General features: G+C 41.5%; 2 protein-coding genes and 1 non-coding gene across 5 annotated transcripts; 1 reads left to right on the plus strand and 2 right to left on the minus strand.

Annotated features, from left to right (window-relative positions):
- Positions 1 to 1,471: 1,471 nt before the first annotated feature.
- SLC12A1 (solute carrier family 12 member 1) lies at positions 1,472 to 110,946 on the minus strand. Of its 3 annotated transcripts, none has more exons than XM_049897759.1 (26): positions 110,519 to 110,946; positions 100,301 to 100,435; positions 100,078 to 100,153; positions 93,211 to 93,306; positions 91,110 to 91,249; positions 89,889 to 89,999; positions 87,908 to 88,019; positions 86,274 to 86,401; positions 82,028 to 82,112; positions 75,423 to 75,574; positions 74,230 to 74,337; positions 73,797 to 73,920; positions 71,673 to 71,774; positions 69,415 to 69,570; positions 62,994 to 63,093; positions 61,931 to 62,042; positions 49,901 to 50,041; positions 47,038 to 47,144; positions 35,524 to 35,606; positions 17,696 to 17,839; positions 13,760 to 13,891; positions 13,407 to 13,518; positions 11,335 to 11,421; positions 4,496 to 4,631; positions 2,848 to 2,915; positions 1,472 to 1,607 (listed from the first exon to the last, which is right to left on the minus strand). In XM_049897759.1, the coding sequence occupies exons 1-26, from the start codon at positions 110,936 to 110,938 to the stop codon at positions 1,472 to 1,474; spliced, it is 3,303 nt and encodes a 1,100-aa protein (XP_049753716.1). In that variant the 5' UTR covers positions 110,939 to 110,946. The 3 variants fall into 3 exon arrangements, with proteins under 3 accessions (XP_049753716.1, XP_049753715.1, XP_049753717.1); XM_049897758.1 differs by lacking the exon at positions 93,211 to 93,306 and adding an exon at positions 93,828 to 93,923; XM_049897760.1 differs by lacking the exon at positions 93,211 to 93,306 and adding an exon at positions 94,451 to 94,546.
- TRNAG-UCC (transfer RNA glycine (anticodon UCC)) lies at positions 60,579 to 60,649 on the plus strand. The gene has a single exon. It is a non-coding gene; the product is annotated as a tRNA-Gly (tRNA).
- A 6,603-nt stretch (positions 110,947 to 117,549) lies between the features above and the next one.
- Positions 117,550 to 117,795, minus strand: CTXN2 (cortexin 2). The gene has a single exon (XM_049897762.1). It carries the CDS (start codon positions 117,793 to 117,795, stop codon positions 117,550 to 117,552), a length of 246 nt encoding a protein of 81 aa, XP_049753719.1.
- Between the last annotated feature and the right edge of the window lie 26,384 nt (positions 117,796 to 144,179).

Genomic DNA, 144,179 nt, shown 5'->3' on the forward strand with positions numbered 1-144,179 from the left:
ATAAGACTCAGTGGAGAAATGCGTTCTGTAAAATGGCCCTGGGTTTGGATTAGTGATGTCCTGCTGTTCTGCTTTGCAGTTGTTTCTCCTGTCATCCCTAGCATCTTTCTGAACTGAGAGGCTGCGACTTGGAAGCCCTGATCTGGAAGCTCGGCGTTAAACAGCCCTCAGCCAAGGTGGCTGGTTGGAAATCTCAGGCTCACATCTGACACACCATTACACTTAGTGCATTGACCTTGGTGACTGAAAAGTGAAAATACGACCTAAGGCAGAGCAAACAAATTTGAACACTTTTGTTTTAGGTTCATTTTTTTCCATATATTTTATCAGTTAGAATAAGCAGTCAAAACATATCACGGAAAAAAAATCAAGCCATTCATTAGGACAATTTTTGTTTTCTCAATGTGATTAAGTATTACAGGTGTACTAATACAAACAAGAAAAATCAATACCTGTGTATTCCAAATTCTGCAAGTTTCCTCCTTCTTATTTTAATTCTTCTTTTAAACTCATCTAATCACTCTATAAAGCAAGTGTGTGATTCAGGATATATTTCTTTATAATGGTTTGAAAATTTACGGTACTTGCATTTCAGTGAGACCTCTATAAAGACTTCATTCATGCTAACCACTTAATTAGAAAAAAAAATATGTGAAGTAATACTATGATGAAAATTTCAAAAGAATTAGTAGAGAAGATAACTGAAGTTTATATATTAAGAACAGAATACATTTCATTTCATCGCAGCGTATGTTTTCTTCTAACCCAACTAATGTACTTTTCAGTCAGCAGCAAAGAATTTAATTCATTACTAATGATCACTCCAATCGCTCTAAGTATATCATCTGTGTTACATTAAAAATCCTTACTTAGGTAACTGCTTTAAACATTTTGTAGACTGAAGCACTTCGTAAAGTTTTCAAATCTTCCTTGTAGATAAAAGCCTCTCAGGAGCCTAACCCAAAGAATAATCACATTTCCTACCAAGTTGGTCTTTACCTTTGATAACCTCCCATGGTTACCACACCAGCCTGTCAGTAGGCGTTATTGAGAACCTGCTGTGGGCTGAGGCCTAGTCAGGCTCTGGAAGCAAAACGCTGTAGAAACAAAAGCCTAAATTTGCCTGGAGATGCTTACAGTCAAGGTGGTGGTTTTCATGAATATAAACCAGCGTGGGTTTGCTTAATTTCTTATTTGTTTCTCAACATCAATGATAAAAGTGGTTTTTTTTGGCAGCGGCGGGGGAGGGCGGGGATAGCACTGGCTTTGAAACTCCCCTAAACTGATGGAAGGAGAAGAAAAAAGCTCCCATTAACTAATTAAAAAAAAAAGTAACAAAGTTTGTGTAGAACCTGGCAGCATAGTCTCCAGAAGTTTGAATACCCATCGGTCAGATTTACAACATAAAGTTCTGAAGCCTGTTTCTTAATTATTTGCACATAAAGTTAAAATGTATTTTAATCTTTCATCTTTAAGAATAAAATGTCAGGACGTTTTTGTGATTTCCTCTAACTAGTAAGACAGGAGGGAGGTTCTTCGTGAGGATTTCCAACCAAGCCATGTACAACAAATCCGATACAGATCCTTTTCTTGCCACCGGAAGACTCCTGACGGCGTTGGAGAAAAACAACAAAACTGAAAATTACTACAGGCAGCAACATCACTAGTGCTTCTGAGCTATTTAATAGCTAGTGGCCTGAAACTTTGTTACCCCCAGGCCCTAGCAAAAAATGACAGCCTTAAAATTATCTTGAGTATAGATATCGGAGCCCTGGTAGAGAAGTGGTTAAGAACTCAGGCTGCTAACCAAAAGGTCTGCAGTGTGAATCTCCGGGTCACTCCTTGGAAACCCTGTGGGGCAGTTCTCCTTTGTCCTATAGGGTCACTATGAGTTGGAATTGACTTGACGGCACACACCAAAAATAACAATAGATATTAAGCTGATGTATTTCTCAGATAATATAAATATCTGCAATCTAGAAAAATAGGCTTAGGTATTGTGGAAGATAGACAAAATAAAACTACAAATTTTAATTCTCCTTTAAGCAGAGAATTTGATCAACTAATCTTCCCTACCCATTTCCCCCCACCCCCGCCACCCTGCTTTTTTTTGTGGAAATCAACTTTCCAAATAGTTAAAAGGTTCTTATATTTGGGAGAAACCTCAGAAACCAGCTATTTGAACACTACCACCCAATTCAGGATACTATTCTAAAGCATCTTAGGAGAGTCCTCCAGACTAGATGTTGCTTGAAAACACATAGGAATGAGTTCATGAGATACAAATGTGAAAGTTTAAGATTTTCAAGTTTAGCTACCAACCTTCACGTAGATGTACATTGATATTTTCAGCAGGTGCGCCCCTAACATTGTTGGGGCCAGAGGGCAAAGAGAGAAAACGGAAAAACCCACTGCCCTTTTTCTCCTACCCTGGCCTGTCCCGGCCTTCTAGGGACCTCCTGAAGATGTGGGTGGACACTAGAGCCTCAAGAGAGCCTACCAGGGGAGAGGCCCAGTGGCAAACTTGGGGCTGGCTAAACAGAGAACTCCAGGGTCCCAGGTGCCTGGAGCATAGTCTGGAAGAGGAGTGTGGGTTCTAGGTGGGCCTATCCCCCTGACCCTGTGGGTGGGGCATGACTAATGGAAGGTCCAAACGAGGCCTCTAATGTCGATGGGCCCCAGTTGTCAAGGTCTCCGGGTGGCATTTATTTCCTCCACTTTCTAAAATCTCACATGCTCAAAATCTTTTTAACTTTCCATCTGAATAGTCATGAGCTTTTGAGCTGATTAACTCATCTGCCTTAAGACTCGCCTCTAACATTCTTAAATGTCTGCAGTGATACTTACAGGACAATGAGGTTAGCAGCTCTTGACTGCTCCTGTAAGAGTTCATTCAGTCGAACTTGGCGGTAACTCTGTGGACAACATTCAGATTTTATCGGAGACAGCTCTAGCAGAATGTATGGATGAGAATTTATATTCTGCCCTCAAATTATGGATGAACAAAAAACCTCATTTTAAAAAAAAATTACAATTATTTCATCATGTTTGGAAACTTAAAGTGTTTTAAAAACTCATGAGAAATCTTAGAAATGTAAAGAGCAGGATCAGATTGTCATTGTGCTGTACCAAAATCCACTGCTGTCAAGTTGATTCCAACTCATTGTGTCCCTATAGGACAGAGTATAACTGTCCCACAGTGCCCCACAGTGTTTCCAGGGCTGTCGTCTTTATGGAGGCAGACTGCCACATCCTTCTCCCATGGAGCGCTGGTGGGTTCAAACCACCAACTTTTCAGTTAGCAGCTGAACACTTTAACCACTATGCCACCAGGTACTATGGTACTATAAGGTCTTATTAAATTTTAGGGGAAAAGAGCAAGCAAACAACATGGATAAGAGTGAAAAGAAGGTTGGAATGGCCAGTTTTGGGGGACAGGTTTCATGCTAATTTGGTATCCTTAAGATTTATATTCTTAGTCTAGCTTTCTTTAAGCTCTCTGAATATTTTTTCAGGACAGGGGACTGGTTTCAACTAAGAAGCCACTTGAAGACTCACTTGCAAAAGTAACTACTTTGCAGTGATGAGAGAACTATTTATTACTATATTTCACTGGTTCAGAAACCCAGACTCAGAAAAATTGAGTGATTTGCTCAATCATATGAAAAGTCTTCATGAGAATTGGGCAGATTGTTACAGACAGAGTTTATGATTCCCAGTTCAGTAAGACTTCCGCTAAATCTAAAAGGCTTTTAGCATGGCTTGCTTTAATTTATTCCAAGTTTTCAACTCGTAAGGTCATTTATGTAGATTTTGCAGTTTATAGGTCTTTTCTTTGAATGTCCAATGCAGATGTCAATTCTTCTACCTAACCCTTGAGTCCTTGCTCTTTTCACAATCCTATCACTAACTTCTTTTTATCACTAACTTCACTGAGCTTGGGCCAGATGGGGAACTCCCACCTTCCTAGGCACTATAGAAAAACTACCCTATCTACCCTACAGCCTGTGTCCGATCCATCTTTCGCATTCACTGATCCAACCACAGTATGTCTTTTCTCAGATCCTGTGGTTAGTTTTCCATAGCGATCTTCATCAGGGTAAACTTCTTTGTTATTGTCTTCAATTGTGAGTCTGTCTACCTTCATTTGTCTACTCTGCACAGACGTTGACTTAAATTTTTCTAGACTGCAAGGTCTGTCTCCTGTTCTTTAAAATTAAATTTGAAGGGAGACACCACAATACGTACCTAAAATCTGTTGTTTAACTTAAAAAAAAAATTGACTTTACATAAACAATGAAAACAGTTTTCTGAATCCATTTGTCTGTATCCAGTAATATGATTGGAAAGCAGGTAAGAAATGCAGAAACCCTGGATCCTGAATATTGAAATTCTATATAATAGATTCATGACTTCTCAGCCTTTAAATTAACCACTGTTTCCTTTTTCAGCTTGTCAGACAGCAAAGCAAAAATGAAGGCAGCCAAGTCCTTACCTTTTCCTTGACCCCTTCCAGGGCTGCATCTGTAATTTTCCATGGAGTTTCTCTTTTTAATTTCTCAGCAGTTGTCAAATCTTTGCAGCTTTCATGGAGACGATAGGGTTCAATCATCTCTTCAAAGACTTTCCAGCTGAAATTGGAATTATAACAGAGGCCTCACAGTGGGAAACCAACTCATTATTTCACCCATACTCCAGGTATGACTGGTTCTACTGGCTGCAAATCAGAGCTGAATGTCATGCAAATCTTTTAAGAACTAACTACCTTTGCCTGGAACTTGCTGTGAGTAAAACCTTGGCTACGGTGCAGCCTCCCTGCCCAAGGAAAGGCCTTCATGTGTTTGAGGCTTTGTGAGCCTCCTAGGTATTAGATCCTGAATTTAAACACACAAACACAGAGATAGCAATTACACTGCAAAGCTATTTTCTGCATAGCGTAGTAAAAGACGGTTGTGGACACTTGAGACCATAAATGAGTTTCCATCTGCTTACTGTACAACTCTGTGGGAGACATTCATGCATTAATGTAGGAGACCAACTAGGTTCTTTGGGAGTTGGGTAGGGCTGCCTTCACCTTTAGGCCACATAGCAGCTCCCACTCATGGCAGGAGGTTGTGAGGAGAATAGCAAAGGCCTCTCTTGCTTAACGGTTATAGAACAATTTGTATGTTTGCTGCAAGTGATGCTGCCCTTGTCCTTCTGGTGTCTGGCATGTCCTGAAATTTTCAAATGGCTACTGTTCAGGTGCACTTCAGGGGGAAGACCAACAATCAATAACATTTTTATGATTAAAAATCTAAGGCCACTTTAGAGCAGCAAAAAAAGAAATTATTGGTAGATGATAAAACCAAGAGCAGTTTTTAAGAGCTGTAGAACATTTTTTAAATGGCTGAGAAATCTCATTCTTATCTTTCATAAGAACCTCAGATTTATTTTTAAAATGTCAATACAAAGCAGAGTTATAATTAATGACGATAGTTGTCTCCAGTACGCCACTTCAAGATGATCTCCGTTGAACAATGTTCTTTGGTTTTATATAATGTAACTTACTTATAATTCAATAACTTAGAAATGAGCAATAATTTGAATTGGTGTGCTGTTTAGTTAAGAAATTAAAATATGAAGCAATGAGTTCAATTATCAGTTAGTCTGATTTAAGATTCACAGCTAAATGTGCAGATTACAAAGGTGCAGGATTGACCTGCCAGCGTAACTTTGTTCAGGGACTGAGGAGACATTTAATGCACTGGATTTCTATGCACTGACTTATTTAGAAGTGTAGGCAAAGGCAGGGAAGGAATACGACAGATAGGCCCTATTATGCTTTCAGGGACACTAATCTTCTGATTTGCCAGTCCTTCCAACACTATCGTACCTCCCAAGGTCTTTGACAGTAGTCAGTGCAAAGGAAAGGAGGAAGCTTTGGATAGGAGAGCCTGTTCTCTTGCTCCAGGTCCTTCATTGTCCCTGTTAGCCTAGATAACCTCGCCTGTAGAAGGAGGGTAACAATGGCCGCTTGGAACTGGCAGGAGAAACAGTGTACCAACTTGGGCTACAGTGTTCTGAAAAGTGTGCTGTGCTCTGTAAAAGAAAACAGATACTATCTTAACAGCCACAAGGACTGAGGTTAAGAATCAAGAAGTTCTCTGTTGAAGCTACATACACTTATTTTGATCAGGATGAGTTTTCTTCACATTTCAGCCTTGTCCTTGTTAGAAAGCACAGCACAAAACTGGTTTCCTAAAGAAAATAAGGTGGAACTCAGGTTGATGGTCGTCTCTCTGGCATCCATACTAGGATTTCCCTATCGAAGTGTGGGTGGGACAGACTCCATTCCAACTTTAGCCACTCAGCACAATCCCATCCCCTCTGCCAGAGTGAATGGATGGGCACATAACCCAGGTAGCAGGGACAGATTACCCAATAAGCAAGGTAAGCAAGTGCTTAGGGCATCAAAAAACAGTTGTCCAAAGCAAAGATCCATAGATGCCAAGGAGATAGGACACAAGGAAAAGCAAGTGCCACAGTGAAAGGGTACTGGCAGGGCACTAAAACTGATACCATCTCCAGTGCGTGAAAATGTGCCAGCCAGAAATAAAGTTCATGCAGGGTCATGAGAGTGCCCAAAAGCAAGGTTGTTTAAGCTACGAGGTGCCTACCACTTCAACACCTTCGTTGACATCTGTCCTATGGTTTGAATGGGTGAGTAAGCAGAGGAGGGGGCACCACACATTACCAGTGTTTGGGCCCTCGCATGCCTTAATCTGGCCCTGCCAAGTAGGCTGGAACCAATAGGCACCCAGCATTGCTCTGGTCACAGTGAATGGCACAGTGGCTTAGGCTGGTGCGACTCGAATGAAGCCCAGGACCTGAGTTCAGAGATGGGTAAGAGATACACTTTCTCTCCCACTGAACATAAATGCTTAAGTATGTAGTCCTGGTTGCTATTGGCAGTCATCTTGTTTCCATAAGCTAAATCACCCTTGGTTGATGCTTTTACAATGGAAGACAGAGTAGAAAGACCAAAAAAGAATTAGTCCTTGACTACAAAATAAAGCTTCCAGATCAAGCTTTGCCTGAAAGTCAAACTACGCTTGGATTTTTTGGTATGTTTGTCAATGATTTCCACTACGTAAGTCACTATTGTAGAAGCCCTGGTTAAGCGCTTGTCTGCTAACTGAAAGGTTGGTGTTTCAAACCCACCAGTGGCTCCGTGGGAGAAAATACCTGGTGATCTGCTCCCATAAAGATAACATTCTAGGAGACCCTACACTGTAGTTCTACCCTGTCCTATAGGGCTTCTATGACTCAGAATCAACTCGATGGCGCAGAACAATGATAAGTCAATATGAATTAGGCTTTCTTTTACTTGCAATTGAAACACGCAAAGTGGCACAGTGGGTTATAATGAGGCTGTATTTGCCCATTTTTTTTTCTCTTTGCTCTAACTACTCTTTGTCTATGTTCATCTTTATTCTTCACCCTAAGGCTCATCCCTGACCTGGCCATTGCTTTCCCATTTTCCTCGCTAAGCGATCCAAAGGTAGTGCAGAATTTCTATTTCAATTTTCCATAAATCTGGTTTTTCTAACAAATAATTTTTAATTGATCCTACAGTAAACCAAGTATTACCTGCTATTGAATATGTGAGAATTAATTCATTTTTAAAATGAACTAATATCTGCCTGCTTTTCTCAACCTTATTCTTCTTAAAAACAAAGTTTAAAAAAATTTTGAATTACATACATTTTTTCCCGTAAGTTCATTTGAGTTCTTCTCTCAAAATAATACAATAGTTTTTATGACTACTCTATCATCTTTAAAGTAAAGTATCTAGTTAATTGCTTCCAGTTTCTCTTTGATTTCCATATAGATTTTTGTCTTTTCTGGCCTATGACTTTTAATTCAGTCTATATGATAAAAAATGAAATATAACCACAAGAGCATTTCAGTTCCTCCTGGCTCAGTTATTTTCTTATTAACTTTGCTTTTGTACTCCTTCACCCTTCCCTTGCCATATCTGTAGATAATGTTTCTATGAAAAACTGTCCCCATCAAAGCTGACAGATGCTTTGTAGGTAGTTGAAAGGTTTACTAAAGGCAATTTGAAAGGTTTACTAAAGGCAATTTGAGGGCGTTTAATATTGTCCTCAAACATGGAAATCATTGACCAACTATTTTGTGTTGTGTAGCACCTGGTGATTGAGTGACCAAGAAACAAAAGTGATCAGGAGACAGTTGTTAATGGCAGATGAGGGCTGCTCAGCCAAGAAGGCCCACCTGGAGGCTGAAACGGCCAGTGCTCCACTCTCTAAACCTTGTGTCCTGGTACCTGGGCCCAGGGCTGCATCAGCCTGGAGGAAGAGCTCTTAATCTAGCTGGACTGCCCCAGGAGTGGCCTTTTCCTAATTGTCACAAAGTGCAGGGTGTGCTACCAGTGGCTATCTGTGATATTTACTGAAGAGGCCATTCCTTGTTTGTTCTAAAAGAAAGTTACCTTCATGGATTGGAACAGCTATCACCAACATCAGGTACGTGACTGTCTTACAAAGTAACAGGGTATCAGTTGTAATGACAGTAACAGCAGAAGTAAGGCTGAAGGAAGGAGGATGGCCTTCTAGCATCCCTCTCCTTGGTGGCCTCATGTCTTCACACTAGTGCAAGGATTCTTAACTTCATTAAGAGTAGATGTTTTATTATTATTATTTTGCATCTTCTTCAAGATCTTGAAATATCAGAGGGAAAAATCTCCACAATCGCGATAGCGAATTCGTTTTTTTCCTTAGGAAGGAAAGTAGATCTCTTCATCACAGGATGATAAGAATACATGAGAAGCGGCAATTTAAAATGCCATCTAAAAATAAAACTTAGACACCAGGTCAAAAGCAAGAATTCCCAGGCCCTTTGTTTCTTAATGCTATCCGTAGAGTTTCGCTCCCTGAGAAGAGAAAGCAAGGGCACGAGGGTCAGGGTAGATGACATGTCCAGGCCATGATGGGCTCTCAAAGAATGAAGAGGTGTGGTTAGTGGAAGAGGTCCACCAGCATCCTCAGGGACAGGAGACAGAGGACGGGTATGCAGGGACAGTGATTGTGGCAGCCGAGCAGAGATTGGTGTGAAGGAAAGGAAAGGAAATAGGGCTTGGTAAAGAAACCAGACTGATAGATCAAGAGCAAAGGAATGTAGGAACAAGGAAGTCGGCAAGCCCAGACAGTTCTTAGCTACTGATAAGGCAAATAGCAGCAAGAAGTATTTGGATACAAGAAGTAAGTGACTGATTTGTGACCAGCACTGAGCCAAGGCTTGCAGAAAATTGAGTCAGTAGGGGACACAGTGACCAATCTCTAGACAACAGAAAATGGCCCTACGTTTAAGGAGCCCTGGGACACAGTGGTTAAGCACTCGACTGCTAACTGAAAGGTTGTCAGTTCGAACCCACCAGCCACAGGAGAATGATGTGGCAGTCTGCTTTTGTAAAGATTATGGCCTTGGAAACCCCAGGGGGAAGTTTTGCTCTGTCCTACAGGGTTGCTATGAGTCAGAATCGACTAGACAGTGATGGGTGATGGGTAGGCCCTACACTTGCTGAGCACTGGCCATCTCTGCCTCATTGCTCGGTGGCACATGCCAGGAAATCACTGGACCTGCTGTGTTATAACAGACAATTGCATTTTCACCAATTAGAGCCATAAGATGAGCCCCTTTGATCATATCACTGCAAATGGCGAAAGACCAGTGACTTAGGGAATTAAAATTTTTTAAATGAAAAGTGGATGACTCCCTGAGATTATTGCATGAAAACTCAGTTCATGTCAGAGTGTTAATTCCATTTACCAAAGAGAATGATAAAGGTCTTCTTAATACTTCCTAAGTCTTTGTAATTGTAAAAATACAGGAACGTGAGGCATTAGAGGCATGTAGGATGTAAGGAGATACCACAAAGTTATAACTCAGGACAACCCTCTGGCTTACAACTTTCTTATTACAGTTAAGTAGTTTTGCAAAAACCATTTTAACTGACCATGGACATGAGTCCTCCAAGAACATGAATTTCAAGTTTGCTCTATTGTCAGTGAGGATGCATTTTAAATCCGAATAATTTTTAGTCAGCTATTAATCACATACAGGATAACAATAAATTGAAGGAAGGGAAGAGGCAAGAAGGCTGGAGAAGAGTAAGGGTTGGAATTATAAACCCTCAGAATTGCCGAAGAAGGAAAAATGGTAGCCAACAGAAATGGGAAGAGGCCTGAGAGGACAGCGAGGCAGTGGGACATTCTGAGACCTTCATGTCGGCCCCTTCGCCTTGGAGGCCCCACTCCACACCAAATCTAACGCACTGAACTGAATCCAGGTGAAACAGTAAATTGGATTTTGGGCTGTAAACAGTTGAAAACGTCTTATAATTATGCTTCTGAAAAGCTTTAACTCGAAGTAGTTCATTTAATTTACAATCAGCTGGGTTTTCAGACAATCTTCTTGTACCCTTGGGGACACCAGTGATAATCTAACCCTACAAATTGTTTCCAAATATCATGGACTTCATAAATTTAGCAATTAACGGGGACTAAAGTGGTGTTTGGTTTTTAAGACATTTAAATAATTATTATGTAAATTTTGCAGTTTGCTTTTTTATTTTGGAGCCAATGCATTTCCGTGCCAGCTTCAAACAGTCTTAAGAAGCCTCCCAAGAGTTCACCGGCGCTCAGCTCTGGAAGGCACAAGTGGTTAAGTGCTCGACCACCAAGATTGGCAGTTCAAACCCACCCAGAGGCAGCTTGGAAGAAGGGCCTGGTGATCTACTTCCGAAAAGTCACAGCTGTGAGAATCCTGTGAAGCCCAGTTCTACTCTGACATAGATGGGGTCGTCATGAGTTCTAATGGATTTGGCGCAATTAGTGCCTGAAAGTTAAAGTGACCGTGGAGGGTAGGCACTGTCATTGTGCCGAGAAGACACAAGCCGTCTCCACATCTTCTCCATCAGAGCTCCCACCTGGAATGCACTTTGAATAACAAGAACTTGCACAGGCAGCTCCCGAGGGGCAGTGCGACCTTGGGATTCCCACGACCCTTGCCACCCCAGAAACAAAGAGCACGCAGGGAAACTCTAAAATGCTCAGTACCCTGTGTTTTCACAGTTTCACTGTAAACTCTTTCTTCCCATTGGAATGCACTCCATGGCTCTGTGTCCTGTTTATTTAAAGCCCCTTTTATAATATTCTTCCAGGAAGTCACTGGAGCAAACACGTCACATTTTTATTCTTTGATAATCAGCACAGATGAGAATGAGAGAGTCCCATGGTTGAACACAGGCTCTTGTTAAATGTTTCATACCTCTCTTTGTTTGGCTTAACGTTGATGTCACCAATGATATGGATTTCTGCAAATTTTATTCTAAATTTGCTCAGAAGAGAAGCCATTCTGAAAATATAAGAGAGAAGCACTTCATCATTGCATATTTAACTATTTTCAGTCAAAGAGTTTGGGTGTTTGAGTTAAGATATCAAAGGCAATCAGGTCTAATTTTGACTTAGCTTTCAGACAAGCTAACTGAGTAGTGTTTGATTTTCATGACAGTGCTTGATGGACACATTAAATGTGGACCAAGCTATTCCAAGGAAGACAAATGAAACTCATGTAGGTGCAGACACGAGAAGTAGCAAACCAGCTACGCATTCACATTTCAAAGAGACTAATTCAAAGCTGTCCATATTTTTGTCTCATTTGAAAGAAAGAGCAAATTTTAGCAGTTCTTGACTATTGTTGATCATTTTTATAGCATTACTGAGAAACTACTGGCAAACGAATAATTATGTAATTATATGTGGTTGTATATTGGAGGTTTTTTCCAGAAAATGAATAATTTTTATACAATTTCAAAGTTGCAAAAAAATTGCAGGAATACCACCAAGAACTCTGACTTCGCAATTGTTGCTGTGTGCTCCGTTTATCACTCTCCCCGCGTCTCTCTCTGCCTCTCTAGCTGCCTTTTTAGAGGATGTTGTAGATAGCACGCCCTTTTGCCTCGAAATGTTTCAGTGAGTATTTCCAAAGAACAGGGACATTCTCTTATACAACCAGAGGACTTTTTTTTTTTTAAATCAGAAAGTTTAACATTGATGGCATACAATTATCTAATCCACAAACCATTTTCAATTTTATCAGTTGTCTCTACACAATCCTGGAGGTTTTAAGAAAATATGAATTATTGTAGCCATCATGCTCATTTTCATTTTAATATACCTTTCTTTAGGAGAACTTGAACATATATAATATTAATATATGTGAATATTATATTACTTCAAGAGAACACAAATAAAAATATAATATGAATATATATGTATAGATACATCCCCATTTATATATAGATACATCCCCATAGCCACAGAATGATCAACGCACTCACATCCTCCTAAGAGGGAGGAGAAATTGCTCAATGACAGCCAGTCGTTGTTTTGTGACATATGGAGAAGGGCTCAGGTTTAAACGTGCCCTGCGGGACCCAGAGGTGCTGAAAGTCATCCTGCAGATTTCCACCAGAGATCTCTGAATGTACCACAAGCACGGGGCACTTGGTATTCCCACAACTACACATCAGCTCTCCATGGCTAAATTTAACGAGAAAGAGGAAGACTTACACCATGGGATTTTTTTTTTTTTTAATTAAAAGGGATCTCTATAGTCATCCATTTTAATTTTTTCAAAGTACAAATGAGAACCTGGAGACTCAGGTATGTTTAGTGACTCTTATAAAGTCCTGGAGCACCTGGTGGCATAGTGGTTAAGCGCTCGGCTGCTAACCAAGAAGTTAGCAGTTCAAATCCACTGGCTGTTCTTTGGAAACCCTACAGGGCAGTTCTACTCTGTCCTATAGGGTCACTATGAGTCTGAATCCATTCAACAGCAGTGGGTTTAGTTTTGGTTTTTGGAGCTAGGTGGTGGTGGGGTTGGGAGAAGGACCCATGATTAGTCTCTCAGCCTCTCAGTTTAGCTCTCTTTAAGTGTGCTGTGTAGAGTGGCTGCCTCGAGTTAACAAGTTTGGATCTCCCGGAAGAAAACTATTGGGAACAAATTCCTTCAGGCTCTTCCTTTCTTGGATATACTTACTAGTCAGAACAAAATAAACATTATACAAAACAATGATACCCTCGTTCAAGACAGAAGATGAGGATTCATGCAAAATTTCTTTTGAAAGCATTTGTGCAGGGAATAAGAGAAGTTGAATACAATCATCAGAAAAATTACACAGATAATTTATTGACCAGAAAACTAAGTAAACAGAAGATCTATTATGGTGACTTTGTCTTTAAATCTGTTGTGCTTCAGAGTTACTTGAAAAAATGATAAAAATTACCATTACCATAACAAGCATCTTAAACCATCTAACATAGTGATAAACTGCTTACGCAATTTTTTCTTCTTCGATGCGGTTGACCTTCCCTCCAACATAGATTCTTAATTTACAGTCTTTCCATTTTTTTCTGATGGTCAAGATATAGGGGATAAGGAGTGTCAACCCTGGAATAAAAAGTAAATGATGACAGAAAGGACGAGTCTGTCTAACTGAAAGGATATGATAGTCCTACATCTTAATGCATGCCCACACTCATCGTTCCTAAAAAATTTAGAATCTTTGCAGAATACAGAAATGTGATTCTTTACCTGGTAGAATTTTCAGATACCTTCCCATGCAGTTTGTTTAATTTATCAGCATAGAAAATCTGCTCCCTAGTGTATATTCTGGAATTTTTTTTTTTACCTCCATCATCAAATAACCACCAAACATCAATTGTGCCTTTTCCTTGCTTCTTTTTAAATTGGGTGCTGGCTTCTACCAGCTTCTGGTTGAACTCCCCGACATGCACCGACTGAATTGTGTTAATGCTGCTGCCTGAAATGAAAGAGAAGGTGATGCATCTATTTGTCTCTCGAGGGCAGAAACAAAACCACTTTCCAAGAAATCCATTGACGACAACAGAGGAAGGGTCAGGAATTTATAAGTGGTTTTCATACCTATAGACAAATTATGACCTCTATTCAAAAAAAAATTTTTTTTTTTTTATTATCTGAAAAGGAGAGATAAAGTTCGAATCCCACAATAATTTAGATCACCTTCAATGGCTTAATAAACATCTGAGACTGGCTTTATGACCACAGTTTTCATTATAAAGCTGTAGATTATTTTCAGATACTTAGTAATCGGTCCCACAGTTGGAATTATTATTCAGGTGTGTAACAATGCCAAATTATCTAATACTGTCCCAGTTTTTCCAAATTTCATATATAAATGGATTTAATAATCTTTCAGGTTTACGTGAAAGTAGAGCATGCGGTGATTGCCTCTAGAGGTAAGCAATGGGATCAGAAGTATTCCTTCATTAGAGAATTCACTCATTTGAGTATAATTTTGGTGTGAATTCCATGAATGTCTGCATTATAAGGGTTGGCAAGGACCATGAATGTCTTGGCTCTCCACGACCTTTTGGCCCCATGGTCAGCCTGCCTTCCTCCTCTGTTTTCTTTTCCAGGAATCTTGTGAAGCTAAGGTAAAGCCACTTGACCTCTTTGAATCTCTGCAAATGAGATGGAAAAAAGCCAGGAAATATGGAAAGACAAAATACCTCTTACTTGAGTTATAATTAAGGGTGCATATAAAATACTAACAAAAAAATTTCTTTAAAGCAATTCCACGGTAACATACATGCAATGAGAGTGTACCATGGGACTAAGACCATGTCTGCGCAAACCTCTGTTCCTACCTGCCAGTAGGTGTTTCTTTGCCACACTACACATTGTTTCTCATTTCCACCTCTTTGAAAGTTGCGACTTCATTGCTCCTTTCAAAGAGACAGTTCAGCTTAGAGGTTACAAGAGAGCTGACAGCCTCTTCAGAGTGTCCTCTCTGATCTAGGAGTTCTAAAAAACACTTTGTTCTGTCTTTCTCTGTTTCCCTGTTTTGTGTCAGTCAGTTCTGGAGCAATTATATTGTTTCTATAGCCCTAGGACCACTGAGGGAGAAAGCAAAGTTATTTACAAAATAGACTGGACTCTGCCCTCACTTACGTGCAAATCAGATCCGCAGAGGACTTTTTAGGAGTGCCTGGAATCAGAGTTGGTCCTGATCGAGAACTCAAAAGAGTTGTCAACCAGTGAAAACCCAGAGCAGTGACCAATCCTACTTTAGAGCTGTGTTTACAACTGCAGACTCTGAACATTGAGCATCTGTATCGCTTTCTGAACACACTGATGCTCAGAGAAGAGCATATTTGCCAAAGCAAGTACTGTGATGCAGAAACAGGCTTCTAGAATAAATAACAAGTCCTGCTTTCAGAGAAAAGGACTTGAATGCCCTCTCCCACCAGGTAGAGAACAGAGCTGAGCTCTGCCTTCTGAGCTTCCCATAGCGTTTTCAGACTGTACCACTGAATAGGGCAGATGCAATGGACAGTTAACTCTTCTCAGGAAGAAAACAAATCCTTGTAAAGAAAAGACAACAGTATTAGCATCCTGAACAATCTTATTTTAATTTTCACAGCGTGATCATCGTAATGTACCTCCAACTTTAGATTCCTAGAACATTTCATTTCCAGGTGAGCAGTGAGTAGGAGGCTCTCCCACAGCCCATGGGATATTCCGGGTACCTGAAAGTACCTCTAGTAAAAGAGGAGGGCAATGTTGGAATGCCCCACAATTTTCTGTAAATGTGTATATAAAATACTATAGTACAGGTGAGATTTCCTCCTGGGGCTACTGTAGGGAGGAATAAGGGGACACCCAAAGCTCTTACAATGTAGGACCTAGCCTTTTCAGAGTGCTGAGCATTTTACATGGCCTCTGTCAACCTAGACCAGTTTGGATCCTGACAGGAGACCCTCACAGGAAAGTGATCTTTCCCCTATGACTTCAGGAAGTAAGCGACACTCGGGCATGAAAGAAACGCATGTTAGCATTCCCATCTTCTACCAGCAGAGGTCGCTGTGCACCTCAGAAACTCAAATCAAACATGCAGTGTTTCTGGAAAGAAAGCAATTTTCAAAGAATCAGATGTTTGACTGAACCAACCGTTTATGAAACTATACAAATGCATAAGTAAAGCTCTCCCATCCCTTGGTCCTTGTCGCGAGGATGTACACCAGACGTTCAGAGATACGTGTCACTCAGCTGAAATTTACGAGACCGGCCACGAGGCCCTGCGCCAGCATTCTGGTGGATGCGAAGGGCGCTCTGCTGAAACGGAGCTTCTAGCTAGATCTCTCGTCTGCCCGTGCCGGCCGGCGTTCGGGCCCCCGGACCGGTGCCGGTCTACGTTCGGGCCCCCGGACCGGTGCCGGCCGGCGTTCGGGCCCCCGGACCGGTGCCGGCCGGCGTTCGGGCCCCCGGACCGGTGCCGGCCGGCGTTCGGGCCCCCGGACCGGTGCCGGCCGGCGTTCGGGCCCCCGGACCGGTGCCGGTCTACGTTCGGGCCCCCGGACCGGTGCCGGCCGGCGTTCGGGCCCCCGGACCGGTGCCGGTCTACATTCGGGCCCCCGGACCGGTGCCGGTCTACATTCGGGCCCCCGGACCGGTGCCGGCCGGCGTTCGGGCCCCCGGACCGGTGCCGGTCTACGTTCGGGCCCCCGGACCGGTGCCGGTCTACGTTCGGGCCCCCGGACCGGTGCCGGTCTGCGTTCGGGCCCCCGGACCGGTGCCGGTCTGCGTTCGGGCCCCCGGACCGGTGCCGGTCTGCGTTCGGGCCCCCGGACCTGTGCCGGTCTGCGTTCGGGCCCCCGGACCTGTGCCGGCCGGCGTTCGGGCCCCCGGACCGGTGCCGGTCTACATTCGGGCCCCCGGACCGGTGCCGGTCTACGTTCGGGCCCCCGGACCTGTGCCGGTCTACATTCGGGCCCCCGGACCGGTGCCGGTCTACATTCGGGCCCCCGGACCGGTGCCGGCCGGCGTTCGGGCCCCCGGACCTGTGCCGGCCGGCGTTCGGGCCCCCGGACCGGTGCCGGTCTACGTTCGGGCCCCCGGACCGGTGCCGGTCTACGTTCGGGCCCCCGGACCTGTGCCGGCCGGCGTTCGGGCCCCCGGACCTGTGCCGGTCTACATTCGGGCCCCCGGACCGGTGCCGGTCTACATTCGGGCCCCCGGACCGGTGCCGGCCGGCGTTCGGGCCCCTGAAGTGTCTGGTGGCGAGGGGATTGAGCAGTTTGGATATTGGCTTTTAAATTTCTATCCTCTTTTGCTCTTAACTAAGGAATTTCTTATTTTATGGCACTCAATCTACTTAAGCACTGTATGACTTCCAAACCAAAATTCTTATTTTATGATGAAGTTTTAACAGTAAGACGGTGAAGTCAAAACAATGATGCCGATTAAGGACAACGGCTTCTACTTTCTACCCATCCCATCTTCTCAAAACAAATGCCTTCTGGTCCCTTGCTACACTCAATTTTACCAATATCGTATGTGTTAACTTCAGTGTGTGTGTGGTTTTGAAAATATACACACCGAAACGTTCGCCAGCACAACTTCAATATTTACACTTCAGTGAGATTGCACACGTTTGTCCTGCTGTGCCCCATTCTCGCTATCCTTTTCCAAAACATCCTACCACGTTAACGTAAACTCAGTGGTAAGTTAGCTTATGATCCCAAAGATGCTCAAGGAGTTGCTCACCCTGTAATCTTTCCTGTAAAGACTGAAAAGCACTTACTTTTCTTCGGAGCTGGTTTAGTGATGTTCAGCTTGCCAGCTTTTTTAAACAAGCCCCGGAGGCCTCCGCTTCCTTCTTCACATTCATTATCCTTGATAGTGGCTTCCAGGGCCAGTCTCTCCTGTTCTAATCTCTCTAATTCTTCTGATAAGGGAAAAAAAAAAAACAAAAAAACACTTCCTTAACTTGAGCAACAAGTTTTCTAAGAACAATCTTATAAACTGTTTCACTATTAAAAATAGTGTATATATGTACAATAAAATACTACAAATGATATGAATTTTATAAATGATCATGAAAAAGTAATGTATTTCAGTCAATGATACTCTCAAGGTAACAACAAGTAGCTCAGAAAACAGCAATGTGTTAAGTTAGAATACATGAAATCACTGCGTCTTTATTTGTGAGGATAAGGGAGGCTATTGCACGTCATCTTTATTCACTGTCAGCACAAAACAAAACCAAACAAAAAACAGATTACTGTACATAAGATCTTCACACTGTAAGCCACTGATTTACCGACGTAACCTACTGGGTCAGCTGTTTCACGACTGGAAATGACAAAATTATACAAGTGCAGTGGGTTTATACCAAGTACTCAGCAATGCCTGCTAAATTGAAATCTAAAACGAGAGAGCAAGAATTAAAAGAAGATAACCAAACCTTGTAATAAACCAGCCTTGTGATAAACTCTACGGGTTCTGAATACAAATTACAGAGAAACATATCCAGCACTGATTCCTTCTAATAAGCAGCAAAGTGGGCCTGGGGGGTGCCCAAAACTAAAAAAATAAGTGCCGAGGGGTCCGTGTGTCTGCCAGAGGTGAATGTGTTAAAACAGGTCTCACAACACTGGGGTTTGGAACAAGAGTCAAGCTGTGCAAGGTCTCCTGTCCAGGTTAGACCCTCTCTCCAAACTTTTATGTTGCTTCTGGCTGCCTCTTATTTTTCCTGGGTTCTGATGGTGATGAAAAACTCCTAACTGCTATAGAATGCATTGAACTCCTTTCTGACCTCAACCCACGTTAAACCAAAAACCACACCCCTTGCCACCGACTTGATTCTGACTCACAGCGACCCCGTGTGTTACAGACTGGAAGTGCTCCGTTAGGTTTCCTTGCCTGTAGTCTTCACGGAAGCAGATCACCAGGTCTTTGTTTCGTGGCACTGCTAAGTGGGTTCATTTGAACCACCAACATTTCGGTTAGTAGTCGAGTGCAAACCGTTTGTTCCACCCAGGAACTTCCAACCCACTTTGGATGCGGTGCTAACAAGACTTAAATGAGTCACATGACTGTGCCCACGGCCTTCCTGCCCACACTGGGCGGGCAAGGTGGCACTCCTGTCAGACTCCGTCATCCTTTGCCTTCCAAGAACAGAGCCTCGGAAAATGAGTTGTTACTAGGAAGAGGGTAGAAAACTAGCTTCAGTGCTACAACGCACTGGTAAGACTTGTGCATGTCAGCCGTCGGAGCCTGTTGCCTTATCTGTCTGTGAAGTGAGGCTACACAAACTCTAGATTTATCAAGTACGTGCTAACTAAACCTGTCAGGAAAGTAGCATCCCAGACCGCGCGTTATCCAGCTACGGAGAGTTGTCTGGCCCCTTTCCAGGTCCTAGCAATTCATCTCTCACCAGTGGCACAAGATTTAAGGTCAGATCACCCATGTGATTTCTCTAAAGCTTCAAAGACTCTCAAGACCAACAGCTGTAGGAAATCTGAGAAACTAGACTGGCGGTGTTAAAGCTCGGGCAGGAGCTGCTTACCGCTGGCTCTGGAAAGGTGAGCACGGCTGCACTGCCCTGGAGGTCGTGACCGATTCCAACTCTGCTGCTGGTTTGATGTGACATGAGGCGAGTCAACTACTTTTTCTAGGCCTCAACCTTCCTGTCTGTGAAATGGAAAATTATAACCCTTCCCCTTTTCCACCTTCCCATCTTTGGAAAGAGAACACAGGATAGTTTCTGCAGGGTGCTTTGCAGCTCCTTAAAGGTCAAAACAGGTCCCTGTACAGGCACTGTATTTACACAGCTCTGGAAGCGGGCTGTGGCCTGCCACGCAAAGTGAGCACCTGGAGGACCCTGGGAGCTGTTTCAGCAGTTACTACGGGCTACACACTCGGTACCAGGGACTAGGCTGCATTTTATGCCTTCCCAAACAACTTGGAGATAATTACTGTTATTATCCTCATTTTGTTAATGAAGAAACTTAGGCTCAGCAAGGTTAAGTAACGTGTCTGATGTCACCCAGCAAGTGTTGTTAGCTGCTGTCAAGTTGTCCCTGACTCATGGCGACCCCAGACACAATGGGATTGAACTGTCATGATCCATAGGGTTTTCACTGGTTTTTTGGAAGTAGACCACGAGGCCTTTGTTCCTAGTCTGTCTCAGTCTAGCGGTTTTGCTGAAAGCTGTTCAGCATTATAGCAACACACAAGCCTTCGCCGACAGATGGGTAGGGGATCTGCATGAGATGTGTTGGCTTGGAATTGAACCCCGGTCTCTTGCATGGAAGCTGAGAATTCTACCATTGACCCACAATTGCCCCTACCCAGCAAGTAAGAGAGTTCAAATGCAAAGAAGTCTGCTTGACTCCAAATCCTGTAAGCTTCCTACTATGAAGACCTTCTTCTTTTGGCTTATTACTATTATTTCAAAGTTGTTTTATTAACCTCCCCCTCTTCATCTTCAAATGAACCTAAAAACTCTCAGGCAAATATGGCCACTGAAACATGTAATTTGAAAGGGAGGCCCCTAAAGATATAGGTACTTAGGGGCTGCCACTGAGCAGGTGCTCGAATTTGTCCTCAAGGCCCCCTGTTATTATCCACCCTTCTGGGGTATCATAGGCGCCAGCTGTGGGGTAATCTGCTTTCTGCAGTCATCTAGACGCTTTCGGGGCAACTGTAGGAACTGCCCTGGGGAGGGAATTCTTTCTCTTTTCCTTTTCTGGCAGGCTCTAGCATGCCCTGTGATTAGCCACAGATTGCCATGCTTTCTGTCCTTTAGCTGGACAAAAGAGGACAAATATAGCCCTTCTTTGTAACAGTCAGCTGGCTGAGCAAACCGGGAGCTACTCCAATAACCTGCACGAAGAATCTACACAGTCCACCCGTGGCCGAGGAAACCGCAAATTCCCAGGCCTGGGAGACAAAACCAGGTTTTGCTTGAAAAATTCAGGTCCGGCAGTTCCTTCAAAAATGAGAAAGATGGGGGCTGTCAGAAAACATCTATTCCAAAGGCTAAAATCTTCTTGGTTTCCGCCTGGGCTTTTCAGAGCCACAGAGTGGTGTGGTCACCACTTGCGCAGGGATTTTGCAGGTTCTTGTTAGAGTTAATTCTTAATTATTCACTTCGTAGGTGATGTAAGGCCTCCTTCTGTGTGCTCCCTCCTTCCTTCATTTCAGCACTAAGCAGAAGTGATGTTTTGATTATCTCTTCTGAATCATCTATCCGGTGTACCATTTGACACTGTTTGCATGGGAAATCAGGAGTAGACTCTGTTAAAACATTTCTTTCAAGAGGAGGCTGAGCCAGCTGACTTGCAAAAGCGTACCCTTGATGGTACTGCAATTCTTCTACTAGGAATATACCCAAAGAACAGAAAACAGGTCCTCAAACAGTACAAGCACACACATATTCACAGCAGCACTATCTACACAGCAGCTGTTGCGGGTTGAATTGTGTCTGCCAAAAATGTGTGTCAGCTTGGCTAGGCCATGATTGTGTGGTTGTCCTCCATTTGGTGATCTGATAATCCTATGTATTGTAAATCCTACCTCTATGATGTTAAGGAGGCAGGATTAGATGCAGTTATGCTAATGAGGCAGGACTCAGTCTACAGGATTAAGTTGTATTTTGAATCAATCTCTTTTGAGATATAAAAGAGAGAATAGAGCAGAGAGGAGAGGGACCTCATTACCACCAAGCAGGAGGAGCCAGGAGCAGAGTGTGTCCTTTGGACCCGGGGTCCCTGCGCTGAGAAGCTCCTAGACTAGGGGAAGATTGTTGACAAGGACCTTCCCCCCAGAGCTGGGAGAGAGATAAAGTTTTCTCCTGGAGCTGGCACTCTGAATTTGGACTTCTAGCCTTCTAAACTGTGAGAGAACACATTTCTGTTTGTTAAAGCCATCCTCTTGTAGTATTTCTGTTATAGCAGCACTAGATAACTAAGACAGTAGCCAAAAGGTGGAAACAGCCTGGATGTCCATCAACAGATGAATGGATAAACAAGTTGTGGCAAATCCACACAATGGAATACTATTCAGCCATAAAAAGGAATAAAGTACTAATAGAAGGTACGACACAGTTTATCCTCCAAAACATTATGCTAAATGAAAGAAGCCAGACACAAAAGGTCACATATTGTATGAGTCTATTTACATGAAATATCCAGAATAGATAAATCTATAGAGACAGAATGCATTGCTGGTTGCCTGGGGCTGGAGGGAGATGGAATGGGGAGAAACTCCTTAACGGGTGAAGGGCTTGCCTTTGGAGTGATAGAGATATTTTGGAACTAGATAGAGGTGTCAGTTATACTTGATGCCTCTGAATTGTTTACTTTAATATGGCTAATTTATCTTACCTGGACTTCACCTCAATAAATTATGTTTTTAAAGTGTACCATTAGCCACAAGGGGAACAAGGCAAGGAGGTGTGAATGGATAGGCATGAACTGATTCCCATTAGGCTGACAACAGAAATTATTCATCCCATCCCTACTATGCCCACTACTATGTAGTATCTCCTCTGATTCCAGCAGCAATGCCGGACACAGGCAGATATGATATTATTCTCTGTATTTTACCAATAAGGAAATTTGGGCTGGGGAATTTCAAGTGATTTTCCCAAGGCTGTATAGTTAGTGATCCAAGTCTTCGGCTTTCAATTTGGGTATTCATTTCTCTTTACCGCCCTTCTTCAGCAACATGCCCTGACTGCCTGTTAAAAGAATACCCAGTCTGAAATCCCTCAGTCAGAATTAATCTCATCTAGGGTCACTATGAGTTGGAATCAACTTGACAGCAGTTCTGCTTATACCTTGAGTAAATTCCAATAACCATAAATATCAACACAGAACAGAGTTTTAAGATACATGTTTACTTTACGCCCACTTGACTACAAGTTTATGAAGGGCAGGCCTTATACCGTATTTAATTATGGCCATTTATTGTTTACTTTGTGCTCAGTGCAGTGTCAAACATTTTGCAGCAATCATATCTTTTAATCCAAAAGGACAACTCTGTGAGGTAGATGTGAAATTATTCACATCTGACAATGTGAAAAGTGAAACACAGACAGGATAAGTAATTTGACCAAGGTCACAGAGCCAAAAAGTATCAAAGGTGGGATTTGAACCCAAGCCTGTCTAATTCCAAAGCATGTACCTAACTTCACACAGCTTCACCCACATTCTTAGTCATACCATCCCTCTCTGCTTGTGCCTGGCACAATATTTGTGCATAATAGACACTCAATTATAGCTTGTTGAAATAAATAAAAGGTCAGTTCTGTTCCATACAGGTCAGTACTTGTAAAAGTATACTCTTTACAAAGGAGAAGCCAAGCGAAGGTTGCTGGGAAGGGGAAGGGAGAAGTGTGTGTGGAGGGGTAGGTGCAGCAGACAATGCTTGAAAGAAGTTAAGTCAATGTTGCATGCACACACAGTTATAAAGTGGGGCAGCCAGTACCGGTGGTAGAAACCAGGCTATCCGAGACAGAAGGCAGGACAGATGGGATTCATCAGAAGAGTGAGAAGCAAGGGGAGAAGAAGGGTCCTCTTCCTAGATAGGGCCACCACCTGTGCCTCAGGCAGTGCTAAAAACAAGAAAACAAAAAACCCAAGCTTGAAAACAAAAGAGGTGGAACCAAGATGGCGGAATAGACAGACACTTCCGGCGAGCCCTTTTTACAACAAAGACATGAAAAAACAAGTGCATAGAGTATATTTATGACAAGCTAGGAGCCCTGAGCATCAAAGGCAAGCTTAGAAAATGAACTGAGGGGCAGGGGGAGGAAGAGACCGTTCAGAAGAGAAGAGTTACCGGACCTGAATCGTGGGGAGCCCTCAGGCACCATTCCCAGAGCGGCGGTGGACTGGTACTAGCATTAGGCCACAGTTTCCTCAGGGAGAAACAGCCAGCAACACAGGCTACTCATACCTCCGGAACGAGAGAAGATCGGGGCTCTTGGCAAAAGTTAAGTACTCGCATATACCGTGTCCCCACACCCCCAAGCCGGCTTCAGCGGCTGATTTCCCTGGCCTGAGATAGGCCCTGTTGAGTACCTAGAGCCATCCTTCCGGCCTTGGAGAAGGAAAAAATTTGCATTTGGGGGAAAAGATAATTTGCCAGCTCCAGTAACTGGGGGAGCTCAGGACAGAAGCGGCTCCTGTCCAGGCATAAATGGTCTGTGGACTTTGAGCACCTTTTCCATCTGCATGGACCTGTGTCGGTCTGTTTCAGGAGAATAGGCCCTTGGTGGCAGACTTCAACCGTTTCAGCTGTGTGGTGGAGAGATGGTTGTTTGATGTTTGACATTGCTTTGCCTATTAAACGGGGTCCTCACCTACCCACATCAGGGGCCTAAGGACTGGTAGCTCCCCTCAGGTCACCCAGCCACACATGACAGGGGTCCAAGGATTACTGGTACCTCCCAGTCCTTACAACCAACAGCCCATGGTCTGACTGCAGAACGCATCCACCTGCATGCTCTAGGGAACAGGGACACCCTTTCCTCAGAGACACTTGGGGGTTGGTTCTCAACCCCCTGCCTTATTCAGAGTATAACCCCCTGCTGCAACCAGATACCGGTACCTACACCAATCACCCCTGCCCCTCTAAGACTGTAGGACAGAGCCTGTACCACAAACTTGATGATCAGCTACCTGGACACCTGAGCTGAATTCATACAAGAAAAGTGAACGGACTCCTAGACTGATATACCTGATAACAGCTCTAGCCATCTGGGGACAAGGATGTCAGAGCTCCAAAGGTGAAAATAATCAAGCTAGCTCACTCAAGTAGCCCATTTGGGCATATCAAAACAAAACAAAGCAAGAAGCTACAACACAGTAAGCAAACATAAACTAATACAATAACTTATAGATGGCTCAGAGAAATAAGAACCTTTACACGAACAGATATATGCACACCCATGTTCATTGCAGCACTGTTTACAATAGCAAAAAACATGGAAGCAACCAAGGTGCCCAACAACAGATGAATGGATAAATAAATTATGATATATTCACACAATGGAATACTATGCATCGATAAAGAGCATTGATGAATCTGTGAAACATTTCATAACATGGAGGAACCTGGAAGGCATTATGCTGAGTGAAATTAGTCAGTTGCAAAAGGACAAATACTGTATAAGACCACTATTATAAGAACTTGAGAAATAGTTTAGAGAAGAAAATATTCTTTGATGGTTATGAGAAACGGGAGGGAGGGAGGGTGGGAGAGGGGTATTCACTAACTAGATAGTAGATAGGAACTACTTTAGGTGAAGGGAAAGACAACACACAATCCAGGTGCGGTCGGCACAACTGGACTAGACCAAAAGCAAAGAAGTTTCCGGAATAAACTGAATGCTTTGAAGGCCAGCATAGCGGGGGCGGGGGGGTGGTTTGGGGACCATGGTTTCAGGGGAGACCTAAGTCAATTGGCATAATAAAATCTATTAAGAAAACACTTTGCTTCCCACATTGGAGAGAAGCGTCTGGGGTCTTAAATGCTAGCAAGCAGCCATCTAAGATGCATCAATTGGTCTCAACCCACCTGGATCAAAGGAGAATGAAAAACACCAGGACACAAGGTAATCACGAGCCCAAGAGAAAGAAAGGGCCATATAAACCAGAGACTACATCAGCCTGAGACCAGAAGAGCTAGATGGTGCCTGGCTACAACAGATGGCTGCCCTGACAGGGAACACAGCAGAGAACCCCTGAGGGAGCAGGAGAGCAGTGTGATGCAGACCCCAAATTCTTATTAAAAAAAACCAGACTTAACGGCCTGACTGAGACTAGAAGGATCCCGGTGGTCATGGCTCCCAGACCTTCTGTTGGCCCAGGACAGGAACCATTCCCAAAGCCAACTCTTCAAAAAGGGACTGGACTGGACAATGGGCTGGAGAGGGATGCTGGTAAGGAGTGAGCTTCTTGGATCAGGTGGACACTTGAGACTATGTTGGCATCTCCTCCCTGGAGGGGAGATGAGAGGGTAGAGGGGGTTAGAAGCTGACGAAATGGACACGAGAAGAGAGTGGAGGGAGAGAGTGGGCTGTCTCATTAGGGGGAGAGCAACTGGGAGTATGTAGCAAGGTGTATGTAAGTTTTTGTGTGACAGACTGACTTGATTTGTAAACTTTCACTTAAAGCACAAACTTAAAAACAAAACAAAAACAAAAAACCCAAGCTTATCGCTGTAGAGTTGACTCCGACTCATGGCGACCTCATGTGTTACAGAGTTGAAGTGCTCCATAGAGTTTTCTTGGCTGTGATCTTTCAGAAGCAGAACTCCTGGCCTTTCTTCCTCTAGGTAGATTTGCCCTGCCAACCTTTAGGCCATCCAGGAACTGTTTCACAGGAAATTGAAATCTTCCATATCAGACGATTTCTTAGCATATTAGATGATTTCTTAGCATATCATGGTTTATTAAACCACATTGTCTGAGAGAGCGAGAGTGAAGAGCCAAGAGTAAGATCAAGAGTGTAAAAGCCTGCTCTTCTCTCTTTCGAAGGTTTTAAGAGAATCCAAGAGGTTCTGATGGTGGAAGAAAAAAACTTAGACCTGTGGGTTCTATCAGTTGGTTTCTAACACATTTCTTCATATCTAACCTCCAAACAATTCTCATAGTAAGAACAAAGAGTGAATCCTGGGCCATATCTTGATGGAAATGCCAAAACCTTCTAAACAGTAGTTGCTATATTTTCGAGTGCTCTATAAACTGGCTGCACATAATCAGTTGGAGTGACTATATTTTGAAATTCAGTTTACTTGTTAAGATTGTCTTGAATGTTCTATTTCCAGTCTTTTTTCTAAAGGTGTCTTTTAGAAATAGGCAGGAGACCAGATGTACTGTCTGACAGAGACTGGAGGAACCCCTGAGACTATGGCCCCCAGATGCTCTGCTAACCCAGAACTGAAACCATTCCCAAGCCCAGTTTTCAGATAAAGACTAGACAGGACTATATATAAAAAAAAAAAAAAAAAGCACACGTGAGGAATGTGCTTAGTTCAATCAAATATATGAGACCAAATGGGCAGCTCCTGTCCAAAAGCAGGATGAGAAGGCAGGAAGGGACGGAAATTGAAAATCAGATGAACGGACACAGGGAACCCAATGTGGAAAGGGGGAGCATGCTGTCATATTGCAGGGATTGCAATCCATGTCACAAAACAATGTGTGTATAAATTTTTGAATGAGAAAATAACTTGAGCTATAAACTTCTACCTAAAGAACAATGGAAAAAAAAGAAAGAAAGAAAACGAAACAGGCAGGAGTCCACAAATGACAATCGGTGTTGACTCCCAAGGATACAGAGTAGCCAGTCACCTGACAGAGGAAGGGAAACCCGCTGGGGAATTGCATGCCCTCCCATTTCACAGTATCCTTTCTCTATATTAATTATTAAATTATGATTCTTTCCTTGGTCGATCAACTCAAAGCTGTAACTGCTCATATGAATCAATGTGCTGTGCCCCAGATGAAGTCTAGTTGAACTGAAGGCAGGAAGCAATCCTGCAGGGGTTGCCTTCCAATCAAGTAATTATTTACTCACACTGCCATCTGTCTTTATCTTGCTGAGCTACTCCATCACACACAGCTGTGACCCCGTACTCTGAGATGGCCGTAAATCACATGGTACTCACACGTGATACTTGATCACAATAGATTGCAAATCACATTTCATCACTTTATTTCCTACCAGTATAATCTGGACTCTTTGTTGCAGTGGGCAAACCTGCTAAATACCCCTGGGGAGTGAACAATATGAAATACAGCATTTTTTTGTGTTGTTGGTCGATAAATTAATTTATTAAGAGAAACTATCAGCCAACGTTATTGAATGAGTTGCTGCAGTACATAAGTTATAATGTTATGGGCATCGATCTTATTTATCTAAAAAGTTATCCTCCTCACATAAGCCTGTGGCAGAGTATAGAAATAATTGTCATTAGCTGGGAAATCACCTATAAAGCTGATTTCTAGTCACTGCTTTATTAACTACCGTATATGGGCACCCTGAATTGCCAATATTTCTTTTAAATTATAATCTGGGATGACACTGTGGTATCTGTGTAGGAAAAGCTATGAAGATGATCATTAACATACTATAATGCAGTACTTAAGATTTATCAGGCCCTTATTAAGCCCTGTATTACAGTGTAATATAATGAAACACAAGCTTATTTCTTCCAATTCAAAATCTCATATGAGGTTTGTGTCATCAATTACATAAACTTCAAAATGATGCATGGAAATGCAGCATGAAGTTAATTTCTATCATTAGGCTGTTGTCCTTTTTTTCCCCACATGTTCTTTATGTACTTGTGCAGCATTTTTTTGTTTGTTTACCCCAGATAGTTGGTACTTCTAATTATTTTATTAGCATGTCACCGTATTTCCTGTTTCTTGGCTAGGAAGCAGAAATACTTCAAACATCAAAGTTGATTTAAATAGGATATGTCTCCTGGGAAATTAAAAGGGGATGCAGTTCACTGCCAGGATTCTTTGAGAAATACTACAGAATTTGATTGCTGTATTGCTTTGTAGGACTAAATTGATGGTACATTTTGGCAGATGGAGTAATGATGGGTGGGGGTAATATTTTTCAGCTACATCGCATCTTTCAGCTTGAAGAGATCAACATAACACACAAAGCAAATGTGTAATCTACATACAAATTGTGTTTTGTATTCTAATATTTCAGATGTAAACACTGCAGCGCAATGGCTGGAGAACTAAGGTAAACCCAGCAAGTGAGCAGCAGAGCAGGTCTCCTAATGTCAGCACCTTGTAATTGCCCTCAGAGGGGACATCTACCACAGACCGGCAGCACCTACACTGGGCATTTTAAGGAATACAGGGAAATAGCTTTGCCCCATCCCGTGCTGACATTTCACCACTGCCACCACTACGTAAGTCATTGCCCTGTCTAGTTCTCTTTTTTAGAAAAGGTAGACTAGAGGTAGAATAGTAGGTTCTGGCTTCAAAGAGATATAGATTTAAAAAACTAATCATTAACTTTATATGGAAAGGAAAGAGGCCTGGATAAGTAAAGTATTATTGAAGAAGAAGAACAAAGTAGGAGGCCTCACACTACCTGACCTTAGAAACTACCGTACAGCTACAGTAGTCAAAACAGCCCGGTACTGGTATAATGGCAGACACATTGACCGGTGGAACAGAATGTAGAGCCCAGATGTAACTCCATCTACCTACGGCCACCTGATCTTTGATAAAGGCCCAAAGTCCATTAAATGGGGAAAAGACAGTCTTTTTAATAAGCAGTGATGGCAAAACTGGGTGTCCATCCGTAAAAAAAATGAAACAGGACCCACACCTCACATCATACACAAAAACTAATTCAAAATGGATCAAAGATCTAAATATAAAACCACAAACTGTAAAAATCATGGAAGAAAAATATAGGGTCAATATTAAACCAAAAAAACCCAAACCCATTGCCATCTAGTCTATTCCAACTCATAGCGACACTATAGGACATAAGGGTTCCAAGGAGTGGCTGGTGAACTCCAACTGCTGACCTTTTGGTTAGCAGCCGAGCTCTTAACCACTACACCACCAGGGTTCCAGGGTCAACATTAGGGGCCCTAATACATGGCTTAAACAGCATACAAACCATAATTAACAATATACAAACACTGGGAGATAAGCTAGATAAATGGGATCTTCTAAAAATTAAACACGCTCATCACAAAACTTCACCAAAGAGTAAAAAGAGAACCTACAGGCTGGGAAAAAATTTTTGGCTATGACATATCCAACAAAGGCCTAATCTCTAAAATCTATAGAAAAGTCCAACAGCTCTACAATAAAAAAGACAAATAATCCAATCAAAAAATGGACAAAGGATACAAACACGCACTTCACCAAAGAAGACATTCATTTGGCTAACAGACACATAAGGAAATACTCTCCATCTCTAGCCATTAGAGAAATGCAAATCAAAACTACAATGAGATACCACCTCACCTCAACGTTACTGGCAGGAATTAAAAAAAAAAAAAACAGAAAATAATAAATGTTGGAGAGGTTTCAAAGAGATTGGAATTCTTACATGATGCTGGTGGGAACGCAAAATGGTACGATCATGTTGGAAAAAGATATGGCACTTCCTTAAAAAGCTAGACATAGAAATATCATACTATCCAGAAATCTCACGCCTAGGAATATATCCTAGAGAAATAAGAGCCATCACATGAATAGTCATATGCACACCCATGTTCATTGCAGCATTATTCACAATAGCAAAAAGATGGAAACAACCTAAGTGCTCATCAACAGATAAGTGGATAAACAAACCACGGCACATGCACGTGATGGAATACTACACAGGGATAAAGAATGATAATGGGTCTGTAAAACTCTCACAACATGGATGAATCTGGAGGGCATTATGCTGAGTGACATAAGTTAATCGCAAGAGGACAAATACTGTATGAGACCACAATTTTAAAAACTGGTGGAAATGTTTCCACATAAAAAGAAACAATCTTTCATGGTTAGGAGGGAGGGGAGGGGTGGGAAGGGAAAAATAGTAACTAGATATTAGATACGTGGTAACTTGTGTAAAGGGTAAGACAGTACACAATACTGGGGAAGTCAGCACAACTTGACCAGGGCAAAGTCATAGAGGCTTCACAGACACATCCAAGCTCCCTGAGAGCTACTGGGCTGAGGGCTGCGGACCATGGACTACGGGGCCATCTAGCTCAACTGGCATAACACAGTCTATAAAGAAAATGTTCTACCTCTAACTGTGGTGAGTTGCGTCTGGGGTCTTAAATGCCTGAAAGCAGCCATCTAAGATGTATCTACTGGTCCCATCCCGGCTGGAGCAAAGGAGAATGAAAAAAGCCAAAGACACAAGGGAAAGATTACTTCAGAGCAGGAGAAAAATGTAGAAAAAACTCAAATTCACACAAAAAAGACCGGTCTTGCTGGTCCAGAGACTGGAGAAACCCTGAGAGTATGGCCTCCAGATACCCCTTTAACTCAGCACTTAAGTCACTACTTCAGTCAAAGATTAGGCAGTCTATAGGGCCAACAATAACACACGTGAGGAACATACTTCGCAGCTCAACCATGTATATGAGACTAATGGGCAAAGACAAGAAGGCTGAAAACTGGATGAATGGAAACAAGGAACCCGGAGTGGAGAAGGGGAGCGTTTTGACACATTGTGGGGTTGGCAACCAATGTCACAAAAACAATTTGTGTATTAACTGTTTAATGAGAAACTAATATGCTCTGTAAACTTTCACCTAAAGCACAATAAAAAACAGACAAACAAAACCAAGATACACAGGTTTGAATTCCAGCTCTCTCTCCAGCTCTACCAATTACTAAATAGCCTTGTGAGTCTTGGGTAAGCCTCAATTTTATCAGCTGAAAAATGGGAACAATAATGGTGCTTTCCTCATAGGGTAGTTGGGAAGAAAAATGGCATAATGTATGTGAACATGAAGCATAATACTTGGCACATCATAGTCATCACATGAAGTGCTTAAGAATGTTAGGTTTTGTGACTAATCGATTAAGTTCTACTAGGAAGAAATATAAAAATGAATCATGAATACTGAGTGGAAATTAGTGTGCCTGATCTGGAAATGTAAAATATACATAAAAGAGAAAAAGGGCCTAGAAAAGGGAAGCCAGAGACACCTAAGATACCCTTTATGCAACAATTTTGGGTAGGGTGGTGTTTACCCCCAGTTTTATTTTTTCATATGTAATCATAGAGTATACATAATCCAACAGGGGCTCTCTGTCCTGTACAAATGCTTGATCTCTAGTTTCTTCTTTTTTCCACCTCCTCCAAAATCCACCAGAATGGTTGCATCAAAAAATTAACCTAATTTGCTCATATTCCCTCTGTTATGGTGGATACAATCATGAAAGGGTCAAATGGAATCCGGATCCCCCCGGCACCAGCACTCTCAAATCTTTTATATACTTTTTCTTTCTCTTGAATTCCCCAGCAAAGCACTAACCCCCTTCTACTCTTACTGGTGACCAAATGCTCCTGGAGAAAACTGGACAACTGTAAGTGGGTTCTCACTGTTGTATGCTGATCAGCTTTTGACTTTTCATTCCCCATCATGCCCATGTTAAACTCTCATTAGCCTTCTCATCCTCAATGAAACCATGCCTTTTAGGAAGAACCCATTGCCCCAAATTCAAGGTGAGAACCGAGGCTATTTTGCATGATCTTCCTCAACTTACTACCCTACTGTTACAAATCCAGGTACAGCATCACTGATATTCAGCTCCTTTGCATCGGTTTTAGAAGATGAAGTGCTTTTCATCTCTTTCAGGCTATTCACGCCCTTCCCCTGATTACTGCTTGTTCCTCAAGGATCTTACTCCATGGGCCACCCGTTTCTTTGCCTGCATCTTCAAACTCTCCCATTTGGTTGGGCTCATTTCCTCAGACTGGAAGCATATCTGTGTCTCCCATTCTAAAGTCTATAGGTGTCCCTGTAGTAAATCTTCTCAGTCTCATTCCTCTCTGTAGGATCCAAACTCCTCAGAATGGTTGGTGACATCCATATTCTCTGCTCCGTTGGCTCATATTCTCTCCTCAACCCACTGCAATCTGGATTCTGTCAACACTGTTCTAACAGAAATTGCTCTCACTAAGATCATTTGTGTGATGTCAATGATCAATACTAAGGAACATTTCATTCATTATTTTACTGGAATTTTCGGCTGTTGGTTATTGTCCCTGTTTTGAGCACTCTGCTCTCGTGGATTCCATGACACTATAGACTCCTGGTTTCCTTACCTTTCTGACAGGTCCTTTGCTGCCTCTTCTTTGAGGCTCTTCTCCTGTGCCCTGGACTCTCGACTACACGTATTCTTTAGGCTATTTTATCAAGTGACAGGGTTTCAATTTTCACCTTAATTGCCATGTCTTCTAAATATACATCTACAGCTCAGACTTCTCCTTTAAGACTAAGACTCAACTATCTAACCACCTGTTGGCCATCTCCAGTAGGATTTCCCAACAGAGTTTTTTTTTTTTTTAATTGAGCCAGGCTTCTCCTCATTAAACCTACTCTTTCTCTTGCATTTCCCATTTCCATTGGTGGCTCTAACATTCATCTAATCAGCCAGGCTTTCTTCACCCCTCCCTCTCCCTTATGCCACTCATCCGATCGGCCCCCAAATGCTGCCCTTTGTACCTCCTAAGTACCTCCAAATTCTGTCCTTTTCTCTTCATTCCTACTGAGATAGCCCCAGTTCAAGCTGGCACCTTCTCTTGCTTTGATTATTATAAAAATCTTTTGACTTGTTTCCGTGTTTCCATTCTAGTCCTTTTTGAGACAATCCTCAATAGAACTGAAAGAGTACGTGATCTGAAACCCCAAATTTGACCACATACTCCTGCACTTAAATCCCTTCAAAAGTTCCTCATTGTCTACAGAATATGGTCCAAGCTATTTAATATGGCAGACGAGATGATTTTAATCTGGCTCCCCCTTTACGTGGGCAATCTTATATTTTTCTATTCTCTGCTTCCTACATTTCATTTCAATGACACTAACCTGCTTTCAGTTGCCTATATATCCCTTCCTCCATGCTTCCATGTCTTCACGCCTTTGTTAATGCTATCCTCTTTGCCAGGAATGCCATTCCCCACACTCCCACCTCATTTTTCTCTTCTCTAACATTGCTTAGTGTTACAGTTGAATTGTGTCTCCCAAAAAAATACGTTGCAGTCCTAGTCCCTACTACCCTGGAAGGTGACCATATTTGGAAATAGAGTCTTTGCAGATTAAATTCGTTAAATTAACATTAGGTCATACTGGAGTATGGTGGTCCTAATCCAGTATGACCTGTGTCCTTATTAAAAAAGAAGAGACACAGACAGACACAGAGGGAAGACGGCCACATAAAGACTGGAGCAGTAACGAGTTATACTGCCACAAACCAAGGAATGCCTGGTTCTACTAGAAGTTGGAAAAGACAGGGAAGATCTTCCTCTAGAGCCATCAGAAAGGCGACAGACCTGCTGACACCCTGAATTCAGACTCCTGGCCCCCAGAACTGCGAGAGAATAAATTTCTGTTGTTTTCAGCTACCCAGTGTGTGGTAATTTGTTATGGCAGACCTAGGAAATGTAAAAGCCTGGTCAACCCCTACTTATCTACTAAATCTCAATTCAAGGGTAATTTCTGCTAGGAAGCCCTCTTGGCGTTAAGTTCCTCTACTCTCTTTCCCATAATACTCTACCTGTACCTATTATCATGCTAATGACAGATCCATTTTCATTACTAGGCTCTGAGTCCCTTGAGGGCGCAGACACTTTAAGCATAGTCTACCCAGTACCTGCTGTTGTTAGGTGCCTGCTGTCGTTAGGTGCCTGTTGTCGTTAGGTGCCTGTTGTCGTTAGGTGCCATTGAGTCAATTTTCAACTCAAAGCAACCCCATGTGACAGAGTAGAATTGCCTCATGGGGTATTCTAGGCTGTAAATTTAATTTTCTTTTTTTTAATCTTTATGGAAGCAGATTGCCAGTTCTTTTTCCCATGAAACTGCTGAATGGGTTCTAACCATCAACCTTTTGGTTAGCAGCCCAGCTTTTAACCATTGTGTCATCAGGGCTCCTTTGATACACAGTTGTTGTTGTGTGCTACAGAGTCGATTCCAACTCATAGAAACCCTACAGGACAGAGTAGACCTGCCCCCATAGGGTTTCCTAGGCTGTAATCTTTATGGGAGCAGATCATCAGGTCTTTTCTCCTGCAGAGCTGCTTGTGGGTTCAAACCTCTGACCTTTTGGTTAGCAGCTAGGCTCTTAACCATTGCACCACCAGAGCTCGAAAACATAGTAGGCACCCCAAAAAATATCTGTTGAAATAATGAAACCAACACAGAAATAAATCTCAGTGTTGTGTCTTTGGTGGAACTAGCATTTCTTTGGCCCTGTTGTAAAGTTCTGATGGAGACAGAAGTCATGGCTTGGTGTCCTGCCCTAATCTTCAGTGACTTTTTAGATGTGGCCATTATTTCTAGACACAGAATATGTTTAAATTCTAAGACTAAACAAGTACACCAAACCCTGTGCCAGGAAGAAGCAGAGTCACTAATCTGAATTAGCGTTTCTGCCTCCTGCTTAGATTAGTGATTCACAGCATGAGACTTTCAGGCTCATTTCCACGTCAGCTACAAACCAGATCATAGACTTTAAAAAACAAAATGCAGGTTTTTCCGAAGAAAGAATTAATCTTCATTTTCTGAAATATCTTGCAGCAATCAGGCTGTTTTACCGAAGGTGTTTATTTTCAGTGATGCTGGCTTTGTGTTCTTGTGGTAAGAAAAATAATTGATGACTACCTTGAGTTACTCTGTATTTCTGGTTAGCAGGGCAAAGGCCACTTGTGTTGGTCGTGGGGAAAGCACTGGGGCGGGGGAGGTGGTGCGCACACCGGGGCCGGCGCTGGGATGGACGCTCCGTGGCTGGGGTTTGCCTGTAGCTCCCTGCTGTATACCCAGCACCTGGGACAGTGCCAGGCACAGGGTAGGTGCTCAGTCACTAGCTGTTGGTTGAGTAAAGGAAGTACATACCTTGCACCTGAAGAACCTGAGAGATGTCAAACCCTTGGCTGATTCTGACTATGACCACGCCAATCTCAAAATCAAACGCATCGCTGAAAGAAAAGCAAAATGACTAGTGATTTAAATGGCTCTTTTTTTTTTTTTTAATCCCCAAGTTCTGAACTAATATAAAACTTGCTTCTAGGGTTTTGATATAAAATTAAACTATTAACATTCACGCTTTAGAACACAGCCAAGAGCTGGTGCCTTTTCCGTTTGTTTGTTCTCTCATTGCGCCTTTTTAAAATGTATCCTAGGTAACCGAAGGCCAAGCCAAAACAAAACCCGTTGCCATCTGGTTGATTCCGACTCGTGGTGACCCCGTGTGTTGCCCAGTAGGACTGTGCTCCACAGGGTTTGCATGGCTGTGACCCTGACTCGTGGTGACCCCGTGTGTTGCACAGGAGAACTGTGCTCCACAGGGTTTGCATGGCTGTGACCATGAAAGCAGATCGCTAGGCCTGTTTTCCAAGGCTCCTTTGGGTGGGTTGAAACTGCTAACCTTTCGGCCAGTAGTAGAGAGCTTGACTGTGCTGCTGTATCCTAGGTAACAAACAAAAAACAAGAGCAACCAAATCCATTGCCATCAAGTTGAATCTGACTCCTAGTGACACTATAGCACAGGGTAGAACTGCCCCATAGGGTTTCCAAGGAGAGGGCTGGTGGATTGGAACTGCCAATGTTTTGGATAGCAGCCAAGCTCTTAACCACTGCACCACCAGGGCTCCATATCCTGGGTAGTGGGAATTAAATCATTTGCTCTGGAGCCAGTTATTAAAATAATACCATCAACTAGACTTCTGACTAAGAGATCTTCACATTCTTTTAAAACAATGGATTCTTTTATACAATAAACGAAATAATCACTGACCTATTTAGAAGAGAGAATTTTCAAGCTGCAAAGACCCTTTGGAATTGTCAGACACGCCTCCTACCTATGGAGGAGGACTCTTTCTACAATGCTGATAATGTCAAGTTCCTGGATAAAAATCTCCTCTGTTCTTCTAAGGAAATTTCACCATTGACTCTGGACAGGCAATTTAAGGCAACGGTTTTTTCATAGCAATTTTATGTAGCTGGAGATGGCCCTTGTGTCTTCTCTACACCCACCCAGTGGAATCACATTATCTAGAAAGGGAAAGAAAGGCTCTCTTTCTTTTATCTCTGTTCCTGTAGAATATGTTTTCTCTGGTCCTCAATAGGGAGCTGAAGCAATTGATGCTTTGAATACGTTTAGAATTTTCTCCTCAGGAGTGTTTTGTTCAATCTTCTAAGACTTGAAACCTAGGGCCCCTTTCCATTGGGTCACCCTCCCCTAGACACTCTGCAGTCTGTGACTGTCCCACCTTATGCAAGCGAGTTTTGAATGGACAATGTAAACCTAGATTTTTAGATAATGATATAAATAAGGTCAGAGCAATATGAATATCCACTCAAAATTCAAACCACAAATGATCTTCATTTAGCAAAACCGATTCGTCCTAGCAAAAGTTGGCAGAAAGTAAATTCTTGAGAAGCAAACCCTTGATTGTCTTTGATTACAAAAAGCAGACATTGTAGCCTCCCAAAAAACATTTGGATTCTGTGTTAAGCCAGATGATGGCTCCCCAAAGGCATCCACGTCCTGTTTACCAAAGCCCACGGATGTGCTGTGTTACAGGGCAACAGGGACTTTGCCCGTGCGATTAAATGACTCTGTGATTAAAGGCCTTGAGATATGGAGATTAGTTTGGATTATCTAGTGGGGCTCAATGTAATCACAATGGTCCTTAAATGTGAAATTGGGAGGCAAAAGATGAGGTCACAGTGATGCGAAGTGAGAAGGACTCAAGCCATCGCCGTTGGCTTTGAAGACTGAGGTGGGGGCCATGGACAAGGAGCGCAGGCAGCCTCTACCAAAGCCAAACCTGTGGCTGTGGAGTCGATGGACTCCAACTCCTGGTGACCTCACGAGCTGCAGAGTAGAACTGTGCTTCGTGGTGTTTTCAATGACCGTAACCTTACGGAAATAAGATTACTTCCTAAGAGTCCTTTTTTCTGTGGGTGGATTCGAACCACCAGCCTTTAGGTTAGTAATGGAGTACAAAATGTCTGCAACACCAAAGGATAGTGCTAGGAAGCCTCTAAAAAAAAAAAACCAAACCAGTCGCCATCAAGTTGATTCCAATCCAGAGGACCCTATAGGACAGAGTAGAACTAACTGCCCCATAGGGTTTTCAAGGTTGTATTTTTGTTCTCTATGGAAGCAGACTGCCACATCTTTCTTCCATGGAGTGCCCGATGGGTTTGAACTGCCAACCTTTTGGTTAGCAGCTGAGTGCTTACCACTGTGCCACCAGGGCTCCAGGCACCGCTAGAAGGTGGAAAAGATGAGGAAAGGAACTTTCCCCTAGACCCTTCAGAAGGAAGTGCAGCCTGGCCCATACCTTGATTCTACCCAACGAGAACCTTGTCAGACTTCTAACCTACCAAACTAAAAGACAATAAATTTGTATTGTTTTAAATAACTCAGTTTGAGGTAATTTGTTATGGCAGCCACAGAAAACTAATATGTATTCCAATTAAAATTAAACTGCACCTTCTTTAAGGGGTACTGAGTTTGTTTGAGGTGATGGAAATTTTTTGAAAATAGTGGCGAAGGTAGCACAACATGTTGAGTGTAAATAATATCACTGAATTGTACACTTAAAAATGGTTCAAATGGCAACTTTTTTCTATTATATATATTTTACTACAATTAAAAAATAGTAGAAGAAAAAATAAATAAAAAGTTAAACCATAGATAAAAATATTAAACAAACAAAAAAAACCAAACCCAGTGCCGTCGAGTCGATTCCGACTCATAGTGACCCTATAGGACAGAGTAGAACTGCCCCATAGAGTTTCCAAGGAGCGCCTGGCGGATTCGAACTGCCAACCCTTTGGTTAGCAGCCATAGCACTTAACCAATATGCCACCAGGGTTTCCATAAAAATATTACAGACCTTTAAAATCATTTAGTCAAAGAAAAATAATAAATACTACGCTACTGTAATAATATCCCACATTAACAATAATACTGTGTTTTACTTTCAGTCATAAAAGAACGAAAAAAACAGAAAGGGAAGTACAAGGTGTATGTATGTCCTGCTTCTCTATTAACCCTGTGTCTAAGATAGTAGTCATTTAACTTCACCAAGCCAGCTAAATTTTAGACTAGTACAACCTTACCAACAAAATTTATTTCCAAGAAAACCATCCTTTATTTTGTTATAAAAGCCAGAGGCCTCCTCAGTTCAGTGTGACTGTTTGATTATTTTGGTCCATTTGAATTTCTAGTATGTTTATGATGATGGCGAGGCTAGAAGACTCTCCAGGGTAATTTTGTATCAAACCATTCGTGATTTGATTGAAGATTTACACTTTTGTTTTCCTTATTTGCTTTTTTTTTTTCTCCCTCTACCTCTTTTGTTCCTAGCAGTGAGAGTGAAATGTTATTGAAGAATCCAGATAACAGAAGGCAGAGCTCATCTATTTCTAAGGGTGTCTGGTCAGCGACTGGCTGTGGCTCTAAGTGCACCCAAACGATGCTGGCCGAGCCTGGCAAGACTCTGACCCTGATCACCTGGTTTCGCCTTAACTTAGCACACCGAGAGCACCAGTGGGAGCCAGAGTGCCCACGCGGCATCCAGGCCTTACACGTTTGCAGAGCACTATTCCGAAGAATGCAGCTGATGCTCAGGCCCCCCGCGCTAGCAGTACTGTTAGGTAAATTCATGGTTGGTGGGTAATGTGTCTAATTTCAGAAGACGAAAACTGTTTTCTTATGGCTCCTTCAGTAGAGCTAACGTTAGAATTCTTCTGTTAATGATGCTCCATAAATCTCCCCAGATTAATGATAAATGTGACACTTATTTCAGCAGAGGGCGGAGGAAACAGACTGGCATAAGCAGCACTAAGCGTATGCTTGTTTTGAAGGGGCGGGGTTGCTTCCTGGGACAGACTCGTCGGTGCAGCTGGCCTGCCTAGGCATGCCCTGTGGTGTAGAGTCCAGGCAAAGCCAGGTCCAGACAGAGGGAACCTTCCATGTGCAGAAGTGGCTATTGGGTACAGTTAACATGCCCCCCTACTTTTTTTTTTTAAGGTTTTGTAGTGCTTTAAGGGAAAGTTTACAAATCAAGTCGCCCTCTCATCAAAAATTTATAAACACCTTTCTATATACTCCTAGTTGCTCTCCCCCTTGTGAGACAGCACACTCCTTCCCTCCACAATCTTTTTGTGTCCATTTGGCCTGCGTCTGATCCCCTCTAGCCTCTCATCTCCCCTTCAGACGGGAGGTGCCAACATAGTCTCATATGTCTACTTGATCCAAGGAGCTCATTCTTTCCCAGTATCATTTTCTATCCCATTCTCCAGTCCAATCCCTGTCTGAAGAGTTGGCTTTGGGGATGGTTCCTGTCTTGGGCTAACAGGCGGTCTGGGGACCATGACCTCCGGGGTCCTTCTAGTCTCAGTCAGACCAGTAAGTCTGGTCTTTTTATGAGAATTTGGGGTCTGCATCCCACTGCTCTTCTGCTCCCTCAGGGGTTCTCTGTTGTGTTCCCTGTCAGGGCAGTCATCGGGTGTAGCCGGGCACCATCTAGTTCTTCTGGTCTCAGGCTAATGTAGTCCCTGGTTTATGTGGCTCTTTCTGCGTCTTGGGCTGATAATTACCTTGTGTCTTTTGTGTTCTTCATTCTCCTTTGATCCAGGTGGGTTGAGACCAATTGATACATCTGAGATGGCTGCTTGCTAGCATTTAAGACCCCAGACGTCACTCTTCAAAGTAGGATGCAGAATGTTTTCTTAACAGATTTTATTATGCCAATTGACTTAGATGTCCCCTGAAACCATGGTCCCCAAACCCCTGCCCCTGCTATGCTGGCCTTCAAAGTGTTCAGTTTATTCAGGACGCTTCTTTGCTTTTGTTTTAGTCTAGGTGTGCTGACCTGTCCTATGTTGTATGTTGTCTTTCCCTTCACCTAAAATAGTTCTTATCTACTATCTAATTAGTGAAAACACTCTTCCTCCCTCCCTCCCTACCCCCCTCATAACCATCAAAGAATATTCTCTTCTCTGTTTAAACTATTTCTCGAGTTCTTTTAATAGTGGTCTTATATACAATATTTGTCCTTTTGCAACTGACTAATTTCACTCAGCATAATGCCTTCCAGATTCCTTCATGTTATGAAATGTTTCATGGATTCATCATTGTTCTTTATCAATGCTTAATATTCCATTGTGTGAATATACCATAATTTTTTTATCCATTCATCCGTTGACGGGCACCTTGGTTGCTTCCATCTTTTTGCTATTGTAAACAGTGTTTCAATGAACATGAGTGTGCATATATCTGTTCATGTAAAGGTTATTTCTCTAAGATATATTCCAAGGAGTGGGATTGCTGGATCGCATGGTAGTTCTATTTCTAGCTAGCTTTTTAAGGAAGTGCCAAATCAATTTCCAAAGTGGTTGCACGATTTTACATTCCCACCAGCAGTGTATAAGTGTTCCAATCTCTCCACAACCTCTGCAACATTTATTATTTTGTGTTTTTTGGATTAATGCCAGCCTTGTTGGAGTGAGATGGAATCTCATTGTAGTTTTGATCTGCATTTCTCTAATGCCTAACGATCATGAGCATTTCCTCATATATCTGTTAGCTACTTCTTTAGTGAAGTCTCTGTTCATATCCTTTGCCCACTTTTTAATTGGGTTATTTGTCTTTTTGTAGTTGAGTTTTTGCAATATCATGTAGATTTTAGAGATCAGGCGCTGATCGGAAATGTTATAGCTAAAAACTTTTTCCCAATCTGTAGGTAATCTTTTTACTCTTTTGGTGAAGTCTTTGGATGAGCATAGGTGTTTGATTTTTAGGAACTCCCAGTTAGCTGGTTTCTCTTCTGCACTGTTAGTAATGTTTTGTGTACTGTTTATGCCATGTATTAGGGCTTCTAATGTTGTCCCTATTTTTTCTTCCATGATCTTTATCGTTATAGATTTTATATTTAGGTCTTTGATCCATTTTGAATTAGTTTTTGTGCACCATGTCAGGTATGGGTCTTGTTTCGTTTTTTTTGCAGATGGATATCCAGTTATGCCAGCACCAGTTGTTAAAGAGACTCTCTTTTCCCCATTTAACTGACTTTGGGCCTTTGTCAAATATCAGCTGCTCGTATGTGGATGAATTTATGTCTGGATTCTCAATTCTGTTCCATTGGTCTATGTATCTGTTGTTGTACCAATACCAGGCTGTTTTAACTACTGTGGCGGTATGCATAATAGGTTCTAAAATCAGGTAAAGTGAGGCCTTCCACTTTGTTCTTTTTTAGCAATTTTTTTTTTTTACTTATCCAGGGCCTCTTTCCCTTGCGTATGAAGTTGGTGATTTGTTTCTCCATCTCTTTAAAAAATGTTGGTGGAATTTGGATCAGAATTGCATTGTATCTATAGATGGCTTTTGGTCGACTAGACAGTTTTACAATGTTAAGTCTTCCTATCCATGAGCAAGGTATGTATTTCCACTTAGGTAGGTCTCTTTTGGTTTCTTGCAGTAGTCTCTTCTAGGTTTTTTTTGTATAGGTCTTTTACATCTCTGGTAAGATTTATTCCTAAGTATTTTACCTTCTTGGGAGCTACTGTAAATGACAGTGATTTGGTGATTTCCTCTTCCATGTTCTTTTTGTTGGTGAAGAGGAATCCCACTGATTTTTGTATGTTTATCTTGTATCTTGAAAATCTGCTGAACTCTTCTAATAGTTTCAGTAGTTTTCTTGAGGATTCCTTATGGTTTTCTGTGTATAAGATCATGTTGTCTGCAAATAGAGATAATTTTACTTCTTCCTTGCCAATCTGGATGCCCTTCATTTCTTTATCTAGCCTAATTGCTCTGGCTAGGACCTCCAGCAGAGTGTTGAGTAAAAGTGGTGATAAAGGGCATCCTTGTCTGGTTCCTGATCTCAGGGGGAATGCTTTCAGGCTCTCTCCATTTAGGATGATGTTGGCTGTTGGCTTTGTATAAATGCCCTTTATTATGTTGACAAATTTTCTTTCTATTCCTACTTTTCTGAAAGTTTTTATCATGAATGGGTGTTGAACTTTGTCAAATGCCTTTTCTGCATCAATTTATAAAATCATGTGATTCTTGTCTTTTGTTTTATTTATATGATGGATTACATTACTTGTTTTCCTAATGTTGAGCCATCCCTGCATGCCTAGTATGAATCCCACTTGGTCATGGTGAATTATTTTCTTGATATGTTGTTGAATTGTATTGGCTAGAATTTTGTTGAGGATTTTTGCATCTAAGTGCATGAGAGATATAGGTCTGTAATTTTCTTTTTTGTGTGGAGTGTTTAACTAGTTTTGTTATCAGGGATATGCTGGCTTCATAGAATGAATTTGGGAGAATTCTGTCCTTTTCTATGTTCTGAAATACCGTTAGCAGTGGTGGTGTTAACTCTTCTCTGAAAGTTTGATAGAACTCTGCAGTGAAGCCGTCCAGGGCAGGCCTTTTTTTAGTTGGGAGTTTTTTGATTACCTTTTCAATCTCTTCTTTTGTTATGGGTCTATTTAGTTATTCTACCTCTGTTTGTGTTAGTTTAGGTAGGTAGTGTGTTTCTAGGAATTCATTTCGTCTATTTTTTTAATTTGTTAGAGTACAATTTTTCATAGTAATCTGATATGATTCGTTTAATTTCAGTTGGGTCTGTTGTAATATCACCTATCTCATTTCTTATTTGGGTTATTTGCTTCCTCTCCTGTTTTTCTTTTGTCTGTTTGGCCAGTGGTTTATCAATTTTGTTAATTTTTTCAAAGAACCAGCTTTTGATCTTGTTAACTCTTTCAATTGTTTTTCTGTTTGTTTTTTCATTTAGTTCTGCTGTAAATTTTACTATTTTTTTCTCGTATTTTATTTTGATGAGTTGGATAGTTAGTCTCCTTTGTGGTTACCTTAATATTTACCCCTATTTTTCTAAGTTTGAACCTAACTCTTATTTCTTTATATTGCCTTGTCTTCCTCTCCATATGAAAGATCTTTGACTACATTTCTTATTCCCTCTTTATTATTTTAATGTTGTCTTCTTTTACATAATGACATCACTATTTCCCTATTTTGAGTGTTTTTTAATCTTTATTCATTTTTGTGGTTTCCCTGTCTTGGTTAACATCTGATTGCTCTGTCCAGTGTTCTGGTCTTGGGTTGATACCTGATATTATTGATTTTTTAACCAAAGAACTCTCTTTCGTATTTCTTGTAGTTTTGGTTTGGTTTTTACAAATTCCCTAAACTTTTGTTTATCTGGAAGTGTCCTAATTTCACCTTCATGTTTAAGAGAAAGTTTTGCTGGATATATGATTCTTGGCTAGCAATTTTTTTCTTCAACGTTTTATGTAAGTCATCCCATTGCCTTCTTGCCTGCATGGTTTCTGACGAGTAGTCCAGGCTTATTCTTTTTAGCTCTCCTTTGTAGGTGACTTTTTGTTTATTCCTAACTGCTCTTAAAATTCTGTCTTCATCTTTGGTTTTGGCAAGTTTGATTATAATATGACTCGGTGACTTTCCCTTAATATCTATCTTATGTGGAGTTCAATGAGCATCTTGGATAGATATCTTCTCATCGAGATATCTTCTCATCGTTCATGATATCAGGGAAGTTTTCTGCCAACAAATCTTCAACAATTTTCTCTTTATTTTCTGTTATCCCTCCCTGTTCTGGTACTCCAATCACTCGTAGGTTATTTCTCTTGATAGAGTCCCACGTGACTCTTAAGGTGTCTTCATTTTTTTTTTTTTAATTCTTTTATCTGATTTTTCTTCAAATATATTAGTGCCAAGTGATTCATCTTCAAGTTCAGAAATTCTACCTTCCACTTGCTCAATTCTGCTCTTCTGACCTTCTATCGAGTTGTCTAATTCTGTAATTTTAGTGTTAATCTCCTAAATTTCTGATTGCTTTCTCTTTATGGATTTTTGCAGCTTATTCAATTTCTCCTTATGTTCTTGAATAACTTTTTAAATCTCTTCAACTGTTTTATCTGTGTATTCCTTGGCTTGTTCTCCATATTGCCTAATCTCCTTTCTGATGTCTTGAAGGGTTCTGTATATTAATCTTTTGTATTCTGCCTCTGGTATTTCCAGGAAGGCACTTTCATCCAGAAGATCCTTTGATTCTCTGTGTTGAGAGCTTGTTGAAGTGATCATGGTTTGATTCTTTATGTGGTTCGATACTGACTGTTGTCTCCGAGCCATCTATAAGTTATTTTATTAGTTTATTTTACGTTTGCTTACTGTATCCTAGTTTCTTGCTTTGTTTTGTTTTGATTTGCCCACATGGGTTGCTTGAGTGAGCTAGCTTGATTATTTTCACCTTCGGAGCTCTGATATCCTGTTACCAGATGGCTAGAGCTGTTATCAGTTATATAAGCTTTTGAGCTCATTCACTTTTCTTGTGTGAATTCAGCTCAGGTGTCCAGGTACCTGGTCATCAAGTGTGTGATACAGTCTCTGTTGTACAGTCTTAGAGGGGCACGGGTGTTTGGTGTAAGTATTGGTATCTGATTGCAGCAGGGGGTCACACTCTGAACAAGGCAGCGGGCTGAGAACCATCCCCTGAGGGTGTCTGAGGAAAGCGTATCCCTCTTCGCTAGAGCGTACAGGTGGGTGGGTTCTACAGATGGACCACGGGCACCCAATGCTTTTGGTTGTAAGGGCTGGGAGGTGCCAGTTATCCTTGGACCCCTGTCGCGGGTGGCTGGGTCCAGCCACCAGTCCTTAGGCCCCTGATATGGGCAGGTGAGGACCCTGTTCAACAGGCAAGGTGGTGTCAAACATCAAACACCCACCTCTCCACCACACGGCTTAAACAGTTGCAGTCTGCCAACAAGGGCCTATTCTCCTGAAATAGGCCCGCACAGGTCCATGCAGGGGAGAAATGTATTCAAAGTCCACAGACCATTTGTGCCTGGACAGGAGCTACTTCTGTCTTGAGCTTCCCTGGTTAGTGGAGCTGGCAAATTATCTTTTACCTCTGATGTGAATTTATTCCTTGTCCAAGTCCGGGAGCATTGCTCAGGGTGCTCAACAGGACCTATCTCTGGCCCAGGGAAATCAAGAGCCACTGAAGCCAGTTTGGGGGCTGGGGGCGCGGTAAAATACACGTAAGTACTTAGCTTTTGCCAAGAGCACCTTTGTCTGGTTTCAGAGGTGTGAGTAGGCCGTGCAGCTGGCTACTTCTCCCTGAGGAAACTGCAACCGAACACCACTATTGGCCTGCCACACCTGCTCCCAGGAACGATGTCTGGGGGATCCCAGAGATTCAGGTCCGGCACTCCTCTCCACTTCTTAACTGCCTCTCTCTCCCCTAATGCTCAGTCCATTTTCTAACTTTGTCTTTGATGCTCAGGGCTCCTAGGTTGTCATAAATACAATCGTTTCACTTGATTATTCGGGTTTTTGTTGTAAGAGAGATTGCCAGAAGCATCTGGCTATTCTGCCATCTTGGCCCCGCCTCAACATGGCCCCTCTTGAGAGGAGTTTGGTTAGTTATTTTCAAGTGTGGAAGAAAGACTGGATCACCTGTAGGGATCCCTGAGGAAGTCCTGCTTCTCTCTGTATGTGTAGAGTTTATATTCTCTGATTCAAAAGAAGGAACTGGGCCTGTGATACTTTGGGTATATACATGCTTTGGGGGCAGCATAGCACTAAGTTGGAGTATGAGCTTTGAATTCTGATGACCCTAGATTGGAATCCCAGCCCTACCTCTTACTAACTCTGTGATTTTTCAGCAAACTACTTAAATTTTATTGTCTGCTTTTCTTCTTGTTAAATGGGAACAAAAACAATACTTACCTCAAAGCCCTCCTGTGAGAATTTAGCGGAACAGTTCCTGCTAAGTATATGAGCCCCGTGCCTGCTAGCCCTTTAAGGACTATTGGTATTGCCTCTTCTCCAAGACTTTTCAAATATTTAGGTAGTAGACGTCACATACCATTTTAAAACTAACATTGTGTTCATAAACCATTCTGCCACACAGCAGAGGCACCTGGCGTGTGTGGTTCCCCTATCAGAAGAGGGAGCTCTGAGACTCTGGGATAGTGACACTTCATCCAAGGTCCAGAAGAAGACAATGCCTTAGGTGGCTTCACCAGTCTACCCAAGACTCCAGGTATTATTTTTTAAAAGTCTTCTCTTGTCTAACTGTCCTTGCTTTTAATCTTATAAATAGGCTTCACTGTTTTTTCTACTTTTTCCTTTGATCTTGATATTCCCCCCACCGTGTCTCTCTAACACTCTGATTCCAGCAAGTCCATCACTGGCAGTGTTCTACTCACTGTGGTAAAGAATTCAGAGTAACAGAGGCACGTGGCCTTCTCAGGCAATTTAACCTGGCAAAACATGTCAGTTATGTGCTGCCCTGGTTAGTGGTTTTTAAACAAGAATCCATCTTGAAAGCCACCACTTACTGTATGATTCCCACGTAGTTCTCAATCTCTGTCAGGGGAGCTTCCCTCCAGTTTTTTTTATATCCAATCACCAGAGTGTTTGGTTTCATTCTTCCCAAGCCTGAGGCCTAAACAGAGGACATAAAAACATGGGCAATCCTTACCATACCCTGAAAACATCACTACAAATGAAAAATAATGTCCAAAAGAGGCCTGAAGTAATGTTCTGAAGATTCTGGAGATTAGATTACACTTTAGTGCATGTCCTTCATGCCTGTACCCAAGCATAAAATAGGAAGATTAGTTCTAAATCATCTCAGCCATAGATGGATTTTAGATGACAGAAACGTAGCTTTTCTAAATTAGCAGTCATTTGCATTTCTTCTGACACACTCATTAAAATGGTTCAATAATTTAAAATCAAGTGAGGGCTGGCTTAGCTGTTGGTATGTGTGTTGTCACTTACTGGTTCAAAGCTCATTTTCACCTGTTATATCATAATGTCATTAGCAATAAAATCCATGTTTGGAAAAAGCTTATATATGAGGATCACCGAAATCTCTATGTGTATTACGCATTGGAGACTAACTGGGTTATGGTTCCAGAACTTAATCCTCTGGCATGACAGTATCATTAACAGCCACCTTCCGTATCAGAAGTTTTGTTCTCTCCATTAGATGACAGGATATGGCTTCCATGAAATTAAATTTGGCAATGTTATCGAGCACCTATTAACTGCATGATACAATGTTAGGTGCTCTGGGAGAGAAGTGAGATGTGTACCTAGGCCTTAAGGAATTTAGAGTAAGGTTGGGAAGATAAGATACACCCAAGTAACTATAATACAAGTACGAATGCAGTATGAACCCATATGGAAGTACAAAGGGGGAAACTTGAATTCTAGCTGAGCACTTATGGACCACTACCAGGGAGGTGTGGCATTTGTGCTCGGTCTTGGAGATGGTTAGATTTTGACATGCAAAAATATGGGGAAGAGTGGGAGCAAAGGAAAGTTGTTCTGGGTGATGGGAACAGGGAAACAAATGAACAGACCTGGACATTTTAGAAAGGACAGTAGTATGTGGAAGGAGATAGGACTGACAGATGGTCCTGGAAATAAAAAATATCCAGGCAGCAGAACAGCTCCTTAGAGCCAGCATTTGGCCCTCATCAGAGGCATGGTAGCCTGGGTGTAGTCTTTCCTGGGATTACAGTTTGGGGGTGTGGCTATTCCTACGGTAACTTCTCAGATGCAAAGAAGGCTTCATCCAAAATTGTATAATTGGCAGTGCTTCCCTTCAGTAGCATTCTGTTCTATCTTTTTGTCACAACCTTTCTGTACTCATCACTTTTATTTGAAGAAATTCATGTGGACAAGCTTTACATATGGTCAGGTTTTTCATCATGTCTTCTTGATTAATGCAAGAATTCTTTCCATACCTATGTCTTTTCTCACCCTGCTCCTATGCTATATCTGTCTTCTGATGCCTAGCTGAAAATTTAATTATTTTACAAATCTTCTGTGACAATTTACATTAAATGTGTAACTTTTCCAATATTTGAGCTACTGAAAAGAAATATAACTCACTAAAAAAAAAAAAATCAGTTGCTGTCACGTTGGTGCCAACTCATGGCAACCTCGTGTGTGCAGAATAGAACTGTTTCAGAGAATTTTCCAGGCTGCGACCTTGCAGAAACAGAGGACCAGGGCTTTCTTTCAAGGCAGCTCTGGGTGGGTTCAAAGTACCAGCCTTTGGGTTAGTAGTCAAGTGCTTAGCTGTGTGTGCCTCCCAGAGGCTTGCTACCTTCCCAACATATTTAAACAAAGAGCTACTCAAAAGAAACATAACTCACCACTAAGAGAAACTCAGCATCTTGCCAGATACCTATTTCTATGTGCAGCAAATTAATAACAGATGAAAAGAGTCTCATTGGGGTAGTAGGTCTTTCAGAAATGGCTTCTGTGCATGTGCAGCTACTTTGCAGTGTTCTTCAGGGACATTAGACACAAGAAGGCATCAAATACTCTTAATCTCCAAAATATTATCGCTATTTTTCTTTCCTGCTTGCATAAGTATCAGAGTTACCTGGATGCAATACTGAATTCTGACAGTCCTGAATACGGCAACTCTGAAAGCCAAGCTCATTGCACCACTTGGTATACTTAGAATTGGGTTTTTTTTAAAACCATATCAAAGCCAAAATGATTAGAAAGCCAAGGCCTAGAATTTTCGAGGGTCTCTTGGATTGTTTTAGGGAATCTCTGGCACTCTAAATTGTGAAGATCAGAACTAGGGACAGGTTTTACGTGCTTAACTAGAGAAGGGATGAGGAAGGGAAGAAGAAAGGAAAGCAAAAGGGGGAAAAGCGGGAAAACTGTGGGCTTTTATTCACCAGTCTGGAAATGATTTGGGAGGATAAGGAGATTTTACTCCCAGATCATCCTGCATTTGGTTAGTTGAGTTTAGTAGCTGCCCTCACACCATTTGCAATAGAAAAAAGGAAAAGAATGCCTGACTTGAACGTTGCTATCTATGTGCACTATGAGATGCAAAAACAATTTGAAGTTTTAATGGGACCCTGAACGTTGTCAACCATCAGAACAAATTTGCATTTCAATAAATATGGGTACAGAATGTATGCTGCTTGGCAAAGGCAACCTCACTTTCCATTTGCAGTGTAGCATTTGTAGTTCCTCTTAGTGGAACCTCTCTGCTTCTGCCTGGGCTTTGCCTGCCCCAGGAAACTGAAATGAATTCCTTAACCATCTGTCCTGGTCTCTGCTGTAGGCTGCCTGACTGGGTCCTTCACATCCAGAGTTTCATCAGCATGCAGTGCTAATCGTCTTTTGCCTTTGTGCTCATTCGCCCAGTGTCAGCCTTACCTGAAGAAGACTCCGGACACCATCTCGGAAACAGTCTGCCGCCACTGCAGCATAAAAGGCCTTGAGTTTGTTCTTTATGAGCCAGGCCTGCTTTTTCACCATGCCACTGTTCATCTCCTTAACGCACAGCTTGCGCGGCCCCTGTACGGCACCATGAAGTACTGGTTAGAAGCCCTGCAGTCATACATCACCCCGCTGTTGTTTTCTAAGGACAAAAATAGCCGGCAGCGCCCCAGTGAGCTAAGAAATAAGAAAGAGGGACAAGCACCTCACTGAACAGGCTTCACGCAGATCAGCCTTTTGGAGAGGATCTAGACTGCTCACATTATTCACTTTCCACCCCAAATGTCTGGAGTTATTAACAGCTACCTAATTAACTGCCTCATTCTGAATGCAAAGAAACACTGAGGGCATCATGGCACCTGAGGAAATACTGAAAATGTGACTGGAGAGGCTCAGGATGAATCACAATCAACCGTTGACTCAATGGCGGAGCCACTTTTAGGCACACCGAGGTAATCTCAGCTAGAACCCAATTTCAAGAAATGGGCAGAGCTTTCTGGAGCCATACACGGTGAGCTGCAAATCTTGCCATGAACTACATCCTGACAATTCTATTAGGCTGATTCATGGCTTTTTTGTGTGGCAAGACTACATTTGCACCACTTTTCCGTGTAATGTTGACACATTTGCAATAAAATGAATTAGCATTTCCCTCTCACTCACTGTATTTGGTGCCATCAGAAGAACAGAGGAGAGTGAGAGAGAAGGGGGCAGGGTTGTGGTTATAGATGAGGCATTTCATAATTTCAAGATCTGAGTTCTGGATATTTATTTTTATCTAAAAATTCTATTCTTGTTTCTCATTCCTTAAAGGTCCAAGCTAGCACTTTTCTTCTCATGTTTCAACTCAATCCACAAAGTTTTTATTTACTTATTTATTTTTTAATGATTTGCTATGTGTCTGACAGGGTATGTAGCTGCTCTTCTCCTGGGAAATTCATTTAATTCACAGAGAGATTCGGTATTTCATTAAGATGCCTAAGATTTCATCTGAGTCATCTGGGATCTTGATAAAATGCAAATTCTGAGTCAGTAGTCCTGGTGCAGGGTTGGCATTTCTAGCATGCTTCCAGGTGACATGGATGCTTCTGGTCCTTGGATCACACTTGGATTCACAGCCTTAGATGGTTTTGAATTGGAGAGAAGGGGCTTTGGGCTGTATGAAAAAGAGCCCATGCTATGTGGCCAGAGAGAACTGGCTTCCAAACTAAGCTTGGCTACTTCTTGGGTAATTATCTCTCAGCTTTGATAGCTTATTCTGAAAATAGGGATAAAATTTCCCACAAGATTGTTCCAAGTAGTAATGGATAAAGTGCCTAGTACAATGTCTAGAATATAGTAGGTGGTCACCCAAAGTTGATTTTTATTCTCTTAAAGGAGTGCTCAGAGTCTTGCTGAAACCAGAGAGCTAATTCTACCACTTGTTCTCTGATGGAGCTGAAAGAGCACTACACTGGGAACCAGAATGTTGAACCTAGACCTCGCTCCCACACTGACTAGCTAGTACTCTGGGTATGCCACCTGTCCTCTTTGGATGCAGGTTCTACATCTATAAAAATAAGGAAATGGTCATAACATGGAGAAATCTGGAAGACATTATGCTGAGTGAAATTAGTCAATTGCAAGAGGACAAATATTGTATAAAAGACCACTATTATAAGAACTGGAGAAATAGTTTAAACTTAGAAGAAAATATTCTTCGATGGTTACAAGAGGGGTGAGCGAGGGAGGGAGATGGGTATTCACTAATTAGATAGTAGGTAAGTTTTATTTTAGGTGAAAGGAAAGACAATACGCAATACAGGAGAGGTCAACACAACTGAACTAAACCAAAAGCAAAGAAGTTTCTGGAATAAACTGAACACTTTGAAGCCCAGTGTAGCAGAGGAAGGGGTTTGAGGACCATGGTTTCAGGGGACATCTAAGTCAATTGGCATAGTAAAATCTATGAAGAAAACATTCTGCATCCCACTTTGGAGAGTGGTGTCTGGGGTCTTAGCCACTAGCAAGTGGCCATCTAAGATGCATCAATTGGTCTCAACCTACCTGGAGCAAGGAATAATGAAGAACACCAAAGACACAAGGTAATTATGAGCCCAAGAGACAGAAAGGACGACATAAACCAGAGACTACAGCTTGAGATCAGAAGAACTAGACGGTGCCCAGCCACAACCGATGACTGCCCTGACAGGGAACACAACAGAGATCCTCTGAGGGAGGAAGAGAGCAGTGGGATGCAGACCCCAAATTCTCATAAAAAGACCAGACTTAATGGTCAGAGTGGGACTAGAAGGACCTGGGTGGCCATGGTCTCCAGACCTTCTGTTAGCCCAAGACAGGAACCATTCCGGAAGCCAACTCTTCAGACAGGTATTGGACTGGAATATGGGATGGAAAGTGATACTGGTGAAGAACTAGCTTCTTGGATCAAGTAGACACGTGAGACTATGTTGGCATCTCCTGTCTGAAGGGAAGATGAGAGGGCAGAGGGGAACAGAAGCTACCTTCATGGACACGAGGAGAGAGAGTAGAAGGAAGAACTGTGGTATCTCATTAGAGGGAGAGCAATTAGGATTGTATAGCAAGGTGTCTATAAATTTTTGTATGAGAGACTGACCTGATTTGTAAACTTTCCCTTAAAGCACAATAAAAATTAATTAAAAAAAAAAAAAAAGGAAATTCTATGTGGCAGTTCTACTCTGTCCTACAGGGTAGCTATGAGTTGGAATCGACTTCACGTCAAGGGGTTGGCTTTTGTTTAAACCAGAGGCTGGAAATAGGGAATGAGTATAAATGGGCATGATGTGTCTGTTTTGAAGTGATGAAAATGTTTAAAACTAAAAATAAATAAGGAAATGGTCTAAATCAGCACTGCCTGGAATGGCAGTCCTTGGGCACATGTGGCTATGGAGGACTTGAAACATGGCTGGGCCAAATTTCAGAGCCTTAGTATGGAAAAAAAAAAAAGTGAACTATCTCATTAGTATGTTATACTCATTACATATTGAAATGACAATATTTTGGATGTACTGGGTTAAATAAAGTATATTATTAAAATTGTTGTTGTTGTTAGGTGCCATTGAGTTGGTTCCAACTCATAGCGACCCTATGCACAACAGAATGAAACACTGCCTGGTCCTGAGCCATCCTCACAATTGTTGTTATGCTTGAGCTCATTGTTGCAGCCACTGTGTCAGTCTACCTCGTTGAGGGTGTTCCTCTTTTCCGCTGACCCTGTACTCTGCCAAGCATGATGTCCTTCTCCAGGGACTGATCCTTCCTGACAACATGTCCAAAGTATGTAAGACGCAGTCTCACCATCCTTGCTTCTAAGGAGCATTCTGGTTGTACTTCATCCAAGACAGATTTGTTTGTTCTTTTTGCAGTCCACGGTATATTCAATATTCTTTGCCAGCACCACAATTCAAAGTCATCAATTCTTCTTTGGTCTTCCTTATTCACCGTCCAGCTTTCACATGCATATGATGTGATTGAAAATACCATGGCTTGGGTCAGGCGCACCTTATTATTATTATTAAAATTTATTTATTATTTATTTATTTGTTATTATTAAAATTAATTTTACCTGTTTCTTTTTATTTTTAACAGTGTGGCTACTAGAAGATTTACAATTACATACATGGCACACATTATGTTTCTGTTATACAGTGCCGGTCTAGATGATCTCTGGCGTCCTATCTATTTTAATATTTTATTTAAATTGGATTTGACTTTTTATATACTTATTTTTTTCCTGTTTATTTCAAAATAGTTTGAATGCCTTACATTAAAGTTACAGAACCTTCAATGAAGGTGAGTGAAGTAGGGATGTAGAGAGGGTAGCTATTAAACCCAAGGGCTAGTCTACAGAAAGTATGCCATTCTGTGTCAAATTTAGCTCAGGTTTCCAGACAGAATGCATACTAAACCACTAGTCCTTCCTTTGGCCTTTCTTGCCTCCCTCCCTCAGCTGAAAAAGAATGTAGGAATATTTTACTGAGGGAAGCTCAATGGTGACAACAGCCAGGAGGTAGAAGAATAGCCAGGAGTCAGGGATGATGCTGGACCATCAGTATACTGAGTTGCACTACAATGACTGCGAACCCCCGGGGAAGCTGGCATGTATTTAAATAAATACAGTCTAATGTATGTCGATTAGTATTATAAAAATCCAGATTCAACATTCACTGTGACAGAGAGATTTACTTTAATGCTTAAATTTGCCATATTGAGAAGTCATAAAAATATTTTGCAGAATCTCTCTTTGCTAAAAGTGATTATGATATCCTCGTAGCACACATATTAACATGAGGCAAGGCTGCAATACAAATGTATTAAGGAAGAAGCAAGCTAACAAAGAGGGAAGACACACTGGAATATAATTATTCAACATCTAAATATGTCATAGTTGCAAAAGTGGGTTTTACCACCCAATTAAAATATTATAGCAGTTAGTTTCACTTAAGATCCAAAATATGAGTACATAAATTAATTCAGGATTTGAATAGACAATGAAGCTTTAAAAATCTTGTATATATTATAACTTTGACATTGATTGAGAAAGGGGCAAAGAATTTATAATTCTTTTGTCTGGAGTAGAAGCTGAATGAGAGGCACCTTCACATAAATGAATATTATGACCAAGAAAGTTGACAAAGGAGATCCAACACCTTTAGAATCAACTAGAGGAACTTGGGCCAAGCACAGTGTTCCTTCCAACTCTGAGAGTCTTATTTCTCTGTCTATGCTGTCATTTGCCACTCTGGTTGGAACTGAGGGAAAGAGAATTTTTTCCTTTCTGACTTGGTCCATATCTCATCTCACCATGCTTCCTAGCACCCATTTCATTTCATTTCATTTCATTTGTTCTGTGTTTGGCCATAACACTATTTTATTAGTGTCATGACAGAGGCTCACTGACAAGAGGAGAATAGATGCATCTAAAAAGAAGGCATTTTCTTCTGGGTGGATACAGAAGTTGCATTAAGAAGTCGTTGAAGACAGAAGAAAAATGAGAATTTTACTTTTTCCAGAGTTATATGTGCTTGACTAGTCTGCCATTATGGCAATAGAGTTAGGAGTTTATTGTCTTCTCTGAGTTTTCTTGAGAACTTCGTTGAATTTAAAGAAAGATTTAGGTTTTATTAAGATATTTTATAAATTTCATATTTTTCCAGAAAAAAGAGAAAGGAAAACAGTAAGGATAAAATTTTGTTAAAAGGAGATCTGTATGAGGAAGGTGGTCAAAAGTGATTTTTTCCTTCTTTACAATGAAAGGAGAGGCCAATGAAGGATTAAAGAAAAACTGAAGAGTAGGTAATACAGTACTAAAAATAGATCTGCATCTTGGTACATATATGTGAAATGACTTGAAAGATACCCATACAACTCAGGACAACTGCCTCTGGGGAGGAAAAGCGCCTTGGCGCTGGGGTGGGCTTGGGTCTGTAATGCTTCATTTCATTAAAAATAAGTGGAAATGGTTAAAATGGCAAATTTTTGGTTATATATATTTTACCACAATAAATTTTTTAAAAAATCAGCAGAAATATCTATGACAATAATGTTAATAGTTGTTAATTAGAAGGGGTAGAATATGGGTGTCATATAATGCTGAACCATGTGAAATTGCTAGTATTCAACAGTTTTGACCTACAAAAATGTAAATTTCATATGATTTGACCTAACGTGTCTCTTAATTTTTCAAGATAAAAACATAGAAGCAATCTAAAAATAATGTTTAGATTTCAGCCACCAGCACAGCACATTGTACTTCAAAAAGATGCCATTTTGGACTTGGAAGTCTTTTATGGTTTTAAGACAAGGAAAATTTAGAAAAGGGGTAAGTGGTATAGTTTTTTACAATAATGGATTTACCTGTTTTGCACCCTAAGTTCCAGACCAATTGGATCAGCTTGCCATCTTGAAATGTGCATCTGTTTTTAATTTGTTTTAATAAATAAATATATAATCTACCCTTCGATGGAAAATTGAGAAGTATGTGAGTGAGTAACCGCTGAAGTATGATGCCCTCTCACATGGAAAAGACAAGTGTGAGCTGCCACCAGGAGATTTTTAGAACTGAATGCGTGTACTCAGAGAATGAAATCGAAACTAAGTTATCTGCAATGATTTGTTTTATGATCTATCTACTTTGAATGACATAAGTGAGGAAACTGATTGACAAAGAAAAGTAGTGGCTTATTTATGTCATGGCATACAGGGTAGAATTGGTGAAGATTACAGCTTACAACCCTTCACTTAATATGGGTCTATTTTTATTCCTATTTTATAACTGAGCAAATTGAGGCATAGCGAGACTAAATTATGTCCTAAGGGACTCACCTACCACGTGTCTGTGAGTTTGTCGTACTGTGATGGCTTGGATATTGCTGCGATGCTAGAACCTATGCCACTGGTATTTCAAATACCGGCAGGGTCACCCATGGAAAACTAGTTTCAGAGGAGCTTCCAGACTAAGAGAGACCAGGAAGAAGGACCTGGCAGTCTACTTCTGAAGAAAATCGGGCAGTGAAAACCTTATAAATAGCAGCAGAACACTGTCTGATATAGTGCTGGAAGATGAGCCCCTCAGGGTGGAAGGCACTCAAGATAGAACTGGGAAAGAGCTGCCTCCTCAAAGTAGAGTTGACCTTAATGACATGTAGGGAGGAAAGTTTTCAGGACCTTCATTTGCTGATGTGGTGTGACTCAAAATGAGAAGAAACAGCTGCACACATCCATTAATAATTGGAACGTGGAATGCACAAACTATGAATCTAGGAAAATTGGAAGTCATCAAAAATGAAGTGGAACACATAAAGATTGATATCCCGGCATTAGTGAGCTGAAATGGACTGGTACTGGCCATTTTGAATCAGACAATGATATGGTCTACTATGCCAGGAACGACAAATTAAAGAGGAATGGTGTTACATTCATCATCAAAAAGAACATTTCAAGATCTACCCTGAAGTATAATGCTGTCAGTGACAGAATAACATACATAGGCCTACAAGAAAGACCAAATTTACGCGCCAACTGATAATGCCAAAGGTGAGAAAATTAAACATTTTTACCAACTTCTGTAGTCTGAAATTGATCAAACATGCAATCAACATGCATTGATAATTACTGATGATTGGAATGCAAAAGCTGATAACAAAGAAGGATCAGTAGTTTAAAAATAAGGCCTTGGTGATAGAAAGGACTCTGGAGATCACATGAAAGAATTTTGCAAGACCAATGACTTATTCACTGTAAATATCTTTTTTCAACAACGTAAATGGCAACTATACGCATGGACCTCACCTGCTGGAAAACATAGGAATCAAATCGACTACATCTGTAGAAAGAGACTATGTAGAAGCTCAATATCATCAGTCAGAACAAGGCCAGAGGCCAACTGCAGAACAGACTATCAATTGTTCATATGCAAGCTCAAGTTGAAGCTGAAGAAAATTAAAACAAGTCCACAAGAGCCAAAGTATGACCTTGAGTATATCCCACCTGAATTTAGAGACCATCTCAAGAACAGATTTGACACATTGAACACTAATGACCGAAGACCAGATAAGTTGTGGGGTGACATGAAGGATACCATAAATGAAGAAAGCAAAAGCTCATTAAAAAGACAGGAAGGAAAGAAAAGACCAAAATAGATGTCAGAAGAGACTCTGAAACTTGCTCTTGAATGTAGAGTAGCTAAAGCAAATGGAAGAAATGATGAAGTAAAAGAGCTGAACAGACGATTTCAAAGGGCAGCTCAAGAAGACAAAGTATTAAAATGAAATGTGCAAAGATATGGAGTTAGAAACAAAAGGGAAGAACACACTTGGCATTTCTCAAGCTGAAAGTACTGAAGAAAAAATTCAAGCCTGGAGTTCCAATTTCGAAGAATTCTATGGGTAAAATACTAAATGTTGCAGGAAGCATTAAAAGCAGATAGAAGGAATACACAGAGTCACTATACCAAAAGTACTGTGGACTTTCAACCATTTCAGGAGGTAGCATATGCCCAAGAACCCAGCTGCACTGAAGGCATTAGTGTGAAAGAAGGCTCCAGGAATTGGTGGAATACCAACTGAGATGTTTCAATGCTGGGGGTACTCGCTTAACTAAGGCAAGGAATTTGGAAGACAGCCGCCTGGCCAACTGACTGGAAGAGATCCACATTTGTGTTCACTACAAAGAAAAGTGACCCAACAGAATGTGGAAATTATCAAACAATATCATTAATATTACATGCAAATAAAATTTTGCTGAAGATAATTCAAAAGCAGTTATAGCAGTATTTTGACAGGGAACTACCAGAAATTCAAGCTGGATTCAGAAGAAGACATGGAACAAAGGATATCATTGCTGATGTCAGATGGATCTTGGCTGAAAGCAGAGAAACCATGATGATGTTTACCTGTGTTTTATTGACTATGCAAAAGTATTCGACTGTGTGGATCATAACAAATTATGGATAACATTACAAACAATGGAAATTCCAGAACACTTAATTTTGCTCATGTGGCATCTGTACATAGACCAAGAGGCAGTTGTTTGAATAGAAAAAGGGGACACTGTGTGGTTTAAAATCAGGAATGGTGTGTGTTAGGGTTGTATCCTTTCACTATACTTATAAATCTGTATGCTGAGCAAATAATCTGCGAAGCTGGACTATATGAAGCACTTGCTAGCAGGATTGGAGGAAGACTCTTTAATACCCTGTGATATGCAGATGACACTACCTTGCTTGCTGAAAGCAAAGAAGACTTGAAGCACTTACTGATGAATATCAAAGACCACAGCCTTCGGTATGGATCACAGCTCAACATAAAGAAAACAAAAATCCTCACAACTGGACCAATAAGCAGCATCATGATAAATGGAGAAAAGACTGAAGGTGTCAAGAATTTCATTTTACTTGGATCTACAATCAATGACCACGGAAGCAGCAGTCAAGAAATCAAACGATGGCATTGCATTGGGCGAATTTGCTGCAAAAAACCTATTTAAACTGTTGAAAAGCCTGACCCAAGCCATTATATTTTCAATCACCTTGTATGCATGTGAAAACTGGATAATGAATAAGGAAGACCCAAGAATTGATGCCTTTGGATTATGGTGTTGATGAAGAATATTGAATATATCATGGACTGCTAGAAGGAACAAGTCTGTCTTGGAAGAAGTACAGCCAGAATGCTCCTTAGAAGCAAGGATGGTGAGGCTACGTCTCACTTACTTTGGGCATGTTATCAGGAGGGATCAGTCCCTGGAAAAGGGCATCATGCTTGGTAGGGTAGAGGGTCAGCAAAAAAGAAGACCCTCGAGGAGATGGATTGACGCAGTAGTTGCTCAGTGGGCTCAAACGTAGCAACAATTGTGAGGATGGTGCAGGACTGGGCACTGTTTCATTCTGTTGTATATAAGGTCACTATGAGTCGGAACTAACGTCATGGCACCTAACAACAAGGGACTCACAGCTAATCGGGCAAAACAGTGTTTCAGAACTTGACCATTTGTCTCAAAAGCACCAGCTTTCTAGAGTTAAAAGCTAAACTGATATTCTCTTAACATCATCGTTACTACTTAACATTTTTCCACAGGCTTGGCCTAACCATCAACCACTGTTCTTTTTAGAAACAATTTTCTAATGGTGTGTTGGCTCCCCCCAAACCCCTTCCATCTGTTTTTTTGCAAAGATGATTGATGACTGAGCCTGGAGCCTAAAAATGCTGACAGCATCTGTAGCCCCAGGAGCTCACAGAAAGTAACTAACTGGAAAGTCATTAGCTGATGCAGGAACCCTTTTCTGTTCCCAAGAGAATGTGGGCACCTGGGAGCAAGACTCTTGGGCCCTACTCAGAGAGACCAACACAGTAATGCGTAATGTGGTCCAGTGTACGTGCCAAACCACCAGGGCCATTAGAGGCACAGGCTTAGGTGCTTACTTCAAATGAAATGATATTCCAGAATCATACCCTTTTATTATCATTAAAGCAGCAAAGGGTTAATTAAACACAGTGTCTCTAGCCTCTATAGAAAGATCCTTTCTCCCTTGCCAGTGTATGACTATTTATACTCCAGTTCACTTCTCCTGCCCTAACGATTTTTTATTGCCCGCTAAACTAAGTTTTCTCTAAATTGCTGGAGAAGAAAATCACCCCGAACTGCTTATTCCATCTGAACTGCCTCCTATATTGGCCTATATTGTATTGGCCAAAATGAAATCTAGTGCACCAAAGTTGATAATGTGGGAGCAAGGTGCTTGATGAGATTTTTTAAAAAATCTTCTGGAGTCACAGTTGGTTATTACTTAGCCCGTCAATTTTATGCAGTCAGTGGGATTTCCTCTACCTATAGTGGATAATTACATTTAGTTATATTGTTTGTTACCATAATATAAGCACTGAGAGAAAAAAATAGGACCAACTGGTTTCAGACAGAATTTGGAGCACTGTTGAGCGTAGATGGCTGGATAAGTGCTGGTCATGATGACATGTTGCAAATTAACCCCCACATCATGGCTCAGATGACTGGCCCAAGGGTCATACAGATTCCTCACAGTCCTATTCCATGGCAGGTACTGGAAGAGTTTAGCTAGCAGTGCCTGATTCTTGCGGGGGCACTGATGGTTCAGTGGTAGAATTCTTGCCTTCCATGGAAGAGACCCGGGTTCGATTCCCGGCCAATGCTCATGCGTGTTGCTATGATGCTGAATGGGTTTCAGCAGAGCTTCCAGACTAAGACAAAGTAGGAAGAAAAGGCCTGGCAATCTACTTTAAAAAATCAGTGAATGAAAACCCTGTGAGTCACAACAACCTGATCCATAACTAATCATAGGGATGGCACAGTGATCCATAACTAATCATAGGGATGGCACAGGACTGGGACGCTATTTGTTCAGTTATGCCTGGAGCTGCCATGAGTTGGGGGCAACTGGCAGCTAACGAGATCTGATTCTAACAGTGTTTCCAAGGCCATGGGTCTGCTAAGGACTTCTCGCAATGTAATGCAGAGCCTGTCAAGTGATCTGGACTGAAATCCTGACTCTGCCACTGTCTTGTCTCATGCCCGCGTGCAATAATGTAATTTTCTGAACCTCACATTCTTATTCTGTAAAATTAGTACAGGGCTTTTCTTTTTGTTCCTTCTTCACTGGGATTTTATGAGCATGATGTAATAAAACTATAGAAAAATGTTTTGAAGACTAGGTAAGTTTGAAGTAGCTGGGGAGTGTAAGTGGGATGTGTGTATGTGGTGTGTATGTGTGCTGAAAAGACGTAGAGGTAGGCTGGTGAGACTTAATTACTTTATTATAATTTTAATGCTTTCTCCCTACTTTACAGATTGGTCAATAATTAGGGTTAAATTTTCAGCACCTACTTTGAATACCTCCCAGGAAAACCACCAGTAAGTTACTCTTAGGCTACCACACACCTACTTTCTGAGCAAAAAGGAACTTATTCAGCTTTGAATGTTTATCAACAGCATGGAAAACTTGGTTTAATTCCCTAGATATCTGTAGTGCCATCAAGTTTAACCAAATATTTAATCTAAATTCCATACGCTGTCATTTAAGGCCATTATGTCTGGTTCTCTCCTCATCAGTTAATCTATATAATAGCTCTCTATCCTGCTCATTCCATCCTTTTATATTTCTGTGGACAGTTATCACCCCAAATGCCTTCATTTTATTTCTGAGCCAGTTCTCTTTTTCTTGACTCAAAGGCCATCTTTGGAAATATTTATCACTTTTAGTTGGTCTCCTGTGAAATGTGAAACACATTTCATCCACCCGTTTAAATTGAGGATCATGGGCCCTTGCTAATCCTTGCCCTGTGAATCAAGGGGAAGTCCTCTTTTCCAAACTGCCTTGCCATTCTCCTCTCAATGCACGCACCTGCTTTGCTCGGTGAAAACAACACAAGGTGAGCGGGGAGAACATAGCTCCTTCCTTGGGTGAAGGGCTCTTACCACAAAGACTTCACAGCAGATGCAAAGGCCACTGTTCTTGGTAAAGGCGTGAGTTATGTCCAAGAGAGCAGGTCTTGTCATGGGTGCCCCTGTTAAGACAATGCACTGGGGCCTGGAAATGGAAAAAAGAAGGTGTGAGAATTGACCATTGCAAGAAGTCTCTGAGCCCAGAACTACCCCAAATGTAAATGGCAGGGACAGAAGGCTTTGTGAAATGGGACAACTGCTCTCCTAAAATTTCTTAGGTTTCCCACCACAATTTTTGAGTCATCTTGCTTGTTTATCTTGCCATCTTTGTATTCTCTGAGACAGTGAAAGTGTGAAGTAAGAAAAAAATCCGTCTTCGGTTCCTCTGACTGTTTTCCTCTGAACGCGTATTGTTGTTAGTTGCTGTCGAGTCAGTTCTAACTGACGGCAACCTTATGTAGAGCAGGACAAAACAATGCTCGGTCCTGTGCCATCTTCATGATTATTGGTACGTTTGAGTCCATTGTTGAGGCTATGTGTCAATCCATCTCATCGAGGGTTTCCTTTTTTTTTTTTCACTGACCCTCCAGACACTACACTATCCTAAATTCCCACCCCAACCTGTCCCTTTCTAACCAGTATTTTCATACTATTTTTCTTCACCATCCTTGCAAACTTGTCTTTTGAGACTCCATTCCAATAGGATGGATCTTATGGAGAGCTTCAAGTGTTACCCCTGCTAAGAGAATTCAGTAAGCTACAACGCCCTAAGCTGAATGGAGAGAGATCCAGTCTTTAGCGTGTGGGGGTTTGGGGACATCTCTCTGAAATCCTGTCACCAGGACACCTTTCTTTCCTTGTGTGGGAGGTGACACCTGGCACTACGAGGGGCTAGCGTAGAGTTGTAGGCTGGCATAGCTCAGACTGGAAGGGAAGAAACAGAAAGTGCCATCATAAAAATGTGGCAAATTTGTGTGACTACTGATCTTTAGAATACATCCGTAAAGCTTATCACTATTCTAGTACATTTCTCTCCCATAAAGAAAAGCTACCTCTAATGTGAGCATCACCAGGCTGTCTGAGAAACCAACTTTACCTGAAGTTTTTCACATGGTCTTCCACGGTGGTTAGTTCCAGAGCATTGTCTAAAGCGCTCACATAGGAAAGAGCCTGTGTGGAGGAGCCCCAGTTCACATCTGTGGATGAAAGAGGACATTGCCGTAAAAAGCATTGACCTTTCCTCTGGACACTGTGAATAATTTTTACAAACTATTCTGTGATTTCCCTGGCTGCGTCAGTGGTGGGTGAGCACCCAAATTAGAGAAGATACAATGTAGTATTTCCTGGAAAGAGCATTGCGTCCTTCTATGAACGTTGTGATTCCTTACAAGGGAGACTTCCTTCCAGCTACTCAACCCCAGAAACCTCGCTTGATGGGAGAGGCTGTCTGAAGATCATATAGGAGGAAGACAGAATTGGGAAATGGGTCAGCCCATGAATAAATTCAAAACTCTTCACAAATTCTTAAATTGAAAAGAAAGGAGGTATTTCTGTGTACACGGAAGTACACAATAATCTTTGTATTTTGAATAGTAAAACTGAGGGAAAATATCTCAGAGTGCCCTGGAAGAATGTCGAGGTTCTTTAGGAAGCATTTTAGTTTGAACTTTTAGGAGTTAATCTTCATATTAAAGGAGGTAAACACCACCATCCCTTGCCTTTTTTTTTTTTTTTCCCACAAATTTACAAATTAAAATGAGTCCTCTAGTCCTCTAAGTTTTATGAGAGGAAGTCCCTAGTAGGAACGTACAGATCCACCCTGGGGAGCAGGCAGAGCCTATTCTCCCTGGCTTTGTACTGGAAGAGGATAATTTCTGGAAATAAAGAAGGTTAATACTGATTAAGTGTCAACTATGTACCAGGCACTTAGTATACTGTAGGTCACTTTATTTTTGTATAAGCCCTAATAGTCAGTTGAACATCTATGTATAAAAAATGAACCTTGAGGCATAACTCACACCATATTAAAAAATAATTCAAAATTGATCATAAACCTAAATGAAAAGCCTAAATCATTCAAGCTTCTAGAAGATAAAGGAGAAAATCTTTGTGACCTTGGGTTAGAGAAAGATGTCTTAGATCAGACACAAAAAGCCGAATCGTAAAGGAAAAAAGATTCATAAATTTGACTTCATCAAAATAAAAAATTTCTGCTCCTGAGACCTACATAAGTGGAAAAACATGCCTTGCTCATGGATAGGAAGACTTAACATCGTAAAAATGTCCATTCTGCCAAAAGCAATCTATAGATACAATGCAATTCTGATCCAAATTCCAATGATATTTTTTAATGAGATGGAGAAACAAATCACCAACTTCATATGGAAGGGAAAGAGGCCCCGGATAAGTAAAGCATTACTGAAAAAGAAGGGAGGCCTCACTTTACCTTATTTTTCCACCACAGTAGTCAAAACAGCCTGGTACTGGTACAACAACAGACACATAGACCAATGGAACAGAATTGAGAATCCAGAAATAAATCCATCCACATATGAGCAGTTGATATTTGACAAAGGCCCAAAGTCAGTTAGATGGGGAAAACAGTCTTTTTAACAAATGGTGCTCGTATAACTGGATATCCATCTCCAAAAAAATGAAACAAGACCCATACCTCACACCATGTACGAAAACTAACTCAAACTGGATCAAAGGCCTAAATATAAAATCTAAAACAATAAAGATCATGGAAGAAAAAATAGGGACAATGTTAGAAGCCCTAATACATGGCATAAATAGTATACAAAACATTACTAACAATGCAGAAAAGAAACTAGATAACTGCAGCCAAAACCAAAGCAAACCCAGTGCCATCGAGTCGATTCCAACTCATAGCGACCCTATAGGACAGAGTAGAACTGCCCCCAGAGAGTTTCCAAGGAGCCCCTGGTGGATTCGAACTGCCAACCCTTTGGTTAGCAGCTGTAGCTCTTAACTACTACGCCACTAGCGTTTCCTTAGCCGCTAACAATCAAACACCTATGCTCATCAAAGACTTCACCAAAAGAGTAAAAAGATTACCTACAGACTGGGAAAAAGTTTTTAACTATGACATTTCTGATCAGCATCTGATCTCTAAAATCTATATGATACTGCAAAAACTCAACTACAAAAAGACAAATAACTCAATTAAAAAAGGGGCAAAGGATATGAACAGGCACTTCACTAAAGAAGACATTCAGGTAACTAACAGATACATGAAGAAATGCTCACGATTATTAGCCATTAGAGAAATGCAAATCAAAACTACAATGAGATTCCATCTCACTCCAACGAGGCTGGCATTAATCTAAAAAGCACAAAATAATAGATGTTGGAGAGGTTGCGGAGAGACTGGAACACTCATACAATGCTGGTGGCAATGTAAAATGGTACAACCACTTTGAAAATTGATTTGGCACTTCCTTAAAAAACTAGAAATAGAACTACCATAGGATCCAGCAATCCCACTCCTTGGAATATATCCTAGAGAAGTAAGAGCCTTTACATGAACAGATACATGCACACCCATGTTCATTGCAGCACTGTTTACAATAGCAAAAAGATGGAAGCAACTAAGTTGCCCATCGACAGATGAATGGACAAATAAATTATGGTATATTCACACAATGGAACACTGCACATTGGTAAAGAACAATGATGAATCCATGAAACATTTCATAACATGGAGGAATCTGGAAGGCATTATGCTGAGTGAAATTAGTCAGTTGCAAAAGGACAAATACTGTATAAGACCACTATTATAAGAACTTGAGAAACAGTTTAAACAGAGAAGAAAATATTATTTGATGGTTACAAGAGTGAGGAGGGAGGGACAGAGCGAGAGGGGCCTTCGCTAATTAGATAGTAGATAAGAACTATTTTAGCTGAAGGGAAAGACAACACACAATATAGGAAAGGTCTGCACAACTGGACTAAACCAAAAGCAAATAAGTTTCCTGAATAAACAACACTTCGAAGGCCAGCGTAGCAGGGACAGGGGTCTGGGGACCATGGTTTCAGGGGACATCTAAGTCAATTGCATAATAAAATCTCTTAAGAAAACATTCTGCATCCCACTTTGGAGAGTGGCATCTGGGGTCTTAAATGCTAGCAAGCAGCCATTTAAGATGCAACAATTGGTCTCAACCCACCTGAAGAAAAGGAGAATGAAAACTACCAAAGACACAAGGTAATTATGAGCCCAAGAGACAGAAATGGCCACATAAACCAGAGACTACATCAGCCTGAGACCAGAAGAGCTAGATTGTGTCTGGCCACAACCGAAGACTGCCCTGACAGGAAACACAACAGAGAATCCCTGAGAGAGCAGGAGAGTAGTGGGATGCAGGCCCCAAATTCTAGTAAAAAGACCAGACTTAATGGTCTGACTGAGACTGGAAGGACCCCAGAGGTCATGGTCCCCAGACCTTCTGTTAGCCCAAGAAAGTAACCATTCCCAAAGCCAACTCTTCAGACAGGGATTGGACTGGACTATGGGATAGAAAATGATACTGGTGAGGAGCGATCTCTTGGATGAAGTAGACACATGAGACTATGTTGGCATCTCCTGTCTGGAGGGGAGATGAGAGAGCAGGGGAGGTCAGAAACTGGCTGAATGGATACGAAAATAGAGGGTGGAAGGAAGGAGTGTGCTGTCTCATTAGGGGGAGAGCAACTGGGAGTACACTGCAAGGTGTATATAAATTTTTGTATGAGAGACTGACTTGATTTGTAAACTTTCACGTGAAGCACAATAAAATTTTTTTTTTAATTTCTGCTCTTCAAAATAAACTGTAAAGAAAATGGAAAAAGAAGCCACAGCTTGGGAGAAAATATTCGCAAAGCACATATATGCTAAAGGATTCATATTCAGAATACATAAAGAACTCTCGCAACTCAATAATAAGAAAACAAACAACTGAATTAAAAAATGGGCAATTTTAACAGATGCTTCACCGTGTGCTATGGCTGCTAACCAAAGGGTTGGCAGTTCGAATCCACCAGGCGCTCCTTGGAAACTCTATGGGGCAGTTCTACTCTGTCCTATAGGGTCGCTATGAGTCAGAATCGACTTGACGGCAGTGGGTTTTTTTTTTTTTTTTTTTCACCAAGGAAGATATACGAATGACAAATAAGATGCTCAACGTCATTAGTCATTAATTAAAACCACAATGAGGAGGCGTTGTACCTCTATTAACACGTCTAAAAGCAAACAAACAAATGCTAATACCAACTCGAGTCAAGCATGTGGGGCAACTTGGACTCTCGTCCGTGGCTTGTAGAAATGCAGAATGGCCCTGCTACTCTGGAAAAAAATTGGCTGTTTTATATAAAGTTATATATACAATTACTATGCATTCAGACAGAAAACATAAGTCCTGTATGTGAATGTCTATAGCAGCTTTATACATAATCACCAAAAACTGGGAGCAACCCAAATGCCCATCAACTGGTGACTATATTAAATTTTTTTGATATATTCATACAATGGAACACTACTCAGAAATAAAAAAAGAACTACTTGTACAAGCAATAACACGGGTGAATCTCAAAAGCATCACGCTAAGTGAAAGAAGGCATTCACAAAGCTACGTACTGTCTGATTCTATATGTATGATATTCCAGCAAAGGCAAACCTACAGGGACAGAAATCAGAAAATGACTGACAGGGACTGGGGCTAGGAGTGAGAGGCTGATTACAGAGGGTGCAAGGGAACTCCTGGAGAAGATGGAAATGTTCTGTGTCTTGACTGTGGAGGTGGTTACAAGCCTGCGTAAGTTTGTATACGTTTTACTGTATGTAAATGGCAACCCAATGTGTGTCGGAGTAGAACAGTGCTCCATAGGGTTTTCAGGGGCTTATTTTTCAGCAGTAGGCCCCAGGCCTTTCTTCCATGGCTCCTCTGGATGGACTCGAGCCTCCAAACTTTTGGTTAGCATCCGAACACGTTAGCCATTTGTACGACCCAGAGACCCCATGTAAATTACATATGATGCTAAAAATACATTAAAAAAAATAAAGAAAAGCATAAACAAAATGCTACAAATAGATCTTAATATCTTTGCTTTATAGGTGAAAGGACCTGAGCCTCAAGGAGTAAGGGTACGGGTGAGCCTAAGGGGGAGACCGGGCCTCTCGGCGGGGCACCGTGGTCCGTAGCCTCTCCCTGCGGAAGGGGGAGACCGGGCCTCTCGGCGGGGCACCGTGGTCCGTAGCCTCTCCCTGCGGAAGGGGGAGACCGGGCCTCTCGGCGGGGCACCGTGGTCCGTAGCCTCTCCCTGCGTAAGGGGGAGACCGGGCCTCTCGGCGGGGCACCGTGGTCTGTAGCCTCTACCTGACTTAGTCCGTGTATCTCGCCGGCTCCGGAGTAACATCCGAAGCTCAGGTCCAGTTACGTTTCTCCCGTTTAATAGTTTATGACAGGCAGCTTTTCGTTGTCAATAATACCCAGATTCTTTGTTGTTGTTGTTCTTAGTTGCCTTTGAGTCAACTCTGACTCATGCTGACCTCATGCGTTACAGAGTAGGACTGCTCTGTAGGGTTTTCTGGGCTATAATCTTAACAGAACCAGATTGCCAGGGCTCTTCTTCTGTGGTACTGCTGGGTGGCTTTGAACTGCCAATCTTTAGGTTAGCAGTCGAGCACAAACCAGTTACGCTACCAAGGCCCTTCCAGATTCTTTGGTATGACGTTTAAGGTTCTTAACCTGGCCCCAAACTATCCTCCCAGGCTCACCTTTGTCTCTTCTCCCTAGTACCCAAGAATCCAGGCTAAAGACTTTGAAATTTCTCAAGTATGTCACAATGCCATGTATTCACGTGCCTCCTTGACCTCACACACGCTTTCCTTCTGCCTAGAATATCCTTCGCTGACTCTGTCCCATTAACCCCTAGTCATCTTTTAAAAAAAAAAACTAAAAATATTGCCTATTTACTCATACACAACCCATGAACTAGGCATGTTTTCTCAGGAAATTCTAATCAAATTTAACCACTTCCTCCCCTTTTCTCAGGATTTGGTCCGTGTCACTATCACAGTACTGATATTATTGTACTATAATTAATTGTTGTGTGTGAGTTTGTGAGCTCCTCGAGAACAGGGACTATATCTTACTCACCAGAACGTTAAAGGAAGAAGGGGACATAATGAAAAGCTTCTGGGGTTTGATGCCGTGTACACTCTCGTTAAAATACCAGCTCCATTACATCCTGTTACCTTGGCACGTGGTCAGCTCTTTGAACCCTAGTTTTTTCATCTGTAAAATGGGACTAATGATACTTAATTTACAGCATTATTGTAATGACTAAATGAATTCATGGCATACAGTAGGTGCTCAACAAGGTTGCCTATGGCTATTATTATATTGCATTATATATTAATACAGCACACATAGAAGCTGCTCAGTAAATATTTGTTGAGTAATGGGGAGTTAGACAGTGCTTTGGAAAACCCACACTACACACCCTTCTTAACTCACCTGGCTTCTTATAAGTCACATAGACATAGAGGAAGAACTCAATGACATAGGTGATGACAGCTGCCCACCAGTTGATGACAAACATGACTGCACAGCACAAAACAGCTCCGAAAAGGGACACCCACATGTTGTAAATTCCATACGCAGGTCTCCATCCTGGAAGTTAAAAAAATGTATTTATGTACACTTGAAACTCTTCCAAACTACTGCTATCATAACACTTCACACTATTGCAAAGCAAGCAACGTGGTTTTTTTTTGTTTTTTTGTTTTTTTCCTGGTATAGAGAATCAGAACTTTTAGGTCAAGTTCCTAACCCTATTAGTACTTTCCTGGGATCTTGAGTCCCTGATTTCTTTTAGGAAGGGACATTTAGAAAATGTCAAGCAGGTGGAAAAAGTGCTGCTCATGAGCCTTCCACATCTCCTGCGTGACCCCTGGTTGTCTTCCCAAACGCCAGACCTTAAGCGTCTGGTTTCTATGCCATCAGGAGTTAAAAGGAGGCAGGAGGGATGAAGAAGGTGGAATCCAGCAGATGGGAAGGAGGAACTCCTTGGTGGTTCACCAAAGAGAAGGTTAAGACAATGAACGGGCTTATTGTTCCCATGGAGAAAACAGGGCTTGAATTTTGGGTAGTTCTTCCATTGCCCTATGAAGATGGAGCTTGTCCTTTCAGAAATAATAATACATGGGAAAAGAGGGAGAAATTTTTCTAGCAATGGCGTCTTAAACCCAATGCATCACTATGCCCTGCATTTCACAATGAAAATACTTCTCATGGTTCATACACGCATGGGTGTCTGTGTTTTGTTAGTTCCCTGCAAAGGAAGAAGTATGGTCAGGGTGGGAAAGCTCTGACCTGGAGGGCACATTTGGTCTGTGGGTGAAGTCTGTTCTAAATTCAGTTGCCAAAAGACAACAGAACTTTAAAAATCTTCAGGAGCAATTTCCTAAATGACCACAAGATGGAAATAGCACTTCAAGAACGTTACTGGAAATATCCTTGATTTTCTGTGTCTGGCTTTCTCTCTCTGAGAGGCCTTCATTCCCTGGTTTGCATATTCCTGTCTCCCTCTAGGTGCTTTTCTAGTTTTCCTCCTTCTCTTTCTCTCTCCCTCTTTTCTTCCCTACTTCCTTTTTACTCCTTCCCTTGGCCCCTCTATGTTTCTTGTTATTCAAAACCAGCCATCACACGCATTGGAGGCACATATTTCTAAGATTTTTTTTTCTTTTATATTCTTTGAATAGAGCTTTCTATTAGAAGAACAAAACAGAAACAAAAAGTAAAACATATCCAAGGAAAAATTTAACTACAATAAATTAGTCCTCAATTTTCTCCCATACCCTAGTGGTCTTTGGTGCAATGGCTAAGAACTCGGCTGCTAACCAAGAGGTTGGCAGTTCGAATCAAACAGCCACTGCTTGGAAACCCTATGGGGCCGTTCTACTCTGTCCTATATGGTCACTATGAGTCGAAATTCACTCTGTGGCAGTGGGTTTTTTTCACTGTCCTTGGTGGATAACGGTTCCCCTTCCCTCTGTATTTTCTTTCATTGGCAGCACGTTTTCCAAAAGAGGCTTGAGATTGTGGCTGGCCCCCAAAGTCTGGAAATGTGGCTGTATCCTAGATAACCATCATCATGGTGAAGAATTTTCTGAAGGTCAGTAATGGTAAGTCTCGATTCTGGTAAAAAGGCAGAAGACATTCCACATGCTAATGAAGAACAGAAGAAGTGCAGGGTGACTTGGCAGGGAAAGGTTCTTGGGTGTGCAGTTTGGAGTCACTCTGAACCACAGCCCGAGGAGTGAACAGAGTCGGCGGCAGCAACCCTACAGTGCCCACCATGAATCCGCATTTACTGCACTCAGCTGGTAATTATGGGAACTACTCATCCTTCTCTTTGGCTCCATGGGCAGGAAACAAATTGATAGTAAGGAAGTTTCAAATATATACATTTATTCCACTTCTGTGGTCACTTTCACCCTGGAAATAAATAGTGGTGTTTTTCTACTGCAGAAATAAGTGTGGTTTCTCCTGCAATGAATAATTTATTGCTGCAGGAGAAAACTGACTTTACGGTTGGTCAAAGGGCCACTGCTCAAACGACTCTTTTTCTATTTCAGAAGCCATCTCCCAACTCACCAAAATCAAGTGGATCACGCTGCCCATCGGGATATAAGGAAATACATAAACACAGATTTTGCACTCTCCTTGGACTTACCTCACTTTACCGAGACAAGCTATTTGTTTAGGCTTACCTGGAGACTTGGCATAGGAGGCATGGAAGCAGGAGAAATTAATAAGTGCATATGAGGCCAGGAAGAAGTTGGAGATGATGGGCGCAATGGTGTTTAGTTCCGCTGTAAGAGAAGCAAAATGGAGCGTGGAGGTATGAGCGATGAGACCAGGGGCTGAACAGCTGCTGCGGCCTGGAAGCCTGCCTTTACTTGGAAATTGAAAACATAGCTAGCGTCTGACAAAGCCTAAGACGTTACTGAGTTTTCTTTGCTGTTGCATTAATTTTATAATATATTCTTAGCCAGAGTTTCATAAAGTAAGGAGTAAGAAAATCTACCAGTCAGGAAACAGTCAAGACCTCTACCTACAGAAAATCTGCGTCAAGAGGAAAGAGGGTTTGGGGCTAGGCAGGTGATAAAGTCGCTGTAGCCAGTCTGGAGGCACCAAATCCTCGGACGATCACCTGCTATGTACCCCAGCAAAAGGCTCCACCAGGTGACGTGTTAGTCAAATATCAGTATGCCAGAAAATTCCAGCTGGAAAAGTCTCTGCATATACCCAACGTGCTCTCTCTGCCTTTCAGGACTCTTGCTAGCCATCTATACTTTTCCACAGCTCTAAAGAGCTCTACCTATCATGGCTTGCCCAAAATACTTTTACTGCCATGGCTAATTATGCAGTGTGCTTTAATCCCAGCTGAATTGCTTACTGTGTGATATAAGAAATAATACAGAGACATCCCACTTAGGTGAAGGTCAGGGATCAATCAGCTTCACTGATGCAGATGCCGGGAGCAACCGGGTGGGATTTTAGAACATGGATGCCAACAAAGACCTGGGCAAAAATCAGCCCGAAGCCGTCCAGCCAGCTCTGACTCGTGGCCACCCCACGTGTGTCGGAGTAGAACTGTGCTCCACAAGGTTGTCAACGGCTGGTTTTTCAGAAGTATATCAACAGGACTTTCTCCTGAGGCGCCCCGGGTGGATTCAAACCACCAGCCTCTGAGTGAGCAGCTGAGTGTGTTAAGTGTTGGCACCATCCAGAGATCCTTGGCAAAAGTAGCTGCCTGAAAGCTTGTGCTCTGAAACTATTCCATGTTGTTCTCAAAGAGGAATTTTTAAAGATATTACTTAATTTTTATAATTTTTTTTTTTTTAAACTAGCTATCTGATCACTAAAATGCAGCCCAGGGCAACGATTTGTGGTCTTAAAAGTTAAATTACATAATTGAGGCACCTCTGTATGTAACCACTTTTTGTTTCAGATTTTTAAAAAAAAAAAAATCTAACAAACAGAAATATTTTTCCCTCTTCAGCCTTGTACAAATTTGATGACTGAATCACAGCTCCTTCCTCCTCAGCGGGTAAATGAAGGGCCTGAGATTGTGCTGTGACGTCGAGCCCTCATCATTCGGCCCCAGTGTGCTGGGGAAGGCTCAGGATAGGGATCACTCTCCTGCCTTTTGCTTCCTTCCCTCTGGTACGCTCACCAGAAGAGATGGTGCCTTAGGGAGGAGTGAGAAACCCGTAGACTGAAGTTGATGAACGTGTCTCTCCATGATTGCGTAGCTGTTTCTATCTGTTTGAGGAGAGGGAGCCAAGATTGTGGTCTAGTCAAGTGGTTCTCAAACACTGGTGTGTCTACAGATCTCTTAAGGAGCTTGCAAAAATGCAGATTCCTTGTTCCCAGAGGTTCTGACCCAGTAACTCGGGGATCTGGCCTGAAAAATTTGCACTTTAACCAACACCCAGGTGATTCTGGTTAGGTGGTCAGTGGACCACATTTCTGAGAAACACTAACATAGCCATTTCAATTCTCCTGCTAGCTGCCAGCCCTGGAGATGTAACAGCTGGGGGAAACTTTGGTATTAGACGATATCGGGCAGGCTGGAGGAAGGATCCATCCGCATTTGGTCGGATGGATTTCTAATACCCAGATTCAAGGAAGACATTAAAATCCAACATCTACCTCAAGTTCCTCAAAGGCTTTCTACACACTAGAATTTCCCATTTCCTTCTTAGACAGACTCCAATGGCCCCAAATGGGCTATTAGACGTAAAATGAATAATTTCTCAAGCTAAACGGGAAGGCCTGTGAGTAATCAGTATTCTTTGACTTTCAGTGAGAACAAGAAAACTACAAACCAATAAGAATGAACGCCATGGCAATAACAAAGGTGAGAAAATATCCTCTCAGGGGCTCGTTGTTTTTCCCGTATCCCTTTGCAAAGAACTGCAAGGCTTTGTAGATGTTGTCCTTGCACAGAGCCTGATGGAAAAGAGGAGGAGAAGCCCATCACTGATGGCTCCACACCGTCAGTTTCCCTGCATGAGTCACACAGGAAGATTCGGGGAAAGATTAAGTGATACGTAACACGAGGCACAAGTTAACACAGCAGTTTATCATTCTCTATATTATTTGAATCGATCTTGATATTTGGCAGACATAGCGCTTGAGCCAGATGCAAACATTAAACTGTTTCGGAAAATGATTGCTGGTGAGAATGAATATTTCAGTTTGATCCACGTTTGCTGGCAACAGCAACAGGGAAATCACGTGCTTTTGGGCCTGTCTCACCTGGAACACCTTGGGTGCGCTGACGAGGGAGGCCAGGGCCGAGGAGAGCGTTGCAGAAAAGATCCCAGCAGTGATGAGGGGGCCAAACCCAGACACCATGCTCATGACCTTGAGGAAGAGAGGTTGAAGTAAGGAGGCCCTTCTAGTGGGGGAAAAAAAAAGCCAAATTCCTATGCAAATACTTCCCTTTCCACTTTCTGTGATTCGGAATCTGGAATCTGCTTTTTAAGATAATTGCCTCTAAACCAGATTTTTTTACTGCTTCATTCTCAAGTTCTCAAAATTTGCTTTTTCAAAATGGAAATGGGCTTATTTGTTGTTTATAAAAATAATAAAGACTCACCACGACACATATTATATTGAAGATACTGCAAAGAATAAAGGAGGAAATAATTTCCAGGGTTTTGACCACATTCCCGGCCCCCCCCCCCCGCCCCGCTATTGTGGTCGTGGGGCTCTTTGATGATGGGAAATCCTATCCAGCAGGGAGTGTTTTTAAAAAGGCCTGGGGAGTGGCTCTGCTGTTCATCATCTTTGGAAAGACTCTCTCCTTCCTCCTGCAACAGAAGCTTTTCAAACCTTTGCTTGTTCTGTGCTCATTAAACATCATTTTAGATCCAAGACATGATGAGATTCTACAAACTTAAGGCATATTTTGGAATAATGGCTTAGGCTGAGTTAATTTCTCTGTTGGCTGTTAAAATAGATGAATGGAGCCTTTGTGACAAATTTGCTTCTCCTTCTGCAGCCCGATTATTCAGAAAAATTAATATGGTCCAAATCTTACGGTTTTCCCAACTTCCCTTGCTCTGTCCCCCTCGTTCACCTTCCCCTCCACCACTCACAATTTCCCCCTTGGCACTGCTTTTCAGGCACCTCAGTGCCATGTCAGAGGCTTTTCCTAACGCGCGAAATGTATTTCAAGTGCTGACTAATTGAAGTTCCTCCTTGTCTCCACCAGGAAATCTTGCACCATTGATTGGAAGACACAGAGTATCTGTGGTAACCTCTCCCACCGCGTGAAACGTGACCGCAGTATTTGCTATCACATGACTCCTGATGAATCCTTTCCCTCCCACACAACTTCTGGATTCAAATGGATCAATAGTCAGTCAGTCACATAGTTAGAAATTTTATTATACATGACATTCTAAAAATGAAAACAACAGTAATAAATTTTTAAAAATCCGAACCTGGAAATTGTTCATCAGTCCATACTGACATGGTTCATGCCGACATCTCGAAAAGTCATAGCCCAAGCCACAGGCTGCTGAACCATTGCAGTTCATTCCAGAGATGATGGTGTCGTTCATACTTCCAGTGGCGTCTCGGACCACACAGGCTCCTGCAGAAACAACCATGGTTTGTTGTTTCTTTAAAATGGTTCAGCTCTCTTAGAGTTTTCCTCTGACAACATACTTAGCTTACTTGGACAATGAATAGGCTCATCTCTTATTCACCTTTCATTGCCAGGGCTTCCTGGAACGCTATGGTAGCTAGGTTACCATCCTCTGGTGTTCCTGCCTATCAAAGGCTGAGACTCCCACTGCCTTGGGTGGCAAACCTCCCTGCTGTGCCTGCCTCTGTAAGAGACATGAGGGTTAGGAGTCTGCCCTTTTCCTTCTCTCTCAAATTGCCTATGACAGTGCCTTGCCCTTAATGTGTTTTCAATTCACATTTCTGTCTTAGTGATACTGACTGGGTGTTTTTCAAGTGGAAGGATTTATTTTCTAACCTCTGAGGAAACCAAGGTATGGCATTATGGAATTCTAGAAATGAAGAGAACTGAGCCCTTGTTTTCAACTACTGATGTTACTTGCATAATTTTTCAAGCAAAGTTATACTTTATATACAATTTTAGCAGTTTAAATAATAAGAGAAATGTTTTGGGATAAAATATTAAGATTTCTGGTCTCAGAACCTACTATACAACTACAGTAGTCAAAACAGCCTGGTACTGGTACAACAACAGGTACATTGACCAATGGAACAGAACTGAGAACCCAGGTGTAAATCCATCCACCTATGGCCACCTGATCTTCGACAAGGGCCCGAAGTCCATCAAATGAGGAAAAGACAGTCTTTTTAACAAATGGTGCTAGCAAAACTGGATATCCATCTGCAAAAAAATGAAGCAGGACCCATACCTCACACCATATATGAAAACTAATTCAAAATGGATCAAAGACCTAAATATAAAGCCAAAACTATGAAGTTCACAGAAGAAAAAACAGGATCAATGCTAGAGACCCTAATACACAGCATTAACAGGGTGCAAACCATAACTAACAATACACAGCCTCCAGAGGATAAGCTAGATAAGTGGAATCATCTAAAAATTAGACAATTTTGCTCATCAAAAGACTTCACCAAAAGAGTGAAAAGAGAACCTACAGACTGGGAAAAACGTTTTGGCTATTACAAATCAGACAAAGGTCTAATTTCCAGAATCTGCAAGAAAACCCAAGACCTCTACAACAAAAAGACAAATAATTCAATTAAAAAATGGGCAAAGAAAATGAACAGACACTTTGCCAAAGAAGACATTCAAGTGGCCAACAGACACATGAGAAAATGCTTGCGATCACTAGCCACCAGAGAAATGCAAATCAAAACCACAATGAGACTGTCTGGAGGGGTGGTAAGAGGGTAGGGGGGGTCAGAAGCTGGTCGAATGGAGAGAAGGAGTGTGCTGTCTCATTAGGTGGAGAGCAACTAGGAGTATATAAAAAACCCCAGTGCCATCAAGTCGATTCCGACTCAGCAACCCTAGAGGACAGAGTAGAACTGCCCCATAGAGTTTCCAAGGAGCGCCTGGCGGATTTGAACTGCCAACCCTTTGATTAGCAGCTGTAGCACTTAACCACTACGCCACCAGGGTTTCCAAGGAGTATATAGCAAGGTGCATATAAATTTTTGCATGAGAGACTGACTTGATTTGTAAACTTTCACTTAAAGCACAAAAAAAAAAAAAAACCACAATGAGATACCATCTCACCCCAGCATTACTGGCACTAATCAAAAAAACAGGAAATAACAAATGTTGGAGAGGCTGCGGGGAGAAAAGAACTCTTATGCACTGCTGGTGGGAATGCAAAATGATACAACCATTTTGGAAGATGATATGGCGCTTCCTTAGAAAGCTAGAAATAGAATACCATACGATTCAGCAATCCCCCTTCTAGGAATACATCCGAGAGAAATAGGGTTGTTACACGAATAGACATATGCACACCCATGTTCACTGCAGCACTGTTCACAACAGCAAAAAGATGGAAACAACCAAGGTGCCCACGAACAGATGAATGGATAAACAAACTGTAGTACACACACACAATGGAGTATTATGCAAGAATAAAGAACAAAGATGAATCTGTGAAGCATCTAACACGGATGCATCTGGAGGGCATTATGCTGAGTGAAATAAGTCAATCACAAAAGGACAAATATTGTATGAGACCATTACTGTAAAAACTCATGAAATGGTTTACACACAAAAAGGAACAATCTTTGATTGTTACAAGGGAGGGGAGGGGTGGGGATGGAAAAACACTAAATAGATAAGTGGTAACTTTGGAGAAGGGTAAGACAGTACACAACACTGGGGAAGCCAGCACGACTTGTACAAGGCAAGGTCATGGAAGCTCCATAGACACATCCAAACTCCCTGAGGGACCGAATTACTGGGCTGAGGGCTGTGGGGATCTTCTCAGGGAACATCTAGCTCAGTTAGCATAACATAGTTTATAAAGAAAATGTTCTACATTCTACTTTGATGAGTAGCATCTGGGGTCTTAAAAGCCTGTGAACGGCCATCCAGAATACTCCACTGGGCTCGCCCCTTCTGCAGCAAGGAAGAATAAAGAAAACTAAAGACACAAGGGAAAAATTAGTCCAAAGGACTAATGGACCACATCTACCACGGCCTCCACCAGACTGAGCCCAGTACAACTAAATGGTGCCCAGCTACCACCACTGACTATTCTGACAAGGACCACAATAGAGGGGCCCAGACAGAGCTGGAGAAAAATGTAGAACAAAATTCTAACTCAAAAAGAAAGACCAGACTTGCTGGCCTGACAGAGACTGGAGAAACCCTGAGAGTATGGCCCCTGGAAACCCTTTCAGCTCAGTAATGAAGTCACTCCTGAGGTTCACCCTTTAGCCGAAGATTGGACTGGCCCATAAAAAAAAACCGGACTAAAGGGGCACACCAGTCCGGCAGCAAGGACTAGAAGGCAGGAGGGAACAGGAAAGCTGATAATAGGGAACCCAAGGTTGAGAAGGGAGAGTGCTGACATGTCATGGAGTTGTTAACTAATGTCGTATAACAATACGTGTACTAACTGTTTAATGAGAAACTAGCTTGTTCTGTAAATCTTCATCTGAAGTACAATTTTAAAAATTTTTAAAAAAGAAAGAAAAATTCAGATTTCATACCAAACCAAAAACCAGACCTGTTGCTGTTGGCCGGCTCCAACTCATAGGGTCCCTATAGGACAGAGTAGAACTGCCCCATACGGTTTCCAAGTAGTGCCTGGTGGATTCGAACTGCCAACTTTTTGGTTAGCAGCTGTAGCTCTTAACCACTATGCCACCAGGGTTTCCAAACAGGTAATGTTAATGGTCAAATAATGTTTTATCAAATATTTACCTCAGTTTATTTCACTATATTCCATTACTTTTGTACATTTCTATTATTAACATTCTATGATGAACAACATCATTATGCATACCATTTTTCCTCTGTATTTCAAAATGTTTCTCTTAGATTCCCAGAAATGGAATTATAAACATTTTTAAAAGTCTTGATGTATATTTTGGCCCCTGACTTTCTGTACAAGTTTTTATAACTGTAATCTCTGCCATTATGTATCTGATAGGATTATGAAAGTATATGGGTATATGTGTAAAGTACATATTAACTTTTCTAAATTGCTTGAAGAATAAATACTTTACAAACTAAACGGCAAACAACAAACCATTCACTTTGCTTTTCACCCTCAGGCGGGGCGGCTTCTCATTCGTTGGTAATAACTCTAAGACAACTCACCGCGATGGTAACTCACGGAAGCCTTACTGTTAGCCATGGAATTCACACTCTTTGCATCTGGGAAAACCCTGACAATCACAGACTCTTCAAGCTGAAAGAGCCATCTAAAATAACCAGTGTAGGAATCCTGCCTCTTACAGCCCTGAGAGGTGGCCTGCCAAACTCTGCTTAATATTAAACTCTTGAAATCACATATTGTTTGTTACCAAATGGTAAAGCTGCCCATTCCAGATTTTACTTTTTTTGTCTCATTCGTGTCCAGCTGACGTGTCTGAATTGTGCCTTTTAACCTCTGCCTCATAGGTCTCCCAGATTCCCAGAAGCCAGGCCTCAAGCCAGCATCTGCCTGAGGGCCCCACTGGCCCACGACTGCTCCTTTCCTCCCCTGGGAAAGAATAGAAATGCAGATTTTCCACCTTTGGTGGCAAAGCTGACAGAATCTGGAAAACCAGGTTTATAACTTTGCCTGTTCCCTCATTTTTATTTTATGTGAGAAAGAAAATCATTTGGGAAATTTAACTTTAGGTATTTTCAATGTCATTTTTAAAAGTGTCAGTTTCCTATAGCATTGGCACAAAATTTCTTTACATGTAATTAACGTGGAAATGCCACAATACGGTTAACAACTTTATCCAATTTTCTCAAATCAGAGGCAGCAAGAGAAGCATGAATCTCAGTTAATTTTTCTGCTTTTTTCCTCCAGAAACCAAGTCAAGATCCACACTCTTTCCTAACTTTCAGTAAGCAGAGGATGGCTTAGCTGCCCCCTCGATAAATGGACACCCAGCTCCACAGCCGTCCAGCCTGGGCTCCGTTCTTTACTGTGTGCTGAAGGGACTTTCCTTCTCTGAAGAATGCTGGGAAAGGCATTTCTTCCTCTCCTGCGATGGCATGAGGTGGCCCCCAGCCAGGAGGAGGTGTGGCACCAAGATCCGCTTCAGGAACTTATTTTCTGCTCACTAAGCAATGTGGGCTGGCCACCCACACTGCTGGCAGCTGGGTGTTGTTCTGATTTCCTGCCAATCAGTGACAGCGACGCTTCCATATCAGGGACAGAGTGCAAGGAGAGCACTGTCGTCAACGCAACATCTTTCTGACTTTCCTAAAGCTGCTTGTTTTGTTTTTCCCGTTTTGTCTTCTCTCTTGCTCTGTTCCTCACGTCTCCAAAGGCAAGGGAAATGGGTGCTGGACATAGTAGCTTTCTTCCAAAAACCAACCCCCCTTGCTGTCAAGTTGATTTTGACTTACGGTGACCCTATAGGACAGAGTAGAACAGCTCCATAGGGTTTCCAAGTCTGTGACTTTTATGGAAATAGACTGCTACATCTTTCTCCCACAGAGTAGCTGGTGGGTTCAAGCTGCCAACCTTTCAGTTAGCAGACGAGTGCTTTAACCGTGCCACCAGGGTAGCTTTCTTAGCCGTGGGATTATCACCTGGTGTAGCAAATGGGACCCCTTTGTGTTCAGGTACTGTTATGGATTGAATTCTGTCCCCCCAAAATTTGGGTAAACTTGGCCAGGCCATGATTCCCAGTATTGTATGACTGTCCACCATTTTGTGGTCTGACGTGATTATCCTATGTATTGTAAATCATAGCCTCTATGATGTCAGGATTAGAGGCAGTTATGTTAAGGAGGCAGGACTCAATCTATAGGTTAGGCTGTATTGTGAGTCAATCTCTTTTGAGATATAAAAGCTAGAAGCAAGCAGAGACCATAACACTAAGAAAGAAAGAGCCAGGAGCAGCGCCTGTCCTTTGGACCAGGGTCCCTAAGCTGAGAAGCTCTTAGACCCAAGGGAAGAGTGATGACAAGGACCTTTCCCACAGCCCACAGAGAGAAAGCCTCCCCCTGGAGCCGGCACCCTGAATTCGGACTTCTAGCCTCCTAGACTTTGACAGAATAAACTTCTCTTTGTTAAAGCCATTCACGTGTGGTATTTCTGTTACAGCAGCACTAGATAACTAAGACAGGTAGAATGGCAATCTGGTTAGCTCTACCCTAACTCTAACTAGGAGTTTCTGGGTAGTATAAATGGTTAATAATGCACCAGACTGCTAACCAAAAGGCCAGACGTCAAGTCTACCCAAAGATGCCTCAGAAGAAGGCCTGGTGATCTACTTGTGAAAAACCAGCCACTGAAGACCCTGGGAAGCACAGTCCTACTCTGCCACACACGGGGTGGCCATGAAAACCAGCCACTGAAGACCCTGGGAAGCACAGTCCTACTCTGCCACACACGGGGTGGCCATGAAAACCAGCACTGAAGACCCTGGGAAGCACAGTCCTACTCTGCCACACACGGGGTGGCCATGAAAACCAGCCACTGAAGACCCTGGGAAGCACAGTCCTACTCTGCCACACACGGGGTGGCCATGAAAACCAGCCACTGAAGACCCTGGGAAGCACAGTCCTACTCTGCCACACACGGGGTGGCCATGAAAACCAGCCACTGAAGACCCTGGGAAGCACAGTCCTCCTCTGCCACACACGGGGTGGCCATGCCCTGGAACTGACTCCACCGCAGCTGGTTTTTAACCCTGACCCAGAGACCTGCATTTCAGCTTAGTTGCATTCAAACCTCTAGAGTATCCAAACCATAAATAAAGGTACCAAAAAGAGAACTTAAAAAGTTGCCTTAAAAAAAAGACTTCTACTCCTGCTCCATTGAAAGCCCACGGGACAGTAAGAGCCTCTGGACCTCCCACAGTTCTGACATTCCGACACCACAGGAGTGCAACTTACCTACACAAATGGCAACTCCTATGTAGGCCACGGTGGTGATGAAAATAGCCAGCATGGTTCCTCTGGGGATGGCATCTTGGGGATCCTTTGGAAAAACAATGTGGAGATAGGCAAAGAGAGGTTGGAGCAGGAAGCAGATCACTTGGAGTTATTTCTGCCTTTTCCCGTGTGGGCCACCCATCCTGAGACTAGTTCTAAAGAAAAGGTCAGGCAGGCAAATGGAAAAGTGGGGAGCTGGAGCCCTTCCCAGGCAAAGGAAGGTGTTTAACATGAAGAAAGATTTCCGTACCACTTTGCACTGAGTGGGAGAGACCTCTAACTGTCCAGGAGGAATACATAATAGATGAGTACTCTGCTTAGTTTACTTACTAAAGCCCTCACCTTCCCTTAGCCCCTAAGACTTTCATGCAGATGTACCAAATGTTGGAGTCTTAGGGGAAATACACAAACGTGTGGAATGCTGACAGTATTCATGTTGGTTGTATTTGTTTTCTATTAAGTTGCCTTCAAAAAAATCACTTTTGACGGAACGAAAAGGCTGATCCACTAAATTCTCCCACCCCTCAGGGTCCCCGTTTGGAAACCAGCTCAAGACTGACTGCAGCAGAAGATACTTAATTTTCAAACACAGGCATAAAGGGGCAGATTCAAGCCTGTTTTAGAAAATGTCTTTTTTCTCTTGCTTGTAAATGTATATACATCCACTGAGTTGAGTTTGCATCATATATACTATTTTATATCCCATTTGAGGGATAAATCATATCATAATTCCCAAAGAGCCTAACTATTCTCAAGAATTCTGTTCAATTTAAGAGAGATTATTAAGTAGAGATTTTAATTGCTTACACAGGACAGTGCCTGGCTTATACTAAAAAATAGGAATCAATAAATATTGAATTGAGAGACCCACAATTTCACTAGGCCTTAGTCCACTCAAGGAGCCCCGGAGGTGCAGGGTTAAGCATTCAGCTGCTAACAGAAAGGCCAGTGGTTCAAACCCACCAGCTGCTCCATGGGAGAAAGATGTGGCATTCTTCTTCTGTGACGATTACAGCCTTGGAAACCCTATGGGGCAGTTCTGCTCTGTCCTAGAGGGTCTCAATAAGTCAGAATCCACTTGATGGCAATAGATTTTAGACCCCTCACCAGAGGACATGAGCCTCAGCAATACAAATAAGCAATCAATGCAGTCAAACAAAAGTTGAGCATTTTTTAAGCTTAAATCTGCCAATCAAGTCTACCAATGAGGTAACTCATGGTAAATGTCGACTCACTCCAATGGCTGAAAGTGATAATCAAACCAAGTGGAACTACCCTATGTGGGAGTAAGCCCGTCCCTAGAATGCCACTCTGCGATCATTAATTCCTCTCCTCTCTTCCAGAAAGACCTGCCGACAGGGTTTGTTCCCATGCACATCTACTCAGCCTCTTCCTTTCAAACCATCAGCTCCAAACAACTGTGAGGCAGGCCTGTGCAAAGGAGCAGTAGATGGAGGGGAGAAGGTGATCAGATGAGATGGGCCCCACTCCATCCCCAAGTTAGTGCTGTATTTCAAAACCGCTTGTATTGATTCAGGATTTCTTTGGACCAGAGTGGAATGGGAAGAATTGATTTAAATGGGAAGAAAGGAAATATATTGATGGGTAAAAGACATGAAGATGGAAAGCAGTCTTGTACCTAAAACACAAAAACTTAATTATTTTTAGAACTATGTTTTACAAACTGTAAAATTACTTCAGTAGAACTTCCATGAACCTAACTTCAGCCTTATAAGTTGGAATGTCAATATATTAAGGTATGACCATTTATTCACATTGTCTGGTCTGGCTACATTCCCCCCAGACGGGGCTCCGGACTTTAACAAATTCTTAGTGTTAGTTTTCACTCTCAGTCTCAGTTCCCATCTCCAAACAGAAATCCTAAATCTAACTCCCCTTCACCTTTCTTCATTAAATATTGTATTTTTTCTTAAGACAGGTTACAAGCAATGTACTAGATGGCTGTGTTTTGGGCATGTTAACCATATCCTAGACTTGCGTCACCAAAATCACACCTTAATTCTCTTGACTGATTTGAGTGCCTCTCAAATCTTCTCCAGGCTCAGATTTACAGACTTGAAATATGCGTGTTACTAGCAAATAGAAGGATGAGGATGAGGAATTTGCAACGTCCTCTTGTGCCAACTCTTGTTGACTGTTGCTGGCAGTCTGAAGTGCTAACTTGGGAAAGATTTTGAGGCTGTGAGCATGGGTCAGCATCTTGTATAACCCTACAGTGGGTAAACAATAAGTGTTTGCTAAGTTGAACTGAGTCCATTATGTTTTGACTATCTCTAGTTTCATCCTCAAAGAGAAATACTGCCTCTAAGTACTGCAAGTGCTGTGCCATTTTCCAACATATGGTCACTTCTCAGTCCTTCACATGCTCTACCACTACAGCTTTTGGCCTTGTTAATTATTACTTCTCAAAGCATCCTCCCTTCCTGACTCTCAGGACCCCACTCACTCTTGGTTTCCCCTATCTCTTAAGCAGCTCTTTCTCTTGCTACTTCAGGGACTCTTTTTCTACCATTGATACTTTGAATGTCTGTGTTCCTCTGGAGCTGCCTTGGTCTTCTTTGTTCCCTCTTGCACATACCTGGATGAGTTGCCCAAGCTCATGACTTCCAGCCCCCTTCCAGAACTCCAGACTCAAATCTAGCTACCCACTACACAGCTCCACACTGATGTCCCTCTGCCACCTTAGTCTCGATTGCTAAATTCGAATTCGTTTTCCTCATCTACTGCCACATGAAATCAACTTAGTAGATTGCAACCAGCATTCAAAGCACACAATAGAATGGAGCTAATGTGAAAATAACAGAGGATATCACTTGTAATAAAGAATTGTTTGGGGAAACGTGTGTGTGTGTGCACGTTTTCTTACTACAAGTCATAAAAAAAAAACCTTTCCCTTTCTTCTCCTAACTCCTAGCTAACCACTTTGATCCATTTCTCCTGCCATGGCCTTATTTCAGGTCCGTGTCATCTTGTCTGGGCTATTATGATATTCTGTCCCTGACCTCCAGTCTCCCTACCTATCATCCTCCACCCTCCAGGACATCCTTCACAGGCTGCTAGAAGCCTCTCTCTAAAACACACATCTACTCCTATTACTCAGTGTCTCTACCTGTTTTGGGATTATGTCCAAACTCCATTATCGGTCCTTTAAAGGACTGCCAAGTTCTATTTAAAAGCGTAAAGTAGTGTATGTGCTCAAATTAAATTGAAAGATGGTAACTTTTTACAACAATACTGTGATCATATGTACCCTGAAAATCACGGTAGGCCATCTTCTGTCCTTTGTTTTCATTACTCCCAGGCTGCCTATGACATATAAGAACATCTTTTATAAATCCATTCATTAATACATTGATGAAAAGATCTTACTGGCATCCCACACTCCCCACCTAATGCAATCCCCATTAGCAGTATCTTTCTCTGGGTCTTTTTACACCCTATTCCTTCTGTTCTGAATGTCCCCTTCTCTTTGCCCTATTGATAAATTCCCATTCATCCCTTGAAATCAGGACTGAGTGTACCCTTTTCTGAAAGCCTTCTCTTACTTCTTCAGACATAAGCAGGGTCTTATCTAATACGATGGTCCTTACAGTTCTTAGCATAGAGTAATACAAATAGAGTTCTTCATAAATATCTTAAATGAGTTGATTTATCTATGAACTTAATGACATGAGGGTAGTTTGTTTTTCCCAGAATGTTCCATGCTTTCTTTAATTATGTATTTAAAAGAGAAAGGGAGATATTGGGTTTTTTTTCACTGAACTGTATTCATTTTGTTGGAAATACAACACACTGGCAATGCACTTTGCTCTTCTGACATCACTGAATAAGACTTCTGGAAGAACTGCCTGGAATAAAAAGAAAAAAAGCCCATAGCTGTCGAGTCGATTCCGACTCATAGCAACCGTATAGGACAGAGTAGAACTGCCCCATATGGTTTCCAAGGAGCACCTGGTGGATTCGAACTGCTGACCTTTTGGTTAGCAGCTATAGCTCTTAACCACTATGCCACTAGGATTTCGCAAATCTGTGTTAAAAGTGAGAACTTGTAAACAACCAGGAAACCTTGCAAAAAACTTATAGTTTTGAAATTAGCAGAGAAACTCGATCACTGTCAGTCTCTATACCAACTTGAGCTGCTCAGCAACCCCACCATCAGGACAACAAAGCGGAGAAAACAACGCACCTCCAAATCTCCTGAGATGTTGGCACCAGCAAGAATCCCAGTAGCTGCTGGGAAAAAAATGGCAAAGACAGAGAAGAAGCCTTCTCCCTTTGTGAAGCTTGGCCCAAAATTTTCTGCAAATATTGATGCTGTAATACAAATAATGAGAAGATTATCATGTAAATTTTCTTCACAAGAGATAAACTTTCACTTCTGAAGCCCTAAATGTAAATAGGTTCCTATATTCTAAACGGAATGAGCTTGAAGGTATTGGTGTACTTCTGGTGAACATTGTGTAAATATTTGCCAACTGTCAAAAGATATGTCATTAGGTTTTAGATCTCCGGGTCACGGCTCTGAAAAAAATCAATAATCTTTGTGCCAGTGGGGATCCAGGCTGCCTGACTTCTCTGAATCTAAAAATGAAAGAAAGAGAAGGAGATGACCATGCTGGCATGCTCACAAATCTACCACACATATGCCCCCTTCAGTTGCTTACCGCCCACACAACTACCTGCTCACGTACATAAGTACTTTAAAGCGTCAACACACTGCTTTTCTATTTTTTTTTTAATTGTAGAAGAAATTTGTGGGTTAGAAGTACCTTAAAATTTTGCTACTTATGTTACTAGCCTCCCCACAAACCTTGCCCCCAGAGATTGAATCTTAGATCATTATACCAAATTCTCATGAATGGGAGAATATTATAGTGAGGAGCTTTGGTCATAAAATAATTATATCCCACAGGTTAGTATGAGAACTGATAGTTGCCACCATATTACTTAGGCGAAAGGAAACAACCTAGAAGAAAAACAGAAAAGGAAGGAAGAAAAATATGAACCAAAGAATCTGAGATGCAAAATAAGGAAAGAAAGCTTAAAAGATCAGAAAAATTTATAAGCATTGAAAGGAGGGAGAAGAATAGAAAGCAGAAGGATATTACATGCAAAGACAACCTTCAAAAAGAAGAATCAAGAAGAGGTGATATGACATAAAAAAAAAACAAATATTGACACATGAGTAAATTATGAAGGAATTATTAAAAATAAACTCAGCAAGTGGATTCTTGAAAAAGCTAGAGAGGAAGGATGGGAAAGACTGGGCGGAGGGCGGGGTGAAACAGAAGAGAGCAGTCAAATTTCACTCTCACCGAAGTTACCACAATGTGTTGTTTTAACTTCCAGTCTTTTATGCTTGAAAACTTGAGAGTGGTGCTTAACTAGGTCAGGCGATAGGAAAACAAGGCGCAAAGCCTAGCGGGAAGAACAAACGACTGTGCCGGCTGTAGCGCTCTGTGGTGGCTGAACAAACGGCCTGGGCTGTGTTCCCTTCCCTGTGTGAGCTGTTTCTGCTATTGACAGCAACAACAGTTTGTCCAGCACTTTAAGGTTTACAAGGTGCTCCCGTGTTCATGATCTCACTCCGTGCTCAAAGTCTCCTCAGGAAGGTGTTATTATCACTCACACTTTAACAGGAAAATTCTGAGATCCAAACATGTTAGGTTGAGTTGGCAAGCAGCAAGGTTGAGACTGAGCCCTGGGTCTCCTGAATCCAAGCCCACTCTTCCCTGGACCACTTTGGGGTAGAGGGGATGGGGATGGGGATGAAGGGCAATGGAACCATTCACTGTAAGGCAACCAATTTGCCACCGTTACCTTGGTAATTAAAGAAGCCTCTGGACCTCTTCTCATTGTTGGATGGAATGACGGTTCCAATGAAGAAATTTGCAATAGCGATGAGAAGAATGATCAGAAGAATCACTTGAGCCTGGAAAGGCAAAGTAAAAAGACACCAGATTAGGTTTATGTAAGAATTTATTGTTTAATCATAAAGATTACACATGTCCACTCGCGAAAACCTCTCATTATTCCAGTTGAGATTCTGGTATCCAGAGTAGGTAATACGAGCATCTCTACAGAACAGCATTTCAATAAGCCTCATTCTACCGAGGTGGAGGCACCACATTTTCAATGGGAGCATGGGCTTAGGCAATTAAAGGTGACATTTTAAGAATATTTCAAGTAGTAGGCAAATAACTACCACAGGGACCCCAAGAATGTAAATAAGGTCCAAAGTTTTAACACTGATAAAGTTGAGTTCCTTTTTAGGCAGAGCACCTATGGGTTCTCCCTTTTCTCAACTGTCAGCTGCAGGAAGGGGTACAAGAACACAGAATGATTCATAGAATTCCCAGGATGCCCAGTGCCCGTGTTAGGCTACCGTGGCCCAGCACAAGCAGCCTGCTGTGTGACCAGCCTAATGGCCTTCCTTCAGTCCCTCCAACATGCCCAGGTGTTTACTGGTTTGGCACTCCCTTTGCCATTCCCTTTGCCTGGGATGCACTTCTCCCTACTCTTTGCACAGCTCTTCTTCTCGTTCTTTAAGTCTTTGCTACCTCCTCAGAGATGCCTTTCTTGACCTCTAAATATTAACAGCTAACAGATGCAGATTTAAAATGTTACCTACAGTATTTAAGTAAATACCACCAACAACCCTATGAAGTAGGTAATATTATTACCCCCATTTTAAAGATAAGAAAACCAAGGCACAGAGGGGTTGTGTTTATGCAAAGTCACACAGACATAAACCATAGTCAAGTCCAGGAAGTCTTCCTGCAAAGCCGGAGCTTCAAATGCCACACTCTACTGCTATTGAAGCATACTGCTCCCTAAGCGACTAGTCTAAGCAAGCCTCCCCGCCTCCCCCCAGGTTATTTTCTGCACCAGTGCCTTATCTATTTCTTTAACACTTACCACAATTTGCCGTTGTATATTTGCTTATCTACCTGTTTATTACTCATCTTCCCTCCAGAGCATATGCTGGGCGAGGCCAGGGGCTGCGTCCGTGTGGGTCACAGCTGACTCCCCAGTGCCTAGCAGAATGCTCAGCACATGGCAGGCACTTAAGTCTTTAGTGTTTGAGTGCACAATCCACAAATGGACGGCCATGTAGGAATGCTGCCTACGGTCTTATGTGGGGGAGGCGTTGGCCTTCTTCCGGTTTTGAGTGACCACCTGGGACCTAGTTACTGTGTCTCCGGGCATGTAGAACGTTTTCGATTGTACCAGTCACTGTACGGAGTTACAAGGGGAGCAAAAGTCACTCTCCCCATCATGCAGAATGGTGCTATCTGTTTTACCACGGCTAGCTAACCCAGATGGTCTGTGGCTCCAGGGCCTACGTGTCCTCGTGTTTATTCCTGAAGTACTGGATTTCACAGGGAGACTAACAGAGTTGGTCTCTCCCAACACACTTGCCATTTGTTTTGGGCTTCAGCCCCCACAGCCAGTTTGAAAGGGGATGCCAGGGGGCTGATAGAGAGGTGGGCTTCCAGCATGCACTGTGGAAGTGGTCTTTTGTGAAGATGGCAGCAACCTTGGTGCTGCATCACTGGGAGGACTGCACAAAGAAGGACAAAGCACAGGTGTGGCCATGTAGCACGTGAGCTGTGGGTCACGACCGCTGGGAGCTCGTGTTGGAGGGCTTGGGATCCACCTAGCACTACTGCACCCCTTTTACCACAGCAAGTAATAACAGTAATTCTTTTTGAATATCGGTTCCTTCTATTTCTCTCCCTCCACTGTAATTTGTTCAGGGCCTGACGAGCAGTTGTTGATAATATTTTGAGAAATTCACCTTTGCTTCCCATTCCATTCCAGCTACTGAAATTCCTAAAAGAATCACCACTGTGATGGCGCCTATTATCCGGATGTCATTGACGGGATCCACCATCATTGAATCACTCTCCTGGGGGGTTAAAAAAAAAAATCACTATAAAGGTTAGAGACACGGTGTTTGCATGTATGTCTTACCGCAGCGTTTAACGACAGGAAGGTATACTCTGCAGTGATGCCGGGGAGCCACATTGGGTAACAGAAAAATGAAATGATGACGAATTTGAGGAGACAAGGAATCCAGCATTATTTTTTTCTATGATAATAGGCCTTTGATAGCCAAGGTTAAAACCCCAGTACCCAGTGCCAAGGTTAGGCACTGGAAATTTTAGCGATTCATTCTAGTCACAGCTTTTGAAGCTATTGTCACACTAAGTAAAAGCATGTGTATACATACATCCTATGTTTTGTTCCAGAAGAGTAACTGGTTATATTGTGTGTCAGGGAAAACCTAGAGGAATAAAAATGAGTGGATTCCGATGTATTTGAAAATAAGTGCTATTCGATTAAAGAACAAACTACAAAAACCAGGTAATGCATCTCTTGAAGATAACATACGTTATGAACACCATTTATTCACCTAGTTCTCAAATAGAGGCACTTTTTACTAACTGAACTGAGTGAATGCTGTCATTACCATGGTAGGAGAACTGAGGTTAGTTCATATACCAGTCGGTTAACCTACTTACATATCCTAGACTGGGCATCTAAACTAGAAACACCTGGTCTGCTGCAGTGAGTTACTCTAATGCCTGGACTTTCTTTCTCTTTAGAAATCTGTAATCATAACAGTATTATTACTGGTGATAATAAATAATCCCCAATTTTTATCTGATGCTTTGCATTTTAAAATATTTCATGTATATTATTCCATTTGATATGTACTATACCTGTATAAAAAAGAGAGAACAATATTATAATCTCAATATTATAGACTCAGAAAACAGGGTTCAGATAGGTAGACGGAGTGGCCCAAAGTCTCTCGGCTGGTAAACGTGCAAGCCAGGCTCAAATCCAAATCTTCTGACGCTAAGCCCTAAGCTGCTTCTGCTACATTTGTCTACATTCTGCGGGATAAATCCATTTCCTCTCCTCTTGCCATAACGATATCCCCTAGTGCCTGAAAAAGTAAACTGAACCGAATTATACTGCTTGGCTGCAGAAAAGAAAAGCTTTTAATTACCTTAAGGAGATCTACCACCGTCTCAGCAAATCCCACCACGTACATAGCCACGGCCACTGCATTGGCAAACGCAAAGATCAAGCCTATAGACCCACCGAACTCGGGCCCTAAGCTTCTGGAAATAAGATAGTAGGCCCCACCTGAAAGAAGAAATGAACATGCTTTACGTTGAGAAACTGCTGAGGGATTTAGTTTTACTGATTAAATAATATTAAAATCCTGAGAACCTTTGAGATAGTAATAATTATAATAAAATATTACAACTTCCTAATAACCTTAGGGATTCTGTGTTACCTCAATGAATAGCCTAGCCTTTCCTGTGCTCTGTGTGTAATCTACAATAGGGGTATTCTGACTTAGTAAGACCCACCACTGAAACCTTCATGTATACAAATGAGAACACAACCGGCTTTACAGAACAATCTTTTGTTTTTTCAAAGTAATAGTCAGAGAGTTCAAATCAATCATGCAACTAAAGAAACATTTTATACGTAAAATTTCCAAGGCCTAGGCAGAAAATCAAGTGAAGTTTATCATTGTTCTGACTCCCTTCCTTTCTGGTGAACATATATATGTTTACGGTATGTATTCTCTATACAAAATAATGTAACTGTATAGTGCTATGTCCTTATCCAGTCCATAAATAAGACATGGTTTTCTGTATTTTTAGCTCAAGAAGGTATGATTATTGCCAAATACTCATATGTGTAGTGGGGTGACAAGTGAGAAGAAGGCAGGGAGGACATGCTTCTCCTTTGGACACTGAGACAGTAATCTTATCTATGGCTGCGTACCCCTGTGCACATAAGAAACAGAACAGACTGAGCTAGAGGGTACACGTGAGCTACTGAAGGAAAAAAAAAACAGCTAGACATTGAGAGGCCTGATTATCACAGTGTTGTTGTTAGATGCAGTAGAGTTAATTTGGACTCATAGTGACACCATGTAATAGAGTAGAATGTCCTCGTAGGGTTTTCTAGGCTGTAATCTTTACAGAGCAGATTGCCAGGTCTTTTCTCCTGTAGGCAGCTGGTGGGTTCAAACCATGAGCTTTTTGATTAGTAGCTGGCATTGCACCAACAGGGCTCCTTGATTATCACAGACCGACGGCAGTGGGTTTGGTTTTTCATTTTTTGTATATTGAGCTAGTCTTAGAGGTAGACAGAGTTGGCAAGGAAATGGCATGGAACAAACATACCTAAAAAAAAAACAATCTTTTACTAGAAGGAATTTCTATACCAGACGAACTCCTTTGGTTAAGGAGTCAGAGTTTTCCCCAAAACGCCCCAAATTATCTGGATAGGGAAAATTCCCAAGATTTCTTTTAAACAGACTACCTTAATCAGATTACTGCCAGTGACTTAGATTTGGTCAACATGAGAGACAGGGCAGGGGCTGGGGGAGGAGCTGTAGGTGGGGGATGGTGTGTACTAAGCTCCAAGTAGGGAGACCTGGATAAGGTATAGAGTAGCAGCCCTCAAGAAGCCAAATGGAAAAAAATGTGAAGAAAGAAGTTAGAAGAATAATAATAACCTTTACCCACTTCATTTTCTGCTTAGGCCTGCCTATTCCTGGATGACCTGAAAGTAACTCTTTGTTTGTATTTATTTTCTTTTTTAACCATCTTCCTACTCATGTTGGCCACTGGAAACACTGAGTTTGGGGTGAACCCCCTGAGGGGGTATGGACACAGGAGTGGTTTACTGAGTGGGGAATTGTCTGCGTGTAGGCTGGGCGCTGGAGAAGACAGGCTGAGGGGAACTAGGAGGGAGCCAGCGGGCTGATCCAAGGCATGAAGAAACCATATATTTTACCGAAATAGTCTATCCTTCCTCATAGATGCCTGGTCACAGTCCACTTTATGGGCATGTTTAATCACAGGAAATGGGTCAAAGAAGTCTGTTCTGGGGATCTCTTAATTTTAGTCGAGAATAATTTTGCCCTGCTTTTAAAATTTTGGGTTTTCTTTGCCTTTTTTTTTTTTTTTTTAAACTTTGGGGACTAATTAGCCTTATTCAGATTTTACTTCCAATATTAAACCAACTGTAGCCATTATTACACAACCAAAACCTTTCAGTCATAAGGAAATGAACTGGCTTACCTCCTCTCACTACTCCATTTGTGCAAATAGCGGACATGGAAATACCTGTTAGTGTTGTCACCACCACACTCAAGCCAATGATGATGACTCCGAGACCTGCAAAATCCCCCAAGAAAGGCATTTGGTCCCAGTGCTGAGAGAGTCACTTCTATGTGAGAAATGTCAGGCCAGATCTCGTCATGGAAGGATCAGCCTCCCCATGCAAAACCTGTAATGTTCTCAAGGACTCCATTCTGTGAAGGTCTAGGAAGCACCTGAAATGCACTAAACTTTAAAACTGAAGTGATGTCCTGAAATCATTTCCAAGGAATACCAGCAAGACGTGTGCAGAGTAGCCTTAAAAATAAAACATTAACCTAAGGAATTCCAGTATCTGGAAACCGGGACCTGAAATGCACCAGAGAAGTCCATTAGAAAGGAGACTAGAGTTGACTGGAGTGGACCTGTACTATACTCACGGTACCTTACGCTTCATTCTGCATCCGGCTCGTCCAAGCCCTTAGCCAGGCTTCAGGAACATCAGGCTACTTCCTTGTTCCCATCAAAAATGAATATATAAAAAGGTTTTGCCTACCCATAGCAGATGATGAGGGCATTAGATATCTTAGAGACTTTACCTCCACGGACAAACCCGTTAGTTGCTATTGCAGAAGTTGACAGCCCAGTAATAGAAGTTACCATGGTGGAAAGAAGAATTATGAGAACTCCAAGACCTGTTAGTAATGAAAGATAGAAAAAGTTATATTTTACTTCTCTTCCTTGTATTCCCTATTGCTGCAAATTACACTGACTTCAATTTTAGTTTTCACGTCCAAGCCTTGGGCCCCAACGGGGTTCCTTTCTGCTAAGGAGAAAGTGGTATGCCTGGCATAAAGATCAAGTCGGAGAACTCATAATGGTGAACGACAGTTTCACGATGCAAACATGATCTAAAATGCAGCCCTGGAAAGGAAAGGCTGACTTAACATTGGTGTCCTGGGAAAGAAGCTGCTCCAGCTCTGAAGGGAGAAAACATGACGTTTGACCTTTTCGCTTGCTCCAGAGGAACCTGAAGGAGAAAGCTAGGGGTTTGACAAAGGTGAAATCCTTCCCCATTTTTCTTGCATCTCTCTTGCCTGGGGAAAAAAAAGGAACCAACTTGGATTACCTTTGAAAACACTCCGGAAGGGTCAGTGGTGAGCTATTGAGCTTGCGTTGCCTTTACCTTACGAATGATCATGCGGGTCACAAGTTTAATTACCTCCTCTGACATATCCATTTGTGGCAATAGCAGAGGTGGATAAACCAGTGATACCAGTCACTGTCACGGCTAAGCCGATGATAATCACACCAAGACCTCAGTTGAGAGAGGAAAAAATAAAGGCAATTAAACTGTGGAACAATACACTAGGCCATTCACATAAAAGCCAGCAAGTCTAGGTAATAGCTCAAGGGGCTGAGATACACAGCGCTAAGCTCACACAACAGGAAACTAGGGCTGGTCAAAATGAATGTGAACACCATTTTTTATGAATCTCTAGACGCCTATAAACCTAATCAATCATTGGTCTATGTAATTACAAGCTGCTAAATAACTACAAATTAAATGTTTATCCTTTCAGGTAGCTATCTTTTTATGCACATTTGATTGTGTACGGTTGAAAAATTACATACGATGTAGCAAATTGTTCCTCTGGCAGATGGGTAAAGTGGAAAGAATCAAATTGAATCACATTATTAGAGCCAGTAACTTGTTGGCCATGAACTCTGACAAGATGCTTATTTTCAAAGCTAAAAATGCCAATGAATGCCTGTGTACGGTGGCTAGCATAGTGCACAGAACACAGTGAAAAATCAGTAGTAATGTTTTTTGGTCATTCTACAAGCGTCAAAATAGCTAAAAAAAAAAAAAAAAAAGCCATTGCCGTTGAGTTGATTCCAACTCATAGTGACCCTATAGGACAGAGTAGAATTGCCCCACAGGGTTTCCAAGGCTGCAATTTTCTAGAAGAACAAACAAATCTGTCTTGGAAGAAGTGCAGCCAGAATGCTCCTTAGAAGCCAGGATGGCAAGACTTCGTTTCACGTACTTTGGGTATGTTATCAGAAGGGATCAGTCCCTGGAGAAGGCCATCATGCTTGCTAAAGTAGAGGGTCAGTGAAAAAGAAGAAGACCCTCAATGAGATGGACTGACGCAGTGGCTGCAACAATGGGCTCAAAAACAGCAATGATTGTGAGGATGGCGCAGGACTGGGTGGTGTTTCTTTCTGTTGTACATACGGTCGCTATGAGTCAGAAACGACTCCATGGCACGTAACAACAACGATCCTTACAGAAGCAGACAGCCCCATCTTTTTCCCATGGAGCAGCTGGTGGGTTTGAACCACAGATCTTTTGGTTAGCAGCCACTGCACCACCATGGTTCCTTCTCAAAATAGCTATTGTTTATTAAAAGCCTACCAAAAGGTGAGCAGTTCAAATCCACCAGCCACTCCTTGGACAACCTATGGGGCAGTTCCACTATGTCCTATAGGATCCTATAGGGTAGGAATCAACTCGATGGCAACTAGTTTGGTTTTTGTTATATATATAGTAAAACCTGTGAAAGCTGGAACCTGTGTAAGGTGGAAACCTATCGGAGAAGGAAAACTCAATTATTTTCCACTAAAACAAGGGATAGAAAAGTGGTAAGATTGCACCCTGATGGCGTAGTGGTTAAGTGTTTGGCTACTAACCAAAAGGTCTGCAGTTAGAATCCACCAGGCACTCCTTGGAAACCCTATGGGGCAGTTCTACTCTGGCCTACAGGGTTGCTGTGAGTTGGAACCGACTGGATGGCAGTGGGTAGTAGGTAGGTAAAGGCAGAAATTTGGGAGACCCGGAAAAACAAGGCAGGCCCATTGAGTTACCGGCTCTCACAGGTTTCACTGAATCAGGCTCTGTGTGTGGCAGTGTGGGAAACACAAGGAACAAATAAAATGAAATAAAAACAGCTGCCCTCAAGGATTTTACGGCTCAGAAGGTCAATAATTAAAATGAGAGGTTGTTGTTAGTTGTCACTGAGTCAATTTTGACTGGTGGCAACCCCGTATGTTACAGAGAATAACTGTAACATAGGGTTTTCCTGGTTATAATCTTAACAGAAGCAGTTCACCAGCCCTTTCTTCTTCAGTAGCACTGGGTAGGTTTGAGCTCCAACCTTTAGGTTAACAGTTGAGCACAAGCCATTTGTGCCATCTACCAAAGCCATTGCCATTGAGTCAATTCCAACTCAGAGCAACTCTATAGAACAGAGTTGTACTGCCCCACAGGGTTTCCAAGGCTATAAATCTTTACAGAAGAAGACTACCACATCTTTCTCCTGCAGAGAAGCTGGTGGGTTCAAACTGCTGACCTTTTGTTAGCAGACGAGCACTTAACCACTGCATCACTAGGGCTCCTTTTGTGGCAGCTAGGGGCCTTCATAAAAGGGAGAAAGTGGTGAAGGTCAGAATTCAGAGGAAGACAAGGCTGCTTTCAGCTTTAGGAAATACGCAGCCAGGAGGGTACCCTCTTCAACAGAGGCCAACCCGGAACTCAGGGAGAAGGCTCTGGAGTCCCGGCCATTGAACCTACCCTGGCTCTGTCCCAGAATGCTCTGGCCTGGGCCTGTTTGGTATGCGACTCCAAAGGAAGTTGTCGTTAGCTGCTGTCGAGTCTATCCTGACTCGTGACAACACGTGTGCAGAATACAACCGCTCCACAGGGTTCTCAAGTCTGTGACTTTTCAGAAGCAGATCTCCTGGCCTGTCTCCTGAGGTGCCTCCATGTGGATTCGAACCTCCAGCCTTATGGCTAGTAGTCGAGCACTTAGCTGTTTGCACCACCCAGGTCCTACACGAAGTAGATGCTCAACAATTGCTCTTGGCAGCTCTCTTATGCCAAGGATTATTAGAAGAGCGGCCATGACCTCTTCAGCCATGCCCTGAGGGAAGGGGAGGGGAGGGAGTTAAGGATAGAAGTGGGATTGAGGTACTGAAGACTGGCTCTTTCGATGCTCCCAGCTATGTACCAACTTAGCAGGGTGCACTGGGGATAAGGCTGACTGTGGGCCACCAGCTGTAAGCTTGCTTCAGCTTCTCCAGCCTCTTAAAAGCTAAGTGTTGTATGACACAAACCAAAAACACACACACACAGTTGCCCTGAATTCTCTGTATCTTATGGAGGGATCCTGTGGGGAGCATTGCCTCTGTATCACTCCTTTGTGCCACTAAAGGTGGTTTATTTTTATCATTTGCACATTATTTTGCTCTTGGCTTTTCTTTGAGGAACTTTGTATTGAACGTTTAGCTCACCCCTAGGAACTGTACAGAACCATAGAGTTTGCATCTCATGGCATTAAGCCTACTCTGTTATTTTCTTACCCTGTTTCCTTTTGCCTCTTTTCCCAACAATTTTTAATCTATCCTTCTGCATCAGATGTATTTCTGTAAACAATGTGAAATGCTAGAACAAAGTTCTCTACTTTTAAACAGTGAGGGATTTGCTTCTCTCTCACAATCCAATACAGAATTCCAGGATTGAGAGGCAGCTTAGAAAACATTCAGTTCATGGTGTTCTCAAAATGTGGGTCTTGAACCACCTGCTTCGGGAAATGCCTGGAGTGTTTTTTTAAAATGCTGGTCCTACTGAGTTTTGGTCTTTAAAAGTAGATTCGGGAATTCTGCAGTTTTCTACCCTAACTTCCCCAGGTAATTCTTATGCACACCATTGTCTGAAGATTATCGAGCTACCTTCAGCCTATCTCAACTTGTGCCGGCCTGCTCAGCAAGGTCCTTTAGCTTTATCTTCAAACAACTGGTTTGGGAAAGAATGAATCCGGAGCCCTAAGTTTTATATAAAACTTGAAACTCACGGAACCTAAGTAGCTTGGTGTATAGGTCACACGGCTTCCCCTGCTCTTCACATCCCTGTTCCCTTCTGAAGGTTAAGTTCACTGGAAACCATTTGCCCCAGCCCAAGTTCTCCAAGACAAAGAAGAACTGCATGGCATCATCAGCTCATTCTACCTTTTGTTTTAGGAACAAAGCAGCCAAAACTCACAGTCCCGGGCTGGCTGTCGTTACTGCTACTCCTGGCTCAGCTTCCTTCTGGCTTTATTTCCAGGATCTGGGCTTGAAAACGTATTTAGGTTTCTTCCCCAAAGCAAGATGAAAATACTTGTATCTGTTTCTTTCCTTTCCCAAAAAAGGGAAGCCAAATGAGACCCAGATGATGATGTAGTCAACTCATTTAGCTTTAGGTTCACAGCAAAGGCCGGTATAACTGAGACAGGGGTGATAATTAGATTCTATTACTCACTAAAGCCTTTCTTACGAAGATTAAAAAAAAAAAAAAAAAAAAGCCCCCATTCAAAAGAAAACCCGGTGGACACCCATCGAGGCAGACCATTACTCTCAGTAAAAAGTCCTTATTAAAACAGCATCAACACCTAAAAGTGTAATCGACAGTTTAGCAGAGAGAGTATCAGGTTCTTCGTATTTTACAGTTTTGCAATAAATACGACACTGGGTTGACTGTGAAGAGTAGTGTAAGATCTGATTAAAGTTCAGATTATTGCCCAAACGTATGGCTGTAAAATAAGTTACACTAAAAAGAATTACTCTTGCCCTTGGCTTCTCTCACACCTCCAAACAAAATAATGTTTCTTGATGATCTCAATAAGTTACTAAACTGCCCTTAAAAACCTAATTTTGCATGAAACCCTGGAGCAAAACCTCGGTGATATTAAGATGCCGATTTTCCATGGAACAGCATACACTTATCTTGGACCCTGCAGCTATTAGCATTCATTTGATATGCATCATAAAACCTGTGAGCAGCCCTTTGTCAGGATCCCGGCAGTCCCCAAATGTGAAACATGAAAAAACTATGGGAGCTGGTTCCAGCTTTTCGATTCACAGTTCAGCCCTTTCTTTCTTGAATTAAGTCTTCTGATGGCTCTATGTGTTCTGAGGAGCGAAAGCAGTAAATAATGACCAAGTACCTTCCAAATGTGAATTGAGGTATATTCTGGAGCAGTGCCTGAACGTGCATGGTAGTGTCTGTATTCTTCTCACTAATGATTCATAAGTCTTCCCCAAATTTGAATCTATAATGTATTTTCCAGATACATGCTCATATGTAAAGTAAAACATGATTTATCTCTAGCTCATTCAACAAGAAACTTTGATAAAATTAAATAACTTTTTCATATAAAGCTTACTAAAGCACTCTAATAAAAAAAAAAGAGATCTGCTAGGAGAAATAATACCTTAAATGGGATATAATATTTAAAAACATTGAAGAATCACTTGATAATTTCATCATCTTCTATTTCCCACTTAGAAAAATTAGCATTAGTTGTTCAATCTATCGTTTTAAGCTACATCTGGCAATATTATATCAACCTTCATATTCTTACTGCTTAGACCTAAAAGTTACAAAATAACTTTCTTTGGAAAACATTCAATAATTGGGCATTTTTCTTAGGTCAGATTTTCACCAGTTTTTCTACAAGTTATTTTGGTTTAGTAAGTTTTGGCAATAATTATAAGGGGGATATTCTGTGATAAATGAAGGACAAACGTCAATCTGTCCCAACATATGGACAACATTATCTAAAAACGAATGTGTCTTCATATACCTGTACGCTTAAACTCTAGTCAGAGACAGAAGAAATTGTGTGAGCATTCACCCACTTGGCAAGCTGGAAAATTCCAGTCTTGCAGCATTTAGTTCTTCACCTTAGAGTAAAAGGAGCCCGGGCGTACGTCAGCTCTGTGACTGTCTCCTCACATTGAGCGTTAATGCTGCTGATCGAGCTTAGAGTTTACATGGAAAGTTGTTTAGGAGGGAAAAATGCTTACCAATTCCAGCTTCTCCAACAATCCAGGAAAGGCGAATGAAGAGCATGACGCCCCAGATATTCAGCATGCATCTTACCTGTGGAGGAAAGAGCTGTTGAAGCCAAGCAACAACAGGGTGAAACCCAGCGGTCCCTTAACTCTGTGCTGTCCAGCCTGGGCAGCACTTAGCCCACCAGGACAAGCACTGGGTGGTCTTTACTGGTAAACACAGGAGCTTTCTCACCAGCACGCCTTTCACCCAGCCAAACTTCACAGCACCGCCTGTGTCCTCTTCTTCCTTGTTTTCAGTCTGCTCATCTCCAGGCATCCCGTCGCCATTAGCAACCCTGTCAGCTGAACCTGGAGTCACAGCCACATTCTGTATTTTTACAGACAGCAAAAACACAGTGTTTGGTCAGTAAACAAGTGGTTCCACAAAACTTTAAAAGGCAAGTCAACACAATTGACATAGAACTTTAGAAGAAAGAAAAAATGAACATATTCCAGTCATTTTAGCAAAAGAATAATCTTGGCCTTGGGAACTGACCATTTGTGAGTGATTTTAGGCACCACTAAGACTGCAAGAGGAATCCCTGGGTGCTGCAAATTGTTGATGTGCTCGATGGTAATCAAAAAGGTGGGAGGTTCAAGTCTACACGGAAGCAACTTGGAAAAAAGGCCTGGCAATCTACTTCCGACTAATTAGCCATTGAAAGCCTTGGGGAGCACAGTTTTACTCTGACACACAGGAGGCCGCCATGACTCGGAGTCGATTCCATGGCAACTGGTTTTTGGTTTAAAAGCATGAGGGACGGTGGGAGGGACCTGGGGCCAGAAGACAAAACCCTGGGCGGTTCTTCCACTGGTGAGAGGGTGTCGCCGTCAGATTTAGATAAATTTATAACACAAAAAGAACACAAGAGAGACAAAGAGATGCAAAGAAGGGCGGAGAGCCTGGCAAGAATGAGCTAGGGCCTTTTAAATGGCATGTTAGAAGGGCCAGAAAGCTAACCTTCCTCACTGATGCAAGGTACCCGGCCCCTCCACTAACCTCTCTGTGCCTCGTTTTATTCGTCTAAAACTTCTCTACTCACCTAGAATCATTGAGAGGATATAGTGAAAGAAGACACAGAGGTGTTTTCTAAGAGACAGTTTTAAAATGCTCTGAGAATGTTTAAGGGCTTTGCGTGATGGTAAGGAGCCCATTCCTACTCTAGGGGAAGTTTCAGAGTTGGCGTGCCTGCGCTTTACAGTTGCCGATTGTACCAGGTCTGCACACCGCCAGCACCCGTTGTCCAAGAGTCCACTCCGACTCAGGGTGCCCCTATGTGTTTCAGAGTAGAACTGCACTCCATAGGGTTTTCATGGCTGTGCCTTTTGGTGGAGCACTGGTGGCGCAGTGCTTAAGTGATAACCGCTGCTAATCAAAAGGTCGGCAGTTCAAATTCATCAGCCACTCCTTGGAAACCCTACGGGGCAGCTCTATTCTGTCTTTAGGGTCTCTATGGGTCGGAATCCACTCGACAGCAACAGGTTTTTTTTTTTTTTAATAGGCACCTTGTGGAATCAGATCTCCAGGCCTTTCTTTAGCAGCCCCTCTGGGTGGGTTCAAACTGCCAACCTTTCCTTTAGTAGCCCAGTACCTGCCTGTTTACACCACCCGGGGGTGTTATACAGAAGATAACAATCTCATGACTAACTACTAAAAAGACATAAGAAGTAGGCAGTATAAACAAGGGTTAAGAATTTTTAAGACCCTTATTAGTTTTTTTCTGGGACTTAATTTTTTAAAAGTCCTTCCTTTTTATTAAGATGGTCAGAGTTCAGTGGGGGAGGGATTAGCTCCAGTTCCCTCAAGTTAAGCACAACTTTCTAATTTCTGTTCTAGATACGACTTCGTGTAATTTCAGATGCACCTATGTAATTAAACCTATCTGGTACTTTTTTTGGTACCTACCTGATTCGTTAATGGGTGGACTGCACCCCATCGCGCTCCCCAAAAGCAATCTTTTCCAGTAAGAATTTTGAAACCATTGGGGAAGTCTCTTAGGTTCAACACTTATCCACCATTAGCATAGAATAACTTTCTTATTTAACGGGTTTAAATTGGTTTAAGTCTAGAATGATATTTTTGGTACTACGAGCTAAGAAGGGAGTCCTGGTGGCATAGTGGTTAAGAGCTTGGCTGCTCACCAAAAGGTTGGCAGTTCAAATCCACCAGGTGCTCCCTGGAAACCCAATGGGGCAGTTCTCCCCTGTCCTAAAGGGTCACTATGAGTTGGAACTGACTCGGCAGCACCTAAAAACAACAGTTAAGAAGTCTCAGAAAAGTGTATGTGTGAAATAATCAGTATTTATAATACAGCTTTCTTTTCTTTTTTTTTTCCTGGGATGACTGAAGTTCTTTACCATTATCCTTGCCATAAGCAAGGGCTCTCATCTTTTAGGCTCTGGTGTACTATTAGCATAAAAAAGCAAGGGCTCTCATCTTTTAGGCTCTGGTGTACTATTAGCATACCCACTGTAAAAAAAACCTGTTGCCGTCAAGTTGATTCCAATGCATAGCGACCCTACAGGACACAGTAGAACTGCACCGTAGAGCTTCCAAGGGGCGCCTGGTGGATTTGAACTGCCGACCCTTTGGTTAACAGTCATAGCACTTAGCCACTACACCACCAGGGTTTCCATACCCATTGTAAGCTGACCCTATTTGGGCTATTTACTCCAGATGGCTTTGATTTCTCATAGTCTTCTTCCAGGGTATTCTCCTTCTCTATGTAAGCAAGGATTCTCCCAAACTTTCTTCTCCTATGGGGTCGCTATGAATCGGAGTGAACTTGATGGCAATGAGTTTGGTTTTTTGGGTTCTTCTGTAAGACTTTGTTCAGGATTACCAGTATGTCAGGGATAACTAGTACAGTACAGTGAGGTTAGAGTCATTGTATGACTAACTGGGGGCAGGCTGTGGCACAGGTTACTTCTCGGTGCCAACCGAGGGCCTGCTTTGTAGCAGGACCTTCACAAACGGCTGCTGAATCCACAAAGTGGGTTTGAGAAACCCGATCGCTATCATTTAGGAGCAGATGACCGAGTTTCTTATCCACTTTGCCCCATTTCTTTTCTCTCTCTTTCTTGGTGGGCACTCCATTTCTCTTTGTTTCTTCCAAGTAGACCACACAGAAAGGGGGATGCTTAAGTCGCCCCTTCAGCCAGCCAGAGCTAAAAATTTTTAATGTATTTATACCTTAGAGGAAAAGACCCTCCAGTGCGTGCTTCTTTTGTTGGTTGTAAAGGTCTGATTGTAAATTTATAGGTGCATGGTCCATTTCCATAGCTCACCCTCAGGCAGGAGCAGAGAAATCACCACCCTGTACAAACTAGGAGACTTCGAATCTGGTTCGGCTATGTGATTAATTCAGGGTGTGTCCTCCAGCAAGTTGCTTAACCTTTCTTAGATACTGCCAACGAGGGCAAATCCAATGGGTTTCTGAAAATCTCACTCTAAAGGCAAAGCCATTTTTCTGTTTGCCGTCTTCCTCTTCTGACACGGCAAAGCAAAACTTGATTTCAGTCTAATTATAAGTTCAACTTATCTTCAAGTACTAAACCTGACTCGGGGTTGGGGTATGACGGGACTTGATGGCTGTGACCTATAACCAGTGTTTGCAGACTTTTGGCTGGTGCATGTTCTTGAGACTAAAGTCTCAAAGACTAAAAATTTTACGACTGCTGCCTGAAACCAGCTTTTCCTTCATACTTTGAATTCATTTGTTTGTTCCTACTCCATTAGCATAAATGATGACCCGTAACCTTCCATAAATGCATTTTAAATTGTGTGGCTTTAGGGAATGATTATTTATTTACCAAGAGTTCTACCTGTGCATTAAGTATTCCAAGAAGGTGAAATAAAGTGCGTGTGTTTTTTTAGAGAAAGAGAGGCCATTTGATAAACAGTTTCCTCCCTCCAATATTGATGAACCCATGAAGCATCAATCACACGCAGTCTAAGGGGCAAATTCCTAATGGGATCGTCTAGATTGAAAAACAAATGATGAAAAATTAAATTATTCTATTTAATATGTAATATGATTTTCAGACTTCAGAAAAATTACAAATACCTTTCTAGGTATCATCGAAGCTGAGGAAAATAAATATATTCTTTAGGTTCTAACTAGAAAATATTTGCTACTTACTCTCAGCTTTTAAGGCTTTAATTTTAGAATCACAGAATTCTTAGACCATCATTGAGAAAGAGTTCCATTAATAGTTAGGCTTCTATGATTCCCCTCTCCCCCATTATTTTAAGCTTTCTAATTATTGAAATATTCAAACATACACAAAAGTAGAGAGAAAAATATAACAAAGCCCACGCACCCATCACTCATCTTCAACAACCATTAATATATGACTATCTTACGTCACTTGCACCCCACTGCTGGATTATTGTAAAACCAAACCCAGTAAAGACCAGATGATTTCTGAGATTCATTTCGGAACGAAAAATGTAATTTAACCATGTTTTCACATCTTATTGATTGCTACTGTTACGTAAATCCTTACCCCTTTGTGATAAAGGGGAGCATGTTAAATGGTGAAAACGAGAGTTTCTCTTAAGTTACTATAAATCACTATCAATAGTTATAATTTATAATCACAATACTTTTACCGTATCTGAAAAAACACACAAATTGTCCTGTGTTTTTGATAGCTTAGGCTAAAAGCTGGCTATGTGCGATAGCCCAGCGTATGAAAAATGAAAGATTCTTAATATTTTCCAAGTATGCCTTTGAGGAGAGCCCCGCTCCGCTCCTCATCCACCGGTGGACTATCTATGACGGGGAGGTAACCGTTTTCTCTCTCGTTTCCACAGACTGACAGCGCGAGCCCCACGGGAGCTGCCTTGGGTGCTGAGAAACTCCAGCGAGCGTCAGTCTCGTTTCCACAGACGAACAGCGCGAGCCCCACGGGGGGCTCTAAGCTGCACAGTTTAATCCAGCGAACATTTTAGGGGTTTTTTCCCAGTCACCCCTGGCCTTTAAGGCATTTATTACCTCAATTTTAATGTATACTTTATTTGGCTATAGTTAGCTTAGTGATTATTCTCCATTTAGATATCCCCAACTTGAATGCTGAAGCTCCAAATTTGAACTTTGAAACTCTTTAAAAAACATTACTGTCTAGTGAAAATATTTGTATGTTTTCATTGGTTCTTTTACCGAATGTAAGTATTTAACACGTGATTTATGTGGTTTAATGTTTGCTAGCTTGACTAACAAAACATGACTCATGGCAATCCCTGTGTTACAGGGTAGAACTGAGTTCTGTGGGGTTTTCTTGACTGTAATCGCTACAGAAGCAAATCGCCAGGCCTTTCTTCTGAGGTACAGCTGGGTGGGTTCAAACTGCCAATGTTTCATGAATAGTTGAGCACAAGCCATTTGCACCACACAGGGACCTGGTTAACTTGACTGCCCCGTCCTTTGCGTCTATCCGTAACAATGCCATTTGACTTATATAATAAAATTCAAGAGGGGTAGATCAAACTTCTTTAACTCACTTTATACAGTACTTCTTGTAAATAAATACTTTTGATGACATCAATGAAAATAATTGTGACCTGTGACTCTATAGGAATCTCTTGGCACAATCCCAGAAATAAGGAACGAAAACCAGGACCTCCTGCTCAGCCCAGCATGCCTGAGGTCTGATTTCCCTCTTTGGGCTCCAGCTCCACCATTCTCCATAGCTGTTGAACGAGCCAAGGCAAAGGGCCACGAGGAGGATGCTGAGGAAGGAACGTAGTGAGAAAGAGCGTGGACTCTGGAAGCACACAGGCAGGGTTCAACTTAATCAGCCGTGTGAATTTGGGTTGCTCACCGGCTTCTCTAAGTCTCCGTATTCTCCTCTAAGAGAGCCGTACGATTCTATAAAACCCTCATCGTCTATAAAATAGCAGTAATAATGGCACTTACCTTTTTTTTTTTTTTTTACCTTGGAGGGTTGTTGTAAGGACTGGATGAGAATGTATGTCAAGTGTGAGCACAGTGCCAGATGAAAAATTTATTACTAAGTTACTGCTATTTATTATTTTTAGTTGTTAACAGCCTAATGACCCCAATGTGAAGTCATGGTTTTTTCATTTGGATCAGTTATTATATGGCTGGCTTCCTTAAGAACAACACTTCCATCTCCATTCTTATAATATCTGATACTTTTCATGGCCTGTTTATTTGTGACGTCAGAACACTGGCTTTGATAGGCTATATATTTTTCTGAATCCTTTATATCTGTATTTTTCTGAAACACTAACTAGAGTGCTGGTTAGCAAGGCTGACAGTAAGTTCCACTTTGGTTAGCTCTGTAGTTAGGAACTGTGTTTGGAAAAATGGAGGCTAGAATTAAGTCTGGATACTTAAAGCAGAATTCTCTTCACAAAGTAAAAATACTAGATCAATCTTTTACCAGATGTCTAACAGTGACTGAAAGTGTTTGTTACAGGGAAAGATCTCCAAGGTATATTGTTTGGTAAAAACAGCAATGTGCAGAACAATGTGTAAAATATGCCCTGATATGTGTTGGAAAGTAGAACACAGACAGAAGTTTAGACAGGAATATAGATATTTACAGGTACATGAGTATGTTTACATAAGCAGAGAAAATTTCTGGAATGATTTACAAGAAACTGTCAGTTTTGACTGCCTGGGGAGGAGAACTAAAGATTTAAGCTAGAAAAGAGACATTTCATTATGTATTTTTTAGTATTTTTTGACTATTTTACCAGTATAAGCCTTACTTTTCACATAAAAAGCTAGTGTAAAAATTACCACCATCATCATTGTATCATCATCACCCACAGTTATTTACTGAGGTTCAACCCAGTGCAGGCAATGTGTCTCATAACCTCTGATAGTCACGGACACCCTGCAAAGTAGTAGAAGCTCTGTAGCTTGTATAATGTTACAGAGCAAGTAAGCGACAGCGCCATTTATTTCCGCTTTTAACTGGAGTTTTCAGAACTCCAGCATTCTTAGCCATTTTTTTTTTTTTAGTATAGGTGTTTAGCTCTTTCCTACATAGACAATGAAACAGAGTTCTTCGACTACAATCTCAAATCATTGTGATCACAAATTCTGCCAGTGTGTATCACTCTAGAGTTTCTCTTAAGGTACAGACTTCAAACAATGTCCTTCAAGTCTATTTTTATTTTACCTATTATGACAATTTATCGTGGATTTTTTTTTCTTCCCCGACTTGTGTATTATATAGCCAAGATTTGCACGAAACCCAGCTAGTTTCTGAGTAAATATGTCCTGGCATTCAGTATGAATACACCATTGCTATGTAGATTTTAAAAGCACTGTAACTTTGGTGGAACCCTGGTGGCACGGTGGTTAAGCGTTCAGCTGCTAACCAAAAGGTCTGCAGCTCGAACCCACCAGCCACTCCTTGGAAACTTTGGGGATAGTTCTACTCTGTCCTCTAGGGTCGCTATGAGTCGTGGGTACAAATAAGATTGCCTAACTCTTACTATGTCAATGACTTTCCACTTGTAAATGATTTAACACCACTGTTTATATTTTTGTATGCAAAGTTGGTGAAATGCCTGACTATTATTACCAGGCACTTTTATATCATTTGTTCTATTGATCACTCCTTGTTGTGACTTGAGGCGCTACTATCAGATGTCCAGGGCCACAAGGAGATGGCAGCAGAGTGACATTATACTGCAGGTCTTTAGCTTTTATGTGGGGTAGGAAAAGGCAGGGGAAATAGCCAAATCAAATTCAAGAGCACCGAAGGAAGAGATGAGTTGTGGGAGGCCAAGACTGTTAATGCCAGCAATCCGAGGATAACGAAAAAGTAGAAGGCATGACGAGGCAGGCTGGTTCGTACACTTCAGCAACACTAGAATGGTCCTGGCTACAGGAATGTGTCCACTGTAGATTGCATGATTGTATTTGAGTTCTACTTCCAATTTGGTCATGCAGATACCTATGTAAGATTTAACCAAGGTGAAGTATCCTAAACAAATTCACAAAAAAGAATAACTTGTTACTATACTAGTTCAGAGTGATTATCCAGGGCATTGAGCCTAAACCTAATTTTTAATTTATTTAATTTGTCATGGCTTTGTATCTGAGAAAAGTTTGCTAAAATCAGAGTTAAGTCCTTAGTCTCAATCTATTGTTTCCACAATCATATGATATTGCCGACAGATGTCAAACCTGTCAAATGCAGCAGTAGCGTTCCTGTTTTACAGCCACTCTTTGTTTCCTCAGAGCTTTTCTCCCTTTATTTAAAGATTTGCATGTGAAATTATTTCAGAAAGTATAAATAAGCTACTTTTTTCTCTCTCTCTGGAAAATCAGTCCTAATAAGGATGTGAATTTATATCATTTCCTTTTTTTCACGGATCTAAAATTTTATTTTCTTTTAAGTTCTAAGTTTAAATTTTGATTGTGACTTTAATGACGGAAGAAGCTTTAAAAACTATAATGTGGTAGAGTGTGGTGGGATACAATTTCGGATCTTCTTTTGGAGGATTTAGTTCATTTCGCTTCTTCAGAATAAACTGAAATCTTTTTATAATGCTCTAAATTTTACCTCTTACCCCTTCGACGCCGTGGAAACTCCTTGTGCCTTTTTCTCTCTATTGTCTTTTCCCTCTTTTCCCTTTTCTTTATCTTATCCTTCTTTTTTTGCATAGAACAGGAAAGTGACACATAAGTCTGATTTCAAGAGATTTAAAATGCTTCTCTCAAAAAAAAAAAAAAAAAAATCCAGTCATGAGGGCTTGTCATTTTGTTTGAACTGGCCACATTGTTAACTTCTTTTGATTAAAGCACCGGATACGCCAGATAAAATCTAAATCATATATATATACATATATATAAACTAGTCATTTAGTAGAGAGCTGCTGATATGGTACATAGGTTTGGTGGGAGTCCCTGGGTGGCTAAACAGTTAAGCACTCAGATGCTAACCAAAAGGTTGGAGGTTTGAGTCCACCCAGAGGTGACTTGGAAGAAAGGCTGAAAATTCAGCCATTGAAATGCCTATGGAGCACAGTCCTACTCTGACACACCTGGAGTCTCCATGAGTCAACTGGGACTCGACAGCCAACTCGTGAGGTTTCATGGGGAGAAGGAATAAGAGAACAGAGTTGAGAGTATGGGCTCTTCCGCATTGAAGGCAGTCTCTGGTGGCAGGACCCCAGAGTTAAGGACCCTGAGCAGTGAGGGGGAATGATTTTTGGAAATGAGGTTCCCCGTGGAAAGAAGAATTATGAGCAGAAACTAAAGGGAGCTTTTCACCTTTATCAGTATCTTTCCCAAAAACAGTATTCCAAGAATCGCTGGGGTGAGTAATTATTTAATAAAAAAATGTTCAATGAATGAATGAACATGAAAAGAATTCTTCTAATCAATTTTTCTCCTCATCTCCAAACTCAGGCAACAGTAAACTATATTTGGTTATGTGACAGCTAATTATTCTTTGTAGTGAGTAATTACGGTCCAGTAAAAGACAGTATGCGCTCCACAGGCTGTTCCAGAAGAGGAAAAAGCTGAAGTGCATCAACGTACATTAGAGCGAGTTACGGAAGAAGGAGTCTACTAAGCTTCTAAACGATTTGCTAGAAAAAAACGCTGCCTCGTGCTTCTAGCAGATTTGAGAATCCTGGTTCTATTCCCTGAATAATGAAAAGTTTAGCGGGTTCTGCTGCGCCTCTCCTTAAATTTAATTTAGTTACTTTTGTATACTTCAGTGCATTCAGGAGCCTCAGGCAAAGTTTTGAAGAGGAAGGAATAAAATGCTGAATCTTCTAAACCTCCGTGCTCTCTTTAAAGAATGTAAAAATACTCCTACACGTCAAAGGCTGCCACTACACCACCAGCGGCAGCAAGCACAAGTGATTTTATGTTTTTACAAGTGGAGTTGCCAGCGGGTCGATTCCAACTCGTGGCGACCCCATAAATGTCATAATAGGACAGTGCTCCACAGGGTTTTCCGTGGCTGGTTTTTCAGAAGAAAGTCAAGTCTATCTTCCCAGGCGCCTCTGAGTGGACTCGAACCTCCAACCTTTTGGTTAGCAGCTGAGCACGTTAACCATTTGTACCACTCAGGGACTCTGGAGACTTTAATACTAAGGTAGACCCAGCCTAGTGTTCAGTTTGACAGGCTTAGCCAACAATAGATTGAGTAGACTATAATTGTAAAGGGAACGTGACACACTGCCACACTTTCCGAGCTGGTTCTTTAGTTCTCTATCTGCAGTCAGTCAACATTGGTGAAACACTTTTGTGTATGTTCTGTCTGTTGGTAACTGGGGATAGTTGTGTAAGTCAGATGGATGGTTTGAAATAGACCCCTCCCTTTGAACTTTCACATTCGGAGAATTATTGAAGAGGAGGAAATCACCTGGACGAGTGAGGGAGGATGTTCACCTGCCCATGAGGCTTACCTTTGCAAGTTGCTCATGTATCTCCAGCAGGCTGGGCCGGTTGACCTTGGGCCCACTGATGCTGCCGGTGTTGCGATAGTACTCGATCTTGGGCACAGCATCCAAAGTGTTGTGGCCAAAGGTTTGCAGGTAGTAGGTATTTGGGTGAGAGTCATACGCATGAAAACTGGCGTCTGTTTTAGCAGTTGCCCCATTTTGGAGGAAATTGTCATAGCGCTCCTGATTCCCCGGCCTAACGCTGATTCTGAGTCTGTTTGGGGCTTCACCCCCAAAAGAGGTTTCTTCATAGTGTGGCGGGTCAGTGTTGTTATCTGCAGCCACACAGCTCTCGTGGCTCTCAGTTATGACATCAACCTGAAAGCGAGTGGTATTACTGGGGACTGAATCCAGGAACACATGGGAAGAGTTGTTAAGCGACATCTTCCAAAATGGACTTTTTTGGACTAAGCTATCTACTTCACGGTGGTTAAGGGAAATCTGTATATTTCTTCCTCTAAACAAACATCAATGTGGTTACATTAGGGAGCTCCTGGCTTTTGTTCTAGAAAACTCAGTAAATAGATCCTGGATGTGTTCTCTTGTAAACAGTCTTCAGAACGCTCTTCAAGGCTGTGATTTAGAAAAGAAAATTAAATTTATTCTAAGTAATACAAATATATTTAAGGGGTGGTGGAAAAAAAATTCTTTCACAAGACATAAAAATTTTTAATTCATTCCACTAAAAATTACATGCCCAAAAATAAATTTGAAAAAATGAATTACTAAAAAAAAAAAATTACTTGTCCAGGTAATTTAGTTACCTGAACAATTAAATCCCATAATAAATAACTGGGGAGCTGTTTTGACAAGCAGAGTTTCCCACGGAGTCATTAAAACGTTACTTGTGTTTGTCCTACTTGCTTAGCCTCAGCGCCGCTGGATTCAACATGGCTTAAGGAAAAGTATAAGTCTACCGACCCAGCACGGTAAGGGCTGATAAGAAGACACTCTCAGAGTGAAACACAGTTCGTTGCCAGCTAAATGCTGAAACTACAAAGTATTATATGATCGGGAGGGATGTATATTACACTGATGAATAAAATGAAAAAAAAAAAGGCATTTTGAAAGCTTCTCAAAATTTTGCATTGTTAGTTTATGAAAATCTATACATATTCAGATAATAAATTTGTTCCAGAAACATTTTGTTACCTATGCAACAAGTGAAAAAAATTACATTTTAAAAAGCACTCCTGTCAAGATGATGCCTCTGTAAATTCTTGTACATGTTCCCAGGCTTTCAACTGCTCATACTCTTAAATTTGTTTTGCAAATGCTATAAAGGGGCTTTAAAATACATATGAGCATTTTAGGTGAGGACATAAATCATAAAACCCATTGCCATTGAGTCCATTCTGACTCCTAGAGACTCTATAGGACAAAGTAGAATTGCCCCACAGGGTTTCCAAGGAGTGGCTGGTGGGTTGGAACTGCTGACCTTTTGGTTAGCAGCCTAGCTCTTAACCACTGTACCACCAGGGCTCCAGGGTGTAAATCATAGCCCTGATAAAGCTGTCTGCTAAATGTACACAGGATAACCATGCTCTACAGACTCCCTTTAATGAAACATTCTCCATCTTCGTTGAGTGACTGATATTCGACTGTGTGATGAAGAGACTACACAATCATTTTCTCAATTCTGTGGTGTGAGGCCTTCTTAGGGCAGTCTTTCCTCAGAAGACTATTTCTTTACTGATACCTGAAAATTTGGCTTCTCAAAGATTGTTCTAGAAAGATGAGATAACTACAAACAAAAACTTGTCTCCCTCATGCAGTTATTAAAATGGTTTCTTTGAGGAAAAAAAAAAAAATCAGCTTCAACCCTTAAATAATCTTCCCCTGGGAAATTATAAGTAAAGCTATTACTTATCTTTTTAGTTTTTACAGAGCATTCCATTTCTCTTCACAGATGTTGGCACCCTCTTTTTTACCCCGCTCCTCAGAACCTACTTTATGGCATCATATTAAATGGGATTTTCCCATGCCAGGAGATGTTTAACTTACCACCCAGGAGCCTTCTTCTGAGGAAGCGTGGCCTGCTTCAGCATCACTCAGGCATATATGGGGCTCTTAGCTCTCAGCTCAGAGCCTTAGGCTTCTTGTTATTGGTTAGAACCTTTCTTGAAAGAGGTGGCCGTGCAGAGATTGGCTTGGAATAATACTGTAAGCCCCGCCCAGTCATTAGCCCTAAGGAACCTTAAGCGCCACATCAACCAGTAACTGTTAGTAAACCATTAATCCTCTCAGGCAGGAAGTGAAAGAAAATTTCTTTAATTCATAAGGTGAATTGGATTGCTCAACAGCAGTCATCCAATAAAATACGAACATTGCTTCAGTTGTTTGGGGCTAGATAAATTGAATCCTATCATCTTTCAGAGAAGTCCTAGTGCTTACGCTCCCTATTGCTCAGCGTGTGCACCAAAACACAGTCTTCCAGAGATCATTTTTATACTTTGTAACCAGAAAATTATATTTGAAATTATTTCATCTCGCTTACGGTAGATAATACCTTGACTGTCCTCTGCATGGCGAGTGGACAGGTTGCACATGGGATCAATGAGTTACTGAAAATATCTCTACCTAGTGGGAAAATCGTTTCAAGCAGGGGTCCTGCTCTGGTAAATTTTCCAGTGGCACTTCTAAATGACCTTTTATCTCCACCTGGCAAAACATTTCTATCAAACTGGGTTTTTGAGTGTCGTTGACGGAAACACTTTGCTCAAATCTACAAGAGAGCATCCACAATTTTCCCTGCAGGTTCTGTCACTGGTTTTCAGTCAGTATGATTGAACGAGTCCTCCTCATGTCTTGTGAGAGATGACCCAAGTGTTTTCTAGCTGTCAGAGCAGCACAACCATAACACAGTGGTTGAGAGCGAGGCTCTGGAGTCAGAAACCTGGATCATCACATCCCAGACTTACCATTTCTTTCCTGTGTGAATCCAGGCAAAGCTACTCAATCTCCCTGTGCCTTAATTTCCTCATCTGTAAAGTGCAGCTGGGGATAACGATGGCACTTGCTTGTTATACAGCGTTGTGAGGATTGTTGTGGGTGCCGTCCAGTCGATGCCAACTCTTAGCCACCACACGTGACAGGGTAGAATTTCCCCTTAGGGTTTTCTCGGCTGTCATCTTTGCGGAAGCAGATCACCAGGCTTTTCTCCCGTGGGGCCACTGAGTGAGTCTGAACCACTAACCTTTAGGTTGGCAACAAGTGCTTAACCGTTGTACCGCCAGGGCTCTTTGTGTTGTGAGGATTAGATGAGAGAATGGGGTTTAGAACAGCACTGGTTTGTACACGACATCTGCTTTTACCATTTCAGCGAAGTTTTAAGGGTGACTTTTACTTAGTCACGTCCAAAATTCTGGGGTGCATCATTAGAGGTTGGACAGGTACTACGCCTGTTAAAATAGCAGGAAAGATAGGTTGGTGAACAGATTACTGGATTGTAGAGAGGGATCCGGAGGTCCCTAAAGTAAAACCCCTTAGATGATCTCAGTGAGGTAGACTTCATAGTTAGGCTGACGTCACGAGGCTGTATCAGAAGGAGAGACAGGATTGCTTGTGCAAACAGTTAAGTGCTCAACTACTAACAGAAAAATTTGTGGTTTGAACCCACCCAGACGTGCCTCAGAAGAAAGGTCTGGTGATCTGTTTCTGAAAGATCACAGCCTTGAAAACCCTACAGAGTACAGTTCTACTCTGCAACACATGGAGTCGCTGTGAGTCAGGATCAACTTGGTGGCAACTGGCTTTTTATTTGTTTTACCTGTAACTCACTTTGCTCTTAAAGGCTATGAGTAAAAGCCACTTGTTGGTTTAACAAAGGGTTCTGATTCCCCAGTGGAAGACAGTTAGGCATAGGAATTAGTCATTTCAGATTCATCTGGGTGGAGCTGGCTGTTTAGGCCAGAGGACAACTAGGATGGGGCCGGAACACAAAACAATTCTTACTTACCAGACCAGGACAAGAACTGTGAACTGACTTGCAGTTATTTTGACCATCTGTAATCTACTTTCCGGGGCCCTGGTGGTACAGTGGTTAAACGTTGGCTGCTAACCAAAAGGTCAGAATTGCCTCCATGGAAACAGGTTTGGATTTTAGGCTTAGCCTCCCTTCCTTCAAGCCCCATCCCCCAGTCCTCCTCTCCCTTTCAGGAGCCCACGTACGTGTTTACCTTTTTTCTCTTCCAAACTGTGATGCCTCTGGGATCAGGCAATTCCTCTTTCCTTGCTGACTGACAATTGACTGACCACATCGTAGTGAATTAGTTCTAGCCCTGGTCTTACATCAACCAGATACTTTCATGCTAAGCCCTTTTTCTCTACCTGTGAGATGAAAGCCTTTGTTCTCTATTAAGGGGACTCAGACACCCCTGAAGCAGATGGGGGATGGTTTGGGGGATATGGATAAATTATACCATCTGTAACACTAGCTTTGGTAGGTGAAACTGGGTCAGGCCTTTCTGACAGGTGATAAGGAAACGGGAGCAGTCTTTCAGGGAGGTACAGTCCTCTGTCTTTCTTCTTGTCCTCCCTGACAGGGCTTTTGCGGAGGGGACAGCTAGGGGCTGACCAGTTGTGGGATTGAACATTTAGAAGGATGCCTATTTCACGAGTTTCCATGCCGCACCCATATTGTAATCAGCCTTTCATATCCTGTTTGTAGCTCTAATTAACATAGATGCCAACTCCTCCTTGCCCATCTCTCCCCACAGAGTCCAATGCACACAATAGGTCTTAGACAAAGGCCATGGATGAAGACACTTTTGGTTCATAGAGTTTCTCTTTAGCGGGACTGGAAATAATATGCAGCAGAATCGATGATATCTGAAAGGCTTGTGGGAATTGAACTTCCCGGAAAAATAATCATATCTCATAAAGTTTTCTCACCTTTGAGTTCTGGGGATCTTTCTTCTTTTTGAAGTCTAGAGCTAGCCTTATTATGTTCTAGTCACCCAAATTGAGGGTCTTGGTGGGCATCTTGCCTGGGAGACAAATGGCACATCTGGTATTGGGATGTGAATTCTAGAGAGCTCTTTAAAGCCTGGATCACAAAGGCAATGCCTAGCATCCTGGCAAGTACAACTGTCAGTGAGTCCAGCTGAACCTGGCTCCGAGAGGTGATCTTGGGCCAAGTCACTGGCTGGCTACCCTCCTGGACCTATTGGGCCACCAACAGCCTCCTCAGTTATGGGCTGGGTCCAAAAGATTCACAGCCAACACGGTTGTATTCTGAATCTATTAGAAGGTGGATGGCACCAGGTAGTCTCACCAAGAGGCTAGTCTGGGTATGCCATGGACATGAGAAGTCACTATATTTATAAGATATGTAGAAACGCAGGGGACAATGCCTGGAAGAACAGGAGGTGTTTATGAGCAAGGACTGGTGGTGTTTGACTGCCACCTTCAGTTCCTAATGCAACCTCCCTCTAGCTTGGTGACCTTAGGAAGCTACTTCATCTCTGTCAGCTTTAGTTCCTCACCTGTGGAATGGAGATAATAATAAAATGGAGATAGCAGTCCCAGACTCAAAGGATTGATAAGAGTGCCAAATCATATAATCAAAGAAAAGCACCTAATTTAGTGCCGAATTCTCAGGAAATATTAGGTATTTTTACCCTTTTGGTTGGGTTTGCAGTTTTGTGTTCTCAAGCGTCACGAATGTTTTTGTCTTTCTTTACGTGCTGTTATATTCCTCCATTCAGTGAGAGTCACAGTTTCGTGGCTGGGAAGAACTTCAGAATCATGCGATTCAATTTTTCATTTCTCAAAGAAAGAAAACGAAGACTGGAAGGGTGGAATGACTTCCACTAAGTCACATTGCTTCTTCGAGCTTGAGACCCTCAGTTACTACTGCTGATGAGGATAACAAATAATAGATAGCAAGGTATGTTTAAATTGTGATTTGCAATTGTTTTCACATTCATTATATCTCACGTGGTCTCCCAACATCCCTGCAAGTTATGCAGGTTAGGTTTCCTTATCCTTGTTTCGCATATGTGGAAAATAAGTTACCCTTACGTAACCGACTAGGTTATAAAGCCAGTTTTTGGCTGAGTTAACTTTAGAATTCACATGTTTGAGTTTAGACTCCTAATCTGAGAATACTTTCAAGGTATCTTAAATCCTCATTCATCTCAGCTCCCCAGGTTTCCTGGTCCATGTTTGTAGAGTCCATAGAACTCCAGAATTGAAACAGACATTAAACCCCCCCTAGTTAGCCCCCTCACTGAAGTCTGTAGGGTTTAGGCAATTTGCCCCAGTGCGCAGAGCTCTAATGGTGGCAGAGCTGAGACTAGACTTCTTATTTTCAGTAAAGTGCTTTTTCAATAAGGTCATGCTTGAAAGTCACTTTTTAATACTATATATAAAAGAAGAGAGGTGTATCAGTATGAATCAGGTGTGGTTTGGACACCAAACTAAGGGATTCTATTGGAAGAGATTTTAAAATGAGAAGATCTAGAAGGGTCAGAGCTTTGTAAAATTTGGGGAATCTTTAGGGCCTGTGGCTTGTTTGGCTCTGAGTATCACGTTTTGGAGAGTTTGTTTTGTTTTGCTCTTGCTTATAAATCTTTTTGGCCTATGGGCCATTATTAGGAAAATCATATTCTGTTTTTTCTTGGAGCTGAGGGCCCCTTATGCTTAAGACACCTGCTTGTTAAACTTAAAGGGGCCCAAGTTGGAAACATGGGTGCCTGGCATTGTGGAAGCCCCCCCCAACCCTACCCCACACAGTTCGTTAGCATAAGAAAGGTAGCAGAGCTTTACAGCCTACAACATTAAACCTAAACAGGGCACATCTGGCTGAAGGGATCCCTGTGTGCTAGTGGTTAGGGGACAGTGGGAAGTGAGGACCCCCACAGTGGGTTATCATTTACACAGCATGGTGAATAAATTAACCACAGACGTTTATTGAATTCAGCAAGCGAAATGAGCCTCTCTCCAGCACACTCGCGGTAACTATAACCAGGAAAACAAGAAAGCTGGAAATCTCATGCAAGTGTGTATTCAAACGTTCCTTTGTCAAACTCTTCACCTTTCTCTTCCCACGTAGAGGAAGGCATGCTGCTGTATGGGTCTAACAGGATTTTGAAGCATCTGATAATAAGGAGCCCCAAGAAGACACACAAGATCCCCACAAAAGCAAAGCCAGTTTTTTGCTCCAGAGTCAATGAGAAAGCAGACCCTTCGTTGACACTCATCTTAGCTGAAGAGTTTCCGCAGTAGGTGCTGCTCATTGTTCAGCGTCCCATCATCACTGTGGCTCTCCAGGATTCCTTCTGCGGTCGCCGCCTGGCCTAGGCACAAAATCGGACTCGGTTTAGTTTTACTCATGTGTGGTATTGGCAGGTAGTTATTTCATAAAATCTGACTTAAATCACAAAAGACATTTGAAAACATCCTTAGGTATGGATCAGAGTCAATCAGCATTGGAGATGCTCCTTCTACTATAGGGACTACAGAATTACTTTGTGAGCACTGTGCCCCCAGAGTCTAAAAATAAAGCCAAGTGTGAAGGTGAATATTCAGACAGTCTGAAGAGCTCGGATTCACTGCCGGATGGTTAAGCCACTGCTTCTTGGACCTGAATTTTCATTCCATTTTTGCACGTGTGTTGTTGTTAGTTGCTGTCGAGTTGGTTCCAACTCACGGCAACCCCAAGTGTGCAGAGTAGAACTGTTACACAGGGTTTTCAAGGCTGTCACCTGGTGGAAGCAGATTGCTAGGCCCGTCTTCCTTCCGAGGTGCCTCTGGATGGGTTCAAATTACCAACCTTTCAGCTAGTAGCTGAGTGCTTAACCATTTGTGCCACATAATCAGAGAGTGTGAGCTGGGCAAGCTGTCTAAAGTTCGTGTTTCAGATTCTGTCCCCAGTGCCATTTTGTTTGATAGAGGCCTTGATCCTTTTAAAATGTACCATCTTCTCTACCTTTTTCACCTTCTTCGCTTTTATACGTGTGTGCTTCTATTTTCTCTTCTGAGAAACTAAATAGCAATGTCTTAAAGAGGGAAACTACGTTCTTAAAATTACGTTAATACGAGCAGTGCCCAACATAGCAGCTGGCACCTAACAAGCATCAAGAACAGTGGGTTGTTAGCTATTCCCTCACTGTTTCTGTGAGCTATCAGGACATCTGACATAATAAACATAAATTCCAAGGTAAACGATGTGTTTTCTAAGCACATTCTAATTCCAGCAGTCCCCCCTCCAACCAGATTCCCAATCCTAAACAGCTGCTGTATTGAGGCCACAATGGAAGTGTTCAAAAAGCACTTGTTGACTAGGAAAAAAATTCTCCCTTGTTGGTGTCTTCACAGGCTAACTACCATATAGTGAAATCAAATGCTTACTAACGCCTAACCACCTTTCTTGAGGGGACTGTCAACAAAGAGCTTGTCATTTAATAACGGAGAATGATAGATGGTTAGCATTGTCTTTGTTGTTGTTTCTTCTGATAATTTCAAGAATTATGTCTATTAAAATGACTGAGTCTTGAGATTTTTTCATCTTAATTTTCAGAAAACAACCAAGACAGAACAAAGGATAGTAGGTAAGAATTGGAAAAAGGGTAATTAATAAGAATAAGCCTTGTAGCTTTCAAAACTATTCACTAACTGATACACCAACTAATTAACCAAACCAAGATTTTATTTTATAAGGGTTTGCATTACAAAAGGGCTCTATCTTCAAGCCTTAAGTGGCTGGAATAGTCAAAAAAATTCTGGAGTACACCGGTTATTTGCTTTTTCTGTTTAAAAAGAAGGGAAAAATGAGTATTGTTTCAAACACCACTGTTGAACATCTTTCCGTCAAATAATTCTTCTATTTTTCTCACCTAGGAAGTATGAGATAGAACCCTGGTGGTGAGTAGTTAAGCGCTTGGCTGCTAACCGAAAGGTTGGCAATTCGAACGCACCTAGTGATCTGGGAGAGAAAGACTTTTTGATCTGCTTCCATAAAGATTACAGTCAAGAAAACCATATGGGGCAGTTCTACTCTGTCACATGGGGTTGCTATGAGGCAAAATCGTCTCGACAACACCCAACAACAACAGTAAGTACGGTACCATGAATGTTATTTATTTTTTTAAGGATCACTTAAGTAGCTCAGAGTTATCTTTCCGAACATGGGCTATTGTTGTACTACTTGTTCCGTAAAAGCCATAGGAAGCTGCGCTGACTGTCTGTGGCCCTGGGACTTGACCAGAATTTTTTTTCTGACTACCTCTCTAAATTTCTTGCATTTTCAAGTAAAGCCCTTTTAAAAAATATCCATACCCTCTCTGCTTTCTAGGGGAACCAATCTGCAACAATTGGTGTCATAAAATTTAAAACACCTGGGCAGTTTTAACGATCTGTTCATGTTTCAGCTGGTTTATTTTGCCGTCATGTAGAAACAGCCTAAACTCTTTATAATACAGTTATGATATTATCTAAATTTATTTGGGTGTTTTTTAAAATCACAATATATACACAGCCACAGATAAGGTCATAGCTGGTCACTGGAGTGGCTACATCTGTTAGCTCTTGGCCAGTGATTAAGCCTCTAGACTCTGTTATTCTTACTAAAACTCACCACCACCACCACCACCAACAACAAAAATTAAGAGGCATTTTTTAGATGTATCAGTAGAACACTTGACCCATTTGCTACTATTAAATTTAAAAAGTGTGTTTTCCTAATTAGAGATAACAACCCCTTATATGTAATATTACAATTTATTGAACATATACCAGATAATTCTTAGCTGTTAGACTCTGAGGATCTATGAATTAATGAGCTCCATCTTTAATGGAGAAATAACTACTTCTCAAGTGGTTACCACAGTTCCTGGCACATTTTAAGAGCTTAATAAATATTTTAATTGAATTAAACTAAGTTTGTTAAATAATATTGTTTTGATGAATAAAGTTCTGTTTTTTAAAAAAAATCTTATTTTTTAACATCCAGAAAGCATGAAAACACATTTAGTTAAAATGAAATAAACAAGAACCCTTTTGTTTGATTTCAAAATTTGGCCTCGAAGATAAGTATAAAGATGCAGCAGCTCATTTGGGTTTTCAGAGTTTCTGTTATTCCTTATCAAATGCTTAATAACTATTCCCAGAAAGACTCACATGATTGTAGTATTCAAAGGTAAAGAAAGAGGATCTTTCCTGACAATCCTGTGAGGTTCTTTTTATTGACTATTGACTAAGGAAAATAAATAGCCATCATATTATTGTGGCTTTGAGGACCAAGAAGTAGAGAGTTAAATTCTGCATTCAGCTGAAGTGACTTAGGTGAAGATTTCTGGTATAAATATCTCTTCTTCTTCTGCCCTTTCCCTCTTCATTACTTGGCTGTTCCGGTGACCCTTAGCTAAGAGGAGTGTTCTAAGATACTTCAAAGACTTTGGGGATCAGGTAGGGATATAAACAATGAATGGATATGTAGAATCACTGCAAGTAAATGAGTAAAGTCACCGTTCTTTCACACTCACCTTGGAGGACAAGATAAATGGCCATTTCATGGCTTTAAGAATAATTTATCAGCACTCTGTGGTTCTCTGTTATTGGCATAAATATAGAAGAAATGGGGTAAACGCTGAGAAGTGACCAAAAAATTTAAAGAGCTAAGTGAGCTAAAGGTAATATACAATAATGAAGATAATAATAACATCTTAATTAACTTACTCGTTGAGAAAATGCTCACTTAGTGTCTGTTTATCAGGGATTGAATTGTATCCTCCCAAAAATACGTGTCCACTTGGTTAGGCCACAATCCCCAGCACCACGTGGTTGTCCTCCATTTTGTGACTGTAATTTTATGTTAAGAGGACTGGGGCGGGATTGTACCACCACCCTTACTCAGGTCACCTCTCTGATCCAATGTGAAGAGATTTTCCCTGGGGTGTGGCCTGCACCAGCTTTTATCTCTCAAGAGATAAAAGGAAAGGGAAGCAAGCAGAGAGTTGGGGACGTCATACCACCAAGAAAGCACCAGGAGCAGAATGAGTCCTTTGGACCCGGGGTCCCGGAGCCTGAGAAGCTCCTCAACCAGGGGAAGACTGAGGACAAGGACCTTCCTCCAGAGCTGACAGAGAGAGAAAGCCTTCCTCTGGAGGTGACGCCCTGAATTGGGACTTGTAACCTACTAGGCTGTGAGAAAATAAATTTCTCTTTGTTAAAGCCATCCACTTGTGATATTTCTGTTATGGCAGCACTAGATGACTAAGACACTGTTCTAGATGCTGGGGTACAGTGGTGAACCAGAAAACCATGTGCACCTCCCATAATGAGGGTGATATAGTAGTAGAGGAGACAGACCAAATTATTTTTAAAATATCTGTCAATATCTATACATCTATAAAAATTTTTTTTTTTTTTTTTATAGCTGTAGCTATATCATCTGTATCTATATATTATGTCAGGTAGTCAAAAATGCTTTGAGAGAATGCAAAACAAGTTAAGAGCAAAGAGAATGATGGTCATTAAGGGTCACTACTGTAGATAAAAAGTCAGCAAAGCCCTGTCTAGGGAGACAACATGTGAGCAGAGAGCTGAATAATGTCAAGGAGTGAAGCCCTGAAAATATCCGGAGGAGGAGCACTGCAGGTGGAGGAACCAGCCATTGCAAAGGCTCTGAGGTGAGGAGATTTCATACATTATATGCTCAGATCAAAAATTTGATCAGTAAAGGATTAAGTCCTCTATTTGTACAAGATGGTTACATGTTGTCAGATGACTAAGAAATGGCAGAACTATGTAATCTATGTCTGCCTTTTTAACCAAAGTAGGATGGTCTTTAGAAATGATAGAACAAACAAACAAGGTACCAGGACAAGAATATAACAGAATAATATTGAGCCACATTAAATGAGTTAAAATTCCCAGACTCATATGATTTCTAACTTGGCACGTACAATTTCAAGACCTTTGAGAGTTTATTGACCATGAGGTTGCTGCCAGAATTATGGAAACGGACAAGTACCTCAGCTTTCAAAAGGAGTAAGCAGGAGTGTGCAAACTGTATCTTGGTAACTTGCAATTTATCTTTTGCAAATTCATAATTAATTATTTAATAATTTTTCAGTACTTAAGAAATCATTGAAAGTCAACATGAATTTAGTAAGAAGTAATGTCAAATTCACTTCCTTTTTGTAAGTTTACTGCTAACATCAAGAATCAGGGAAATATCACAGACATGGTTTAGTGATTTTGTCAATGCATTTGACAAAGTCTCCCATGATATCCTTGTGGGGAAGATGGAGAGATATGCCCGAATAACAGTGTTTTTATTTAGATTCATAGTTCCCTGAACTACCCTGGTAAGTATCTGGTTCTGTAATCCTGAGGACTGGTCTCCAGTGTAATATCCCAAAGGTGAGAGGCTTGATAATGAGACATAAGTAGACATCAATTTGGAGACAGGATTATTGTGGGAAAGAAATAGTCCATGTGAGAAGCAATGAGCACCTGGGCTAGGAAGCAGATGTGTGGAAGAGAGTGGTATGTGGAAGAGATGTGCATAAAGAGAGGAGAGATAGAATTTGGCAAGATGAAATGGAGGGTTCCACAAAGAGAAAGACATTAAAACTGATTTTACACTATTAAGCCTGGATAAGCATAAAGAGAGTGCTTTCAATACCCAAAATAAAGAAAACCTGAGCAAAGTGTGGATTTAGAAAGCAAATGAAGGGCTTAGTTCTGGGCTTGCTGAATTTGTGCTCATGCCTGGCACAGAGTGGACACTCAGCACACAGTTTTAATGCAGGTGATTTTGTCCAGCATAAAAACTGCTTGTTGGGAGCATACTTTAAGGGCATTAATGTCACATAAATTTTGTGCAGAAGAATGTCCCCAGGCTGGAGGGAGTCTGGTGCATACAGGCATCTGCAGATCAAAACTTAAGAGAAGGAAAGGGCTGCTGAGTTTCGCAAGAAATCAAAGACCGAATAAGACGATAGCTGCATTCAAGTATCTGAAGTGCTATTTTGTAGGAGGGAGTACCTGGTGGTGCAAACAGTTAACGTGCTCGACTGCTAACCTAGATGTTGGGGGTTCAAGTTCACCCAGAGGCACTTTGGCAGAAAGGCTTGGTGATCTACTTCTGCAAAACCAGCCATTGAAAATGTTCTGGAGCACAGTTCTGCTCTGACACACGTGAGGTTGCCATGAGTTAGAATCCACTCAGTGGCAACCGATTTTGTCTTGCAGGAAGCCAGACCGACTTGTTCTAGCTTGATCCAGATGGCAATTTTGTTGTCATTCCATTAAGCCACTATTTGATGTTACCTGAAAAGATGGAAGAGGCCTAGCAATTATCCTCAAGGAATTCTTCTTCCACAAGGAGAAAGCCGGATTTGCTACAGGAATTTTATGAGGAGTGATCAGGGTTTTAAGCAAAACTGAGGTAGGAAATTCACCAGGGCCAAAGGAGGCTAGAGTTTTTGTTGTTGTTGTTAGGTGCCGTCAAGTCGGTTCCGACTCATAGCGACCCTATGCACAGCAGAAGGAAATGCTGGCTGGTCCTGCGCCATCCTTACAGTCGTCGTTATGCTTGAGCTCATTGTTGCAGCCACTGTGTCAATCCACCTCGTTGAGGGTCTTCCTCTTTTCCGCTGACCCTGTACTTTGCCACGTCATTAAGGTCGACTCTACTTTGAGGAGGCAGCTCTTCCCCAGTCATTTTTTGAGTGCCTTCCAACCTGGGGGGCTCATCTTCCAGCACTATATCAGACAATGTTCTGCTGCTATTTATAAGGTTTTCACTGGCTAATGCTTTTCGGAAGTAGACTGCCAGCTCCTTCTTCCTAGTCTGTCTTAATCTGGAAGCTCAGCTGAAACCTGTCCTCCATGGGTGACCCTGCTGCTATCTGAATACTGGTGGCATAGCTTCCAGCATCACAGCAACACGCAAGCCCCCACAGTACGACAAACTGACAGGCATGTGGGGGCTAGGGTTTCTAGAAGGAGTCACTGGTAAACATTGCCAAATTCTGCCGTGGAGATGGGAACTAAGCACTGAAAAACAGGGCCTTGGATTTGGCATCCAGAATATTTTCATCATCTCATTAATTTCAGTTGAGTGTTCAGGAGGGAGAGTAAATGGAAGGAGCTTTGGGAGTGGATGAGTGATGAGAAAACAGAGTCACAGGTGGTAAAGGAAACTTGACAGGAAGAAGTTTTATTTGCACGAAATTTAAAATTAATATGGTTAGGTCAGAAACCCTCGTGGCATAGTGGTTAAAAGTTACGGCAGCTGACCAAAAGGTTGGCAGTTCAAATCTACCAGGTGCTCCTTGGAAACCCTATGGGGCAGTTCTACTCTGTCCTTTAGGGTCCTTATGAGTCGGAATTGACTTGACAGCATTAGACAAATTATTTCTGATATTTAAAAGAATACCAAAACCAAACCAATTCCCATTCATAACAACCCTACAGGAAAGAGTAGAACTGCCCTCATAGGGTTTCCAAGGGGCTGCTGCTGGATCCGAACTGCCGACCTTTGGTTAGCAGACGTACTGTTTACCATTGCTCTGTAAATTCCCTTGAAATTCAAAAAACTATGAAATTTCCATTTCTAATGAAAATTTGGGTTGCGAAAGAATGGATGTTTATTAGTATCTTAAAAGGAAGAACTTAGACATTTCTATCTATCTTAAAATTTTTCTTTAAAGATGAGAACAAAATGCAGGTCAAGGGGAACAACTGAAAAGGTAGAATTCAAAGGTTGGCAAAGAGCCTAGATATAACCATACGCTGTGTCTACATAAGCTAATAAAAGTAAAAAAAAAAAAAAAAACTCAGCAATTGCCTGAAACTTGTCCAGCAGATAGAGGCTCTTGATAATTTAAGCCATATTTATGCCTATTCCCAAGAAAGGTGATCCAACCGAATGCGGAAATTATTGAACAATATTGTTAATATCACACGGAAGCAAAATTTTGCTGAAGATCATTCAAAAGTAGCTGTAGCAGTATATCTACAGGGAACTGCCAGAAAATCAGGCTGGATTCAGAAGTGGATGTGGAACCAGGGATATCATTCCTGATGTCAGATAGATCCTAGCCGAAAGTAGAGAATACCAGAAGAATGTTTACCTGTGTTTTATTGACTATGTATAGGCATTCGACTGTATGGATTATAACAAATTATGGATAACACTGCAAAGAATGGGCATTCCAGAACACTTAATTGTGCCCATGAGGCAACTTTACATAGATCAAGAGGCAGCTTTTCGGACAGAACAAGGGGATACTGATCGGTTTAAAGTCAGGAAACGTGTGCGTCAGAGTTGTATCCTTTCACCATACCTATTCAAATTGTATGCTGAGAAAATAATTCTAGAAGCCGGATTATATGAAGAAGAACGGGGCATCAGGATTGGAGGAAGACTCATTCACAACCTACTTTATGCAGATGACACAACCTTGCTGAAAGTGAAGAGGACTTGAAGCACTTACTAATGAAGATCAAAGACCACAGCCTTCAGTGTGGATTACACCTCAACATAAAGAAAACAAAAATCCTCACAATCAGACCAATAAACAACATCATGATAAACAGAGAAAAGATCAAAGTTGTCAAGGATTTCATTTTACTTGGATCCACAACTAACACCCATGGAAGCAACAGTCAAGAAATCAAAAAACACATTGCATTGGGCAAATCTGCCACAAAAGACCTCTTTAAAGTGTTGAAAAAGAAAGATGTCACCTTGAAGACTAAGGTGCACTTGACCCAAGCCACGGTATTTTCAATTGCACCATATGCATGTGAAAGCTGGACAATGAATAAGGAAGATGAAGGACTGATGCCTTTGAATCATGGTGTTGGCAAAGAATATTGAATATACCATGGACTGCCAAAGAACAGACGAATCTGTCTTGGAAGAAGTACAACCAGAATAGTCCTTAAGAAGCAAGGTTGGTAAGACTGTGTCTTATGTACTTTGGACATGGTGTCAGGAGGAATCAGTCCCTGGAGAAGGACATCATGCTTGGCAAAGTACAGGGTCGGCGGAAAAGAGGAAGACCCTCAAGGAGGTGGATTGACACAGTGGCTGCAACAATGAGCTCAAGCATAACGATTGTGAGGATTGCGCAGAACCAGGCAGTGTTTCGCTCTTTTGTGCATAGTGTCGCTCTGAGTCTGAAAGAACTGGATGGCACCTAACAACAACAACAATTTAGCTGTTGAAACATCAGCATTTTCAGGACTAAAATTTTTTTAATATTTGCCGAAATTTTCTATTTCGTTTGCTCTGTGGAATGAATAACTTATCTCATTTCAAGATCAGGTCTAAAGTGTTTGGAGAATATACTGCTAAGTGTGCTGGCCTTTATCCCTTTTCTTTTTATTGACATGAGCATGTTATGAATATAAAAATATTAACAACACATAGAAGTCTTTTGTTGCAACACTGATTCCTTTACCATTAATAAAGTATCCAGAATTACTCAAAACTTTGGAAAAAATATAAATTTTCATTTTTTTCTAATCCCAGAAAGAGATGGGAAAAATCAGCAAGTTCTACATGACAGGCATTTTAGTGTGTATCCTGGGGGGAAACTTGATCTTATTCTCCTGTTTACTGGGAAATAAAAAGTGAAAGAAATTTAAATCATGTGGTTACAAAGCCATAAATAAATAACCCATAGGAGAAAAAAAAAAGTTGTGGAAAAAATAAACAGAAAAAAATTTTTTAAAGAGTAGAATATAAGATTTGATAATTTGGTAGTAGTAAAGTTATTTTAAACATGCTAAATCACAAAAAATGGGTAAAGTTATCAATATCACACAGTTTAAATATCATGTTCTGTAAACCATTACAAGTATTTAAATAAACTTTTATAATACTACAAAAAATGACAAAATACTGTCTCAAGCCATATTCACTGGCATAAGTGTTTAAGTTCTTCAGAAATGAGTGATTGAATTGAAAACACATCATTTCCTTCATGGCAATTGTCTGGCACTGGGATTTCTAAATTTTGATGAGTCATAGGATTGGACCAAGCAGAGACCTACAGATGGCAAAAGGCCTGAATCTCATCAATTGCTTCATAGTTAGCAACCAATAAGTGAAAAAAATTTTTTCTATGGCCAATCATACAAATCATATTACACCATTGTGAGTTGTTAAGCAAAAATAACAGCATTTTTCATACCTGATATGTAGCCTTTCATATGCATGAATGTTGTGGGCGATGTGAAATATGTTACTGATTAGAAGATATAAAAATTTATTTTCAGAAGCATAATTATTTAATTTGCATGCAACAATGTACAACTGCAGAAGCCAATATTGAAAAGTATGAGTCTACTAAAAAAAAAAAAAGGAACCTGCTGGTCATTTTAATCAACAGGTTTTTTTTTTTTCTTGTTTATCTAATAATGGTATTCCAAACAGTATATCTGAAATAACAACTATCAGAGTAGAATATGGTGTTCTGGACAAAGAGTATTTTAATACAGGTCATTAGATAGAATAATCTCTAATGCTAATGATAAGACATTCGTAATTGCATAAAATGAGACAATACTAGAAAACCCAAGCTTAAAAATATTGAGCCCTCTCACACATCCACATACATGCCCCATGCCAAACATCAAGGCTATCAAGCCCTACTAAAAGGTAAGAGGGAAATGAAGCGTTATGAGGACCACACTTCACAGAGCTGGTTACTCATCGGAAATGGAATATGTTGGAATCAAATGAAAGCCTTTAAGTACGAACCCAGATGTCTTCATCGTGAGGAAGCGCATAAATTTCAGGGCTTTCCAGAGATCCAAAACCTCGGGATCTGCAGAATCCACCCCTGAAAGCTTCAGATCTCGGTCTTAAGAGAATTTCCCTCCTAAGATAACATGCGGATGGCTCATCATGGACTCTGACACTCACTGCTTTCAAAGCCCTGGGAAGCAGGGTCTGAAAATGATTCCAAATATCTCACTGAAGAAACGAGACCGTGATCATGGTTCTGCCCTGTCTGTCTCCAGTTTGCTTTCTCCGTATTAAGCTGAGGGAGCATGGAAACCTCCTACAAAATAGGGGAGAAGCATCAGCAAGCTGCCCCCCCCCCCCAAAACCACATCCTCGTCCTAGCAGCAGCAGCAGCAGCAGCAGCAGCAGCGGGAGGCTTGGGGCTCTTTCCCCTTTACAATTTGAACTGACCAGACCGGCGAGGCTCGCCCTCCCCTCGTCGCCCGCCCTCTTGCTTCAGAATTTGGAGAAAGAGGACTGCTTTTCGCCCGGACCTGCACAGGAACCCTGTCAGTTAATGCGGAGGGAAGGCGGAGAAAGTTACTTCGCAGGCAGCGAGGTCTCACCTTCCATGCTTGTTGCCATGGAGATGAAATCCAACGAGTAGACCTAAGTGTTGGCAGGTTTGTCTGCCTTCGCTGATCGGCTCCGCAGCAGTGCAGAGCCGTGTCCCGGGAAGCTGCGTGGAGGCGCGGCACCGAGGCTGGCGCTTTCCTGGCCTCGGGGTGTACACGCCTGTGTCACTGAGAGACGGGCCGTGGGCGCTGCGGGCTGCACGCGCGCGCGTGGGTATTTAAAGGAAAGTGTGCAGTGTGTAAATATTTGTGAGTGTGTGCGTGTGAATGTGAGTGTCTGACCGTGTATGTGAGACAGAGAGGAGGTGGGAACTGAAAGGGGGAAGGGAATCGGCACAGCAGCTACAGGCTCTATATATCCCTTAAAAAATTTAGTTCTGCTAAAAACGAAGAAAGCAAGGTAGGCGCCCGTTTTCGCGCATATCTCGCCCGAAGGTTAGCAACCGGAGTTCATCACCACCTTGGCTTCCTAAGCCCAAAACCAAACCAAACCCAGCGCTGTCGAGTCAATCCCAGCTCATAGAGTTTCCAAGGAGCGCGTAGGGGATTTGAACTGCCAACCTTTTGGTTAGCAGCCGTAGTAATTAACCACTACGCCACCAGGGTCTCCTTCCTAAGGCCAAGGCCAAACCCAAACCAAACCCAGTGCCGTCAAGTCGGTTCCGACTCACAGCGACCCTATGCCATGAGGGTTAATTCATTGCAGAAGCCCTTGTTTTCCTCTCCTTGCTGCGGCCTTAGCGATGCCGCGGGCATTTTGCAGTGCTCGGTGACAACAGTCTCAGTGGAAGAGCGGGCGCTAAATTCTTACGTGTTTCTTCTCATCCTGTAAGGGAAAAACGTACTGGGGAGAGGGAGTGAAAGATGGTTGATTGAACTGGAGACTGGACGCGTCGTTTGGACTTCTTTCCCCGTTTTCTCCTTCGCAAACCCAATCCTCTCCTTAGGAGGAGGCGCCTGGGCGCTGTCCATGGTCCTGAAATCCCGCGTAGCGACAATGAGCGCTAAAAGACGCTGAAATCGCAGCCAGGATGCTGGGATGAAGCCCGTTGGTAGCTGCGAGGCGCGTTTTACAGTCACTCTTAGAATACGTAGATTCCAAATCTAAACGGCTTTGAAAACAAAACAAAAACAACAACAAAAGCGTCTCCTCTCATCCCTACTTGAGAGTCTAGTCTTTTTTCCGCATTCAGTTATAAGGTTCTAATTCTATTGATGTTTTGATACTATATCCAGATCCCACAAGTTAAAAACACTTGTAGATTCCCTCCAAACTTAATCTCACCTTATGCACTTTTGAACTGTTCAACGGTTGAGGAAAATGTAGATGCGGAAATTCTGGTGGCCTAGGGGTTACGAGCTATGGCTGCTAACCAAAAGGTTGGCAGTATGAATCCACCAGGCGCTCCTTGGAAACTCTGTGGGGCAGTTCTACTCTGTCCTATAGGGTCGCTATGAGTCGGAATCAACTCTTTGGCAGTGGGTTTGGGGTTCATGTTTTTTAAAAATGCTGAAAACACGTAATGTAAATGTAACCAGATATGGTTGTAGTTCAGTAATAAAGTGAATACAGTCTTTCTGGTTATTTTAGAAAAGTTCATGGCCTTACAAAAAATGTGAAAGACATAACTGGGAGTTCATAAAACAGCAACACTCAAATAACAGTTACTACTTTTTATTTAAAAAACATTAAACATCTTAAAATATAGGCGAACTACCTGGTCACCTTGGAAAAGAGTGGAGGAAGTGTCTTGGTTTTATTCTTTTTTTTATTTTATTTTTTAGTTTTGGTAATATGCACAGAACAAATACAATCTTTCATCACTTCCTACATGTACACTTCTCTGACAATGATTTCATTATTCAAGTTGTGCAGCTGTTTTTGCACTTGTTTCAAATGACCCCACCACCATCAACATACGTGCAATGCACTTGATTCAAAAACCCGCTCTTTCCCCCTCCCGCCACTGGTAACCACTAATTACTTTTGGTTTCTATATATTTGCTTATTTCACATATGTGATAACAGAGAGTTTGTCTTTCTGTGGCTGACTTATTTTGCTCAGCATAGCGTCTTCAAGCTTCATCCTTGTCGTGGCATGCGTCAGGATTTCATTCTTCTTTACGGCTGAGTAATATCCCATTGTATATATACACCCTATTTTGCTTATCCGTTCACCACATGATGGACATTTCAGTTGTTTCCACCTTTTGGCTACCGTGAATTCTGCTGTGATGAACACTGGTGCACACATCTCTATTCCTGTCACTGCTTTCAGGTCTACCTAAGAGTGGGATTGCTGGATCATATGGTAGTTCTACGTGCAACATTTTGGGGAACCGCCAAGCTGTTCTCCATAGGGGCTGCACCATTTTACGTTCTCACCAGCTGTAGATGAGGGTTCCTGTTTCCTCACAGCCTAGGAAACACATCCTGAGTTTTAAATATATCATTGCTATTTTTATGGGGGTCAGGTGCTATCTCATTGTGGTTTTGATTTGCATTTCCTTAATAGCTAGTGACTTTGAGCACTTTTTCATGTGCTTGTTGGCTATTTGAATATTCTCATTGGTGAAATGTTTGTTCAAGTCCTTTGCCCTTTTTTGATTGGGTTGTCTTTTTTTGTTGCTATGCTTTTACAATTTTCAGTGTTAGACCTTTATTGGATACATGGTTTTCCAAAAAAAAAATTCTCCCACTCCGTAGCCTATTTTTTCACTTTTTTGATAGATTTTGATAAACAGAAATATTTAATTTTTATGAGGTACCATTTATCTATTTTGTCTTTTGCTGTTCATGCTTTTGTTGTCGTATAGCCCATCATAACATGTAGTTCTCACAGTCTTGTCCCTACATTTTCTGGTATGAATTTTATGGTTTTGTTTCCTAATTAAGGTCTTTGATTAATTTTAATTTTTTTTTTGTATGATAGGAGGGTTGGATCCTGGTTTACTTTTCTTGCATGTGGATATCCAATTTTCCCAGTACCATTTATTAAAGAGACTCTTCCTTCACCACTGGATGAATTTAGCACCCTTGTAGAAAATGGGTTTATTGACTTTTTAAAGCTTGCTAAGAACCACATCCTTTGTAAGCATTCTACCGGAGCAGTGTTTCTTGAAATTTAATGTGCGTATGAATTCCCTTTGAATCTTGCTAAAATGCAGATTCTGATTCAGTAGATATGGGATTTGGACTCAGATTCTGCATTTTTAACAATCTCCCAGGTGACACCAGAGGCTCCTAGACTGGGGACCACACTTCAAATGGCATGATGCTAGAGATACTGTATTCTGGTAATGGAGTCACTTATAGAGTATGGGAAAGGAGTTCTTTCTTTTTTTTCATCCAATATTCCATGTATCTTTCTAGCCTTTTGCAAGAATAATCTGTTCAAACCATTTTGGAAGTTAATCGTGAACATTTTATTTGTTCAGTGTTAACAAACTATTATGAATTTAATTAATTGACTTTTATTTTTTACATTGTCTGGATAAGTGGTCCATAGTACAATCTGCAATCACGCATTCTCTTTGCAAGCCCCGCTCAAGGGAGCAGAACTAAGTTACATGACTCTACTGCTGGTGTATATGGGTGCCACTCCAAGGACTGAATGTTTGGAGATCTTAGCTTGTCATTTTGCGGCTTTAAATATGGCTCCACGATAAGTGCTGATGACATTGATTTTTAAAATCTGGATGTTACCAGTCTAACTCTCCCTCAGTTTAGCAGGCGGGATAGGGCCATTTTTTCATAACTGACTTGTATGGATGCTGACCTGGTGTTGCCCTTATACACACATGCTCAGAGACTGAAGGCTGCTGTAGATGGTTTTCTGATTTTTTTTTTTTAACTCATTGCCTACATCATTTGATAGAGTGCTTCCAGTTAATGCTTTTGACCTGATGCCAAAGGAAAGCTTTGGCTATAAATTAGGTCCCTCGGTGTTAGTTGTGCATGGCTGTGGCCTTTCTCAAGCTGTATGACAGGTGGAGACGCTCAAAAAAATCTGCAAAGTGGCTCATTCAGGAAAGCACAATGGGTTAAAAATCTATATGTTCCCCTTCCTTTGCTGGATGCTGGAATACGAAGATAAGTGAGATTTGATCTCTGCCCTTGAGGAGCTACATTGCAAAACAACATGGCAAGTTCTACAAGTTCTGTAGAAGCACAGAGATTAATATACTGTGTATATTTTATTCTCCATTGCCAAGGGAGTGGTGAAGAATTTCAAAATAGGTAAAACCCAGAACACTTGCACCTCAGGTCCTTGGCAATGTCTACTGCCCAAATTTATTTAAAAACTTTTTTGTGATAGATATGAAATATATGAATGTTCTTCAGCATGTATAGTTAACCTATATTCCTGGATAGCCTATGATTTATTTCCAGAGCAATCCAAATTGGTAAATACATGACATCGTTTACACCTCTCCCAAGCAGAACTGCCTTTATTATGCTTTGACATTATGCTCCCAGCTTATATAAAATATCCTGTATGAAATAATCCCCAGCTTATACAACCTGCTTTGTGTCTACTACAGCAATACCATGAAGGACTTGTGCAACACATCACTTACTGTCCCTTACACGACATCCCTCCATAGACTCTTCTTTCAATACAGTTTCAAGAATTAAGCTTGTGAGTCCCTCTTAAACCATCCCAAAATTAGTGATGTTTTCTCTCCTTAGACACAGTGTAAGTCATGTGACTGATCATATTTACTTTCTTGTTTTACTTACTAGGGATCTCAGTATCAAATTAACAGCCAAAATTAATAACTATTTAAGACCTTAAGGCCTTTATATCTGTGTTCTTTCGCAATTGCTTTGACTACCACAGTTTTGTTTTCTTAGGTAATGATATATTATTTTCTTTTACTTATCTGTGTTAGTGAATTTCTTTGTGTAAGTTTCCTCATAAAATCAGAACTGGAGAAAACAAATAAATAAAATTTTCTACTTTTTTAGGCAAAAAAGTGTTGATGATTGGGTGAGTATGCATGGTTATTTTTAAGTTATTTTTAATACGATGCTAAAATACAGGAAAAAAGCATCTAATTAGCTATGGAGATAAAAATCTGATTTAGTATGCCTAAGTGTTAAGTGTTAAAATGTTAATTTAGTGAATGAAATTTTCATTTTACATAATTATAGATCACCTTAAATTCCAAACACTTAGTTTTCCTGTTTTATCTTCTGTACCCTAAATAAACAACAACACCAAAAGCAAACTTGTTGCCATCCACTCAATTTCAACTCATAGCCACCAAAAACCAAAACCAAGCCCACTGCCATCGAATTGATTCTGACTCATAGCAACCCTATACAACAGAGTGAACTGCCTCATAGAGTTTCCCAGGAGCACCTGGTGGATTCAAACTGCCAACCTTATCGTTAGCAGCCGTAGCTCTTAACCGCTAGGCCGCCAGGGTTTCCTCATACCCACCAGGGCTCTCCAAATTTCAATAACCAAACCACACCCACTGCCATCGAGTCGATTTCGACTCATAGCGACCCTGTAGGACAGAGTAGAACTGCCCCATAGGGTTTCCAAGGAGCGCCTGGAGGATTTGAACTGCCGACCTCTTGATTAGCAGCTATAGCACTTAACCACTACGCCACCAGGGTTTCCGAATAGTTACCATTTACTCTAACGAGGTAGATAATTAACACTTTTGCTCTCTGATACAACAAAAAGTCCTAGTCATATAAACCAAAACCCAAACCCATTGCCCTCAAGTTAACTAACTCATAGGCGACCCTATAGGACCAAGTAGAACTGCCCCACAGAGTTTCTAAGGAGCACCTGGTGGATTCAAACTGCCAACCTTTTGGTTAGCACTTAACCACTCTGCCACCAGGGTTTCCCTAGTCATATAATCATATAAGGGACACTATATTGGAGCCCTGGTGGCTTAGTGATTAAGAACTTGGCTGCTGAGCCCAAGAGACAGGAAGAGCCACATGAACCAGAGACTTACATCATCCTGAGACCAGAAGAACTAGATGGTGCCTGGCCACAACCGATGACTGCCCTGACAGGGAGCACAACAGAGAACCCCTGAGGGAGCAGGAGATCAGTGGGATGCAGACCCCAAATTCTCAAAAAAGACCAGACTTAATGGTCTGACTGAGACTAGAGGAATCCTGGCGGTCATGGTCCCCAAACCCTCTGTTGGCACAGGACAGGAACCATTCCCGAAGACAACTCATCAGACATGGAAGGGACTGGACAATGGGTTGGAGAGAGATGCTGATGAAGAGTGAGCTAATTAAATCAGGTGGACACTTCAGACTGTGTTGGCATCTCCTGTCTGGAGGGAAATGGGAGGGTAGAGAGGGTTAGAAACTGGCAAAATTGTCACGAAAGGAGACTGGAAGGGCTGAATCATTAGGGGGAGATTAAGTGGGAGTATGGAGTAAGGTGTATATAAGCTTATATGTGACAGACTGACTTGATTTGTAAACGTTCACTTAAAGCTCAATAAAAATTATTTTTAAAAAAATTAAAAAAAAAAAGAACTTAGCTGCTAACCAGAAGGTTGGCAGTTCGAATCCACCAGTTACTTCTTGGAAACCCTATGGGGCAGTTCTACTCTGTCTTAAAGGGTCATTGTGAGTTGGAATCGATTTGGCCGCAATGAGTTTGATTTTTAAGGTTTTTTAAACTGGAATTTGGAGAGCAGGACAGCCCTATTTTCATGAATACACTCTAGAATGAAGGTGTCACAAATGAGCTGAAAGCAAGAATTTCCTCAAACAAGTCAGCCCAGGATTCTTTTCTGAAGAAATTTTTGCTTTCTACCTGTTCTTCCCACCCTTGTTCCTGTTGATTTCTTGCTCTCAAGTTTTGTGTAGCAGGACCACTTCTTAAATTTATTAGGACAATATGTTACCTTCAACTTTTCAGGCAAATCTATATCTCCTTTGGCCGAACCTTGACTATTCTTGCTAAACTAAAACGTTTTGGTTTAGCTGTGCCTTTTTATTTAAAATGTTGCCATTTATTCAAACATTGGGTGCCATAATATTCAAATACAAGACTTTGCAAGACAAATACAAATTACTTTTGATATGATTATTTTTGAAACTAATTCAATGCTTATTTGGCTTCAGAGGATAACAAATTAGCTATACTCAAAAATTATCTTTTTATTAAAAAAAAATGCACCCCTAACTATTTTGAGAGTCCTTTTTTACTACCAATGCTTTTTTTCACCCTACATGTATGGTTTTAGTCTTTTGAGGGTTAATAATGATTTTGAAGTTCCGGTAAGAAATATATGCCTCTCCCTAAAAATACATCTGTGTAGATAATTTTGCTAACAACTTGGGGCATTCATAGATCCCTGGAAGTCCATCTCTGGAATTTCAAAGTAATCCACAGAGTCCTCTTAAAAACTTCTGCTTTAAATGAATGATACCTGGTCTCATTCTCAGTTTTGTAGCTAAGTATTTGTTACGGATTGAGTTGTGTCCCCCAAAAATATGTGTCATAAATCCTAACCTCTCTGGGTTTGGGTTATGTCTGTGGATATAGTTTCATTTGGGAATGGGTAGTCCTTGTTATGTTAATGGTCAGGATTAGCAGGGTGTATTTTGAGTCAAGCTCCTATGAGATATAAAAGAGTAAACAAGGAAGCAGAGATGGGGGAAGATAGTTGTCAGGCCACATGAAGATCACCTAGGAGTAGAAGCTCAAAAGAGACAGGGGCCATCCCTCAAGGCTGACAGAAAGATAAAGCCTTGCCCTAGAGGTGGCTCCCTAAATTTGGACTTCTGGCCTAAACCGTGAGAAAATAAATTTCTGTTTGCTAAAGCTGTCCACTGTGGTACCTCTGTCGTGGCAGCACTAGATGACTAAGACTCTATTGACTGGCTTAACGTACTGTATGCTCTGACCACCGTAGTAGTTTTCTGTTTTATTTCCTTAGCGTTCTTCTAGGTCATTTTACCATCTGATCTCTAGGAAGTAGGCAGTGCTGAATGTGCTGAGATAGGATTGGAGTACAGCAATAAGCTGATCAGAGTTGATTTAAGAATGACTGCAGCATTGTGTCAACAGTGAAGAAATTACAAGTTGACTCAGTGAACTGAGCATGATAACACTTCAGTGTAGACAATGGCCCGTTTGTAAGTGAGATGTTTTTGTTTTGTTGATACTTTTCTACAAAGAAAAATGCACTAATTGTTTCAGTTCAGAATGATCCATTTAAATGAAGTTTAATTTTATTGGTTTTAATTTTACTGCTCATAAGCCTTATTGTTTCATCTAAAGTATATTCAAGCCCTCTACTCTATTTCCTGTTGAATCTAATGAGTATGATAGGGTGCCTTGGCACAGCCTTCATGAATGTGTGAGCAATAACCACAACACACTACATGTTAATTGACTTAAATTATGTTGCTAGGGCTGAAGAAACTGGTGGCACAGTGCTTAAGAGCTTTGCTGCTAACCAAAACGTTGGCATTTGGGATCCAGTAGTTGCTCCTTGGAAACCCTATGGGGTAGTTCTACTCTGTCCTATAGGGTCACTGTGAGTCAGAATCCACTTGACCACAACAGGTTTTGTTTTTTTTTTTTTTTTATTTTACTGAAACAGAGGAACAAAAACAGTTCATTATGCTAGAATGTAGGTTTCTGTGATGTGAATCAGTTCATGTGTAATTGGCAAATAGGGATGCCAGCAGAATGTGCAGGTCAGTTGATTCATACACAGTTTTTCCTAGTACGTTAGTGTTTGATTACCAAGTAAAAGCAGCTGAACTCCAGATCCATCACCACAGCTGAACGAGTAAGCTGTGGAGGAAAGCAGTCTTGTACAGGATGCCCATTCGTTCTGGTTCCTCCTCTTGGCTCAACTTGCCCACGTGTTCTGTCTTGAAAGTGTGTATCACACAGTTCTTCTTGATCTTTGTATATTTACCCTTTTTTCATAACTCTAACTTCCCTTATGCTTTTTCCATCATTATTTCTTAATTAAAAATTATTTTGTGAAGTTCTATGTATCTTGTAATATATATTTTTAACTGTGCTAGTGTTTTCATGGAAACCCTGGTGGCAGAGTGGTTAAGAGCTGTTTGAATCCACCAGGTGCTCCTCAGAAACTCTATGGGGCAGTTCTACTCTGTCCGTATAGGGTTGCTGTGAGTCAGAATTGACTCAACAGCAATGGATTTGGTTTGGGTTGGTTAGTGTTTTCACTGAGCTTGTAAATGTTTTTGTAGTGGTCTGATTGAGAAGTTGCATGAGGTTTACACTGGGTTTTTCCTCATCACTGTTTTTCTCTGCAAAGCTTGCTAGTTATTTTTAGTGCCTCATTTTGTAAAACATGAATTTGTTTTTTCCTAGAAAGCATATGATGTTAAAAAAAAAAATGCCTGAGATAGATTTGCTAACAGATTTCTTGATATCAGATTTCTAAAACTTGATATCAGCTTTCTGAGACTATGCTAGCCAAATAAAATTCATACTTCTCATATTCGACGCAAAACTAAACTGAATGAATGTCTACCTAGTAAAATACAAAGTCACTCTAGGCAACTTAAAGATCATTGGAAAGGCCGAGGAGGGGCTTTATTATCCAATACTACCTAAAAGTCAGCATAAAACAGGTTGGTGCTAATGGCTATTGCTGCAAAGTGTACTTAAATGAAGCTTTTAAGGAGACAGTATAAACCTAATGTCTCGAGGACAGATTAATGCTCAGCATTTTTACATGATATACTATATTTTATCCTATATTCACAGTAGTAGCCCTTCTATAACTGTTCCCAGGACTTTTAATGATGCCCAAAGCAAGGAAAATATAGTTGGGAAGAATAAGATCTGGTTTTTCAGGAACGTTTTTTGACAGGAGTTGCCAGAAATACTAAGTACCCAGGTGCAGAATTCCAGACTTGTAAAAGCTCACCTTACTGGCATTGGGACTGTCAGAATGTCTATTCTGACATTAAGACCATGCATTCTCCTGAGGAAGATGAAGGATATCTAAGGAAATTGACACTAGAAATTCGTTAATGCAGTCAAGAGAATGCAATTAGTTACAAGGATTTTTACATACTTTATCTCATGTAGAGGTGCATGCATTTCTAAATCTAACAGATAAAATGAATCAATGAATCAATGAATATAGAAATTAATTTTCTTCTTTGTATTTGGGGACCTCAGAAAGCATTTCAAATGGCTTAAAAATGGAACCAAATATTTCCTATTGCTACTTGTCATCATCCTGACTCTTACAAGCATCGAGCTCTCCCTGATAGGAGATAGTTCTCAGACTCTGTTGCCAGCGGTATTCTAACTTAAATTCTACCAGTGAGAGGTGCTGACATACAATTTGGGAAGAGGAAGAGGAATTATCATTAATCTCAGCAATAACTGCAGGTGATGTTTTGGATATCAGAAAACGGCAGCTGGCCTGAAGCTTCTGGGAGTAAGAAAGTCTTGAAATTTAACTTGCCACTACAGGCCATGGAGGTCATTGGTGGTGATTTCCTGTGATTCTTGTTCTTCCTAATTTTTTTTAACTTTAGCAGTAGCTCTTAGGCCTTCACGCCCCCCCAGCCCTGCTAATGGTTGTATAAACCCTAAGTCTGTGTGCATTAAATCCTTTCCTACTTGAAATGTCTACAGTGTTCAACTGAATTAAAAGCTTTATATTTTCTTCTGACTGAATGCTGAATAAAGTTAGAAATGAAAATCATGGAACTACACCTTCGCAGGTTTTTATATGTATATTTTAGTGTGTTCAAACAATTAGTTTGTGAATTGAAATATAATAACATGAAATCACTTGTGTCTAAATAGTCTACCATTCTAGAACATGCTATGAAACAATGTGCCACAGTTGTATGCTACTGAAAAAAACCGCTGCTTATAACAAACTAGACTGGAGAGCAGACATCAGAAATGGTGTGGTTTTTGTTGAAAAAGGTGTAATAAAGCCAGTGGCATCACCAGGGTGGTGTGGGGGATATGGACCACACCGGGTAACACTGTTAGAGGGGGTGATACCAAAGTGATTGTCTATAAAATGTGCAGTGTTTTAGCAAAAATTTATCATTTTTAAATAATTTCCCTGTAGTTACAACAACAAAAACATTTTTGTAAGCTCAGCTTACATGTATCAATATACCTATAAGGCTAAAACTCTATGCTACTTTACTTTTTCAATCTTCTAACGTGCCCCAGTCAGGCCGCCATTATTACTCAATTACAATGACGCTCTGAATCACACGGTTTCGTCTGCACAGGCTACAAGCAGGCACTGTTGTTTTCATTGCTTCCAGTGTTTATACAGTCACTGATTTTTTCGAATTGTCTGGTGTTTAAGCTGTAATATTTTGGTAATCAGTATTTCTGAAACTGTACCAGTAACTTTTTGAGAGTGAAGCAGTAACTAAAGGAAAAGAAGGAGTGATGTGTGGGAATTAGGATTCATGAGTGATATCAGTACAAAGGACATTACGGGGGATTCCCTATGGTCTGATCCAGGAGGAGGTCCATGAGGAGGCAAAACTATGACTTATCACACCAGGTGACACCAACCCTAGCGACGCCACCAAATAAAGCAAAAGAGTATCATGTTGGATTGTGTTCCTTTTCATGAAACTGTTGTAACAATAACTCAATGGTAATGCCTAAAGAGGTAGTGGAAGTTATTTTTCTCCTAAAACAAGAAGTTTGGATGAAAGTGGCCCAGGGCTTATACAGTGGCTCTGTGAGGTCATCAGTGTTTCAGTCTTCTATCTTTCTGCTCTGTTATCCTTAGCTTGTGGTTTTCTACTCATGCCTACTGCCTCACGGTGGTTTGAAGATAGATTATCTACCCTCTAGCCTCTCAGGAAAGAAGCAAAGCAAAGGACTTCTCTAGTCTCATAGGAAGGAAGGAAATCAAAGATCCTCCCAGAATTCCTAGCATATCTCTCCTTACAAGTCACAATGAGTTGTGTCCTATGGTCATTCCCAGGATTTTAGCTGGGCACATTGCTGCACTAAACAAAAGTGTGATTCTGTCAGCAAGGAAGGAGAAAATGGATATCAGATGGATAGTGTTCTGTAGGATAAAGTAAAGGAACAAACAAAAAACCAATGTAAATGATGTCTTCAGAAAAATACTTTTCAAGTCATGTTTATATGGCCACAGTGTAGAAGAAAATACTGGAGTAAATCAGTCATTTCAATTAAAAATAATAGTCATCAGGATTAAATCCAGCTGTGCATAATAGGAACCCACCAACTAGCAGCAACTTAATTAGTACAGAAATGTATTTCTTCCTCTTGAAAACAAGTCTGGGAATAGGGATTTCAGGAAGTTAATGTGACCTTACTGAGTCATCAGAGATTCTAATTCAATCTGCTGTTCCACCATCTTAAGTTAAAAACAATAACTGAGAGGAGGTGGAGCCAAGATGGTGGAATAGACAGACACTTCCAGCGAGCCCTCTTTAAAACAAAGACCCCAAAATACAAGAGAAATAAGTATATTTGTGACACACTGGGAGCCCTGAGCTTCAAAGGCAAGCTTAGAAAACAAACTGAGGGGCAGGGAGAGGAAGAGGCCGTTCAGAAGCGGAGAGGAGTTACCAGACCTGAATCACAGGGAGCCCTCAGGCACCATTCCTGGAGTGGTGGTGGTGGGCTGATACTAGCATTTGGCTGCAATTTCCTCAGGGAGAAGTAGCCAGCCACATAGCCTACTCACACCTCCAGAACCAGAGAAGAACGGTGCTCTTAGCAAAAGCTAAGTACTTGCATATATTTTAACGCGCCTTCCCACCCCCAAGTCAGCTTCAGTGGCGGAATTCCCTGGGCCAGAGATAGGCCCTGCTGAGCACCTAGAGCCATCCTCCCGGCCTTGGAGAAGGAAAAAAAATTGCAATTGGGGGAGAACATAATTTGCCAGCTCCACTGACCGGGGGAGCTCAGGACAGAAGCGGCTCCTGTCCAGGCATAAACAGTCCATGGACTTTGAGCAGCTTCCCCTTCTGCATGGACCTGTGTGGGCCTATTTCGGGAGAATAGGCCCTTATTGGCAGACTCCAACCATTTCAGCTGTGCGGTGGAGAGTTGGATGTTTGATGTTTGACATTGCTTTGCCTATTAAATAAGGTCCTCACCTACCCACATTAGGGACCTAAGGACTGGTAGCTCCACTCAGGTCGCCCAGCCACAGGTGACAGGGGTCCAAGGATAACTGGTACCTCCCAGTCCTTACAACCAAAAACTTTAGGTGCCCATGGTCCCTCTGCAGAACCCACCCACCTGCATGCTCTAGGGAACAGAGATGCATTTTCTTCAGAGACACTTGGGGGTTGGTTCTCAGCCCCTGCCATGTTCAGAGCGTGACCCCCTGCTGCAATCAGATACCAGTATATACGCCAATCACACCTGTCCCTCTAAGACTGTAGGACAGAACCTGTACCACACACTTAATGTTCAGCTACCTGGACACCTGGGCTGAATTCATACAAGAAAACTGAATGGACTCCTAGACTGATATACCTGATAACAGTTCCAGCTTTCTGGGGACAGGATGTCAGAGCTCCAAAGGCAAAAATGATCAAGCTAGCTCACTCAAGCAACCCATCTGGGCATATCAAAACAAAGCAAAGCAAGAAGCTATGACACAGTAAGCAAGCATAAACTAACACAATAACTTACAGATGGCTCAGAGACAACAGTCAATATCAAGTCACATAAAGAAACAGACGATGATCACCTCAACAAACTCTCAAAACAAAGAATCCAGGGATCTTCTAGATGAAAGTGCATTCCTGGAATAACCAGAGGCAGAATACAAAAGACTAATATGCAGAACCGTTCAAGACATCAGAAGGAAATGAGGCAACACTCAGAACAAGCCAAAGAACACACAGATAAAGCAATTGAAGCAATTAGAAAGATTATTCAGGAATATAATGAAAAATTTAATAAGCTGGAAAAATCCATAGACAGACAGCTTTCAGAAATTCGGAAGATTAACAATAAAATTACAGAATTAGACAACTCAATAGAAAGTCAGAGGAGCAGAATTGAGCAAGTAGAAGCTAGAATTTCTGAACTTGAAAATAAATCATTTGGCACTAACATATTTGAAGAAAAATCAGATAAAGGAATTTTTTAAAATGAAGAAATCTTAAGAATCATGTGGGACTCTATCAAGAGAAATAACCTACGAGCGATTGGAGTACCAGATCAGGGAGGGATAACCGAAAATACAGAGAGAATTGTTGAAGATTTGTTGGCAGAAAACTTCCCCAATATCGTGAAAAATGAGAAGATATCTATCCAAGATGCTCACCAAACTCCTCATAAGGTAGATTTTAAAAGAAAGTCACCAAGACATATTATAACCAAACTTGCCAAAACCAAAGATAAAGAGAGAATTTTAAGAGCAGCTAGGGATAAACAAAAAGTCACCTACAAAGGAGAATTAATAAGAATAAGCTTGGACTATTCAGCAGAAACCAGGCAGGCAAGAAGACAATGGGATGATACATTTAAAAAATTCAAGGAAAAAAAATTGCCAGGCAAGAATCATATATCCAGCAAAACTGTCTCTTAAATATGAAGGTGAAATCAAGACATTTCCAGATAAACAGCAGTTTAGGGAATTTGTAAAAACCAAACCAAAACTACAAGAAATATGAAAGGGAGTTCTTTGGTTAGAAACTGAATAATATCAGGTATCAACCCAAGACTAGAACACTGGGCAGAGCAATCAGAAGTCAACCCAGACAGGGAAATAAAAAAAACAAAGCAAGATTAAGGAAAAAAAAAAAAAAAAAGCTCAGAACAGGGTAACAGTGATGTTATTATATAAAAGAAGAGAACATTAAAACAATAAAGAGGGTCTAAGAAATATAATCATAGATCTTTCACATGGAGAGGAGGATAAGGCGATACAAAGAAATAAAAGTTAGGTTTAAATTTAGAAAAATAGGGGTAAATAATAAGGTAACCACAAAGGAGACAAACTATCCTACTCATCAAAATAAAATACAAGAAAAAAATAGAGACTGAGCAGAAACAAAATCAACAACATGAATATGAGGAAAGGACAATTTATAAAGATAATCTACTCAGCACATAAAACTAAGTGGGAAAAAGAAACTGTCAACAGCACACAAAAAAAGACATCAAAATGATAGCACTAAATTCATACCTATCCATAATTATGCTGAATGTAAAGGACTAAATGCACCAATAAAGCGACAGAGAGTGGTAGAATGGATTGAAAAACACGATCCATCTATATGTTGCCTACAAGAGACATCTCTTAGACT

Source organism: Elephas maximus, chromosome 10, assembly GCF_024166365.1.
Source record: "Elephas maximus indicus isolate mEleMax1 chromosome 10, mEleMax1 primary haplotype, whole genome shotgun sequence".
Taxonomy (NCBI): domain Eukaryota; kingdom Metazoa; phylum Chordata; class Mammalia; order Proboscidea; family Elephantidae; genus Elephas; species Elephas maximus.

Excerpts from the sequence above, each read along its gene's own strand:
- SLC12A1 (XM_049897759.1), bottom strand. The coding sequence starts at position 110,938 with ATGTCGCTTAACAACTCTTCCCATGTGTTCCTGGATTCAGTCCCCAGT. Across the intron at positions 93,307-100,077 it reads TGTTGGAGAAGCTGGAATTG|GTCTCGGAGTCATCATCATT; the intron begins GTAAGCATTTTT and ends GGGATTTTGCAG. Across the intron at positions 13,892-17,695 it reads TAAACCAGCTCCGAAGAAAA|GCAGCAGCATTAACACAATT; the intron begins GTAAGTGCTTTT and ends CTTTCATTTCAG.
- CTXN2 (XM_049897762.1), bottom strand. The coding sequence starts at position 117,795 with ATGAGCAGCACCTACTGCGGAAACTCTTCAGCTAAGATGAGTGTCAAC.